The 111629-nt window shown below is 37.6% G+C and overlaps 3 protein-coding genes and 1 long non-coding RNA gene across 4 annotated transcripts; 3 read left to right on the plus strand and 1 right to left on the minus strand.

Annotated features, from left to right (window-relative positions):
• Positions 1-20690: 20690 nt before the first annotated feature.
• LOC107752784 (prospero homeobox protein 1-like) lies at positions 20691-52979 on the plus strand. Its single transcript, XM_016568851.1, has 5 exons — positions 20691-21231; positions 24027-25822; positions 29458-29565; positions 36520-36714; positions 52060-52979. The coding sequence occupies exons 2-5, from the start codon at positions 24095-24097 to the stop codon at positions 52246-52248; spliced, it is 2220 nt and encodes a 739-aa protein (XP_016424337.1). The 5' UTR covers positions 20691-21231; positions 24027-24094; the 3' UTR covers positions 52249-52979.
• Positions 52980-71742: 18763 nt separating this feature from the next.
• LOC107752785 (N-lysine methyltransferase SMYD2-A) lies at positions 71743-85206 on the plus strand. Its single transcript, XM_016568852.1, has 12 exons — positions 71743-72169; positions 73260-73323; positions 78219-78329; positions 80702-80762; positions 81163-81287; positions 82131-82198; positions 82293-82395; positions 82791-82901; positions 83131-83254; positions 83967-84141; positions 84266-84374; positions 84521-85206. Exons 1-12 carry the CDS (start codon positions 71997-71999, stop codon positions 84602-84604), a joined length of 1308 nt encoding a protein of 435 aa, XP_016424338.1. The 5' UTR covers positions 71743-71996; the 3' UTR covers positions 84605-85206.
• Positions 85207-85376: 170 nt separating this feature from the next.
• On the minus strand, positions 85377-87476 carry LOC107752787 (uncharacterized). Its single transcript, XR_001641386.1, has 3 exons — positions 87315-87476; positions 87080-87221; positions 85377-85502 (listed from the first exon to the last, which is right to left on the minus strand). It is a non-coding gene; the product is annotated as an uncharacterized LOC107752787 (long non-coding RNA).
• Positions 87129-99837, plus strand: LOC107752786 (centromere protein F). The gene is made up of 19 exons (XM_016568853.1): positions 87129-87305; positions 87402-87598; positions 87743-87855; positions 87939-88030; positions 88138-88402; positions 88551-88753; positions 89171-89296; positions 89400-89528; positions 89674-89796; positions 89927-90062; positions 90202-93356; positions 93619-95625; positions 95707-95859; positions 95942-96076; positions 96287-96448; positions 96553-96727; positions 96882-97319; positions 97471-97646; positions 99427-99837. The coding sequence occupies exons 1-13, from the start codon at positions 87144-87146 to the stop codon at positions 95827-95829; spliced, it is 6831 nt and encodes a 2276-aa protein (XP_016424339.1). The 5' UTR covers positions 87129-87143; the 3' UTR covers positions 95830-95859; positions 95942-96076; positions 96287-96448; positions 96553-96727; positions 96882-97319; positions 97471-97646; positions 99427-99837.
• The last annotated feature ends 11792 nt before the right edge of the window (positions 99838-111629 follow it).

Here is a 111629-nt window from a genome sequence, read left to right on the forward strand (position 1 = left end):
TCTGATCAGAAATATTTTCGTATTTAAGATATTATATACGATAAATATAAATAATATATATGTGCTTTCTGGTGAAAGGTGTCATTATAACTGAGCTGAGGGAGGTAAATCATGTTGGTTACAGTTGCCCCAACCTGTACTGTAATGAAAAGGGGTCACAGAGTCAAACTGATAGTGCTGCCCCTCTTGTATAAATATTTTACTCCATGTGAATCCCATCTTTCAGAGCTCAGGACGTGCTGACTGAAGGTTTCTTCAGGGCGAGGCCACAGGTTGACGGACGTGCAAAAAAAAAACAGGGCCACCAAACAAAGCCATTCAAGCTGAGTGGAAGACAAGGCCGTCTACTTTGGTTTCTTCATGCACCGCCAGAAGTATTAAAATGGTTGAAAGCCTTCAGTGACAGAGTCTCTGAGCTGCTGATAATGTGAGACATTGTTCTCTTAATCATTGTGGAAAAGATGAGAGAGTGAGAAAGTCACCAGCGTGTCAGGGTCGAGGGCAAGCCTGCACGGAGGAGCCGTATGAGGACCGTACAGTAACACGAAACAAGATTTCAAATAAAGATAATCAACAGTTTCAGCATAGTCTCTATTGTGCCGGGACACATCCTGTCTCGATCGTCAATAGAGGTGTCAGAATGCAAGACAATGTGCAAGAAGTGAAGGAGGGAAACAGTAGCTTCTTGTTATTGTGATGGCATGTAACATGAGCTCCTTAGAAGACTTCTTCTTTCATCTGAGCTACAGATCTTTTCTCATGCTGCCCTCCCTCCCACAAGGGGTCGAGAGATTCGGAGTTCACTAACAGAAGGAAGACCCTTCAGGTGTGCTGTTACAAAACACACACATTCGCTCTGGTAATCGTCTGTGCCCAAAGCGTTTTGGGTGTATTTTTAATTTCCAAAATGATTATTTATTGGGTGTCTTTTACAATTACATTTAAGGATTACTGTAGGGTAAAAAGTGTTTTTTGGTTTGTTTTACGCATTGTGGCAGAATCTAAATTTGGTCAGTACAATCAAACCACACAATCTAGAATTGAACAGTTGGCTCCTTTTCAGTTTTTGAAATGAAATTTGAATTGAACTGACCACACCTAACAGGAAGTTGAATTAGAATGACAGGAAGAGGAATGTATTAAATTGCAATTCATAGAATTCAACACAGGGAATGCTTCCTGCAGGGAAATGAGTGGATTTTCCATGCTGATCCACAAAAGGTGATTAATTTTATATTATCTAAATTTGTATAGGTACCATTTTAAACACTTTTTGTCAAGTCAACACTGAAAGTATTTTTTAACAAACTATGCTTAGTTTAGAAATTACAATAATATTAATTTCAATTACATTTCAAATAATTGTACATCCTTTCATTCAAATTCAGAAGTTTACATCACCTTCAAACTTTTGTGATTTGTTTTTTTGTTTGTTTGTTTGTTTATTTTCATGGAGCAAAATATCCAAGTTTTCCATATAACAAACGTGAGCTGTCTTTTGTCTGTGTGCTTATGTACCACAATACCACAACAATACCATTTGAATATTAAAAAAATACATATTTTTGAAATTAATTTATATACAGTGGTGGCCAAAATTATTAGAACACTAGTATTTTCACCAGCTAAAAATGGTTTTAAGTCAGTTATTTCTATCTTTTGCTGTAGTGTGTGAGTATATCAGTTTACATTTCCAAATATTCATTTTGCCATTAATTGTAATAATCCAGTGAGATTTTTGTTTGCACAAGGAGTCTGACAACAGCCAGAGATCTGATCTCATCATCATCCAGTCTGTCTGGAATGACATGAAGAAACAGAACAAACTGAGACAGACTAAATCCAGAAGAACTGTGGAAATGTCTCCAAGATGCTTCAAGAAACCTACCTGCAAAGCTGCAGTGCTGTTAAAAGTTTTAGGCACTTGTGTAAAAATGCTGTAAAATGAGGAAGCTGTCAAAAATAATGTCATAAATAGATTTTCTTTATCCATTAACTTCTATTAACTAAATTAAATCAACATTTGGTGTGACCATCCTTTGCGTTTAAAGCAGCTTTTGCCCTAGGTGCACTTGTGCATAGTTTTTCAGGTAGCTTTGCAGGTAGGTCACTTGAAGCATCTTGGAGACGTTGCCAAAAAAGTATATTTCCTACTGACACACTACAGCAAAAGATAAAAATAACTGACTTAAAACCATTTTTTAGCTAGTGAAAATACTAGTGTTCTAATAATTTTGGCCACCACTGTATAATTATATGAAATTATAATTTATAAATACTTAATAAAATGTGTTCTCCCCATTTGGTCATGTTTGATCTCGTTTAGGGTCAAATTATTGCCTATTGCCAAACTATTGCAGGTCACTATTGCCATTGGTGACATCTCAAAAAAAAAAAATATATATAGAATAAATAAATAAACTAGAATAAAATGAATAAAAATAAAAAGGTACATAACACTCTTGTTTTCATTTTAAGTGTTCTCTTGGTTTGTTGTGTAAAATTACAACTCATCATTTATTTCTTTAGTTAATGTCTTGCAAAAGCAAGATTGCTCCTGATTTTTAACATCTATGTAAATCTAAACGCAAATTATAGCTGAATATTCTAGATGTTTGTCCATCGCCATAGTAATACACATCTTTAGAGACAGCATCCACTACCGTGAATGAAAGGAGGGCAGTATTTGTGAGTGGAATATATTTTAGAGAAGTTATTATCTCAAAGCCTCACTGGCTGAGGTGAGGAAAGCTTTCAGTGTAATTTGCTCTTTCCGCTAGCCAGTTAATGTACCTGCTCTGTGGACGGAGAACTGCAGTGTATAATTACCACTGCATGCACTCTGCTTACTAGCATGCCAATTATTCTCACCAGTTAGTCTAGTTCATCTAATCATGTTTTTTGTTGTTGTTTTTATTTATTTTTTTAGTATTTTTTTTTTCCAAATGATCTGGGGGGGGGAATCCGTTTTTACTCCACCAGCATTTTCATCCTACATCTGTGTGATTTGCTATGTGCGCCAGTGAAAAGTGTTCTTTACGTATCGCTGCTGTCTGAACGATAGCGCTGATGCTAAGCACAACTAGCGCATTTTTCATTGCTCAAGGCCACCTGTTTGATGGAAAAAAGAGTGGCTTGTTTCTTCCTAGTTTCCCAGTTAATTGTTAATTTTACATCTGTGGCACCAAGAGCTAGATATTAAAATCTTAGCTACATTTGAGAAGCCAAAAAAGAGAATGCGGTCTACGATCAGATGTTGTAACAGACGGAGAATGTGCACGCGCTAATTTGTCGGGGTCTCTTTTGCCCGGAGCGCTCTATCACTTAGCACCAAGCTGTTGTTCTCTTGTTAGAAAAGAACGGGTTAAAAAAAATAAGCATGTCGCAGTATGTCACAACAAACAGATCAAAGGGAGAGAAAAAACGCAAACGCAAGACACGAATTTGGCTCAAGAGTCGTTCAGGGGTCTCCCTCTTGGTCTGAGCGTTCTTGCGCTAATTTGTGTGAGGGGAGTGTAATCATGACAAACATTTCTATCATTACCAGGTAATACGAGTTAATCGTTTGGTTTACACTCTCCGGCTGACATACCATTAGAGACTGTGCAGACACTGTAACTAGAGCATTAATAAATTCAAAATGTGCCTATTAGGATGACAGCTTTGGAGGTGCAAAGGAATAACAGTTATCACTTGGCAGAGGCTGATCTCGCCCCATCTGCTGAGACTTTGCATATATTTTCAGCTTCCTGAGCAATGATTAGGGCTGTCAGAACCTCTTTAACCTTCTAACTGCTGGTCCCAACTGGCCCTAATTAGAGATTAATGATTTCTAAAGACACAGGCTGTGATTGAAACTGCCTCTGCTGTTTATGTACAAATTAAGCACCAATTACTTTGAGCATCAGTGCCACTATTGACGTGCGGCTAAAATATCAGACGCGGAAAAGGCCAATTGCGAGACTACAAGTGAAACCACTAACATTGGTTTCGCCGGAAGAGTCGGTAAAAAATGAGGAGAATGACTGCAACCGTTTGCGTGACTTTATTGAGTTGAATATATTCAATTATTCAAATAAAAAGTCAGATTGCATTGACTTAAAGTCTGCCGTCCAATAATTACCTGATAATGAATAACCGTAAATTGAGTATAGAAGATTTCTGAAGTTGTATCAACTTGCAAAGAGTTCTGTCTCAAATTGAATCAGACAGCTGAACTCATGAACAAATCATTCAAGGTCATTTTTGTGAACTGTATCAGTCAATGCATACGTCTTTGTTGCAAGGTAAATGTGAAATGTTTTTTGCTCATAGTGGGGAAAAGTGACCTTCATAATCTAAGGCCATTTATGGTAATTAGATTATGTTTTCAGGCGGGATTCATATGTATGCATAAAGCAATGGAGGCTTGAACAATGATGGTAAAGTACTGCACATAAGGAGCAGACCCTTAACAGACTTCTCTAAATTAAGACTAAAAGCACAAGTGCCCCCTCTCCTCGTCTTTGTAATAAGACTTTTTAAAAGCAGCTCAAACTGTGTGTTTTTTTCTTTTTGTCTCTAATGGATTTTTTTATTTCTCTCAAACATGCATAATAATTAAGTTCTTCCTTATTAATTATAGATGCGGTTTTCTTTCATGTGATTTTTCCATCTGAGCTCAAAGCCTGTCCATAACGGCAATGCTTTGTGTCAATGACATGCAAGGTTTTCCTGTTATTTGCACAAAGTTGCTTTGCCTGGGTCTTCCGAAAGTTTTACTTAAAGAACGGTTTCTGATAAAGTTGGAGTATTAAACCTCTGGCCAATCGACAATTAACATCATCGTTTCTGTACATTTCAGTCCATTTTGCTGGTTTCTTTCAGAACAGCCATTATTGGTCGAACTTCCCCGAAATGTTCTGTGCAGGGGTTTTTTCTTCTTCCTGCCGGTGACTCACACACACACACGCACACACACACACCACAGAGCATTTCCTCAGGTCTGGGTTCATCTGTAGACCACTGCTAATGGCTGCTGACAGGTCAAGGTTGGGTCAGAGGGTAATGTTTGTTGGATTTACTTTTGCCTCACGCTCTTTATGCTTTGCTAAAAGGTGAAATAAATAACAGGTATAAAATGCTACATGTTATTCTGAAAACTTTCTAAATATACATATTTATATATACATATATGTAGACATTACCAGTCAAAAGTTTGAAATTATTTTAAGTTTGAAGTTATTTAAAGAAGTTTCTTATGTCCACCAAGGATTTATTTGATAATTTGTTTATTTACATTTACATTTATTTGATCAAAAATGCGATAAAAAGAGTAACACTGTGAAATATTGTTACAATTCAACATAACTCTTTTCTATTCGAATATATTTGAAAATTTATTTTCTTCTTTCAAATACATTCTTTCTTTAAAATGTATTCCTGTGATGGCAAAGCTGAATTTTCTGCATCATTACTCCAGTCTTCAGTGTCACATAATCCACCAGAAATCATTATAATATGCTGTTTTGCTGCTAAATTATTATTAGCTATTATTAGCGCTCAATAATTAATAATAGTTCTTATTATTAATGTTGAATACCATTTATGCCGCTCAGTATTTTTGTGGAAACAATGAAACATTTTTTCAGGATTCTTTGATGAATAGAAAGTTCATAAGAACAGCATTTGGTATATATATATATATATACTGTATATGTGTGTATATATATATTAGTGCTGTCAAAAGATTAATCACGATTAATCGCATCCAAAATAAAAGTTTTTGTTTACATAATATATGTGTGTGTACTGTGTATATTTATTATGTATATATAAATACACATAATATTTACTTTTAATGTTTGTTAAATGAGTTTAAATAGGCAATATGTATACATACAAACGATAAACAATGCTGTAAATGATAAAGGAAAATAAAGGAAGTTATCATGCAAACCAGTGGTTGTGTGGAGTATTTTACAAAAGTTTGGTGGATTTAAGTTAATCTGTAAACATTATTTCATGTATAAAGTAAAAAATAAGCTATATTATAATAAAAATTAATCAACCCATTGTGGTGGGTGTTATTTATTCAGTTTCTACAGTATAAACCACATTCTTAACCTGTACTGTCAAATCAGAAAAATGGAAAGTTGAGCAGCGTCTCTAGCGGCTGCTGTACAGACTTTAGCCTTCACTGGCAGTCCTGTATGTGAGAATCCTTGGCACAGAAGGCCATCCCAGATCCTTACTCAAGAAGCAGATGCTAACTTACTCCTAACATATGCCCAGGAGTAAGAGGAGCCACTGCTGAGGATATTAAAGCCATGACCCTCGTACCCAGCCACAGCGGAAGATTTAGAGTAGAAAAAGCCTTTTACTTTCTAATGAACGCTCTGAACGCCAAGCTCCTTCTCAGAGAAACAAGAACAGATGGCCATGAGACAGATTCCGAGAGAGACAGAGATAAGGATTTCAGCAATGTTTGTATCTAAGCAGGCTTAAGGTCTGACGATAGTGTTTACCGTATTCACACTATAATACCGCATGCAATCTCAAATCTTCTGACAGCACATTATTCTCTGATCTCCAATCGTTCTGTTGTTTTTCTGAAACTTTGAACCAATGTTGGGGAGTAACTAACAAAGTAGTGGTTAAGTAAACTTTTTCATTAGCAATAGTAATAAGCTACAGGTAGTAATTTAGCGTGTTGAAACATTTTCATCACATATGTGTCAAAACACATTTCAGCTTTACAGTTGAATGAACTGAGGTAATTGCAGAACATGCTTGCCTTTCTTTTGTCTGTCTCTGTCTCATATGAATCATTGAGATGTTAGTGACTGAGATTTTAGTGAATTTATTGAACCAATTAAATGTAACTTTAGTATCTATTTCAATAATGTTACAGAACAAAATAATTTCTTGTCAAATATATATATATATAACCAAAATGCTGTATATATAGGGAAAGTTTCACAAGCGACAGGCCTAGATCCTAAAGCACCCACTGGCCTGTGCTGAAGGGGTTTTTTCATTGTTTTACTGTATTATCTATAAATTGAATAATGCCTTAATCTGGGGATCCGATGAAAGGGATTTTGCCACAACATACAGTCATGATAAAGTTCACAGTGCGAGGGGAGGGAGGGGAAGATTACTCGTCTTATAAGGGGTGGCCCTGTGCAATGTAGGCTACATTTTAACATCACAGTTCTTGGGCAGTCATGCAAGAAATCAACAGCTTATAAAAAAAGCATACAAGTTGCAAATTGTGACAGATGTCTCGAAGATTGAGACCTCCCACCCCCCTAACACACAGAGAAATTCCCCCACCCTCCCGTTCCACTCTTTAAGCTGGGAGAGGACATTATGTAGACATCCTTGACCTTTTAGGTACAAATCATGTGACATTCATTAGGTGTACATTTATTTATACTTCCCTGAGTTGTATACTTATAACCTAAAACTTCTTAGGTAGATTTTGCACATTTGTTTACAAAATTCATGTATTGTTTGTCGACGACTTGTCCAGTTGTGTCCCATTCTATTAATTCAGTATAAACTATCTCTCACACACATTCTATTATTAAAGTATGCAAAGCATTTAATTAACCTTTACTGTAATTATACTGAGTGTCTTAAGGACTTAGTTGTTTTGAATTGTATCTTGATGAGGACAGTGCTTTAAGACAACGCTCTATTTATATGATATGTAAATGAGGCTTGGAGATTATGGATAGAGTTTTTAATTAGACTGATCTGCAATAACGGAATAAATAAACAAATACTGTTGAAAATCAGCTTGGAATAAGAGAGCCTGTTTACTTTACAATGAGTTCCAAAGCACACTACATTTTTAGAAAGTATTTAGGAAATTAAAAACTTATAAATAGTTCTAGCTCTAAATTCTGATTGGGTGAGCTGTGTTGTAAAAAATATTCATAAATGCACACCTGTTACTGTTAAGTATTATTATACTAGAAATATATTAATGTAAGTAATATAGTTATTAATTGTAAATTATAATATATAATAATTATGAATAATTATAGAATATGCTAACAATTTTATCATATATTTTTCTTTATAATAGATATAAATGCATGTCAAAACAATAAAATCATGTGTTCTGTGTGTATTAGCACCTCATGTTCCACTATATTAATTTCCATTTTGTGTATATTAAGATATTAAATCAACTGCCATAACACAATTCCAATGTGTCTGAAAATATTTCCTACTTCCTGTAGGCCCGTCTCCTATTAACCCTAATGATGTGGGATTATGGAATTAAGGCTCCATGTTGCACACACTCCCCCCAGTCCCTCAGTAAATACTGTAAGCCCATTCCTGCTCCACACACACACACACAAAAGTGAAAGCTCACCGTCTGCTCTTAAGCTGCACACACAGAAGGGTCGTGATCCAATCCAGAGCCAGGGAGAATATGAGAGAAGAAAGAGGTCTGACCATTTTTAATCCTTGTCCTTTTCATTTCTCCTACCCATGGGATTGGAGTGATTTTATTTAAACTGTCGGCTTGAGCCAAGGGATTGAAAATCAGGATTTGAGTGATTATCGTTTTATGAAAAAAAAAAAAAACATTATGCATGTATATTGTGAGGCACTGGTGTGTACAGACATCCAGGCATGATGGGAGATGGGAAATCTCTATTGTCCAGCAGATTGTGAAAGTGCATTCTAGTTTAATATATATATAAGGGTCTATGACCGTGGCAAATTACCCTCTTGACCCTTAAACTGTATTTATTATGTCCTTTCAGAAACCAAAACAGAGAAATGGGGATAACATAGCACTTTCAGTTCAGTTTGCTGTGAGAGATTAGTCCGTGATGGAAGTGAAGTGCTCCTTGCCTTCGAAACACGTAATAATACTCCATCGCAGTGCTTTCTTTGTTCTGTCAAATCATTTCAGTACGTTTGTGTGTCGCTTTATCAAACCATATTTCTCCTTTAGACAATAGATACGATACAAAAAAGGAAGCAATCCAGCTAATTCTCAGAAATGGCCACTGGTCTCTTCCTCCCACTGCGGACTCTTGCTGGATGGCTGACTCTCCTCAGTTATTCCATCTATTTTAACAAGAATGGGTTTAAAGGTGAAGAATCAAGTATTTGTTTTAATGAGTTAGCCATGACTAATGGTTGGAAAAGATACTCTAAACCACTCCAACCGTTCAATCTCACATGAAACAAGGCAACTGTTTGAAACAAAAAGAACATCTGGTAAGTGTAGTTCACATACATTAAGAGGACCATTGTGCAGGCTTTTTTGGGCCTTTTAAAACTAATTGACACTTTTGGGCACAGTCCATTTACTTTGCTGAGAAGCAACATTTTGGCTCTGCTCAAGAGATCCTTTGCATCCTTGACACAGATTTTACAGAATTTAGAAAACTGAGAAAAATATTATTACGTTAAATCATATTTGGAGGTATCTTACACAGTGCACACTTGACTTTACATTAGGAAAATAAAGGTTGAAAATGATTCTGTATGAATACCAAATTCATTATAAATAATGTCCATAAAGTTTTGATTTATCCATTTTTATTTTGGTCAATTAACATTTTTGACAAAAACAAACATAGTGGGTCAAGATATCGGGCACTTCTGTGTCTTTGTGAGCTGAAAGGGAACGCTGATGCCAAGTCATTTGGAGTGGGGTGATTGTGGCAGATGGGCCAATGCTCCAAACTGATTCCTCTTCTCTCTGTTCTATTTTGTGAGATATGATCACCAGGGATTATGGCTTGTCACAACTTCATACATAAGTGACTGTCCTCAACCCATAGTTAAGGATCAAGGGAAAATCTCGATTGGGGACAATGTGAAATCATTCTCACTCTTGCAAAAGTTTGATCTACTCAGTGCTAAAGATTTTTTTTATTTACTGTGTCCTACAGCTGGGATCAGTTTTTCTGTAGCATGCATTTTCCCAATTAGATGCTGTGAAGGTTCTGCGAGCTTTGTTTTAAAAAAATCCAGTTCTTTAACTCTTCTGTCAATGACTCTTTCAGGAATTCTAACAAAGAAATATTTGAAATAAAAAAATAAAAATTTTAAAAATGATATAACATAACTCAATGTCTTAGATGTTGGCCTATATTACATAATAATAATAAACAAACAAACAAAAAACATTTCATTTTTATAAAACAGGCATATTACTATCAAACTTGTAATCTTTAACTACGCAATGTAATTAGACAGTGAGAGGCCCATCTTTCTGTTAAATGACCACTTCCCCTATTTAGCTCTTCAGACAGGAAGTAGTCACTCTTCCTCAAAATGGCTTAAGTGGACAGACCCGTTTGAAGACGGAGTTTAGACACGTGCTCACGTGCTCAGACGAACGGAAGTGACTTCTCCTGGCTCTGACACACAATATGCAGGATGTTATGGTTTACTTTATGCTTCACGGTGGTGTACGGACAAGGTGCGCACTGCCCTTCACTTATGTGCTGCCATGATTTATATCAGAAATGACCACTTTTTCCCTTTAGGAAGTCTTTGAGAGCTTTAACGAAGGATGCAGCTTTATGGTTTGGGGGTCTCATTTTATACCTGGGCAAAATTCATGTCTGCAAGCCCATAAATCAGGTGTACGGAAATGGAAGGGGAAGGAAATTTGCTAAGATCAAGTAGTTAAGCTTCAGATAAAAGGATTAAAGGCGATTAGTCAAACAATCAGTCATGAGCAATTCAAAACATGTCAAAATACAGTGCATTCTGAACAAATTAGCTCGCAAATCATCCTCGCTGCTGCAACAATGCGGCCTTTCATGCTCGTAAGGTGGCAGCAGACGGAATAAGACATGAAAGAGAGGAGGACACGGGTACACGCACCTGTTGTTTGTTTTTCTCCAGAAGGAGCAGGTTGAGAAAGTCGATTGGCTCCTTGGAGAGGCTGAGCTCATGGATAATGCATTACACTCAGATGATGCGTGTCATATGGTCAAACATTGGTAATGAGCAGAACAACACATCACCTTAACATAAGGAACAACACACGCTTAATTTCTCTCCCCCTCTCTCTCTCGCTATCATCCATTATCACCACTCGCTGAAAGACACTGATTTACCAACTGTTCCTTTCTTAAAACAATCAAGTATACATCATTATATAATATGATATTGTCATTATAGAATATTGTCGCTGTACAATAATCCAATCAAATAAAAGAAGCAAAACTTTTGTACAGAAGAGGTCCTCAAAGTTGTTCAGAAGGCAGACCACTTTACTAAAAATTGTGGAACATGCTGAAAAATGTTGTGTTGAAAATATTTTTGGTGCAGAAATTCCTAGCAAATTTCACTAATAATTTTGAAGAAACAGCAAGTAACACAATGAATTAGACATTTCCTTGCAAAACATACTCCAATAATCTGTTTTATTTACAGCTTTGAAAAATCTTTTTTTTTAAAACCTTTAAACCTTATCTTGAAGCAGATACACTTATAAACCATAATTGTATTCTTATTTAATTTATTTTTTTAAAAGTTGTTTTAATGTTTTAAATAAAACAAATATTAAGAATTTATAAGAAAATACTATTGCAGTCATTCTACTTCAAAATGTAACATTTAATTCAGTTCACCATGTTGCTTGCCATTTCTTTGTCATTTTTCGAGAAATCTGAGTGAATTTTTCTTTCAGAGTAAATCAGTGTAGCTAAGAGGTTGAACCGACTACTATAACTGTTAAAAAACCTGTCAGTTAAAAAAAATCACTTTATGTTTTGAACTGATTAACCAGTTGGTTAATTGATTAATTTAATTATTTAGGACTCCTTGTCAACAATATGATTATTATTACAATTATGATTTTTTTTTTTCAGGTCAACTAATGGACCGGACTGAGAACCACTGCTTGACAAAAATAGTAAAACATTTAAATTAACTAATTCTGTTTTATCTTTACATTAATCTTATTTCATTTTTCTTTTTTTTCTGAAAAAGAAAAACTCCATCACATCTGATGTTTCTTAAAAGCTTTTCTTATCTTGTATCTAGTAGTAGAGGTGAATCAGTCAGCCCTACTAACACAGATTCCGTTCAAAAACAATAATACCTGTTGCCACTGTACACCAGCCAGATGTCCTGCTTTCTTTACATGCCCACACCACTGTTCAGCAAAAGACTGCATGGTTTTTTTCCTGTTTCACTGATGTTTTTGAACTAATACGGCTTTGAAGAACTGCACTGTCATTTATTCTTTTACATCTATGACGCAGGCCATATTACAAACTATAATAACACGTATTTATATTTCGCGTGGCAGCTCCGAGCAGACCTCTATGCATTTTTCCAAATGTCAGTATCGCATTGTAATTATGGAAGCAAATCTTCTGGGAGAATAATTATAAGCATCCTGTACACTGTTTTATTTTTATTTTTTTCCCCAGTTTTTCATTTCAGTGCCAAAAAAAAAGCTTGTAAACAAACCGCAATGCACCACGAGAGGTCGAGCAGTTTGAGTGCATCGCCATTCACCTGTACTGCTAAGGTAAATCAAGCATGGGGCATTTCAAAGACTAATTGCCAGGTACATCTCAGCAGAAAGAAGTGTTTATGGGTAATCATCAGCAGGTGGGGTGCTTAATATGGTGGATGGGTGGCCAAAAAAACCTCTCCGTTTTACCAAGCCATGGAAAATGACCCAAATAAATGCAGCACGCTCTGAGCAAAACCTGGAAACCTTGCATTTGAATGAATCCCCAATTTTTGACTAGTGGACATTTCAAAGGCATCTGATACTGATCTATAATTTTAATCACAGATTTATTTATTTTGACGCCAGATCAACATTTGATTTGTCCAAATTCCAGCAGGATGCCATTAACCAACTACAATCTCAAAGAAACACCAATGCATATTTAGCATATACTATGAATACAAATAAGATGTGTCTTTTGTGATGAATGCCTAGACATAGCCTTTTTTTCTTTTCATTTAACATTGTTTAACTCCAACAACAATAATCCTATACCTTTCTAACCTTCTAAACCATCATCAAATGGACACAAATCTCCTTTTCTGCAAACTAAATGCAGACATTGTTGCTTACAGCCGTGACCTGATGTGGCTCCACCCCTAATCAAATAGATTACCACTTGAGTCAATTTAAACAGTGCATTATTTGATCCAGAGTCAGAAATAGACATATTAGTACTTGCATTAACATAATCAGGCATTAACCGTTGCATGTTCAGTACAGTAAGTAAAGTATCATGTCCTCCTTCAAGACAAATTTCATTCAGGTAGAGTGAGCATAAGCCTAATTAGTAATTATTTACTTATTTTCACTATATTATGTCGGCGTAATATCCTTGTTACCGTCCAAACAGCCTAAGGCTTTTCCTTACGTGCTTATCTGAAGAAAGAGGCAAAGTGTATTGTGATTTCAGTGAGGGAAGAATAAGCATAATCCTAATTGATTTTCATTAAGTGCGCTGCTGTAGAGCCCATGACTGGCCTACTTTCTCGACGTTTGAAATTAATCCTTTATCCCCATTTTTATAGGAGAAAAAAAAATCCTAAGGACTGTCTCAGTAGCGATTTATGTGTTCAGCAATTTGATCAAAAAACACAGGGGATGAACACTAATTGTCTATTGTTTTTACGATTATTCATTCTCCGGATCTCTGTCATCCATTTTTGCTATTGAAGTGTTCATAGCACACAGAATAATATATTGTGACATCGTCTCTCTGTGATGATGATGCTCATGTGAACAGTACTTCTTCAAATACAGTTACAAAAATGTAGCCACAAATAATTTTAAAGCGTTGTTTAACCGGCAAGCATTTCCTTTTCTTTCTTCTAATGTGGACAATACAGAAGTTTATGAATACAGTTGAATAAGCAACTGAACCTGTGATCCTCTCTTATGAAATGTAGACATAAATGAACATTTAGCCCAAACAGATTTCCTGACAATTTTCCATATCATGTAGATCAACAGATCAGACTGTAAAAATGTTTTTTTTTCTCTCTTTTCTCATGTTTTAAGCAAATTTGCTCTTCAAAACATCCGTTTAATAGCAACAACGTGTTTATTTTCATTTTATTCAGATCCACAAGCACATGCATGAGCTGACAATTTCGTCAAGCCTAACACCATGATGCAACAACCCTTTCAAAAGGTCCTCTCCCCTCAGTATTTTTTTCGGGGCCAGTTCCAGCATTCTAGGTCTTTTTTTTTCTTCTTCTTCACAGAGTGGGAAACATGGAAATAAAACAACAAAAATAAGCCCCCCTGACAAACTGGACGAGTTCAGTGAAGTTGCAGGAGGACTGGAGTGGAGAGGAAGCAGATAGGATTGTTTGCTGAAAAGGCTGCCTCAGTTCAGTGCACTGGTGTCTGAAGACCTCTATTCATTCTGAAGGCCAGAGGGGCCGTGGCAGTCTGGGTAGGGTCCCGCAGGCACTGAGGCACGGGGCCAGGCCTGGTCCTCTCCACACTGCCAACTCGCCTCAAACCCTGACCTAACGGCCAGACGCGACAGGAGGGAGCAGGAGAGCGAGAGCAATTTAGTCTCAGCAGCTACTCATTCATTCAAAAGCTTATCACAGGCAGGGCTCACGATTGTGTAATTACGTGTTACGTTTAAGACCTCGGCAGTGAATTTAAGGGGGGAAAACACAGCAGAGAAATGAATAAATACATGTGGACACTATGGAATAAGCAACCGGTTAAAGCATTAGATTGTTTTGGAGGTTGCACAAATGAATAATTTGAAAAGTCTTCCTAAATTGTTTTGTGTGCCTTGAGACAAACAGAAAGAGGAGAATTTCAAAGTAATGTATTTAGCTGTCATTTCTAAAGCTAAGTATTTACGGACCCAAACAATCTGCGATTTAAACTTTATATTCCACTAGATCAATAGATTTGTTAAATACCAATATTGAAAGTGCATATGGCTTTCTTTGCAATCTCATTTATTCTATCCATGCCTACCAAAATAGTAGGTATTTTTAATGTACAAACTGCCAATTTAATAAAGATCTCTCTCTCTCTCATTCTATCCTACTATCACTTTTTTAGCTGAAGAAAGTGACCTTTCAACCTAGAGTGTGTTTGCATTAAGGCTTCACTCTGTCCATGGCACGAAACAGCATTGATTGTTAGTGTTTACCAGTAAACAGTAGGTATAATCGTGTAGAATTAAGCCGGTATATCTGATAGCACAGCCTGGGGTTCATCGGTCCCATAAGAGTCCAGGGCCCGTATGTATAAAACTTCTCAGAAATGCTCTTAAGAATAGACTTAAGCTTTGACTTAAGTGTCAAAAAAATCTTAGTTACAAGTAGGACTTTTCTTAAAATATAAGAGTTGGAAACTTTTATAAAGACGCTAAAAGCAACTTTCAGGGTTAGAGCATTGACTTGTTGAGTGGAAGAAGTTATTACATTTCTTACTCTGTCAGTTACAAAAAAAAAAACAAATAGACTTTTTGATCTTGACAATCAAGTTTGTATCATTTTATCAACTCCATATCTTCATATAACTCCAATATGTCATATCTTAATTGGGAAGTGTTTGTCTCCTCCTTTTTGCTGCCGTCTTGTTACTCGTCTTGAGACCTCTCCATCTCTCTTAAATAATTTAGGAGCTGAGACCTAGTCTTAACACTTAGGAACCTTTATGAATCACTCTTATTCTTAAGTCTAGGAATAAGAGTAAAATTTACGTCATTCTTAGAATTTTGACACATTTAAGACTAAACTTTTACTCTGAGCGGCTTTATACATACGGCCCCTGAACTTACTTCAGTCACATTAGAGGGAATATCTCAACCTCCAGCCATACTTTAAACACCTTACATGTTGTAAAGCCATTATATTCTGTTACCTCACGTCTTGTCATCAGCCTGTTCTTTTGTTTTCCCTCCTTATTTTTCAGTGTGACAGTAATGGTTACATGTCGTAACATCGTTTCCACGTCCTGATATACCATATTCGATGCCCTGCTCCGACAGTCTTGTAAATTAATCCAGCATGTCACATTGTCACATCGAGAGCCTCCCATTTTCGCGGAGTACCAGGGGTCTCTTAAACACTGCCCACTCTTAGTGCCACATCCTTTTTCCTGAAGACCTCCAAGACCCCTTCAAGCATAAGAGCTTTTAGCTAGCCTGCGCTAATGTGTAGAATAATAGCTACTCCCTGAATCTTGATGGCCCCTGGAAGCTGACTGAATTTGTGCACAACAGCATCTACAGTGCAGTAATATTCCCCTTTTTATATCTATTCTTGTGTGCTGCCACCCCTAATCTAGTCTTATTACATCTCTCCCCTTCTATTCTCTTTGCCTCATATGGCCTTTCAATTTTAGCGTGATTAGTAAGGTGGAGGATATTATCTGTTCTGCTCAGAGACGTGATAGAATATTATGGAACAAGACTAATATTACAATTATGCAGTGCTTCACAACCAGAGACAAAGAAACACATATTGCATACAGCAGACAGACTTTGAGGCAAAAGTCTTGCAAAATGTCCTGTACAGTACATAAACGTACGCCAGTACTCAAGGATTTTGTTTGTTTGAGCCTTTAAAGTACATTTGAGAGCAGTTGGTGTCTCACGTTAGGGTTCAGGTAGCAGGTCATAGATCAGAATGAAAGGGAAACGTCAGTGTCCACACAGCATTAGATACTGTTTATCTGTTGGCAGTCTATCCCACTGATCCTCTCTTTACCACTAGCCCCCAGGACATCTGTAATCCACAGAAGTGACATATGAAGCCCAGTTGACTTCTTTTTTTCGCCTTGTTTGTTGATATTGCATCTGAATTGCTAATTTATTTGGGCTATCAACTTCGGTCCTTTGAATAAATGTATGCTCTAACTGCAGGATGGATTAAAGTTATACAAACCCTCTCTCAGTCAGTTATGCAAACCGCACCAGCTTACTATGAATAACTGAAGCATCTCGGAAACACCACAGCACGAACTTATCCTGAGCAAAACACATGAAATTGAATAAAAATCTACTCGGTGTCAGCTGTGTTTCCGGATGGCCTTTAGACAACTACCCACAAAAGTGTCATGTTGCCACAAAAAATAGAAGGCTAGATTGAGCTGTTTATTATAAAAAATAAATAAAAAAATGTGTTTCCACTGCAATTAAACAATTGAAATAGGACACCTCTTCTAAAAAGAGACAGAAATACATCAGAGTGGGGCTCAAAACATAAATTCTGGTTCAAAAGCAAATATCTGTCTATATTTAGATGACATTAATAATTACATAAACAAATAAAGCCTCAAATCTCACTCAGTTTTACTTTACTAAGATAATTACTGAAATAATTACTAGCCTAACAAAAGCATCCCAGCAGGCACCGGACGTCTATGTAACGTCAGGTTGACGTTGGACATGACGTCAGACAAAATCGGGTTGACGTCAATATTTGACGTTGACTTAACATTGGATTTTGGTTACACAACCTAAAAACAACAAAATATCAACGTCAGCTGACGTCGGTATTGGACATCAATTTAACATTGACATTAGACGTTGAATTTACATTGAATTTTGGTCACCCGACGTCGCAACCGAAATTTAACTAAATGTCAGCGTCTTATGACATTGTGTGCCTGCGGTGCCTGCTGGGATGGTGCGAATTATGAGGTGGGGGGACGTATTCAGGAAGTGACAACTAAAGGTGTTTTTTGTGTTTTTATATTTATCAATAGCGTTTTAAACACCGTACAATTAACCACACAATTTGATTACAACTTAAGATTGCGCTAAATGTAAACGCTCGCGAACAGAACTCGCCATTACGCGAGTAGTAACCATAGCAACAGCTGTTCGATCGCTGTCAGTATCGGAGTGTACATCAACAAACACGAGTAGGCTACTGTTATCATTTATCGCGTTACTGCACAACAAACTCGTTAGTGTTTTGTTTAGAACATTTTAAGATACTTGACGTTGCTACTGAATATGCGCTAGGGGCGCCAAAAAACTATTCGGATTGCGCGAGACGAAATTCATCCGATCATTACTGACAGAAATTACCTTAAAAATGTCCCCCTCCTTAAAGCCATTAAATAATTCGCACAGTGGAGAGATGTAGCCAGTACACAGAGTGAAGTCTAACTGATAGCTGTCTAACTGTACCTGTTCAGTGCAGTGTTGAAGCAGGAGAATGGATGCAGAAACTCAGGCGCAGAAAGCAAATAGCCTAAAGTTGCAATGTTATCGGAATTTAACTCATGTCCAGTTCCAAATACAAAAAAAAAAAATTTCTAAATTAAAATGAGTAATTTATGTCGATATCTTTAAGTCCTTCTTTTCTCGTAATGTGTGGGCTGGGTGGAAAAAAAGGTCTGTGGAAGAGCAGGTGAGCACATTGTCTTTTCAAATAGACGGCGTCGAGAAACCGGTGTAGCCTAATCATTCTGTTGAGATAAAGTTTTTTTTCCCCCAGTCTCTTTGTAAATATATTATAATTCTATTTCTAGCTACAGTTTAATGCAAGAATAGTCCAACTTGGCAATGGCATTGACAACTACTGAATTATTGCGTAAAATGAAATCAGTCACTTTCCGCACACATCTAACATTTTTCATGATATTCGATAAGACATTTAAGTGCTTAGTCTTTATCCCTCGCGAAATGAAAGCGAGTCCAAGACATTTAGTGACTGAGTGTCCAGCAGAAAGGTGACAGAGAGATCAGAGGTGGCGGTGTTAATAAACAGGTTTCCTCTACACCGAGGAGGCGTTTTCCTTCTCCAAACATTATTGCTTTAATGTTGTCATGTATTTTTCCACTAAGCTCGCACTTCGAGCGTGCCTTTGGGGAAAGATGCTAACAAAATAAGTTGGAACACCTGTTTTGGAAAAGAAATTCATTGCAGCTAAAATCCTGCCTACCCAGTCGTTTATTCACTCACAATAACATTTGCTTGCGACATGGAAACAACACGCCTTTCCTTTTGTCCTCGTTCAAGGAAAAGAAAAGGGCTTGTTGCTGTGAGAGTGAATCCTATTCTAAACTTGAAGGAAAGTTTTTTTTTTAAGTTATGAATTAAAAAAAACACATAATTTAGTCAATCTTTGTACGTACTGAAGAAGGAATACTGTCGGGAAAAAATACTCACCATCAGGTAAAAATCTCGAGGGATGCATGTTATTAAAAATATGTAACATAGTAAAATCGTTCATATAGATAATAACATATGTGAATAATAATCGAAAATAATAATAATGCCAATAATAATTTGTATAATAATAATAATACAAATACAAAGTTTTGTTTTGAATTCATTTGCAAATGGCTTTTCTAACCCAAATTTCCTAAAGAATTTTGATCAACACGTACAGTAAATAATCTCATTAATAGGTCAAACAGCTGCGCTGCTGTCATTTGCTCTGACAGCCCAAACATGCATTGGAATGAATGAGACCACTGAAATGTGCTTTGGAGGATTTTTCAATAGCGGATTTTTTAGGATACCACAATTAATTACGTCTGGTATCACACGAACTGCTTGATTTATTTTACATGTAGCCTGGCATAACATAATTTGTTTTGTATCAATAAAGATGTTTTAATCATTACTCACGATGCTGTGCAGGGTCACTTCACATTTCGTTCAAACGAGCTGTCACAGAACACAATGCAGTGGCTTTAAACCACAAAAAAAGAAGAGGGGAAAACTTTTACATTTACGGAGGAAAACCAGTAATGTGCTGCGTTCTGAATACACTTTTTAATTTCAACAAAGAGCAGGAACAGCGACTACAGAAAAGTAGGTTTAAGGCTTTGAGAAATCTGCTTACATGCTGAAGCACCTGATAGGATGGTGAGAAATCAACATTTGATTGGCTAATGGCTCTCTAAATAATGTGTCCAAATAATCCTATGTTTTTTTCTTCCATAAAGCAGAACTTTATTTTAGCGTGTTAATTCAAATCTATGAGCAAGACAGCTGTAAATGCAAGTTAATTGACAATGTTCACGTGTGCTACACAGCAACACTCGGTGTAAATTTTCTGTGCGTAAATCAAACTTAGGATAGACAATAGACTACTGTTCTCTTCTATTACAGATACTATTTTATATCAGTCAAATGTTCATTAAGATAGGGACCGATTATAAAATACTGGTTATTTATATATGTTTGCCTTGGTCATAAAAGCGCACATGATGGATGCATGCCTTATTTTACAATAAGAACTTCTCATGCGTTTTGGGGATAATCTTACGGTTTTATCCTAGTAGGAAGAAGTCTATTTAACCGTATTCAGATAACAATAAGAACATGTCAAAGCTTCAGCATATTCTTCATCTGTTGACTGTGGAGGCTAGGAGGAGGGATCTAAAGTAAGAGCAAGGTCTTAAGTAGAAAGAAGCCCATAGCTCAAAGACAACCTTGGCAAGCGAAACTATTTTCACGAACCCGGGCACGCACGAGGTCGAGGCTGCGGTCACTTCTCGGGGCCTGCATACCACATTTCATGAATGTTGTGAGTTGGGTCTTATTTTTAAACATGGTGATGAAATATACTATTCGCATGAATTGCATGATATTATAATATAGAAATGATACGAGAGTAATTAGAAAAATATATATATTTCTTGTATTTAATTTTCTGGGAAGAAAATTAAAGCTGCATTGCAAGTGCACTTAATCGTACACATTGGTGCGATTTATATTTCAAATGCATCATGCTGAGCATGCATCTACACTGAAGGAGTGTACACATTTCAGTCAGCACAAACAGCGCTTGTACATAATGTAAAGAATAACTTTAACAAAATCCACACAGAGAACATATTTTTGAAAAAGTGCATATCCTTACAGATATCCCACAAAGGTCCCCGTATCATTCGTTTTTGCTCGAGCGGAGTCTTCAACTTCACTTGTTTTGTATTCCTCTAAATCCAGCGGACCGCTCTTATTGGTAGGTGCGAGCGTTACATCACAATGATTATGACGCGCCGTCTTCCTGCTTCCTTCAGCCGCGTCTTAAAGTGAATCTTGTTGGTGCGAGCGCGCGCTCTCAGCCTCCTCCTGGCCGCGTGCGCTGAGACATACAGTTTTCATGCAGAGAGAGGAGCGGCGCACAAGAGCTCTTTCTCTATCTCACTCTCTTCGCTCTCGCTTGTCCCGAGAAATTACAATATTCATCACAGGGCGAACAACCCTCTGTATTCTCTGTTACACTATCGCGAAGAAGCTCAATTCGCTCTCATCTTCAGAGTAAGTAACCTTGTCATTTGCGCTGGCGCTGAGTTTTGTTCTACTAGGTACTGATGACTTTTCATGCGATGCGCTGTATGGCTTTATCCTTCACGCTCTTCGGTTGCTGTTAACTTTATCATAAACCCGTGTCATTTTGAAGGGACTGCATCCTTACGTTTGCGGAAAGTAAGTATAATTACGCTCTTGTGATATTGCTTGTAGACTTTGGGGAGGCGACGCGAAACATTTACGTTCAGTTCTGAACTTGCCGTTTATTCTTCGCAATAGGACAGTCCGTTTCTTGTGGTCTTAATGCCGTTTTTACATTTTCTGTATCTTTATTACTTCCGTTTGCTTTTTGTCAGTCGTCTGTTGTTTTATGACAATAACAAATTACCGCATAATTTACATAGATGCGCTCGCTGAATTTACGGTAGGCTATCTCGTAAAAATAAAGGTTTCGATAGAATAGGGTTTCCAGACTGTTGTCATGGGAGAATCTTTTAAGTTTCACAAAGAGCTTATTATTCATTAGTTGTTTAGAAAGCCTGTTATACTGCTTTAAAGAGCCGAGAAACAACGACAGTGAAGAACCTATCATGTAATATCAAGAACTTTTTTGATCTTCCAAACTGCCAACTAACAAAATAATGGTTCTTGATCAAACGATGGCTATTTGCTGAAACCAAGGTGTTACCAAGAACCATTGATGAACCTTTATTTTTAGGAGCGTTAGCTTATACTGAGCCTCTGACTTTTACTGCCACTCCAGCTTGACGCGTTATTCATCATCATCATCGTTTTCTGACGTGAAAGCCAGATACATCAAAGCTTTGCTTCAGTTTGCGGGTACATCAAAATCGTATGTTTAGGAAAGAATTGCCGGCGTATATAAAGCCGTAAAGTCTGTTTCAGATGTTTAGTGTCAAAATGAATGTCACGCACGTTTATAAAATATTTTAAGTTTGAGGTGCAGTGTATTACCCTATTCCTCTTAGGGCAGGATTTTCTATCAGGGCTCCGAGGAGAAAAAAAAGTATATAAATCATAATTTTCTTAAAATGTTATGACATTTCTAACTATGAACTAATCTTGAACTTTCTAACTAAACATATTTTAAATATATATATAAATATTAATGTTTCTGACGAAAAGTTACTGAAAAAAAATGACTAAAGGTGTTACTGATCAAATCTAGCCGTTTTAGGGGTCTCTAGGTTGGCTGAGAGACTGAGTGGGGTTCTTGGATCTTTAAAGGTTCAAACCCCCTAAATCCGAGAACTTGCTGCATGGTGACTAAATGTTTTGGCTATTTAACACAGCAACCGAATCGTGTGCGTTAACATATATATATGTACTAAAACTGAATTGCATTTTCTATCACAACTTTTTGAATTGAAGTTGAACAGCTTGAATTTTTTTAAATGAAAAGGTGCGCATAGGACGCAATGGCCGTATGAGGTGAAAGACGTCTAAAACGAACAGATTTTGTTGCCTTTTTTCTTGACTTGTCAGGTGTCTATATTTAGTGGCAGCAAAAGCAGTATTTCCGATTTGTTTCATATTGTAAATGTAAACTTATGACTATGTTAATCGGTGCGTCTTGAAGCACAGTTGTTTTAAGTTATAGGCTTCGTCATATGGTGTATGTCACAGAATAGGCTATTAGATATTTATTCTAGATATTTGCAAACCTGGCCGTGCTGGTCAATATGAAGACACTATCACATTAAATTACTGGACTTTTTCTTTTCCCTGTAACATTTTATTTGTATGTTTGGAGGAAGTAGTCGCGTTGTTCAATACCTGCTTAGCAAAGCTGTGCACTTTATGCTCAGTGCAAGACGAAATACCCTAGTCTATTTAAAGTGCGTTACATTCATAACAATCAAAGCTACATATTTGCCTTTTTAATATGCACGGAGAACTCATACTTATTATCATCTGATTTAAGCGTTAGTATAATGTTGGCCAAACTTAAATCACCGTCAACTTGTAAAACTAGCTTTTATTACACTATATTTTCCACAAAATGGGTTTGATTTGAATTTATTTGAACAACCATAAACCAATTGTTTTTGTAAACCCAGAATTTTATTCATGAGGTGTATTATAGCCTACTTGTTGTATTATGATTTTTTTTTAATTAGATGTGGGAACATATATGTCTGCTAATCTCCAAAAGATAATATTAAGGCCGCTACTGTAAGTGTCTTTGCAAATATCAAGGGTACCTCAAAACTTACCAAAGTGAACAAAGCTTGCAAGTTGGCTGTGTGAGCACAATAGTGGCGGGACATGTCTGGCTAAACAGAGCAGTGTGATTTTTAACTGGTTCTTACATGAGAATACGTTTTGGTGTGCAGCTCTACATAGATTTGGGTATGACTTCATTTTTTTTTTTTTTTTTTAGTTTTTTCAAATACTTAGTTTGGAACGATTTTCGTTGGTGAAATAGAACAACAGTCAATATTGTGTCTAAAAAGTAAGTAACTTAATGTTAACTAATTGTGTATTGAACTATGTAACATTTGCAATCGTGATAATCAGCAAAACCATTTTTTTTTTTTTTTTTTAGATTATTCAAATAATTTGAATGGCAAGTTTGTAACTGATCCTTATTATATACTTTTTGTGGTCAACCTCTTTGTCAATTTTTATTTAGTATACTATAGACTGACTTCAAATATTTTTAATACATTCTGTGTTGTTCTCTAGAACATTAGTCTATTTCAAACTGCATTTAGCATTGGCCACAAGAAACTTGGAGACATATAAAGAAAATTATTCATCAGTCCTTTCTTTTTGGCTAGGTTCCCAGGGTTCTCGAGCTGTGCCCAGCTGACAGGCTTTCAAAGATGGCAGAATAACAGTTCCAGTGATGCCTGACCATGACAGCACATCCCTCTTAAGCAGACAAACCAAGAAAAGAAGAGTTGACATAGGAGTGAAGAGGACTGTTGGGCAAGCATCTGTGTTTTTCACCCAAGCAAAAGCAACCTTTCTTAGTGCCATGAATCCCCACGGTTCCGAGCAGGATGTTGAGTGTTCTGTGGTGCAGCACACAGACGGCGAGAAGTCCAACGTGCTTCGCAAGCTGTTGAAGAGGGCGAACTCTTATGAAGACGCTATGATGCCCTTTCCTGGGGCAACCATCATCTCCCAGCTTCTGAAAAACAATTTGACCAAAAATGGTGGCAGTGAGCCTAATTTCCAGGGAAGTGGCCTCTCGAGCACCGGTTCAGAGATCCAGCAGGAGGATGCTTGCAGCAATTCCTCACGGGGCAGCCCTCAGGAGTGCCTTTCACCATTCAACAGGCCCTCCATGACCCAATTTGAAATGGAGAGGCTAACAGATGAGCATCTTAGGGCCAAACGAGCCCGGGTGGAGAACATCATCCGTGGGATGAGCCATTCTCCCAGCGTCACACTCCGTGCAGGTGATAATGAGCGCGAGGGGGTAGCCCAGCCCCCGAGTCCTCGTGAGAACTACCGGGAAAACAAGCGCAAGCAGAAACTGCCACAGCAGCAGCAACAGAGTTTCCAGCAACTCGTCTCTGCGCGCAAGGAACAGAAACACGAAGAACGCCGGCAACTGAAACTGCAGCTGGAGGACATGCAGAAGCAGCTCCGGCAACTGCAAGAAAAGTTCTACCAGATTTACGACAGCACTGACTCGGAGAACGACGAAGATGGAAACATCTCTGAAGACAGCATGCGTTCTGACAGAATGGACAATCGCGCCCATGGCTCTGTCCCAGATCGCTCCGACAACGAGATGTCTGATGTGGATCCGGGGCACTTCCTGGATCGAGCATGCGCACTTATTCGGGTGCAGAACATGGCGACAGAGGGGGACAAACCCAAGCGTGATGGCTCACGAGGAAAGAACCAGGGACCAACCTCCATGCATGCAGAGGGCAAACAGTTAGCAGAGACACTAAAACAAGAGCTCAATACAGCAATGTCCCAAGTAGTGGACACCGTGGTGAAGGTCTTTGCTAAGCCTCCACGCCCAGTTCCTCAGGTTTTCCCACCCCTGCAGATGCCCCCTGATCGTTTCGCAGTCAATGGAGAGAACCCAAACTTCCACACTGCCAACCAGCGCTTGCAATGTTTCGGTGATGTCATCATTCCTAATCCTCTGGACACTTTTGCTAGCATGCAGGTGCCCAACTCGAATGACCAAACGGAGGCCCTGCCTTTGGTAGTGAGAAAGAACTCCTCAGATCAGACTGGGTCTCTTCCCACACCTGGGGCTCACCACCATCCCTCCCTGCACCCCTCACCCTTATCTTCCACAATGGGCTTTAGTCCTCCCTCTTTCCGCCATCCTTTCCCCCTTCCTCTAATGGGCTACCCTTTCCAGAGCCCCTTAGGTGCCCCAACAGTGCATTACCCAGGAAAGGATAGGTCTTCTCCTGAGTCTCTGGATCTGTCCAGAGAGACCACCAGCCTACGGACCAAGATGTCGTCCAACCACCTCAGCCACCATCGTTCCATCTCACCAACACACCCAGGGAATGAAGGCTTGTCCTTGTCCCTCATCAAATCAGAGTGTGGAGACCTTCAGGACATGTCTGACATCTCTCCATATTCAGGAAGTACAATATCCTTTAAAAAAAAAAAAAAGCATTTTATGATAATTGTATTTTTATTTGTTTAGATAAAAAAAATTGAGACAGCTCTGATGAGAGTGCAGCTTAAATACCATATGAATGACAGACAGATCTTGAAAGACGTAAACTTAATTTCAATGAATCTCCATTAATTGGCACATTCACAATCAGTGTTCCTCTAGTAGTCCAAAGATTAAAAAGAGCTCAGTGGATGGAGGCTTTTAAGTGTGCGCTATATGGAGAAGTGCTGAAAGGCCCCGCCGTGGCTAAGATACCTCCCATCTTCTCTGTTCTCACACTATCACAGGGAGACTCACAATAAAAACCCTCTCTTTCATCACAGCGCATGCAAGACTTTGTACATAAATGCTCAAAGCAAATCATATTTCAAAGCCAGGAAGTAAAAGGACAAGTGGGATCCCTTTGCTTAGAGGCCCTAGAAAGTTGTGTTAGAAGGATGGTAAAAGATCTCTGTCAGTGGAGGAGCGCTTCATTTAGGAGGATTTGTGCTCAGTTGGTGTCAACGGCAACAAGGGTAAAAAAGTCCCAACTGTTGAGCTTCGTAATTAAAAAAATTAATTCTCCCTTTTATTTGCTTTTATTTTACATTATATGTGAGCTCAAGAAAACAACAAAGCCTATTTCTTATGAACACCACCAGCTTGCTTTAGGTAAAAGTACACTGATAGCTGTTGCCTGGCAGTAGGTCTTTTCTTTTTATCCTGTTTCTCTGGTGTGAACAGGTGTTTGCAGGTAGCTGCTTTTCTTTCATCCCTTTCCCTCTTTTTAACCTTTTGCCAAATGGCTACTAGATCTTTGATAAGCTTCGAATTGTCAAAATGAACAAAACCAAATGTTCAATATAAAGTATTAAACAGTAATTTTTGAATCTGAAGATTAAATATTAAATTATTTAAATTTTTAATTGCATGATTACATTATTTATTACAATTAACTGGCAAAATAGTTGATCCTAACGACGCAAAGAGAATTCACCAAGTAAGCACTCTTCAGCTCAGAGAGAGTCTATTATTTCTGCACGTATACTTGCACACCTGCACAGTTGGGACCTGAACGACAACTTCTCAATATTTGCAAAATAGGGTGTTTAATCAAATATGAATTTCTATTCAAATTCTAGAAGAAACAAGCAGCCAATTATCTTCAGCCATGGGCAGCATGATCTTCCTTGTCACGTGCTCTCTTTGCATCTCAAGAAAAATAGCCTTGTTCAGTTTCCCCCATCATTTGCATATAGAGAGACCGAACAGCTCTGGCACAGGGCTGTTGTAAGAATGGGGTGGGGGTGGGCGGCAGGTGAAGCCAGTTTGCATGTCTAATATAGTAGACGAGGACAGAGGTTCATGGTTGCGCTAGCTCCATGCTCAAGTGCTGAGGCAGCTATTGCACATAGATTCAGGTTTCATCAATTAAAGTGAAGCAAAGAAAACGTGCGCTATGAAGACATCGCTCAGATCACTTTTCAAACTCGCTTGCCAAAGTGGTTTAATAAAAGACCTTCTCGATTTCAAAATCACTTTGCCGGTGGAATGACACAATTCGAGTCCATTCTAATTTATATATTTTTATGTCAGAAGATTGTCAAGTGATTCATCAAAGTATTTTTTTTCCAGCCGACAATCTGAAAACGCTTCCTATTCTATTTTTCTAAGCAAGAGCTAAAGTCTCTGCTGTAGTACATTTGTTGCTCTAATCTTTCATATTGCTGAACAGATGTCTAGCATTAATTTATGGATTTAGCATCCCTATGTCCTTTTTCCCTCCTTTCTCTCCTTACACCTGGCTGTTGGATCATATTTCACTAGTTATTGTCTCCCTTACATGCAACATGCTTAATACAAAACCAGACCTAAAAAAGCCTGATGATGCAGTGCATCTATGGTGGCGTTGTTTATGTAGTATCTCATTTGGCTATAAACCACAGCTGCCCCATAGATCTCCTCCCCTGAAATACTTCATATTCATGTTTGCATTATGTCCTTCATTCATGTTGACTATGGGCCAGCTTGTCTTACACTGACTGGGCCAGTGTTTACTCGATCTATTTTGTCATTTCGCATATTTACGTATCCTAGAAACAGCTGTATTTTTCTTGGAAGCCAGGTCTACTTGTAGGAAATGTGCGTTAGTTGAGTCAAGCCCCGTCGAGTCATCCCCAACACATTGTTCCCAAGATCCGTGACTGTTTGTTTTACTTAAAAGTAAATGTCTTGAATGTTAATGGCACTGAGTAATGAGATACCTGGGATTTATGAATGTTGTTAACAGAGCAGAGGAAGGGCAGAATAAACTGATATGATCATCGCTCTGTAAATACTGCGTAGAGATTGAACAGTGGTAACTGCGAATGCTTCCTCACTGCTTTCAATGTGCGACACCCATTAGATTAAAAAGCATCTCAATGTGATTAATCTCTTGAAAAAAAAAATACAACTATGAAAGTGTTTATCAGCCCTCTCGTTCCAGACTCCAACACAGTCTATTATTCGCTCCATTTCATGAAGAAGCACTTTTGAGAAGCGGCCCCGCTGCTTGGGCTTTTCCCTTCCCTTGGTTTTTAAATGAGCCTTTAGGTCCTTGAAAAACCTGACTTGTTGTGAAAAAGACAGCTTAACTCTCTCTCTCTCCCTCCCTCGCTGTCATTCACTGCTGTTATTTGCTGTATGCATTATGACAGATGGTAGGAAAGAGAGTAATGCTCTTTTGGTCTTCCCTATCAGCCTAATGGAGGTCACCTAGGGTTTTCCTCCTTTCCTCCTCTCTTGGCAGAAGGAACACGTCAATCTACATGCACACCATTATTAAAGAGGCTCACTGTTGGAAATTGCACAGACAGTCGATTTTTAGTGTTCCTTACATGTAGATGCATTTATTATTGTTCTTATAACTTGCAACTGTTCAAGCGCTTAGCGTTTTACATAACAGACACAGTGATGTACCGTATTCGGTGTGAGCTGCCATGATGGTGCCATGCTTTATAGTGAAGGCGAGCGCTGGGTGAGCCTCTTAATTGACCTTGTGGGGGCCCATTGATTTAGCCCCACATGCATCTTCATTTTTGATAAATTATAAAGCCGTTAATTTGCAGAGGAAATGGCTGGGCCAGTCTGGAGCGCAGATGTGGCTAAAGCCGGCCTAACTGGCAGAGCGGGGGCCGTTCCAGGAGGCTCAGGGTGGAGGGTTGGGGGTTGGGGCTAATTGTAATGGGTAGATGGCTCTGGTTAGCCACGGTCTCTCCTGGGACCCCCCTCAGCTGCCCTCTGTTTACCAATCTAGAGGGCAGTGCCACCTCCAGATAAATAGCGCTTTTATTGGGATAAGCAGACGTTTATTGACTTGCAATGCTACATTGACTGGGACTCTGTAGGTTTTAATATGAAGTCGTCAGAATACGGGAATAATTAGGGATAGTTTGCAATGGTGTAATTATTAGCTTTTTGATAAATACATGAAAGATGTAAGGTTGGCTTATTTTATGTTTATATATTGTTTGATATTTTTATTTAACATCAGGCCATCGTAAAGAAGTGCAAATGTGGTTTACTACCGGTGAACGTCTAAAATAATTCTATTTCTAAAAATTTCCTTGACATTCAAATTTCAAATCCAAGAGGGGCTTTCTCCGAACCATCTGAAAAAGGCCAAGCTGATGTTCTTCTACACACGCTACCCCAGCTCCAACATGCTGAAGATGTTCTTCTCAGACGTGAAGGTGAGTTCGCCATTGACCGTTAACTATGTCGTGTGAAGTAGCGCTGTCCCTCTAGTCCAGATGGGTCCCAAACAGACAGCCGGCTCCCCGACCCCTCCACCCCCCAATTAAAATAACTGGCCTTAATCTCCGAGAGGAGAACAACACGGCATAGCACAAGTCCCACTTTCCCTTTTACTCACTTACGCTTTCATTTTAAACACTGATCGTGAGATTACGTTTTTTACCTCTTTTTTTTGGTCGCGCCACTACAGACAACTAGTCTCAGTTTCTGTTAACTTGTCGGGACGATAATTTCCGAGAGTTCCCATCCCCAACTGATCTGTGGAAGTGGGAGGCAGAGGGTGATAAGAGCTGAGAAAATTAGAGGTTCGGCAGAAACTAACAAATGAAAGCGGGAGGGGACGGGGAGGAGGAGGGAGACAACAAACAAAATGGAGCACAACAACACAAACAAAACAATGGCAGTGATTGTCTTTTATTTACAACTTAATTTGTTGTTGATGTGTCATACAGGGAGCATACGGAGGAGAAATAATGTGACAGATTCAGGCCACATTATTTAAATGAGGAGAGCAGGGTCCTCTCACTCCCAGCTGCCCCTGTGCCGGGTCCAGGGTGACCACCTCATCCTCACACACATGCTTCTGTTGCATCCATCTAAATCTGCCAGCAGCTTAATACTCATGTGAATGTACTGCCATTCATCGCTCGCTGTTAGCGCTTATGCTCTGATAGGGAATTATATAATATCTAGAAAATAATATGAATGTAATATTTGAGAAAGCTGATTTATTGACAGACAGTCCTTTTTTAATTTTTAACTCTGATTTTAAGAAAACCTAAAAACTTCTTCTAATTCATATAGTTTGTACCTTAATTTTCAGCCACAAAAGAGAAAGTTAATCAAAGCCTTAAATTAAAGATGGCCCAATTATAATTCCCCTTTAGACAAGGCGGTGAAATTCTGTACACATTAAATTAACATTTTGCAAAACAAGGTCAGTGTCCTGGGAGAGATGGTTTTTCAGGGCTGCTTAAGCAGACGGGAACAATAGGTGGCATGTGTTTGTTGGATCAACTAGTATGTATGTAAGGGAATTAAGCATAAATTACTGACTAATTATGGCTGTATAAGCCCACGAAAGTTACAGGAATTAGTGATTAAAGACGTTTAGGCACCATAATGATGGGATCTAAATAGGACCAGATTCACAATCTAAGTGCATGCTGTGTGTGAGGGGGGAGACTTAAAATGCACAGACCCCCGTATAAGTAGCGTCCCCACCAGGCGTGTGTGAAAGCCTGTATTGTCCATGGCTAACAGAGGAAACGTGTGGAGTGACAGGTCAAGTCTTCCCCCGGTGTCTTGGAAAGAGCGGATCTCTGTCACCAGAGGAATAATCTTTCACAGGCCCGTGAGCAAGAGTATGTGAAACGCTCTCGCCCCCGTACGCTGTTCTCTGAGTCAACTGCTGCCCGGACATATCACAGGCGTCAGGCTGATTTGTTTTATGAATCTTTTGAGCGTGCTCATTGGATATACAAGGTTTTTTGTGGGGGTAGAGAATAACAGGATGAGGTGTCCCATGGGAAGCATCGAGTTTGGTGTTCTTAGAACAGCACTGGAAATGATAGAATAATAGATTTTTTTTATGAAACTAGTGTGTTTGTGTGGGTGTAGATTTTTACGCATACATTCAAAAGCATCTTGCTGATTCGTCTTGCTGATCAAAGTATGTGCAAGTGGATTGTGATTGCAACCTAAAAAAAACGTAAAATACTAAAAAAAAAAAAACTAAATAAAATCCTAATAAAGTTGCAGTTATTGTAATTAAAAAGGTTTCATATACATGCTCAAGTCAAAATTTATTCTAGACACTTTCTTCTAGAAAAGTGAAGTCCATTAGTTATCTTGCTTGGATTATTTAAAATAAATATTTTTTATTTTTTATAAAGTATTGTAAATGTACAAAATATTTATAAAATATATATTATAGCTTATGTTACTTGAAATGTTCATTTATAAAAAAAAAGTATATATATTTGTTACCATTCAGTATCAAAACAATGTATAATGTTTATAATAATAATAATAATAATAATAATAATAGTAATAATAATAATAAAATTTAATAATTAATAATAATTCAAGTTTGTATGGCAGTTTTCATAATACATATTGTTTCAAAGCAGCTTCTCAAAAAAATGCATGTTGCAATGTTATAGTCAGGAATTAAAAATAAATTAATAATAATAATAATAATAATGTTTAGAGCACCAGGTGAGTGAAGAATTGCATTGGTGCTCCTCAAATAAAATAGGTGCATAAAATTACAACATGCCAACACTTTAAAAACTTTTTAAAAAGTTACTTGTAAAATTTAATAGCTCGATTCAGAATCCAAAAAAACGTATTGTTCGAAACCAACCCATCTCACTTTCTCTCCCACAATCCCACCAAGACAAATGAGTGTTCGCAAGTGTTTTTTGTGCAACGACGTATCATTTAGTGTTTTGTTCCGTGGGGTGGCTGAGAACTGAGAGAGCTAGACTGGTTATTTTTGTTTGACAAGCAGATGACATGATCCTTAATTGCTGAGTTGTCACGTTCCAGCAACGCGGCTCCATTGTCCCCCGAATCTCTGGTATTTCTATTCGGCAACAATGCTTTTTAAATCTCCCTTTATACAGCGCTGCCAAACGATGTCATGCGGACTTACTTTTCTGCGCTCTCCATTATGTCATCCACTAGCCATTCTAGAAAAAAATGCCCCCCTCTCTCGCCTTTTATCCGACTCTTCTGGAAGCCCCACTCATATGAGACAATGTCTTATGACAATAGAATAGCCTAATCTCCATGTCAAAGCAATTTTCATTCCCCAGTGAGCAGTCTGCTATCATTTTGTAATGTTTTGTTTCTTATTCTAAAAGAATTAAGGGGATGGTGGGGGGCTGGAGTAAGTCGTCATGGGGGCTGGGGGTCCTTATCTCAGTGTCTGGAAATTTGGACAGTGCATTTCGCTCCGCAGATAAAGCAGAAAAAAAGAAGCCCCTCGAGTTCAGTAGATCCTAATAGGTTTAACGTCTATTGAAACGGGGGTAAGCGAGAGATCAGATAGCCTTGCTTCTTTCGTTGTTCTTTTTTTTTCGCCTCTTTCTTTCTTTTCAACCCCTGTTCTCGCTCGCTGTTAGGCTGAAAGAAGGCAGAGGCGACACACAGGCCAAATGTATAATTCCTGGATAGGTTAAGTACATGTTTGAACTTCTGCAGACTGATGCCTTGGGATGACGACTTAATCATTTTCTGCTGAATTATGGGATGTTCGCAAGTGTTTTTTTGTGCTACGACATATCATTTAGTGTTTTGTTTCATGGGGTGGCTGAGAACTGAGAGAGCTAGACTGGTTATTTTTGTTTGACAAGCAGATGACATGATCCTTAATTGCTGAGTTGTCACGTTCCAGCAACGCGGCTCCATTGTCCCCCGAATCTCTGGTATTTCTATTCGGCAACAATGCTTTTTAAATCTCCCTTTATACAGCGCTGCCAAACGATGTCATGCGGACTTACTTTTCTGCGCTCTCCATTATGTCATCCACTAGCCATTCTAGAAAAAAATGCCCCCCTCTCTCGCCTTTTATCCGACTCTTCTGGAAGCCCCACTCATATGAGACAATGTCTTATGACAATAGAATAGCCTAATCTCCATGTCAAAGCAATTTTCATTCCCCAGTGAGCAGTCTGCTATCATTTTGTAATGTTTTGTTTCTTATTCTAAAAGAATTAAGGGGATGGTGGGGGGCTGGAGTAAGTCGTCATGGGGGCTGGGGGTCCTTATCTCAGTGTCTGGAAATTTGGACAGTGCATTTCGCTCCGCAGATAAAGCAGAAAAAAAGAAGCCCCTCGAGTTCAGTAGATCCTAATAGGTTTAACGTCTATTGAAACGGGGGTAAGCGAGAGATCAGATAGCCTTGCTTCTTTCGTTGTTCTTTTTTTTTCGCCTCTTTCTTTCTTTTCAACCCCTGTTCTCGCTCGCTGTTAGGCTGAAAGAAGGCAGAGGCGACACACAGGCCAAATGTATTTTAATAATTAATAATAATTCAAGTTTGTATGGCAGTTTTCATAATACATATTGTTTCAAAGCAGCTTCTCAAAAAAATGCATGTTGCAATGTTATAGTCAGGAATTAAAAATAAATTAATAATAATAATAATAATAATGTTTAGAGCACCAGGTGAGTGAAGAATTGCATTGGTGCTCCTCAAATAAAATAGGTGCATAAAATTACAACATGCCAACACTTTAAAAACTTTTTAAAAAGTTACTTGTAAAATTTAATAGCTCGATTCAGAATCCAAAAAAACGTATTGTTCGAAACCAACCCATCTCACTTTCTCTCCCACAATCCCACCAAGACAAATGAGTGTTCGCAAGTGTTTTTTGTGCAACGACGTATCATTTAGTGTTTTGTTCCGTGGGGTGGCTGAGAACTGAGAGAGCTAGACTGGTTATTTTTGTTTGACAAGCAGATGACATGATCCTTAATTGCTGAGTTGTCACGTTCCAGCAACGCGGCTCCATTGTCCCCCGAATCTCTGGTATTTCTATTCGGCAACAATGCTTTTTAAATCTCCCTTTATACAGCGCTGCCAAACGATGTCATGCGGACTTACTTTTCTGCGCTCTCCATTATGTCATCCACTAGCCATTCTAGAAAAAAATGCCCCCCTCTCTCGCCTTTTATCCGACTCTTCTGGAAGCCCCACTCATATGAGACAATGTCTTATGACAATAGAATAGCCTAATCTCCATGTCAAAGCAATTTTCATTCCCCAGTGAGCAGTCTGCTATCATTTTGTAATGTTTTGTTTCTTATTCTAAAAGAATTAAGGGGATGGTGGGGGGCTGGAGTAAGTCGTCATGGGGGCTGGGGGTCCTTATCTCAGTGTCTGGAAATTTGGACAGTGCATTTCGCTCCGCAGATAAAGCAGAAAAAAAGAAGCCCCTCGAGTTCAGTAGATCCTAATAGGTTTAACGTCTATTGAAACGGGGGTAAGCGAGAGATCAGATAGCCTTGCTTCTTTCGTTGTTCTTTTTTTTTCGCCTCTTTCTTTCTTTTCAACCCCTGTTCTCGCTCGCTGTTAGGCTGAAAGAAGGCAGAGGCGACACACAGGCCAAATGTATAATTCCTGGATAGGTTAAGTACATGTTTGAACTTCTGCAGACTGATGCCTTGGGATGACGACTTAATCATTTTCTGCTGAATTATGGGAGAAGAACTCTCGCGGTGGCGCGGTAATTATGCTCTCGGCTGGCCTTTTGGGGAAACCTATCAGCCCGTCGTGGCTTTTGACTCTTTCTCCGATTCGGATTCCCCGCTATGATTTCTCGTTCGCTTCATTATCTTAAATTTGCAAGCACGGAGACAAGTTTCTACACGGTAATTACACCTACCCTCGAAAAACACGGCCGCCCTCCCCCCTCTTTGTTTCTTGTTCTTCCTCTTTTTTTTTTCTCCTCATGCTCGATCTCTCTCTCCTCAGCTGTCATCTAAACAGAGGCCTGCATGTTCTCATGGCCACAGATAGATAAGTGCTCGCTGTTGATTTTTGATTAATGCTCTTTGAGGGTATAGAAAGGGGAGGCAAAGGCAATGAAGGCTTGATGAACACCCATAATGACAAAAGGCAGGAGGCTGCATGTCAGAGCAGCCAACAGAAAGCCCGCTGGATTTATAGCTTTTAACTTGGCTACATTCAACTCAGCTGTCCTGTACATTCACACTCTTGGCAGCCGTGGCTTTTGCACACACACATGAACATACACATGTAGCTGCGCACACACAGAAAGGTCCAAAGGCTGTCGCACAGGTCATTTGCTGAGGTCATGGGGCAAGTACACAGGGCAAACAGAGTACTGTGTATTTACTGGTCTAGGATCAGGCGCTCCAAATATAGCTCCCACAACAGCGTACGAAGGCCAGCTTTGAGCTGCCGAGCTGAGCTATTCAACTAGAGCCGTACTTGTTGCAAGGTTTTCATGTAATTTAGATTTCTTCACTCAATTTCACCCTTTACTTGATCACTTACTTCACTCGATTATTAATGTGGAAAAAAAAACCCTGAGGCATGTCAGAATTAACTCGGCTACTTGATATGTAAATTTGCCGTTACTGCATTACGGACTATTGACACAATTATAATTTCATCTACTCAACCCTGAACTGTTTGCATTTGTGCACAACAGCAAATATCCGCACCGATCGTGTAAGCCTTGTTGGAGGGGAAAAAAACACCCCCTGACCAATCTGTCTCGGCTACGGGTTTGTTTGCTTACCCATCATCCTCAAGGACAATGTGAAGTAAACACGTTTGTAGAAACAAATGTCTTATCTGTTGTCCTGACATTTAAGGGTCTCACTGGCTAACCAGATTAGAGGTTAGTCACACCTGATTTTATTAGTTTTCAGTTAAAACAGATTAAAATAGTGGGAACCTTTTGGTATACGTTTTTTTCTGAAGAAAGAAATGACAATTTTTCTATAAAAAAAAATAATAATAATAAAAGATTACATACTGTATTCTTTAGTTTTATATTTTTTTCCTGAAAAAAAAAAACAGTTTTATGTGCTTTTTATGAAAACCAATAAAACAAGTGCGACTAACATTAAATCTGTTACATGTTTTACCTGAAGGAAATTGTTGCTTTTCAAAAAAAAAAAATAAATCTTGTGATATTTTTCATCTAAATAGCTTGTGTCATAAGGAAAATGCATAATATCAACAATCAAATCCTTTTTTTATTATTAATCAATAAATAAATAACTTGTATCTACTGATGAGCACAAAGGCACTCTGTAAATATCAAAAACATTTCTCTGTGCTGAACCTACAGCAACAAAAATTACAAGTGTTTCTGTTCCCCCCTCCCCCCCTCCCCTCTCTCTCAAAGTTCAACCGCTGCATCACATCTCAGCTGATCAAGTGGTTCAGCAACTTCCGTGAGTTCTACTACATCCAGATGGAGAAATTTGCTCGGCAGTCCATCAACGACGGCGTGACAGGGACAGAAGAGCTGAGCGTGAGCCGGGACTGCGAGCTTTTCCGCGCTCTTAACATGCACTACAACAAGGCCAACGATTTTGAGGTGAGCCCTCGTCCGTTACCTCTGTTTCACACTACTGCATTCACCTTATCAGACGACACTGTATTACGAGGTGAGATTCACGCAGTGATGCATAAGGTATTATGAATCCTTTGAATCCTTTCCGTTAATGTTAGCGCAGTTCAAAGCTTTAAAATTAATACAGGTAAATGATCTCTTTATATGATTAGACAATGAATGGCAAGCTGTTCATCCCATAAGCCCCACCCCCACGCTCCCTCCGCTCGCCGTACTCCTGGGGTAAAGTGAACAAGAATTTTTTTCTCCTTTTTTTTGGCCGAAACACAGTCATGCATCTGTCTGTTTGATGAGGCAAACAGGGAGCGATGCTTCAGGCCCAAGTGTCCTTGTCAAATACAATTTGCAGAGCTCACATTTACCGCTCAGCTCACTATCAATATCTGCCCACTGGGACTCTGGTCATTCAAACACTATCCTTACAACATCATCATCATTTAGCTGACTATTAGCAAAAATCTGGCCCCATCCCCCTCCCCTCACTTTCATTTAAATCAGGTCAAAGCCAAGGTTTATTGTGATTGCAGGTACATAGAACATGCGCGCCACACCTTTCGCGACCAGGAAGATATTTAGGGACACGATCCCTATTTTCATATATAAATGCAAGATTTGCATGGCTGTGGAAGAAAGTGCAGGGCACCATGAATAAGACTGTTGTTGGTAGAGAAGTCGAACCGAGGGAGAGATTGTTTTGCATATCAAGAGCCACAAAGGCTGCACAGGTGTACAAGCAGGACGGCCTGAAAGACTTTCCCAAATGCTCATTTTCCATGCAAGGAAAACTCGATCTTTAATGCAAATTTCAGCGCCCTACTCTGTTCCTTTTTTCCTACTGGGCTGACTCGTCTCACGTCGCGTCTCGTCTAGCGTGCGAAGACATCCCACAGCAAGTCCGTGCCGCAGAGAGAGGTCACACAACCTTTAGCGGTGCAAAGGGACACTTCATGCTGAGGCTTTTTTGTACTAAATTTTCTCTTCTCCACCTGTCAGACTGCGAGGCATGAAACTGGAACCCTCGCCGATTCAGCAAGTCGCTCTTTCTGCCAAATTTAGCATCATCAAAGTTCCACCTTGCTAGCTCCTCCTGAATGAATATACCCTCTGTTGTGCTGATCGTTTGATGTTAATCTAGTCTGTCAATGTGCACCAGTAATGTGCTTCCTCCTCCTTTGAGACTTTCTTTTTTGTAGTTGGGCCCTGTCATTTCTCTCTCCCTCTCTTTCATTGCACTTCCTTTCGCTGCCTTGTGTCTTTCATCCTCTTCGAATGTACTCACCCCTCACTTTCCCATTACAAACTTTTTAATGACATAATTGTCACATTCCTCATGGTGGAATGAGCAAAGGCCGTAATTAAAGGAGCTTCATAATTGCCTTCAATGCACTTGGTGTGTTGTGCTCACCAAGCTTGCTGTTTTCTTTCAAGTTGTTTATCCTTCATTCGGCTCCTCCTCCATCGCGCTGTCTCGAAACGCCATCGTTTCTCTCCTAATTACTGCTCTGTTTGTCTTAGCTGGACAATGGCACAAATTAACACAATCAAGGACATTTGCATAGACACAGCTTATGATGTCCGGACCCTGAAAGGCTCCCAAAAAAAAAAAAAAAACCAGAAATACCGTCTTTTCTCCCAAAAAACGCCATCGTTTCTCTCCTAATTACTGCTCTGTTTGTCTTAGCTGGACAATGGCACAAATTAACACAATCAAGGACATTTGCATAGACACAGCTTATGATGTCCGGACCCTGAAAGGCTCCCAAAAAAAAAAAAAAAACCAGAGATACCGTCTTTTCTCCCAAACAGAGCCGCCAGCAATGTGGCAAGTGTTATCTCTTCGCTGAAGGGGTTTCTCTATGTACAACTCAGATATGATCAAGCCTAACAAGCCTGCTTAACTGTTGTCTGGGAACATCATTTGTTTATCCTGCGTAGCTAAATGAACACATTAGAATGATATTTTATTAAAGGGGTAGTTCAATTGAACATGAAAATTTGGTCATTATTTTCTCTCTCCATGTCCTTGGAAACCTGTATACTGTTACTTTTTTCCCATGGAACCCAAATAGAGCAACTGAAATTAATTCGCAAGTTACAAAAAGGCAACATAAAGGTTGTCCATATGTCTTGTCTGATATATTCAAAGTCTTCTGAAGTCTCATATAGCTTTGTGTGAGGAACAAACTGAATTTACGGTGTTATTCACGGAAAATCTTAACATTTGCAATTATTAAATCTTAAATTTAAAAAAATGAAGATTGTCAGTGCTTAATAATTTAACTCCTCATATTAAGCTATTGTATGGCTACTGAAGACATGGACTATTAGACCAAAACTCGTCTGGACCACGTTTATGGTGTTTTTAGAGCTGGACTGATCTTACATGGAAAAGAGTTGCATAAACATTCTACAAAACTTCTTTTTTTGTGGTTCACTAAAAAACAAAGCGTAGGGGGTTTGGAAAAACAGGAGTGTGAAAGATATTTGGCAAACAAATCCTTTAAAATCCAAAGAAAAGTTACAGAGCATTTAATCGTATAAAGAAAGTGAACACCGGTTAAAACTTGCAGCACAGTTACGCATTGTTAGCCAAAGTGGCGTTTCCTGGCCCTGTAATTGTGGCATCTGGTTCTCAGGAGCCGTCTTCACACTTACTGTATCACATCACAGGCACCATTGAAGAGTTCTAAGAGGGGTGGGGTCCACGGGCTCCACTGGGATAAGGAGACATTTTTATGACAGCTCTGGGAAGGTCTCATCTTTCGGCCACAAAATAGTTCAAGGCTCTTCTGTCAAAACCCCCTGAGTGTCCTCCCTCCCAACTTGCCCCAGACCCGCCTTGTCTTCAGTCCTTGTACCCTCCTCCCATGAACCGGCTGAGGAGAGCATAGAGGAGGCTTAGTCTCTCGCTATTTTTCTTTGGTCCCTGTGATCTCTGAGCCTTTTTGAAAACGTGTTGGTGGCCATATACCCACAGTACACTCACACAGACATCCTTTGACTTCAAGAGTTCTCGTCTTGGTATCTTCAGGCTATCAGGTGTCCGTGGCTATTATCACACTAAGTGAATGAAACTTCGAGACTTTGTTTGTTTCCCACTCACATATGAGTTTTGTTTATGTGGTGAAATTTCAAGGTTAAAAAGATACCGTTATAGTTGAGGGAATACTTAAAGGTGAAGTGTGTAATTTCTGCGCCGCTAGCGTCAACAAACGGAACTGCAAAATTAATGGCTTTAATTAACAAACTCTCCCCTTGTCTGCTATTGGTTGGTCAAACAGATTGTCCCCGCCCACAATACATGCTATTGGTTGATCCAATGTTGCTGTTGTCGGGCTGCACAAACAAACAGAACCAATGTTTATACTTTTAGAGAAAATCTAAAATTCTAAGGCTTACTTAAAATTTCATATTAAGGTAGAATATTATATTAAAAATTGCACACTTAACATTAAAATATCTACAAGAAAAGCACATAATGTAAATGATGCAATATAAGATGTTCTGACCGGCAACACTCTCCCCCTCGAAAAAGATCAATTATCCAACACGTCCCCCTCTTCTCCAGGTTTCTCTTCCCTTTTGTTTCTTCTCTCGTCTCCTCTTGTCCATGCCTGGTGTGACCTACCCCAAAGGCCTTCATTATTAATTGTCCTTTGGAGACAGGGAAAAGTTCAAAGACTGCACGGATGGTCCCTTTACTGCGACCGTCTATTGTCTAACATTCATCTCTCTTTACCCTTGTTCCAGGAGTGTATTATCTCCCCTGCCTCATGAGAAAAGAAGGTTATCAATAAGAGCGTAGAGAGCTGCCATCGTGACTGCCAGGAGGTCCTGGCCTCCCAAGTCCACACACAGCTCCCCCACAGAGGGCTAGTTTACTGTTGTTTATCTTTGAGCTGCTAGCTTGTGCCACGCTACACTAGCACATCTTAGGATCGGGCTCTGGTTTCACTTCTTCCTCTCTGACCTCACACTGACCTGCAGTGTGGTCTGCCAGCTCACCTCACCCTCCCATTATAACGCCACTCAAAGCTACAGACAATGCTATAAGATAGTGGTGGACATTTAAAGGACACATTAGGGACGGTTTAACTTATCCTTACAGTTGTAACCCCTTAACCCCTATTTTCTTTCTGGGGAAAAACAAAAAAAAGTGTTTAACATTAAGTTTTTTTTCCTCTACATGTCACTAGCATCAACAAACTAAAAGATTGTTTTCAAACAGGTTTCCTTGAACACTCCCCCTTCTGTTATTGGTCCTCACCAACTCACGCCATTGGTTGAGCCAATGTTGCTGTTGTCGGGCAGGTCAGGATGCTCAAACAAACAAAGTAATGTTTTGAAAGCATCACAGAGCCACAGTGTTTACGCTTTTAGAGGAAATCAACCTACAAATGTCTTACTTACAGTTATCCCTGCAACTTAAAAAGCAATTTACCTCACACATGCACATATAATGCTATTTAATGTTCAAATTAAATTAGTAATACTTATTTAATTTTCTGAGTTTATCATTTATGCCCTAATTTGAAAGCACAGAAAACCATGTCCAACAAAAGATTAAAATTATTGTTGTGATATTTAACCTGCGTCCAATATGCAGCAAAAGTATATAAAATATCTGCTTGAATGAAACTGAAGACAAAGTACGACTTGATGCCCCATTGTGTGGCAAGCGCACATGCAGCTGGGATGGCACCCCTCACAATAAGTGTTCTGTGGTAAACCCTTAGCCCGTCATGTGATATCAAGAGTCACTGTGGTCAGATGATGCAGACTATTGTCTTCAAGGGCTCTTGGGTCACAATCATCTTCCTCTGTCTAATTAGATCATACTGTCTGATGGACTGACACTTACAATTTCAGGATAAAAAGTACTCTTTTACAAATAAAAGAGAATTTTAAAACATGCATTACTAATAATACAAATAGGATATAAAAATACTTCTATGCTTTAATATCAAGAACAATTGGTTTAGCGGTATACCACTAACAGGCTCTTATGCTCAGTATTGAATCAATTCTTCACTGGAGAGCTGATGGATAGGAGACTGTAATGCACTTCCTCTTTTTTCGCTACCGCTTTGCTATAAATGTCACGCTTCGCGGCTCCCCGTCACACTGTACGCCCCAGCTGAACGTAATAGAGCTCTATGAAAACAAACTCCCATCATATTAGCTTAGTTATTACCTTGCTTCACGTCAGAGCAGCTCCAGTAATCTAGTTATAGGACGACACTTGGGTTCTGTTCCCATTGCGGCCGCTGATAGAATAAGCCTCACACTCTTTATGTATTTATTGAATGCACTTTAGGCAATATTTTAAAATTAGACTGGCAGATAGTGAGTTTAACAGTATTCAGGTTTGACAAAAATTGTTTTTCTTTCACCTGCCATTTAAGGGAATATCCGTTCCCGTATCTCTGTTGATGAGATCACTCACAGGGGCTGTGTGATTTCTTCTCATGCGGCTCTTGTGGGAACTGAACTTCCTCAGCGTGTTGGTTAATCATTAGTGGAGGTGACCTGGAGAACGCTACAGTACAGCACATTACATCCAATGGCCTTGACTGTACTTACCAAGGGACGGCGTAATCGCTGCCATCAAATCTGCATTAAAGACTTACCTTTTGTTCGTTACTAGCACAAATAGCAACATCAACAAGGAGATGTAATTTAATAATTCATAATGGAAGGTGCAACGAAAGCACACCTACTTTAGACTGCTTCGCTTACCCAACACAAAGAGTTTTTTCAGCCTAACTGTCTGGTGATGGCAGTTTAGAGGGACTTAAAGCCAAACTGCTGTAGGCAATCTATATTGTCTATTACTCAGAGAAACAGAGACAGAAATTAGATAAGAGTGTGTGATGCTTTCAGGCAATGTTTTTTTTCCAGACAAAATGACTTATTAATGGTCACTAAGTTGCACAGAGGGACCAAGCCCTGCAGTCTTTAGCACCAGCCAAAGAAAACTACTACTACACACACACACACACACACACACTGGCACATACAGAATAAATCATAGATGTAGTACATACTGTTCAAGTTTAATTCTTCCCCACATGCTATAAATCTAATATGAGTGTTTCATTTAACTACTTAAGAATTTATTAACTGCATATCATACTTGCTCAAGAACATCTTGTACACAACAAAAATAATTTTTGTATATTTGTCTTGTTTTCCAGTACAAAAATAAAATAACTTTAAAGCAAAATTAATTTATTTAAAATTTACTTTTTGTCTAGTTTTATGTATTTTAAATTTAAGACTTTTTGCCTTAAATTTACTTTTTGTCTTTTTGTTCTTGTTTTATTTACCTCAATACATTTTGTTGGATTTATGCTTAAAAGTAGGGATACACAATGTATTGGTACCATATTGATTATTGGCTCAAATTAGAGATTTTTTTATTTGTTTTAGATTATATTGGATATTTAGGCTAATTGTAATTTAATTACCCTTGCCACCATCTAACACTTAAAGTTAATCTTTAAAACACAAATAATTTAATAAAACTGTTAAATGTGATCTTTAGCAAATTTCACAATGAATATCTTTTTTCAAACTTTTACATTATAACCTTGATGTAGTTACTGTAAAATGTAATCTCAATTAATTTTGAATTTACTTAGGCAAAACAGTAAAGATTTTTGCAGTATATAAAAATACAGTATAATGTGGGTTTTTTTTTTTTCGGATTAAAATCACGGGATGAACTTGACCGTATCCCACCAACAAGCATCACATGCTTCCTGCCCTAAAGTGTGACATTGTGGTGCTGAATATCCACTTCTTTTAATTGCCTCTTAGTGTTAAGTGCTGCCTGTCATGGGCTGGAATTCTGTTGTCATGAAGGGACCTGTCACAGAACATAAACAGGGCGTTAAGTAGCTTCTAAAGGGCCTGCAAGCTCACTGGAACTCCTTCCTCCTACAGATAAGTTCCTGAAGTGGCACAAACTGAGAAACACCTGCCGGTGCCAGTGGCAGTCTTTATGGCTCCCTACAAATAGCTTTTGATGGAAAGTTCTTCCACGGACTAGACGGGCCTCCTTTTTTCCACCCAGACTCCTTCCATGTTCTCTCATGTCACCTTGTGTGCAGTCTGCTCAGTGACACCACTGGTGATTATGTCATTATTTTGCTCCAGGGGGTTCAAACACATCTGTAGCACTCGTGCACGGCTTTCTCCAAACCCTGGCACATCTCCCACCCAACCGCCCCGTCTCTGTCTCCCTCCCTCTTCTCTTCATTAGTCTCGGTGCCAGATCCTTTCTTCAGCCAGACAAGAAAGACCCAACTCCAAGCTGCCTTTCTCCTCCTCCTGCCTGCTCCAGTCCTTAGGCCATTCTGTCCTCCCTCTCCCCCCTCCTTCTCCTCCAGATGTCCCTCTTTCTCTCTTTCCCTCCCTCAAACACTCTCTTCTTTCATGGGGTTCAACTGCAATTTGAGACAAATGACTTCATAACCTTTAGCCCAAGCAGGTTTGAACCCAGACCCTCCTCTAGGTCAGAGACCTAGTGCCCCTGAATTTGAAGTGCACATGTCATTGTGGCATTGTTTGCTTTAGTAAATGCAATGATATAGAAGGGTGAAAGGACATCGTGCTCATATGGCGAATCAGATTTGGCATAATAAACAGTCTTCATTAAAGGAATAGTTCATCCACAAATGAAAACTCATTATAACTCACTCTTGTTCCAAAGCTCTATGACTTTCTTTCTCGCATTTACTTTTACTTTCTTTCTTTACTTTCTTTCTTCCCTTTACATTTACTTGTCCTTCTTTTTCAATGAAATCGCAATGCATTCAAGCTTCAAAAAGATATCAGAAAAATATGCATAAAACTATATTTCAAATCTTTAAAATGCATCTGATAACTCTGTGTGAAAACAGAATTAAATTATAAGCCGCGATTTGAACTGAATCAACCTCATATTGAAAAGATCTGTCCCGAAAGATTTGTTCATGGTACTTTTCTTATAAGCTTATTCTTAAAATGTTCTCCTTTTGTGTTTCAACAAGAAAAAAAGCGAGTAAATAATGGCAGTTTTTTTTTGTTTTGGCTGAGCAATTCCTTTTATAATGCTTGTTTCGTCTTCTGTGAAGGAAAAAAAAAACTAACCAGGCAATGACCTTATTTAAAGGTGAGCGCAAATATATCCACTCACGCACACACTCACTATGTGCCAGCGTGCCTTGAGAAATGGGCATATGGTGCTTGCTCAAAGTTTTCTTAAGTATGAAAAATAGTTTTCATCAAGGCCAATGCAGAATCAGCAGCTGCAAGCGTATGTTTGTCCAGCATTTGCAGTGAGAACCTAGGCCTGCTTCAAGGTTGTCGGGACAGTTTGTGGAGCTCAGTTGCATCACAGTAGGTTTTGAAAGAATCTTTATCAGAGAGAGAAACATGCAATCTGTTTGCCTGATTGACACTCCAGCCAAGAGTTTATCAAACTGCAAGGTTTTGCTTTCTATGTGCTATTGATTAGCTGGAGCCGAATGTCCAGTGTTCAGTGTAACGTTTCGCGTTCAATGGGATGTTGTTCTTTTGAAGTTGAGAGCAAGTGGGTGGGAGGCGAGTGGGGTGGACTCTTATGCTTTCAGCCCCCTGGCCTTGAGAACTGTTTGCTCTCTGTCAATCCATTATAAAAAACTCAACCTCCTGAAAGAGTCTACGGTATTTAAGGTATTTATTAAGGTTTTTTGTTTTTTTTTACTGCGATATATGCCTTTTAAAAAAGTATATATATCCTTACCAGCAGTGAAAGGGAAGTGTTCACTTCTCAGATTAAAGTTTGAGATAGGGAAATGACGATTATGATGAAGTATGAAATGTGAGTGAGAGGCTGTCCTTAGAATATAAATTAGTGGGGGAAAAAAAGAGTTATTTAAATAGATTTTATTATTCATATTAATATTATTATTATTTGTGTTGCATTATCATTAGACTAAATATTGACTTAATTTAGTTAATAATACTACTGCATCATTAGCGCTGAAACTAAATGTTTTAGACTTGTGAGACAGCTATTTTTCTCTTCAACAATCTCTGAGAAATCTTACTGGCCAGCAGGTGAATTGATCACCTTTGACTGGATGGCTTGGCCTGAGCAAATAGCAGTGAGATACACCAGCTCCAAACAGAGGCAACATCAAACAGGAGCCGCAATGAAATGGAAAGTAGACTCTTCCCCTTTAATGATTAACTCTGGTGAGGAAACCAGGACTTTCTTCCCAAGAAGAAACTCTTAGCAGGGACAGAGAGTTGGCCTGGGCTTTCAGTTCCCCACGCTGTGGCCTTTTGAGATACAGAAGTTTCACAGACCATGTCTTCATCTGCGGTACTCATCTTTGACATTTCCCACACACGCATTCGTTCGGCCCTCCTTCCCCTCCCCACGCAGTCCTTGATTTGTATGGCAGTTATCAGGAGGTAAGTCTCTCCTCAATCAATATTTACCCAACAAACAGAGTCGATTCGGGGGCAGTTTGTATAGAGGGCCCAAGTGCACACGCAGTGGGGTGAATGAATGCTGGTTGAAGTACCGGGGCTGCTGATCATGACTGCTGTATTCGTCCAAAATGCAAAAGTTGCATTTAACTTTACACATTAATGGTTACCAAGCCATTTTCTCATACTAAAATTTTATTAACACTCATATTGTTTACATTTTGTGGCTATATGATTGAAACAATGAGTATTTTCATGTTTGCATTGGCCCCATTCCCTTCCACTTCTGTAACCCAGATTTCTGCTTTCGACTTTTCGACTTTCGACTTGATTTTTTTATGGCATCAACATTATGCCACAAACGCTGTCAACTTGAACCCTGAACCCAGAATATTCCTTTAACCGATAATGTTGTTTCAGGGACATTAGTATATTAATATGACGTATTACCACGTATAACAAAGTAAATCGGAAGTTTGATCTGCTGGAAGTAATTGAGTAATCACTTACGCTTTTCACACTTTCACATCATCTACAGCCAAGAAGCGAAACACAGCGTGACAGCGTGCACAAAACACGGCAGCCACCGACACACGTAGTGTTTTATTTATTAGTATTAATTTTCTCAGAGGGCTCTGTGGCCATTTAAACCGTGCCCAACGTATTTTTCCTCTCAACTTGACTGAATCAGGAGTCCTAAAGAGGGCATATGAAATATTGATGTGGAATTGTCTGCCGTGCGATTCAGCTGTGTTTACCACACAGCAGAGCGGCCTTAGAGGCTTAGCCTACACAATAGCCGTAACAAAAGAACAACAGCTGATCCGTGTGAGGCGAGGAGGTGACAAAACAGTTAAAGCATGCTGCTGGCTATGGGCAAGCAGTCAGCAGATGTAGACAAAAGGGTTTGTGACAAGAATAACTCTCCCTCTCCCTCTCTCGCTCTCTTTTCCTCTGTCTCTCTCTCTCTTTCCAAGGCAAGCAGTCAAGAGGATCCAAAATACCAATACCCTTTTCTCCTTGACATTGTCTTCTTCCCTAGTCAGCATTTTACTGCCCTTTTATGGTAAAAAAAAATGAGTTGGAGAAATTCCTCACAGGAATATTCTTAGCAATGCAGCACTCCTGGGCTTTACCCTTCGTTAGCGTCAGTGGCTACGCAAAGGAATCAGATTTGATGTGAACATATCTCTCACAAATAGGATAAAGACAAATCTATTAGCTATAAAATCTTCACATTAGCACACACCTGCTTCATACAATGGTGTATCAGATATTTTAAAGGGGATCAATGGAATCCCTGCCTTTCAATTAAAAGAGCCAATCAAGTTTAGGACTTGCATGTGCATTAAATAAAAAAGTAGCTTAAAGAAACTGAGAGATGAATAAACTAATCAGTTAATCACTTTTTGAACAAGTTCACTAAAGTGAATCATCCAAATGAACCAACTTGGTAAAATGAATCATACTGCCAAGAAACAGTTCCATGAACTGCGTAATGACTTACGCAGAAGAATTAATCGAATTAAAGAATTTAACCGGTTCACTAAAACTGAATCATCCAATTGAACCAAATCACTGAAATGATTCAGACTTCATCATGCTATACAAGAGAGACATTTTGTCAAGCTACACCACAACTTGTTGAAAACTTTAGCTTGTTTCTGGAAAATCTATGCCATTATGCCACACTATTCTTAGGTAATTACTTTTCTAGGAATTGCATGTACATCAAATAATATGTAGCATAGAAATAGAATTAAGCTCTTTTATTGTTGAATCTAAATATTTTATTGAAACACAGTCTTGACAAATAGATTTGAAAAATTCAGTCATATAGCTAGCCGAAGGCATTACCAAGATGGCCGCCAACCAGACAGACTGACTTGCCTTTAAGGGACTATGGTAGCATCCAAAAGAGATAGACTCCCTTCTGAGACCAAACAAATTTGAGAAAGGCACCTTTATCACTTTTTTCTTTCTTCCTGTGTGCAATTATTCTGTTGTTTTTCCAGAAAGCTGCTGGCCATTGTCTGAGGGGGTGGAAGACTTATAAAAGCGTGAAAAAAATAGGGGAGAGGGTATGTTGTGAGTTGGGGTGTTGGGGAGGTTGGATATCTATAACCTTTGTAACTCCCCCCCCCCACTTCTCTTCTCTTTTTCTTTCTCACCCCCTCCATTCCATGTGACATTCATTCATCAGCCAAGTGCGTTTGGCAAGCCCTTCGCCTATGAGCGCCGTCCCAGTGACCACTAACCTTGGTATGTCCTGACACTCGTGATGAGTATCTGCAGGACACAGAAGGCAAGCAGGCTGCTATGTCAGGCCTTTATTGTGTACTGCCGAGGCTGGGGACAGTCAGCATAATCAAACAAATGACCCCTGAAGGCTGTGCCCCTCGGGGAGGGAGAAGTAGAAGGAGACAGAGCTCTGGCCAAAAGCACTTGGGCAGGATTTTTTTTTTTATCTCCTCTTCTCTTCCCCCTCCCTTCCTATGATCTTGCCCCAGGAGAAAGAGAGGAGGAAGGGAGAAATTACTGTACAGCACTGTACAAAAATGTCACCCGTTTGAGACGGACAGAGTTCAGGCACAGCAGTTGTAAGCTACTTGTCATTTAAAGCAGTCAAGCTGCCTGTGAGAAAACATAGCAAGTTACACTACAAGGTGAAAAGTAGCGAGCTATGTAAGAGGTTGATATATCTAAATAATGTAATTTATTTATTATATATATAATAAATGATATATGATTTATTATTGAATACAATCAAACTTTAATACACATAAATTTACACTAAACAAATAAAAACAACACCCTACATTATCTGAACTCAATCAAAAATGTAGTGCCAATCACACATGAATCCATAAAACATTTTTGAACCAGTTCATTAAAATGAATCATCAAATTGAACCATCACAATGCTATTTGAAAGAGACAGTTCTAAGAACAAAATTGAGTGATGATTCAAATGAATCAAATAAAGGGATAGTTCACCCAAAAATGACAAATCTGTCATTAATTACTGACCCACATGTTGTTCCAAACCTGTAAGACCTTCGTTCATATTCGGAAAACAAATTAAGATATTTTTGATGAAATCTTGTTTCTTGCTTGGCTTGTTTGCAAAGAGAGGAATGCACATGCATGCGTTGTGGTACTATCGTGAATGCGCGTCGAAGTCCGACACGGAAGAGAAGAAATTGTTGAATAAAGTCATTACTTTTGTTTTCATGCACACAAAAATTGTCCTTGTAGCTTCAAAAAAATTACGGCTGAACCACTGATGTCACATGGACTATTTTATTGATGCTACCTTTCTGGGCCTTGAACGTGTCAGTTGCGTTGCTGTCTATGGAGAGTGAGAAACCTCACAGATTTCATCAAAAATACCTTAATTTGTGTTCTGAGGATAAACGAACGTCTTACGGGTTTGGAACGACATGAGGGTGAGTAATTAATGACAGTATTTTCATTTTAGCGTGAACTATCCCTTTAATAATTTTAACTAGTTCATTAAAATCATTTGACAGAATTAACCAATTCACTAAAATTATTCAGACTTCCCAAAGCTATTTGAGAGAAACAGTTCAATGAAGAAAAGTAATGAATGAAATGAATTAACGAATCATTTTAACGAGTTCATTAAAGTGAATCATCCAAATGAACCAACTGAATCAGACTTCTCAATGCTACTTAAGAGAGGGCTACTCGTTGAAAACACTAGCTTGTTACTGGAAAAGCTACGATATTATGTTACACAATTCAGTTAGCAACGTCGCTACTTTTAGCTATTTACTCCCTAACACCAGAACACATCATAAAAGGGAGGCATGCAGGCTAGGGCACGTTACAGCATATAAACCCAATCCAGCCATCAACTACACTCCGGTGAATCATACCATCAAGTTTAACTGCCATTATAAGTTTAGTATTTATAGCCATGCTATAATTTAATACCGCATCACAAACAAAAGTCAAGCACTTATGATTGTGGCGGCAGAGTGAAACATCTTCCACACTGGTCAAGGCCTTTCAGACAAGGGTATGCCTTTGATGACAGTATATTTAACACACTTAATGGAAAAAAGGGAGCTGGGGATGGTGTGGATCGCATAGATGAGATTCTTTGTCCAGACAACTGCTCACCTGGCCTTTGAGGAGCAGTCAGAGTCTGATTGATAGTACTGATGCCAAACTAAGCACTGATCCCATTCCACGGGGGAGGGCTGCATTGATAAAACCAACTATAGGACTACAACTTTAACCTTGCAATGGAGGATGAATATTAGATGGTGTCATGAGCTTTGTTGCGAAAACATTGATTCAGGATGGTTGGAGGAAAAACTGCTCTGGATCTTTCCACACCCTCAAAAGCATCTTAAATAGATACTTCAACCAAAAATAAAGAGTGGAACACAAAATAAGATATTTTGAACTGTCCATAAAATGAAAGTCAATGGGGTCCATAACAACACTAGACCGCACTGACTTCCATTGTATGGTAAAAAAAAATAAACATCTTTTGAGTTCCAAAGAAGTTAAAGTCATACAGGTTTGGAACGACATGAAGGTGAATAAATGTCATAATTTTTGGGTGAGCTATCCATTTAAGCATTCCTAATGCATCCCTCAATTGCTAGCGCTTTTTCTGTGGCCTGTAGTAACACTTTTAATATGACAGCACTATGTTTTTGCAACCTTTGTGTCTGTTTCTGTGTGCTTGCGTGCATGCTTCCCCATCTGTGTTCGAGCGTGTGGGTGTTTGTGAGTGTGTGTGGCAGTAAGCACCATGTCTGGGAAGTGTCTTGTCTAGCTGTAGGGGAGGTGACTTAGTTCTTTGCCTGGCTAATCATCTCTATAGTGTTAGCAGAGAGGTACTGTCACTGGTGCTAAAGAGATCACAGAGCCAGTATACAGTACGCCCCCGGTCTTGGCCCTCTCTCATGAACAACAACCTCACGCCAGAAAGGATGTGTTCTGGTTGTAGAGAACAAACTCCTCAGTAGTGCCCTACACGCTACCTGATTGCGGGAAAACACTGCAGTTAGAGGTCCAGACCTTGTCCAAGAGCACAGAGTTTACAGATTCATTTTCTTTGAATTCCTCTACCTGTGATAGAGGCTACAACTTTGGTTTGACCAAACAATAAGTTTGCTACAGAATCTAGTTTCACTGGAACTTGATAAGAAGCAAAGAAGAATTTAGTATTTTATGGACCGCTGTCAGTGGCAGAATCATCTCCTTCCCCTTCTAGAAGTGGAAGCATATTGAGACAAAAAGACATTTTATGAGACATTGCTAACAATCTTGTGTCAAATAAAGGGAAGTCAACAAATTATGTTTCGTTCCCTCTAGGAAGTAGACTCTAAAAGAGGAACAGCTCAGGTAATGTTTAACCCAATAAGTTCCTCTTGGTTACAACCTCACAAATTCTGCCACGTTCAAAACATTGACTGTAAGGTGTTCGATGGAAAAAACAAACATCTTGTTGCTTTTTTCACTGTAACCATTCAAAAGCTATTAAATACTTTCACGTCCCCTGATGGTGCAGTTAGACAAAAAAAAAAGGAAAGACAATTGATATAAAAGATTTGAAAGTCTAAACACATGGGTATTTAAGTCAGCACCACCAGAATATGTTTCAGCAACTGAAACAAAGAGGAATTAGTGTAGTGACGATGTTTGGGGCCGTTCTCGTGTCCTCTCAGTACAGAATCTTATTTTCTTGTTACTTTTTACTCATCTCATTTTCTTTTTTTTCTTTCTTTTCTTTTCTTAATCAGAGACTTGGGATTGAAACCTAATAATGTTTATTAATGTCATTCTCTCCTTGTGTATCAGCAGATTCCGGAGCGATTCCTGGAAGTGGCACAGATCACGTTACGGGAGTTTTTCAATGCCATTGTGGCAGGCAAAGATGTTGATCCTTCCTGGAAGAAGGCCATATACAAGGTCATCTGCAAGCTGGACAGTGAGGTCCCAGAGATTTTCAAATCTCCCAATTGTCTGCAGGAGCTTCTGCATGAGTAGTGATTTGAATTGCTTTCCAAGTATCATCCCTTCTTTTCCAGAATCTTTACAAAGTAAGAGGTAGCATTCCTATTTTTAAGTCCCGGCTACTTTTGAATGACTTAGCTGTAAATTATTTTTTTTTTGGCTTCTTTTTAGGAAAGTCTATAAAATTCTTGATTGTTTTGACTGTATTCAATCCTTACCCCCTTTTTCCTTGCCTTTAAAACGGGCATTACTATGTTTACCACACAATGGTTAACAAATGGAACTGACACCCTGATTTTCTCTCTTTTATTGGTCATTTTTTTTGTTGAGGGCTTTGTTTTATCCCCGGATGTTTGCAATGTGTGATGGTTTTACTATTGCTGAATAAGACTTGCATTTGTAGCTTGTATAGATGTAATTATTATTTATGATTAATATAATTATTACCATTAATGTTATTAATGCTTGCTGCAAAAAAGGAAGAAAGGAAAAGAAAGACAAAAAATTGACATGTGGTATTCTTGTTTCTCATGGCAATGCTACAGAAAATAAATTATTCTTTGGACAAAAAAAATAATAATAATAAAGAGGGGTATACATTTTCTATGTGGGAAATTCATATATATAATATAATATATATATATTTGATGTTATTCTTAAAAGAAACAGTATTAACTGTTCTTTGGTTTAGCCATTCTTCTATGTTGGCTAGGGTCCAATGTTCTTGTGTTTTGTGTCCACATTGATAGCACTGGCTCTAGGGAGGGAGGCCGCTGTCACAACTGCTCACATAAACACACACACACAGACCACTCTCATACATACACAGTAATTCACAAACACAAACACGTGTCGTGCGGCATCAAGACAAGACAATTGTTGTTGTTGTTGATTTTCTCCACCTGCTAGCTGGGAACACCTCTATAATTGGACCGTAAATTTGGTAGATTATCTCAAGTTTGGTTTACACAGGCTGAAAATAATTATTTGAACATTTGCGAAAGTAAAACTGTTTTTTTTTCTTCTACGTACTGGATTGTACATAGTTTATTTGTTAGAAATGTACAGATTTGCTTAATATTCACAATCATCTGATTATGCTATGGCAGGGTACAGCTTATCAGTAGTGAAACTTCATATTAGCGAGAGACTTTGTTTGAGTTCAATTGTACATTTTTATGAATCATATGAAGTTCTTTGAATTGAATTTTAGAAGCTAAGCCTGCTAAGAGATCCACGCAAATGTAACCAATTACAACGATTAGCCTACCCTAGAGGAAAAAAGCACAGTTTCTTATCAAAACAGTGTCCACAAAAGAAAAGAGAGCCTTCAGACTCTTTGTGCATCCCTTCCTAGTTCATAAATAAGAGTCGGCAGTAGAGGGCAAGGGCTGGACATGTGATCTGCTCTGGAAGCCTGTGCCGTTTGCATTGGGCAAATCCAGCTGATGAATTGAAACGCAGGCCGGCAATTATTGTCAGCACAATGCCTTAAAAAACCTGCTGACTTCTAGATTAATGGGCACAAAAGAGCATGAGGTGCTGTCATTCTGTCGCCAGGGCTGGCATCATCCACAGCCCTCGGACAACGCACAAAATGCCAAGCTGTTCACTATGCATTGTAAAGAGAAGGAAAAACAAACCCAAAACAAAGTTAGGAGATGTTTGGCCCCGTTCTAATCTCAAGTATCTCGCAAGACTGTGCTGACATGCGTTCTCCTTTACATGCATTGTGATAAATAAACAATTCTTTCAAATCGTAAGGAATTCTGTTATCACTATTCATTCATTTAAAGGTGATGCTTTGCAACTAAAAGTGAAGGTTGTGTCAATTTGCGCATAAAGTGGTGCTTAGTCGAATTCAGCTGTTCATATTCAGCCATACAAACAGGCATTTTGTGATTTACACCCTTGATGAATCTGATAATTGCCTGTGCCTAATGTTAATTACACCAGCAAATTATTTCTCTTTTTTATATTTATATTTAACATAAAATGGAACAGAAATGATACAATTTGACTACTAAAAATCTAGAACAAAATAGCACAAATTGAAACGGAGAGGTATATTTTCCTTGTTTTGAAACAAAATGCCCTCAGTAATAGGTTCTGGGTAATGAACTACGTACATGCAAAGTCCAGGAAACGAATTTTTACAGCCCATTTGAAGAAGAACAAGTATGACGCTTAGTTCCACACGAATCTGATGTACTTTAAGCCATTTAACGTAGCACAGACGCAATACGAGTGCATAAGTGTGTGTGCGTGCTTACCTGTGCATGTGCGTGTTTGCAGGGAGTGTGTGATATACACGCATGGTAGTACGTTAGTTTTAGTTCCCATAAGGACTTCTGTTTATTTTCTTTATCTATTGTTTCTCTTTTTTAACTTTTATTTGTATTTATCACTGTGCTGCATCTTTAAGACAAACCAGAGGGAGGTCATGTTCAACATCTCAACTCTTTTTCTTTTCTTGCAATTGTACTTTTAGAAGTGTTATGATGTTTTAAATGTTTCGAGTGGCTCTCAGTCGACTATTTTCTCCCCTTCATCTCACCACCTCTTCAGGTTTGCCCTTCAAAGGTGTTCTCGATCGGTCTGCATTCATTTGATATTGAAATGAGATGGATCTGTTTGCGTGGTTACACAGGGTTATTTGTTGCTTTGTGTCGAAAATCCGAAATGTAGCCGTGTACATTTCGCACTCCATTAAGGACACTCTATAGAAGAAGAAAAAAACTCTCTGAAATAACCTTGATTCAAAGTTTTATCTCACTTGTGATAGACTATTGCGCATTTACATTTGACATAAGATTTTTTATTTGTTTTCATGCAATGGAAAAAAAAAACTGTCATGTAGTGATCTGTACAAATCAATTGCCAAACTCAGTTTGGGACTGTTTTTTATTACAAAGAAAGATGTTACAAAGAGAAAAGGAAGAAAGAAACTTTGTATATGACTATATTTCTGGGAAGGGGAACAATTATTTGTACTGAATGCAATGTGTTGTACAAGACTCTTGACTCTTTGTAGATTTGATGCTGTATTTATGAGGTGTGTGCTCCCTGAAGGGTTTTAAACATGATTTCACTGGCTTCGACGTGTATGTAAATACAAACCGAAAATGAGAAAACACTGCCTTTCTATGATTTAGCAATATGATGTAAATAGCATTATGCTTTTTTGTATGAAAATTTTTGATTCTAGTATGGTAATTCCAGCTGAAACTGTTACAATTTTCTTTGATACGTTTTGAAGGATACACATACATTGTTAACGGGATAGCATTGTGGATTTTGTTGTCAATTTGTCATGCAGAAGTTTCATAATTTATTGGTTTAATTTATCATAATTTATTTGGTGATGGTGTACAATTTTTGGTATTTCTGGGGATGTATTGTAATATTATTTGGTAGACAGAGACAATATAAACGCCCTCCTAAGCTCCTTAACTCTGTAGAGACATAAAGAGACACTTATGTCCAGGTAGCCATTGTAATTTCAGACACTGTAGTCATAAGAGACGCTTGAAAAAAAAAAACACAAAAGGAAAGAAAAAGAAAAAAAAATTATGTACAACAAAACTTTTCTTCTATCTTGTTTGGAAGGTGACAAAATTGTGTGTTTTGACGTTTTTATTTCTAATCACTTAATCAGACTTTTACCTTTGCTTTTTACCACCTACACAATACAGTAGTCAAAGTGCCTCGTGTGCCTTCCATCTCCTCGGAACTGAATGTATGTGCAGTATATATGCAAGCTTGTGCAAAATAAAAACTAAGTCCTAGATCAGGTGTTTCCTTTTGCCATTTGTCATCATTTAGATCAGCATGCTAATCAGAGAAAACCCAAGGAGATTTGGAGTTGCCTGTGATGCCTGAAGAACTGATAGGATGTAAATGTGGAGATATTCTTATACCCCTGTTTTGGGCTTAAAGTAATATTTTGGGTTCAAGTTAAATTCATTTAACAGAACTTTGTTGAATACCACAAAAATTCAGTTTTAAAAAAAGCAAAAATCTGGGTTACAATTAAAGTAAATAATGTTAAAATAGCATAGTACAGCCAATAATGCAATACTGTTTCAAAAGTACAGCCACAAGACTCTTGGGAAAACTCTTTTCTGTGTTGTTTATTAAATTTTTGCCATGCCAGCATAACACTTAAAACTCTATAAGGACTGCAAAAATCTGGAGAGCGACTTTACTGCTTAAATAAAACTTAATAAAGTTTTAACAGAAGTATCACTGTAAGGTATTACATTTATAAATTTACATTTCTGCTTCTAAATTCTCCAAAACAAAAAAGCCTTTCTTGCTGCAAAAACAAAGGACTTTTTTTTTTGATAATCAACATTATGCTAAGAAATGTTTATAGGTCTTTTTTCCTATTTAAATCTAATTCCCAATCAGGCCTGTTATTTCAGCAGTCTTTGATTCATGCTTAATAGACCTACTGGTGGTTCACTTCATCAAATATCACAGTAGACGTTTCTTGATGAAGTTGTCTTTGTCAAAACACCAGAATAGTGTCATTTCAGCCAGATTAATATGAACAATCTGAAATGGAGATAATAAATAAATAAATAAAGTGCTTCAAATACGCACATCAACATTCGATCTTAATTGCAAAGAAAGAGGGCGGAAAAAGGTGTGCGTGGGGAGAAAAGAGCAGCGCTCGCGCTATTGTGGCTCGTGCGGCGTTGTGGAGGGAAGCTGGGCGGCCGCTGCTGTAATTTATAGTCTGATACAAAGAGGCACTTTAGCGGGCCCGGACCGCTCCAGCAGCTCCACTGAACAGGAGGTGGGGTCAGTCTCCCCCCCACCGCCACCCTCCGCGCCATAATGACGAGCAGAGCCGCTCACCGCTCACCGCTCCCCTTCTGTTTGATTTCATCATCACGCCTTTGAAAAGCACATCTTAACAGCACAACAATAAAACAGCTGTGTTTGTGTTGGCCCATTCATTGTTGAAAATTTTACCACCATCCCCTCTTCTCTCCCCTCCCTAAAGAGATAACACGAGAATAATGTCGCTACCGTGATGCTCTATCAGAAAAGAGAAAGGAAAGATCGCTGTTATTAATTGGTTGTTATTAAGGCGGAGGGGGGATAAAGATTTTGTTCGATATTCTGGCAGGCCTGTCCGTGCGGTAGAACGAATTTTGATCGCTATGTTGTAAGTGTGTGTTACTTGTTCATGAAAAATGGGAAAGAATAAAACGCTTTTCTCTAGTTTAAACATCCTAAAACTCATGTAAGTGGCGCACCGGCTGACCTCTGTCAGATCGGGGTATTTTGTTTTGGTTATGTAGAACTAGCACTAACAGGCGTGTGTGACCTTCCCTTTATCAAGAAGACAATGACCTCATGATTCCTTCTGGCATTACATGCAACTTCAGATGCAGCTGTATCGGTTTGGATCCAGAGCTCATGGCTGAATCCAAACGACACGGACAGACGCGGTCAAAAGCGCCAGGCTCTCTTCTTCTGGGTTCTTTTTCATTCTTTTCGCGAACCTCTGGGGCTTCCCGCCTCAGCTCGGAGCTGACAGGCTCCTTGCAGTTGGGCTGAAGCAGCATCCTTGCATTACACGAACAGTCTGCTTCATAATCAAATACCATCTGTCGCTACATCTGAACCTGTTTTTAACATCTGTGCTTTCTGGTCTTAACAAAGCTTTAAAAACCAATTCACAACTTTCACAGCTCACCGAGCTGAATGTGTATATTTACTACCTTTAATACATCTTTCTGCTACTTTTATGAGGGCTCTGCTCTCTCCCAGCTGGGGGGCTGTTAGGAGGGCTGCTGGTGGGATGATACTGCCTTGCTCAAGTACCAACTGGCCTGCCACGTCTAGCCAAGTGCAGAGCACCGCCGCACACCGGGTCACGGAGAAAAAGGAGCGAGACGGAGGGAGGGAAAACAAGGCGAAATGTGCCCCGATGAGAGAATGAACACCTTTTGCCAAAACAAGTTTTGTCCATTTGCCCCTCCGATGAGGAGGCTTGGAGTTGATCACGCTTGAAGCCCTATTACTGGAAATGGCATTGCAGGCCGAATGGCAACCAAGGGGAGAATCAGGAGCGTGGAGCAGAAGTGTGTTCGGGGTAAATGGGTAAGCGAAAGGTCCCTCCGAGGACAGATCGGTCTGTCACCTCACACATGCCGAGGAATCTGCCGAGTGTCTTCAACAACTTCAAACCCATTCGCCGGCAGATGTTACCGGTGAGGGTTCCAGAAAACATGATGGTATGTTCAGTAAAGCCAAAAGTAGATGTTAGGCCGATGTTTTCTATTCGCTATGCCTCATATTTGCTTGAGCTCGAGCAATCTCTCTATTCATTTTGTTTTCTTATATCATAATGAACCATTATATGAGATTATATGAAACAAATGACATAAAAAAAGATGTGCTAAAATGCCAATGGTTGGCAATTTTGTTCTCTAAGTTCTTAAAAATAGACTCTTTCTATTCATGTTGGTTTCATGTGGTTGTGAACTTTCAGTGTAATGACTTTATAAAAATGTCATGTGGTGTAACCATCAAGTGAAAAATACTTATTTTTAAAATTTTCCTTGCACCTTGAACACGTCAGCATACACAGAATCATTATTTTCAAAGCTTTAAAATATTTTTTAAAGGTAAAAGTAAGTTTTTGGGAAGTTGCACCAAATGACATTTTATAACTTGAACTATCCTTTATTTATTTTTTTTGTCGTAAAAAGGTAAAAAAATATTTTAAAAGACTTATTTATGACCAGGACACACAGTCACGTGGTACTGAATGTACAAGCAGGGGTCCTATTTATGATATTATTTCCAGTTTAAAATAAACATTTATACATTTCTATATAAACTATATTCTCATAATGAATGAATGAATGAATGAATGAATTGCACACTGTAAGAAATGCTGGAGTGCAAGCGGAGTGATCCAAATGATAAACAGTTCCTGTGGTGATGCTGGTAGAATATAAATGACATTTAATTCAGAAATTAAAAACATGCTCATCATGAAAGAGGTGTATTCAAGTCACTTTATGCACTGTTGAATAAACTAATAGATATGGGGAAAAAATGAGCATAATATCATTGACCCATATAACAGAATCTGATTCAAATGTTTGTTTTGTAACATTTAATACTACTTAGTTTAATTACATAAAGGAAGAAAAAACACCTTTTTCTCCCTCTCTGCCCCTTTTAGAAAAGGCTAATGTTTCAGATGACTTAGTGACACCTGGTGGCAGATTCATTACCATGATCTCTGATAATAGAGTCAGTTCCCACTCCTTCAATGTTGGGGGAGGACAGGCCACAAGCCCGTCATTAATTAAGAGCCACATAAGATCATTAAAAAGTCAATAGGGCCTTTCAAGTCTGTGAGCGTTTTCAGCATGCCAACTCAAAGCCGGACCTTTTAAATCAGAGAGGCAGAATAGCCACAAGCATTTCACTTTCAACTGGCTTCTGTTTCACTTCCAAGTCCTCCTCCATTAGCATTTCCAGAGTTTTCTTATGCAAAGACCATCTCATATTTGATAATGTGCCTCAGTGCTATTCTCTAAGGGTGACTCTCTTTTCTTGATACGTATGATGTGTATGAGTGTGCATAGCCTTAGAGTCTGCCACGACTACTTGTCTGTGTTGTGTATTTGAGCAAAGACATTCTGATGTGAAGACTTCTGAACAAACTAGCTTTATTTAGCATTTTCTATCATGTGCTTTGAAACCAATGTGATTTACTTTGCGTTAAAAGTCAAAGTATGTTCAGATGTAATGATAAAGTGCTCTACACAGAGAAAAAGGCTTGCTCAAAAAGAAAATGCGTCAGCATCTGAGGCCTCTTCAGTATGAAAGCCTGTTTCCGTCTTAAAGTAAAAAATAAAAAGGTAATTGTGCACTAACATTAAAAATAAGCAATACATTATAAGATTTTTTAAAAAGTTGCAATTTCTGCTGCCGCAAGTGGACATGCCTTGATATTATAATTGTGGCTGATACTGAAATGCTGATATTTATTTTCATGTTATGGCCAACATTACTAATACTATTTATTCCACATAAATTTAAAAATAAAACACTAAAGACTAAAGTCAAAACTAAAGTGAATTTACACATTGCAACATTATAATGTACAGTATGACAAATGGATATTCGTTTTGAAATTTTCTAAGGATTACTAATAATTATTAAATTATTCGTGTTTTTGAAGATTAACTTCATTTAGTAATCTAGAAATGAGCATGTACAATTAAAAATCCAATACTGACCAATACCCATGAATAAAATCTCTAAAATCCAAGGATAATTAATTTAATGATATATCATGCATTTCTAGTTGCTCAATATCATGACAATGACAAAACAACTCTGATGTGGCAATTAATTTACACAAGACCTAAACATTAAACCTTTTAACACTACTACACTGTTCAAATATTGCTATGAGATGTTTGGATCTCATTAAAATGGCTTAAAAACACAACTTTTAGAAGTTGAGAGACAACTGTGTAGCATTTGAAGAGCCATCAACTCTCATTCCTCCTAATTGTCATGCCAGGCATTACGTTTCTCAGACAATGGATAAGAAAGACACAGGCGAGCTCTGAAGATGAGGAATGGCATGCTTGCAATGTGCCTAAGTGTGTGTTTTATTTTCAACTTTTACAACTTAGTTCTGGTCCTCCTAAGGAATAACCTTGCCCTGCTCGTGTCAAGGCAAGGCATGCCTTAGAAGGAGATATCCTCTTGACAGAGCAGGCCTCTCATTCCTAACACACTCCATGGTACTCTTTTAACGGTTGGGTTACAGCCCCCTTAATCTGAGCTTCTCATGAGTGATGCATTGATATGGTTGATATTTATACATGTTAGACAACCACAGGTTGAAACACGTAGCGGGCAGTGCTACCTTACAACATATTTCACATTATCGCACCAAAATTGAGGTTAGAAAACAGGAAAAACATTTTTCAGGGCTCCACACAAAAAAGAGACGAGGAAGTCACTGGCTCCTATACTTATAAAATATCACAGTAACGGTTTCTGATTAATTTCGTATCACATATAACATGAAAATGACTTGCGGTTCAGTGAGGAAGTCAGTTGTGAACTCAGGACTTTTGACTGATTAAATAGAAATGGTTCCTAAGAGTCATTTGTTCACAAATCAGACATCATGGCTCGTGCTGTGTTCGATGAAGTGTGAAATAAACACTGGTACATGTAATACATTGCTCTGTGAAATTTTGTGAGCCAAATCCAGTCATTTCAATAAGAATCAGGGCTATTGGAAATTTTGTGTAAGGTCAAGACACGAGGTTCAAGTTTTTCATGTGAATTTGCAGCATTGACCAACAGAATGCTGCTTGGTTTGAAAGTGACTTTTGTTTGAGCTGTGCTTTGTGGATCTTTTTCACTGGTGAAATGTTGCCGATATTTCACTAATGTGAGCCCACCAACATTATATGTGACCCTGGACTACAAAACCAGTCATTAGGGTCAATTTTTCGAAATTGAGATTTCTACATCATCTGAAAGCTGAATAAATAAGCTTTTCATGAATCCACACAAAGTAATCCTTTAAATTATTGTCCCAAATTTGAATTTTTGTCATCATATTTGCGACAATTTCATTTGCACTCTGGAGCCCTTTTTCTGCAATGTGAAGTATTGCCAAATAGCTCTAGTGGGTGGTCTCTCATGTAGCGAACATAGTGTGATTAGCTCCCCTAATGATATTTTCTAGGGGTGTTTCTGAAGATTAGCATATTGTGATATTATCATTGAAAAGAGTGGGAGGCCCAGGGGGTTGTAATGTTGTAACACACACTCATACCCCAGTCAACCCCAATAATTCTACATCAACTGGGAATTTACCTACTGAAGATTAAATGATCATAAAGTATTAATGTGGGGAAATTTCATTAGGGTCCACGATAGTCAGATTAAATCTACTTGGAGAGTAACTAGATATTCAATATCAATTCCGACAAGGTTGTTGTATAGTAAATCCATTTTGTTTCTTTTCCCTCCTGAAACCAAGGCTAATTCATTTAAATTTAAAGATGTCTATATAGACAAAACTCAGTTTATTATGAAACGGTGTAGTTTGTGGGATACAGGCTATGCTGAGATGTCTAGAGATTATCTATGAAACCGCTGGCATGATGGTACTATGAACCCACGCCTCTGACTTTGCCAATCTCCTTCTGCATTAGAAATGCCACAATCAAATCTATGTGAAATCTTCTTACGAGTAAGCTAAAAAGATAAATATCTTTTTAACCTTGCAGTTTATTACTTACCTTACAGAGGAGGGATTATTGCAAACCTGTCTTCTTCCCAGGAACTATTTCTGAGTATGATTATATTCTATTGTCAGCAGGATAGGGTGACCAAAGAGAGCTGGACTTGGCATAACAAGGTCTCCTGTCTTTGATTATACTGTGACCTACAACCCCCTTTGTAAGGTTCGGAACCTGTTTATCAAGAAGGCCAGACAAGTAAAGTCTTAAAGGGATAGTTCACCCAAAGATGAAAATTCTCATCATCTACTCACCCTCATGTTGTTCAAAAACAAACAAAAAAAAGTCCTGACCCATTTTTTTCTATGTAATAACAGTGAATGAGGGCTTTCAAGCTCTAAAATGGCAAAATAGCCCATAAAATGTAAGGAACAAACCTAAATTCAATATAAAACACAGACCAAATTTTCATTATTCACAGAAATTGTTCATGAAAGAAGTCTGATTTGTGAGTGAATCTTTCTTTCAGTGCACCAATTGATTCAATTCACAAAACTCAATGACTCAAAGATTTGGTCACACAGATGAATAACGACTTAGTTTGGTCTTTTTGACCAAATGCAATTGTATATGGCTTCAGAATACCTGGATTCATTGTGTGAGTTGCATGGATCACTTTTTACAATATTTTTATGATGCTTTTACGTCTTTTTTGAAGTTTGACAACTCCAGTCCTCATTCACTTTCATTAGACAAGGAAGAAGCGACCAGAATATCGTTCAAATATTAACCTTTTGTGTTCAATGCAAGAGAGAGTCAGTCATTCATACAGGTTTGGAAGAACAGTAAATGATGACAGTATTTCCATTTTTGGGTGAACTATGCCTTTAAGGAACCCCAACATTGGATAAAGCACCACTCTAACATCTGAAATATGGTTTCCCAGCTTCATTATTTTTCCAGTTTAATGGCATCGCCGCTTGTGACAGGGCGTAACAGAAGGTAGCCCCCAAAGAAACTACAAACTTAACTCATTTTCCAGCTCACATGTCACCGCGCTTGACAAAAGGTCTTTGAGGTGGCCGACATCAACTATCTACGCTCTTTGTAACCTTTGTTTGTGGGATAAATGTGTGAAGGCTGAGGTGCCATAAGACAAGGGATGACAAGCTGGACAGCTGCAGCCTGCAAACTCTAATCTTTAAGCTGCCTGGCTCTCTCAGTCCAATTGTTGCGGGCATGGCCAAGGAATTTCATTTATCATGAAATAGACACCCCTCCAAGAACTCTCCTCCTCTGTACCTCGCTATAAATAACCTCCTTTTTTCCAGCAGTAGAAAAACGGCACATAACATATCAGAGACACACCATTCCAGGTAAAAAAATTAGGGGAGGGAGAGAACTATCATGGGTGTTGAAGGGCTAATTGGCCAGAAGAGATCGCAATAATCTCGACTATCTTTCGACCTTTTTGTTGGCTCCTGAATGACATTTGAGAATCGAAGAGTAGCAGTACCAGTTGATGGATATGCTATCTGTCATTGTTTAATCGTATTTTAGAGGATCACCGGAGGTAATAATTGTATAAACAGAGACGATCCCAGTAATACGCTAATGCTTGGGGTGAACCGGGACTCCTTGGATCAAAGTGTGCTCAGGAGAAAGGATCAGCGGGGGTGAGGGCATTGGACGTAAATGTTATCTTTGAGAAGAGACTCACTAAGGCATCCGTGGCTTGCGTTCCTCAACAACTGTTGCCAAGCTAGTTAAGAGACAATGCAGATCAAGCCCAGGTATCCGACTCACAATAATCTTGACTATCTTTCGACCTGCTTCTTGGCTCCCGAATTACATTTGAGAATCGAAGAGTGGTGGTACCAGTGATGGACACGCAATCTGTCATTGTTTAATCGTATTTTAGAGGATCACCGGAGGTAATAATTGTATAAACAGAGACGATCCCAGTAATACGCTAATGCTTGGGGTGAACCGGGACTCCTTGGATCAAAGTGTGCTCAGGAGAAAGGATCAGCGGGGGTGAGGGCATTGGACGTAAATGTTATCTTTGAGAAGAGACTCACTATGGCATCTGTGGCTTGTGTTCCTCAACAGCTGTTGCCAAGCTAGTTAAGAGACAATGCAGATCAAGCCCAGGTATCCGACAGCTGTTAGCCAACAATAAATGGAAGAGGAGAGGCAGCCATGGAAGAAGTTACAGCATAGAGCATTTAGTCAGCCCCCTTCGCAGTTGTCACTTGGGCTATGTCCATCAAAGTCCAATTTAGGATGGCTATTGAGGGAGATGGACAATGCGGTTCTTTTTTTTCCTCCTTGCTTCTTGGGATGCCAGGAAGATGGTGCCGCTCAAACACACACGGCCGCACGAGCTCACGCACACCATAAATAAGACAATGACACATTGTTCCCTTGAAACCATGAACGTCTGGGCTATGAGAAGGTCAGCCGAAGGAGAGCTCATGGAAAGAACACAAGAGCATGCCAACTGGCACCACGGCAAAGCACATTCTCAATCACTATCAGCGTGTTGACATGATGTGATATGTCCGCAAGAATCCGCTAGGAAGTCAGAAAGGTGTCACACGTCTCCTTCGTGAATAAAACCTCTCTAGATGTTCAAGAAGCTTTTTTCTATCTGAGTAATCTGATCGTTATACCATTAGGTTCCCTCGTCTTACATATTCTTGGCATCCTTACACATATCAATTATTTATGTTCTCCATTTGCCTTTCTCAAGCAGCTCTTATCAGAATATTGTCTAGACCCATAACAAAGCAGTTTAATACTTTCCACTGTAGTTGTGGATGAGGTACAATATAAGAAACTCAATGACCGGATTAGGAGACTTCAGCATCCACATATTGTGAAACATATTGTTTTTGTATTTTCTAATCATATGAGCTTCTTATTTTATGAGTCCAAAGTTGAAGCACTAATCTAACCCAAGATTAGGTTCAGCATGTACCAATGGTTTTCATCCACAGTGACCCCAATAGTATTAGGATACTTAAAAAAAGATATTTATATATATATAAATGTATGTATATATAAATATATATATATATATATACAGTATATATATTAATATAAAAAATTTTGCTCTGGTTTCAAATACTTTTTCTTTTTTAAAGAAATAATACATTTATTCAGCAAGGATGCATTAAAATCATCAAAAGTGACAGTAAAGACATTCATAATGTTGCAAAAGATTTCTATTTCAAATAAATGCTAGTAATAACAAGAAATGTGTCTTGAGCATCAAATCAGCTTATTAGACTGATTTCTGAAGTATCATGTAACACTGTAAAATGAATAAATTACATTTTTTAAATTACTGTATTTTTGATCATTTAAATTCAGCCTTGGTAAACATAAGAAAAAATCTTATTTTATAAACATAAAAAAAAAAAAATCTTACCAGCTCATAATTTTGAATGGTAGTGTATACAGCATATCATTATTTCTTATATTTAAGTAAAAATGTATGTGAATACATTGGAACATGTCCACTGTAACTGCAATCAATCAATCAATTAAAAATTCTAATAAAATAAAATTACTGAAAAATTGGGCTAATATTATAAAAAAGAGTTTAATATTATTTGTTTGCTAATGTCACTCAATTGTAAATGAAGTTAATTGTCACTAAAATCCCTTTTTGGGACCATTCCATATCCTTTTTAAGATACCACAGCACAGTTTGTATCATTTTGCTTTGAGTTTTAAGTAAGAATGCCCGAATATTATGTGTTTGAACTCACATAACCCCTGAACAGCAACATCATCTATTTTTGGGACCACTATGCAAAAGTGCTATTAGCTATACTTATGCCACAAACCAATACAGATGCAATTAAATTTTTGATAAACAGTATAAGGGGTTACATAACCTTCTCTTATGAGCATCACCTATCCTGGGAGGACTTGAAAGGATTTCATCATGTAACAGCAATAAACCAAATGCAATCTAACCCAGACGCAATGAAGACATTTGGTAAATGTAATATTTTCTGACGAGGATGCTTCGGTCTTTGTGTTTAATCCACAAAGAAGCCCCCCCCCCTCAGACAATCTCATCCTTTTCATTCAATCAAAAGATAAGCACACAAGAACATGGTCAATTCATCAAATCTGTACGCTAGGACCGGTTCAATAATATTAGGTTCTTCTACTCCATGATGGGATGATTTTTGGAACAAGCCAAATGCTTATAAAGGCGAATACAACAAATCATGCTTAAGTATATTCTTCACGTCAACTGCGAGACATTCAGAAGACAATACGTGCCAGAAAAATCTGCAGAAAATGCTTGACAGAGAAACTTGTAACAACAAGAACATTTTGTGCTAAGACAAAAATATAGCAACTTAATCGTTAGAAATTATCTAGTTAAACAAGAAATGTCCTCATCCATATGAAACAGGTCATATGAACATCTGTAAATAGTTATAAAACAGCATCTGTTTGGCACACATAATGGCTCGCATTTAAATGTCCAGATGTCCCGTTTTACCCATATTAATAAAATGATTGTGGTGGAGGAATTAAAGAAAACTGCTCTCATCAGCTCAGTAGAGTGTGGGCTTGTAGAAGCACAGCAGGGCCTACATTAATTCAAACGTTTGCCTTAAATTTTCTTATTTGAGATCAGAAAAGAATATGAGCACCTACGCATAAAACCAATTTCATACATGTTCATCAGCTTTAATACTTTGTGACATTTATACTAAAAATGGTCATTTCAATGTACAGTATATGAAGTTACATAAATTTGAATTTAATTTAATTTTTAAATCCCTGAGTTTTTAGTTGAATGCTAACATCAATGCAGGGCTATTAAAACTAAAACAATAAAACTAAAAAATGCTGGGTTAAATACAACCCAGCGCTGGGTAAAATATGGACAAACCCAGCAATTGGGTTGTTTTGACCCAGCAACAACCCATTCGCTGGGTTTGTCCATATTTTAATATAATATATAAACTATAATAGTATCTCAATAATTCTGCATGAATGACAGGTACTCACGTTATCACTAGCAGCTACCAGAAGATTTTACATTAATGACAAATGCAACAAATGTTATGAAATAATAATAGATCATACTAATTGTTAATAATAATAACTGTTTGAAAAATTGTTACTTGGAAATATTAAATCTTTAAAATATATAATGTTTTAATAAATAACATTATTTCATTATGCATCTAGTTGACTGTTATTGAATTAAATACTGATATTTATTTTTTTATAAAATGATTTAATCTATTTTAAATCATAATAATGAAACTATCACTTAGACATAATAATAATAATAATTATTATTATTATTAGCTATTTAAACATTTTAGTCCTGCCATCTAAAATCAGTACCAATATATTATTATTTTAATATTAATTGATAATATTATAATATAGTACTAAAGCAGTGATATTTATTACTTTGAAGCATAATCATATTTGAAATACAGCAAGTTAATATATTAAGTGTTAGAATTGCCCCAACTACTGTAACTGGGGTAATTGTAAAATTCTTACTTCTTGTATTAAGAGTCCAATTAAATAAATAGTTTGAAAATTAAATAAAGTATCATTTTAAATTTTAGACTTTAACCACTTTTTATATGATGTGCAGCACCTTTTCAAATCTCATATATGCAAAATGTAGAAATGTCACAGGTGTAAAGGTGCTAACAGTATCACACTAATTTTGTCACTCAAAGCAGAAGTGAGACCATCACCAACTTCAACTGAGGTCAGTTTTGCACCTGTTTTGAGGGAATCGGGCAGTTGAATTCAAAGCTCCAAAGTGAAAACAGAGATCAGCGTGGTGATACGAGGCCACAGACTTGGCACTCAATCCAAGCGGCCACTAATAACAGCGCAGGGCCTACAACTGCGGGGAATTTTCTTAGAGCACTTTATGGGCCAACAATCGCACATTACTCATGTCTGCAACAGCTGCTGGTAGAATTCTGTGAAACTAAGATGTGCCCTAAAGGAACTGTAGAAGAAGAGTGTGTGAAACGAAGACAGGAATTTTTTCAATGTGTGTGAAAGCACTGTATATTATCACACAATGAGATGTAAGTGTGCCTGAACATCATACACAGTTGGGGGGTTCAAAGGGAAAGATCAGAAAAAAAATTGCAGACAATAAAAAAAAATAAAAAATACATTTTTGCATTCAGGGTCCAAACTAAATGAGCTCAGAGTGTAGCGTTAAGCCCTACATGTTTGTTATGGGGAGATTTAAGGGTTCAGACTGCTCTCTGTCATCTGCACAGATTGAAGCATTTTATCATATCTGAGTCTCCTTGAGAACTAAATCTACTTATATATATTTTTTCATTCCTTATCATTTTCTTTAATTCAAAATGACAATCCGGACTATCTAATCCATCTTCCTTTTATTAGAAAAAAAATATTATTATTATTCCCATAGGCTCTGCCCTTGCTAATATCAGAAATGATTTAGTATTTAGGACATGACGTCTACGGGAATGCCAAACAGAGGGGGGTTTATGTCCCAAGAAACATTGTATTACACATTAATCAAGAAAAGAAATGAAAATGATAGCATTATTCACAAATGGATAGGTGTACTCTTCTTTGATGGCATTATAAAGGGTTGTGTCTTTAGATTAGAACAACTAAGAAAAAAAAATGTTTTTGATTGGGCAGCAGGGTTGGATAAATCCTTTAGGTGCATGTTTGTGTCAGATCCTTGGATTTATCTGAAAGGTGATTTTATAAAATTTTAATACGGAGAAGAATGGGGCAGAGAGGGAATTTCGTGAGTCATTTCTTAATCTTTGATCCTTCCCCTATGTCTGCTTCATGAGTTGAAACTAAGGCATGGTGGAGTCCCACAGAATTCCCCTGTCAAATTTCACAGTGAAATGCAACACAAAAATAATATGTGACCATGGAAATGTTCTTATTATAAACTGTTTTATGAAAAAGAAAAAGAAAGCCTTTGCATTCTGTTTAAATGTCTAAAAGTCTTCCCTTAAAAGAACACAAAATAACAAGCAAAAATAAATAAATTGGCCAAGAAAATGAAAAAGTCTGATGATACAAGCACTGGGCGCATTCATAGTCTGTAATGTTGCCATATCCAAACCATATAAAAATATATACTGATCCAGGAGCCAAAAGCTACTGCTTTTATTACAGAAAGATGAACAATTGTGATGAATTATTCAACTCTTCTACCTCACTGATGATAACTTAACACAAAGAGCTGTTCTGTAACTTTGCCAATCGGACTAATTGATGATTTGCATGTGAATGCTGGCCTTACATTTACCACCCTTTAATGTAGAATCAGCTAGAACCATTTCAAAATGAAAAGCTCAAACATCTTTGTTTTTAGGGTTTCTTTTTTTTTTAAATAAAAAATACCCAATTGATGCAGTGGTTAGTTTTTGTTTGTCATTCATGTATTGACCATTTGGCTCCTTTTCCTCATTATTACTGGAATAATTTCTCCACATGCAATTCTTTGCCCAAATATATTCAGATCGATACTGGAAAACAGCATTTGCATTCACAATAGCAACTCCTCTGCCTTAAAAGACAAATCCTTTCAGGCTTTAATGTTCCTCTGATGTGGGAAACATAATTCTGATTTAACAATTCTTAAGTGCAATATCCAGGACATGAGAAAACAACAATCCCTGTGGGGCCGGAGTATTGGAGCAATAAATTGTCATCTGGTTGAGTATAACTCGCACTTACCAGCAGATGGAGGTATTGGAGAGCATGTTTCAGCATGTAGCAGTGCACTATATGGTAAGCTGATGGAAGCAGACATCAGAGCCACCAAGTGTATTATGAACAACTGTGGGGAAAACAGCATATGATGCAAAACATAAAAACATATGCAAACTGTTTTCTGTTAGCCTATATTCAGTTAACTGTTCTATTAATATATATCAGATTATTATTTTATATGTCAGACATTACAGGGTCAATACTTTGAGGTCCTCTAAGTACAAGTCCTCTGATGTTATTTTCATTATTGATAACTGAGATGCAAGACAGCACCAAATGAGTTTATATGAAAAAAAGAGAGAGCGAAATTAGCACAAGTGTCTTTTCAAAAGAGCTTAAAGTATGAAAAAAATCGCAACTGGTCACTTTTCAGACTCATAGGTGTTCACATGTGTTTCACATCAACACTCACGGGCTGCGTCCCTTTTCTACAGTCTATGGCTGCGTCCAACACATATTGTTTTCAAAGGCTGTATTTGGAGGTAGAAAGACATCAAGGCGCGTCCCAATTCATTTCTGTAACATCAAACTAAAAGATTAATGAATCTGTTTGGATTTGTAGCACTCACTGCCTATGATGTCCCACAATCCTGTGCGGTTATAACCATGATTTGTTTTCTTCATTTATTTTCATGACAATGCCACACATTATTCCATCAATAAAAAGCATCAATACACACTGACAAAAAATTAAATGCATAATAATAATAGTGGTACGGAGTAAGAATTATTAATAAAATAGATGCATATTACGACTTCTGTGTAAAAACAAATGATAATGGAAGAAAAGCAAACTTTCATATATGTAAATTTCTAAACATTTCTAAATGTCTGTTGCTTAAGTTTTGTTTTCCGAATAAATATGCCGTAGTTATTGCCTGTACTTGAATTTCATAAATGTGACCCTGGACCACAAAACCAGTCGCACGGGTATATTTATAGCCAAAAATACATTGTATGGGTCTAAATGATCGATTTTTCTTTTATGCCAAAAATTATTAGGATATTAAGTAAAGATCATGTTCCATGAAGATATTTTGTAAATTTCCTACCGTAAATATATCAAAACTTAATTTTTTGATTAGTAATATATAGGCATGCATTGCTAAAGACTTCATTTGGACAACTTTAAAGACGATTTTCTCCATATTTTGAATTATTGTTATTTATTTATTTTGCACCCTCAGACTCCAGATTTTCAAATAGTTGTATCTCGGCCAGATATTGTCCTATCCTAACAAACCATACATCAATGGAACGCTTATTTATTCAGTTTATTTATTATTTATAAATCTAAAAAAATCGACCCTTATGACTGGTTTTGTGGTCCAGGGTCACAAATGTTTTCCATGGCATTAGACTGTCTTTGCTTTCTGGCGCAGACGTTGTGATGTTTGGAGAAATTTTACGAGATCGATCGGATTATTTCACAATCACCATGCCTCACTTCCGCCTAATGAGCACGCGATGGCGCCATGAGGCCAAATAACGAGGACGCAGGTGGACTCTGGTTCGCGGACGGGCTTTAGGACCGCTGGGCGTGCGTGACTCCGCCGTAAGCCGCGTCTCTGCTGGTGCAGCTCGTTTTCAGAGTTTTTTCGCCGAACATGTGGTGTGGCAGTGGCGTCACTACACTTGCCGCAGTCACTAACAAAACCAACTGAAACCGAGACACCGCTTTCTGACGAGCTCAAGGAAGTGTGACACGCGAGCAGCAGGTCAAGAGCGATGAAAACCGAGGGAATTGAGGGCACCGAAAGGTTTCAGAGCCCCGGTAAAGGCCGAGGACTCAAAGCCACAAAGCATTTCAAAGTTGGTGATCTAGTGTTCGCCTGTCCGGCGTATGCTTACGTGCTGACCGTGAACGAGAGAGGCGGACACTGCGAATGCTGCTTTACCAGGTCAGCGCTCCTTATAAGTCGACGTCTGACACTTTGTGTCTTTGTGCACAAGACTAGTTAGCTCATGGCGTGTTGTTTACGGATGTTTCATTTGACAGTGCATGCACACATAGCAGCATTGTAATATTTATTAACTTTTATAATAGTTCACAATCAAATTTGTTTTGATAGTGACATGTTTGACAGGCACTTGTGTGATGGTTCTATACTAGATAAATCCACAAGATGCAATGACAGTATATCTCTACTGTAAGCAAATGTCAATTCAGACTGTATAAATTATTATTATTTTATGCATTTTAATGAAAGCTTTTGGTGTTATTGATGCATATAATTACAGCGTGTGACGATTTGAGATACAACAGAATTACTGCGAGTTTAGAATCAGTGGATTTGTCGATTATAATTTTTGCAGCTTTCGTATTGTTACACTGAAGGTGAAGTATGACTTTCTTCCATGGAACAAGTAAGGAGATGTTAAATTTAGCATGAAATAAAAATCGCCTTATATATTTTTGAATTAATGATGTAGATCTTATTGTGAACAGTTAAACCATGCATATTTTCAGCGTATAAGGGATAGTTTAGCTAAAAGGAATATTTTGCCACCATTTACTCACCCTCTAAAAACTGTATGACTTACTTTCCTTTGTGGCACATAAAAGAAGATATTTTGAGAAATGTCTGTTATTTGTCAATGGACACCAAAATGGGTTGACAACATTCTTCAAAATATCTTCTTTTATGTTCAGCAGAAGAAAGTCATACAGGTTTGGAACAATATCATGATGATGATGACAGAATTTGAGTAAACTTTAAAGAGAATGACAGAATCCACCACTTTTTATTGTATGGAAAAAAGATGCAATGAAAGTGAATGGTGACCTTGGCTGTCATTCGAACATCTCCTTTTGTGTTCCACAGAATAATGAAAGTGTTAGGGGTTTGGAAAGGCATAAGGATGAATAAATGATGACAGAAATAATTTTTTAGGTGAACAATCCCTTCAACATAGAGGGAAATAGTGGCATACTGAAGGGTGAATTGAAAATCATCTGACCACTTAAACTATTTGTTATTTCATTTACAGGAGAGAAGGGCTGTCGAAGTGTGGAAAATGTAAACAGGCCTATTATTGCAATGTAGAGTGTCAGGTAAGTCTGTGTTTGTGATCTTAAAGGGGTCATATGATGCTTTTTTTAAAGATCATTATTTTGTGTATTTGGTGTAACAGAATATGTTGACATGCTTTAATGTTCAAAAAACACATTATTTTTCAAATACTGTACATTATTGGATGAAGTAAATGAAATCATTGTCTCGGTGTGGATTTGCTCCATTGACTATTACAGAAATAGTTCACTCAAAAATGAAAATTCTATCATTATTTACTTGTTCATATACTGTGGAACACAAAAAGAGACATTTTTTGAAGAATCTTCAAGCCGCTCTTTTCCATGCCAAACAGTCCATAGTGACCAGGCTGTCAAGCTCACAAAAAGGAAATTAAAAACGCATTGCTTTGCAACATGAATTATGATCTGCTATGGATGCTGCGTAGTGATATAGTGTGAACTGGTCAGATCTGTTCTTGTATCATGGAATGTAACACTGGAATGCTGTATTGACCAATCAGAAGCCACAGCCATAATGATCTGTTCTATAAAGTTAATTTTGCTCTGTCAGCATATATCAGAACTTTTTTCCCCTAAGCTTAGTACTTACACTACAGTGCTCTAATTGCAAGGATGGTCCCACTGGAGCAACGATAGCTGAAGTGCTTTTCCTGTGTATGAGTCAGAGTAGCGCAGTCTCAGAATGAACTCCATAGATAATGGACTCTCTTCACCTGGAATCACACCTGCAACCTTTGTGTTAGCAGCTCAAAATTAGCTGGACCTCCACCACTCTTTGCTGCATATTTAAGACCAATTTTGATCCATCCATTCTCCAAAGCAATTATCCTATGTAGGGTCGCAGGGGTAGCTGAACAGTTTTGATATATATGTAATAATTTGCGTCGATAGTAAATAGTTTATATGGTTTGATTTAGACAACATGGTCTGCAAGGGTGACATAATGAAGAATGGCAGTTTAAGCTTAAAGGAAAACATACTACAACTACCATTCAAAAGTTTGGGGTCAGCAGGTCAGCATTTTTATTTTTATTTTATTCAGCAAGGATGCATTAAATTCATTTATAAATAATAATGCTTTTTGAGCCATATTAGAATGATTTCTGAAGGATTAGGCCTATGTGGTGTGAAGACTGGGATAATGGATGCTGAACATTTTGCTCTGTTATTGAAGGAATATGTTTAAAATATATTAACAAAGAAAACATTCATTTTAAATTGTAGTGTTTTTACTTTTTTAATCAAATCATTATAGAATTGAGCATAAGAGACTTTCAAACTTTTGAATGGTAATGCATCTCCAATCAATACAATAATTCTCATATTGACTTTTTCCTTTCTGAAAGGCTTTAAAATATTTATTTTATCTCATAAATGTTGTATAAGACAGCACATTTGACTCATTTCCTCATTCATGAGTTCCTCCAGGATGAGCAACAAGGATAGTGGTCTATAGGGCCTTTCGCACAGCTTTAGTTCCAGAACTAAATGTACAGTACTAAAGTACTGGGATGATTTTGCGTGAACTGTTTCCCAGTACCATTTAAAGGGTTGCATTCTCACCGACAGTGTGTTCGAAAAAGGCAGTCCGGTACTAAAACCGCACCCAGTTCCGGCGGTAAAAAAGTGGGTAGTTCCACAATTAGTTCTGGTACTATGAAAAGGTTCCCGCGGTGCGAAAGGCCCTTATGGAGACCACAGTCAGAGTGACAGCTCTGTAATTGATCTTTGCTGGTGAGCGCCAAGCAGAGTCGAAAATCCAGCACTGAAAATAACAATCATCAATAATCCATTTGCACTCTACCACAAGGCCCTTCTGTCTCGTCCCTGCTGTTTTTGTGCGTTGTACAAGTTGTGGCATTAGAATCCATCATCATGCGGCTGTTTGGTGTTTCTGTTCAGGCTTGTCCCTTTATGGGTCCTTGTTTTTCTGTCTGAACTGAGTTGCAAAGCTACATAGATCAGCATCATATGTTAAAGAAATAGGTCATCCAAAAATGAAAATTTGCTGAAAATTTACTCCCCGTTAGCCCTCCAAGATGTATGCAAGTTTGTTTGTTCATTGGAAGAGATTTGGAGAAATGTAGCATTACATCACTTGCTCACCAATGGATCCTCTGCAGTTAATGGGTGCCGTCAGAATGAGAGTCCAAACAGCTGAGTAAAAACATACAATAATCCACAAGTAATTCACACAATGTCTTGTGAAGCGAATAACTTTGTTTGAAATAAATCCATTATTAAAACATTTTAACTTCTAGCCATTACTTTGAGCTAATATAGTCCTCTATCCATAATATTGCTTTCTCCAGTGAAAAAGTTGTCTCGTCTGAATCAGGAGAGAAATATCCACAGATCAATCACTGTTTACAAGCAAAAACAATTTAAAACAGTGGATTTTGATGTGAGAGGACAACAGCAGATGGACTTTTTCGCTGGAGGCAGTGTTATTATGGATTACAGACTTTTTTTGGCCAGAGGCAACAGTTTAAAGTTAAAACACCTTAATGATGGATTTGTTTCTAACAAACATGCAGCTTTTCACTTCACAAGACCTTAAAGGGATAGTTCACCCAAAAATGAAAATTCTGTCATTAATTACTTACCCTCATGTCGTTCCAATCCCATAAGACCTTCATTCATCTTCAGAATACAAATTCATCCTTTTGATTAAATCCAAGAGCTTTTTGACCCTGCATAAACATCAATGCAACTGACATGATCAAGGCCCAGAAAGGTAGTAAGGACATTGATAAAATAGTTCAAGTGGTTCAACGGTAATATTATGAAGCTAGGAGAATACTTTTTGTGTGCAAAGAAAACTAAAATAATGACTTTATGCTTTATCAACTTAACCCGGATGCACTGCGCCTTGCTTACAAGCAGATCTTCATAAACATGTCTGAAGTAGAGGTCTGCTACCCGACCCGAGCCCGACGGGTCTCGAAATACTTTCGGGTTGGGTTCGGGTTAAAGTTTAATGAATTGCTTCGGGTTCGGGTCGAACAGGTTTAGTTATAGCTAAACTAAAACTATATGTAGTAGGCTACGCTGCTTAGACGCACGCACACACATTAGTGCACATGACAACACAGCACGGAAACTTTTATTAGTAAAAGAATTATCGTCTTGTCGTATACAACCATTCAAAAACTCGGCAGAATTTATGTGACTGCTGCACCTGATGTTCATAAACTTTCATAACTGGTAAGTGTTTTTTTCTTTTGCCTTGTGAACTGGCCGAGCCTTAATGATTCTGTTTCTTTACATGTATTTGTTTACTGACCGTTGCATGCAATCGTGAAATACAGCATTTTTTTTAAATTGGCTATTCGTTGTGAAAAAAAAAAAAAAAAAGATGTCGGGTTCGGGTTCTAAATTTAACTGTGCCGGTCGGGTCGGGTCAGACGATCTCGGGTACGGGTCGGGTTCGGGCTTCAGTTTAAAGCCCGTGCAGACCTCTAGTCTGAAGATTTCAAAAGAGAGGAATACTTTGGAAGAGAAGAAATAGTCAAATAAAGTCGTTATTTTTGTTTTCTTTGCACACAAAAAGTATTCTCATAGCTTCATAGAATTAGGTTTGAACCACTGATGTCACATGGGCTATTTTAACAATGTCCTTATTAACTTTCCGGGCCTTGAACATGTCAGTTGTGTTGCTGTCTATGCAGGGTCAAAAAGCTCTTGGATTTCATCAAAAATATCATAATTTGTGTTCCAAAAAAAAAAATGAACTAAGGTCTTACGGGTTTGGAACGATATGAGGGTGAGTAATTAATGACAGAATTTTCATTTTTGGGTGAACTATCCCTTTAAATTGATAGGCTGGATAGATTGAACTAGCCTATTCAATTATGTTATCGTCAGCTTCTCCCAGGAGTAAATGTAGAGCATATTTGTTTTGTCATCCCAACTATTATGCACCATTGTCTGCATAAATTACTTCCAGGAAGTCTCACCCCAAAATCACACCATTGATTTTGACGTCTGACCACAGTGTTCAAATAAACAGAGAAATGTTTTGATAGCACCACAGTGTTTACACTCCTTGGAAAGGAAGCTACAAATGGTTGTCATTGGCAAAGGAAGAGTATTTTATTGCAGAAAAAATACACCCTTTTGTCCACTTAAATATAAAAAGCCAAAGGCAAAAAAAAGAACAGCAAACCAATATAGTTTAAGCAGTGATCATGGAGCAAGTCTGCGTAGCCTGTTTATTTTAAGGGACTTGGTTGTTGCTCTATTCCTAAATTGCGCTGGAAGGCATTCTGGCCGCGCTGTTGCTATGACAATCCATCTCGAACGCATTAGGGATCAGTTTCTGTTTGCTCGCCAGAACACAGGATTTCGTTTATTCATTGCCCAGTAGCCTGTGAGGCAGCCCGAGACTAATTCAAAGTCTTATCTCTCAGGAATTCTCGTATTCGTCTTGAGGCTCCATTCAATTTGAAAGCATGACTCATCAAACGGAAACAAGCCGACATGCGATTGGTTATATCAAAAGCATATCATCTCAAAAAGAAGAGCTGTGACCCTTGAGCTCTGAGTGTGTTACGTTGTTCGTCGGAGTATATGTTATGCCGATGCAATATAAAAATATGCGATAACACTTTAGTGTAGGGTCCCATTCTCACTATTAACTAGTTGCTTATTAGCATGCCTATTATTAACATATTGACTGCTTATTAGTACTTATAAAGCACATATTCTGCATGACCATATTCTACATCCCTAATCCTACCCAATACCGAAACTTAACAGCTACCTATTATCTATTAATAAGCCGTAAATTAGGATTTTAAGGCTAAAGTCGTAGTTAATGGTTTGTTAATAGCGAGAATTAGACCTTAAAATAAAGTGTGAACAAATATGCTATATTTGTGTAAATAAACATGTCCTTGTCCTTCCCTCAGAGAGGAGACTGGCCCATGCACAAGCTGGAGTGCTCGGCCATGTGCGCATATGGAGAAAACTGGTGTCCCTCAGAAACCGTGCGACTGGTCGCCAGAATAATTCCGAAACAGGTGAGGACGACCTTCTTTTTTGGCATGATAGTATAACTCCGTTTTCATAATTGGATAGATCACCCAAAAAATAAAAATTCTGAACTCAAAATAACAGATTTTGAAAAATACTGTATTTGTCCATACAATAAAAGTCAGTGGGGTCCAAAATTTCATTTTTGGGTGAACTGTCCCTTCAACACAAAGTGCCACACCATATGACATATTCAGACACACTCAGATTGTAACATTATTACTTTGGTTGCATGGATGCCAAATGCTCTAGCAGTGTTGTTTTAGCATTACTTATATACTATTAGTGTATTAATTAATATTTAATTTGAATTGTAGTCCAAGCTTTAGTAATTTTGTTGTGCTTTTGTCATTTTTATTATTTCTTTTGTGTAAATATAGCTTTAATTTATTATTATTTCAGTTTTAGTTAATGCTTCAAATTAAACATTTTATTTCAGATAGTTTTCAAAGCAACATTTCTCATTTTAATGTAACTTTTTTCATCAAATATTTCTTTTTTTATTTCAGCTTTACTTCAATTGACGAAAACAATATTAATAGCTTTAGGTAACAGCAATGACACTGCTTTAAAATCACTTCTTGGTAACTTTTCATGCACATGTGCTAAACGCTATTATTATTACACTTAATGATATTTTGCAGACTAACACACTTCCCTAGTTGGGACGTTTACAGTAAATTTACTAAAAGGTAGTAATTACATTTGAGTCTCTGCTAGAACTTTACTGCCTGTTAGAACTTAAAACGGTTTTTGGCTGTGTAACTGTGTTGAGGAGGCAGCTCTCCACTGGTCTGCTGTAATAATGTCTATAGCTACAGCCACTCTACTCATGAGTACTTCAGTTCACAGAGTAAGAGAGGTCTAGTGCAGTCACAATCCTCACTTGCCAATTACGGGAGTCGTTTTGCAGTGCCGACTGCCACTTCTGTAGTTTGAATAGAGTTTTAAGTCAGCAATGTCTGCAGATCCTGCAGCTTTACATGAAAGACGGTGATATTGATTATTTTCTCTGAATGTGTTGAAAAAAATAGTATCTGTTATAAAAAGGTCAGAGAAGAGGCAGCTTGCTCAAAAACAAATCACTGAGGAATATAATCACCACATATATGATTTTTGCTATTACACACTGTTTTCTATTTTAATGTATTTTAAAATGTCATTCATTTCTGTGATGAATAGCTGTATTTTCAGCAGCTATTACTCCAGTCTTCAGCGTCACTTCATGATCCTTCAGAAATCATTCTAATATGCCGATGTGGTGCTCAAGAAACACAATGTATTTATAATGTTGAAAACACTTGTACTGCTTAATATTTTTTGGATACCATGACGCATTTTTCAGGGTTCATTGATGAATAGACCGTTCAAAAGAACAGCTTTTATTTGCAATAGAAATCTTTTGTAAAATTATAAATGTTTTTATTGTCGCTTTTAAGCAATATATGATGGACATTGTTTTAGAAATTAATAAAATGGAGAAAAAAATCCTCCATCCGATGGGATTTTTATTCATGTGCCTGAACACACACATACACACAGATTTATTTGCAATAGAAATCTTTTGTAAAATTATAAATGTTTTTATTGTCGCTTTTAAGCAATATATATGATGGACATTGTTTTAGAAATTAATAAAATGGAGAAAAAAATCCTCCATCCGATGGGATTTTTATTCATGTGCCTGAACACACACATACACACAGTATTGTGGGAGATCATAGGCAGCGAAAACAGCACACATCTCTTCACTCGTCTTCAAAATCCAGCCAGATCAAGGAATTTCAGACAACAGGATGTTACACAAACATTGGATTTAGATGTGCCATGTTGCCTTCCTACCTCCGTATGTTGCCTATGAAGGCAGCATTTATCGGGTTTCAGACACAGGCAGAGAGGGAGTATGAAGAAACTCAGATCTTCTGGCTACACCGGTTACATTGCGCAGATGATTAACCTTCACAGGTGTGAAAACACGCATTGGTTTTCTTTTTTTGAAAGGGTCACCAGTAGTAATATTCAGTCTTTTTTTAAGAATCAGTACAATCCAGCGTGCAGCTGATGATTTAGTCTAAGTTTAGATTTAGATGTAGCATTTTCAGTGCTGCTCTGGCACATATGGTGCTACCATGTGTTTTTCATGGATGTCTTTTTCCTGAATGCATCAGTCCCGGCAGCTCTCCCTGTGACTCACTCAGCCGACACATGGCGCTTTGTGTCACACAGCAAGCGCCGTTAGACAGTTGGCCGGAAAACTGTTGTGTCTTATCAAACACTGAAACAAGTATTTGTTTTGCATGTTTGACCGTTTGCAAGGCTCACGTCAAATCTAACTTTGAAACATTTGCTTGTTTTTCAGAAGTGCCAAACAGAAAGGACTCCTTCAGAAAGAGTGTTGACTCTTAGAGAATTAGAAGCACGTGAGTGTCTAGTTGTTCTCTGAGTGAGCCAAACATTATCCTTATACGGTTTTAAAAATGCAAAGGCGTTTGCTTAAATGAGGGTTTGAAGTTGAAGTGAGTAAAGCCAGTGACTTTCCACACCTGTTTAATGACCCTTACCAGCTGCTCTGTTGGCTGTCTCAGATATATGACGCCTGGAGTAGGACTTCAAGCCTTCGTCTATATCTCAAATTGTAACTAGTGGAGCCACAAAAAAGTCAGACATTGTGCGTTTTGATGTAAAGAGAGCTATTTCTGCTGTTGCCTTGAAATTCAGTTATAGTTATTCTGTCCAAGTTGTGGCATAATTTGGGTAATGTAAGACTGGAGCCTTTTTGAATATGAAATGTTAATTGCCTTTTCTGTGCATGTTTGTCAGATCTGGACAAGCTAGATAATGAGAAGAATGAGATGAATGATACAGACATTGCTGCACTACACCACTTTTACTCCCGACATCTCGATTTTCCTGATAATGCAGCACTTACTGAACTCTTCGCTCAGGTAAAGCTAACTGATTTTCATTTCTGTATAACTTTGGAACTTTTTTACTAAATGAATATAGAGGAATTATTATCATTTTATTTGATATGATTTCATGGATATGCACCAATGAAACAATGCATTAAATCATGGAATAAATAAACAGAATTTTTAAAATTTGAATCTGGCTCACTTTTTTGCTACTGAATAAAAACCCAAATTAAAATAATCGCATTGCTGCTTTATTTTATATTGCTATCGAAATCATGCAGACTAAGTATTATATATATATTAAATTAAGTTTTATATTCTAATCATTAAGTTATGAATGCATACCTTATGAAATAAAATAAAAAAATTCCAAAATGTTTTTCCAAAACGTCACCCAAAAATAAAAATTGTCATCATTTAGTCAACCTGTAAAAACTGTATGACTTGCTTTCTTCTATGGAACTTAAGAGAATGATATTTTGAGAAATATCTCATTGTTTTCAGTGCCAGTGGTAATTAAACAATATCTTCTTTTATGTTCCACAGAAGAAAACTGAAAAAAGTCAAGTAATCGATGACAGAATTCTCAATTTTGGGTAAACTTTAAAGAGAATGAGTCTATTACTTTCACTGTATGGAAAAAGATGTGATCAAAGTGAACAGTGACTTTGACTGTCATTCAGTCTAGCATTTCATTTTATGTTCCATGGAAGAATGAAAGCATTAAGCGTTTTGAAAAATCAAACATGAAATATTTTTCACTCCAATCCATATGCTCCATTCATGGAAAGTTCCAAGTCTGTGTGTCCATGACATTAATGCAGGGGACGTTTCGGGCAAACGCATGCTAAATCCTTTCTTTCTACACCATAGGTGAACTGTAATGGCTTCACCATTGAAGATGAGGAGCTGTCTCATTTGGGTTCTGCTGTATTTCCAGAGTAAGGTTCATAGAAATCAAAACCATTGCCATGATCTCAATATGTTAAATACTTTAGAGTAATTTAATGTTTTTATTGTTGTTGTTTGTGGTAGCGTTGCTCTGATGAACCACAGCTGTAGCCCAAATGTGATTGTGACGTATAAAGGTACAGTGGCCGAGGTGAGAGCCGTGCAGGACATCAGCCCTGAAGAAGAGGTGAGATGAGCCACACCATGAACATGAGTCATTATAAAAAAAACATTGCTGCTTATTTCACTGTTCATGAATAAAAAGTAACCTGAAGTATACGCTCAATATAATGCTCAGTTTTTGCTAAAAAGCAACAGCTCTTCAGTCTTTACTGACTGGCCAGACCTAATATGATTCGCCGTTGTGTCACATTCAAGAAGCCTTCCTTATGTATTATTTACTGTAGAATTATAGTCATTGTCATTCAATTGTGATGTGAAATATAAAATGCTTTGTAATATCTTCTGGTAAGTCAGTTTTGAATTTCCTGACATCTATCATCTTATAAGTATTGCATAATCATCTCATTACTAATTTAATTGCGTTATATTGTGTGACAGTCCTTTGTTTCTCTTGAATAGATCTTCAACAGTTATATTGACCTCCTGTATCCAACAGAGGATCGAATTGAACGGTTGAAAGATTCTTACTTCTTCACATGTGACTGTAAAGAATGCACCTCTAAATCGAAAGTGAGTGTCATTTTTATCCCTGTAATAAACAGGTTTCCAGAAACCCGTCTGATGTAGAAAGGCATAGGAAATCATCATTTTCAGTTTGTTGCACATGATTATTTTTTGTGTGTGTGTGTGCATTTTGGAGCATGGCAAAATGTGTAGTTATGGTTTGAATAAAAATTAATATTAATTAAAGAACTCAAGTTGATATGTGTGGAATAACAGCCTCTTATTTTTTTTTTAGGACAAAGCCAAAATGGAGATCCGACAGAAGCTTAGCACACCTCCAGAGCAAGAGGAAATCAAGCAGATGGTGATGTATGCCAGAAATGTCATTGAGGAGTTCAGGAGAGCAAAGCACTACAAAAATATCCTTCATTGGCCTTTTCTCTTTTGGATTCGTGAGTGTGTGTGAAAGTGAACATTTATAGTTCTGCACTATTGCGCAATATTTTGAATATGGGGCAATCTAGAGGCAGCGGGATATTTTTAGTCTTGACGAAGCTATACTAGCCTTTGGGATATATTGTCACAAAACATACACTAGTGTTTTTACAATTCACAATTGCTTGTGAAGTCTGAGAAAAGACAGCAGAAAATCAATAGTGCTTAGCTTGTGTAACCCCAAGCTACCACTTTGTCAAAGACAAAATACACTACCATTCAGAAATTTGAGGTCAGTATATATATATATGTTTTTTCGTGAAAGATATCCATATTTTTATTTAGCAAAGATGCATTAAATTGATCACATTTTTCACAAACTATTTCTAACACTGATGATAATAATAATGTTCCTTGAGCACTAAATCAGCTTGTTAAAATGATTTCTGAGGGATCATGTAACAAGATTGGTGTGAAAGTTCAGCTTTGCCAGGAATGAATTACTTTTTTAAAATAGCCTATATTAAAACAGAAAACGTATTTTAAATTGTAAAAATATTTCACAATATTACTGTTTTACTGTATTTTACGCATAAGAGACTTCTTTCAAAAATATAAAAGAAAAAAATGTACATCTTATATCTTGTATATGTCCTGAAGTGGAGGTTTTGTGGAAGTTCCTTAACTGCTAAGTACCCCCCAGTGAACTGCTGGAAATCTGTGAAATAAGCCTGGAGAAAATGGGTTCAATCTTTGCCGAAACCAATGTGTACATGTTGCACATGATGTATCAGGCAATGGGAGTCTGTCTTTATATGCAGGATTGGGATGGAGCAATGAAATATGGCGAGAAAATTATCCAGCCCTACAGGTAATGCTGAGCCCAGTGCGTTTCCTCTCTAAATGTCTTACATTTTTTACATTTTAAAAGTTGAATAATAATGAACTTACAGTGTGTCCACTTTATTAATAGTATTCAATCCACATTGTTCTAGTGTGCACTATCCTCCTTACTCACTGAATGTGGCTTCTATATACCTGAAACTTGGAAGATTGTACCTAGGACTTGAGAAAAGGACACAAGGAGTTAAAGCTTTAAAGAAGGTAAGACGCTGGCAGTGCTAATCTAATACTAATGCAGTATTAGATGTGGGTGTTTCTTTTAAAATCCAAATGGAAAATATGAATTGCTGTAGATATTTTTAGACACATTTAGGCTTTACAAATTGTTGTGGATTAATTTGTCACAGGCTCTTGCAATCATGGATGTTGCCCACGGTAAAGACCACCCATACATCGCTGAGATTAAGAAGGAAATGGAAGAGCAGAAATAATGGGAACACATGGAGGAATATGCATCAAACGCTGGCATGTGTCTTATACCTCTCCTGGGAATATTAAAACAAAGTGATGTCAAAATTGTCTGTTTATCTGAGATGTCATTTAAATGAATTTTTGGTTTGTAAATAGATGGCCTGAGTCTGAAATATTTTGTTGCTTGGATTGTCTGCACAAATGTGCTGCACTGTTTTCTGTAAAGAAGGGCTAAGAATTAAGAATCATATCAATATATGTCAGGTTTTTAACCAATATTTTGCCCTCTCATGTAGCAACAATATTCTTGTTTTCAATAGCTAACGAATGTCAATCATTTATATATTCTCAATAAGGCGAAGGACTCGGATCACTGATTCTGTTTTACTTGTCTGTTTGCCTGGATATTGTTTTGCACTGATCAGTGTTAAGATATTGGACTTCCATTCAATCAGTGCATTTCATAGTGTTACTTTCATTATTGCTTATTTGTTTAGTATTGTGCAATTTTGACAGGTAGCATGGGCAAGAAAAAAAAAGAGGAAATTAAAAAAATATGCAGACTGCCACATGCAAAATTTTTATGTGACACTAAAGTAATAAATTCATTAAGACAAAAACTGACGACTTTGATTACAATTTATTTACAACCGTATATAGAGATTTACAACCGTATATAGAGATATACATATAGATATCTATCAAATTAACACATTTATCTTTGTATCACTAAATACATCCAGCGACTTGTAATCACCATCATCTGCTATTGTTTTTGTGATAAGTCTCTACATAAGCTGTGTCGCATCCCTGGCTGTAACCATGGTGATGAAATCCATATATGGCTCTCATACCATCTGCTATGACCAAGAGCACGTGTTTGGCAGAGCCCTATGGAAGCAGCATGGCGCCATTCATCTTCCCACAGATCATTGCATTCAGGAAGACAAACAGGAACAGAAATGTAACCATTCAGAAGTGCATAACGGCAAGGGATTAGAAATCATTGCACATAATCACAAATCATATGTGGTGCATTTATTATGATCACCAGTTTGCACAAAGCCAGCAATGATACAGACAAGAACGATGCTTAAAATAGTTTTCTTTTAATAAATAGGAATATTAAAGAAAGAGGATGAATTCCTTTGAAGCGATTAACGTTATTTGTCTTCAGGTGTGTGTGCGTTATTTTCTGCATCTGTCAGTTGTCTGCATGTTTGGAGGAGAGCTAAATAACGCCCGACAGTCATTCATTTCAATTTCAGGGCCGAAATAGTTATTTAGAAAATAATGGGTGGAGTTACATTCGAATAGATAGGAGTGTCCAATCAGAACCCGATATGTTCTTACGTCATTTGTCAAACGCACCAATAACGACGCTGCATTCCGTCGACAACGACGTTGAACTCTTTTTGAATTTCTACTCTAGTTAACTGAAAAACAGACACAAGAGAAGAAGAACCTTAGGGTAATCGCAGAGTAACCGTGAGGGGTTCTTACTTTAGTTCTGGTAAGATTATGTATTTTTTGTAGAATGTAGTATATTATTGTTGAGAGTGGGATATGTCTAAAGTCTTTGTCGTTATAAATTTATTTGATTGATGTGTTAAAACCAACCACGTGATGATTTCGTATTGTGTCCTAATAGCCGGGTTTATCTATAAATGAAATAAACCTCTTTTATAATCTCTCACAACCGTGATTCTAATTTTTATGATTATTATTATTATTTATGGAAACGAAAGCAAATTATTTTCATCCTAAAGGTCCTCTTTTCAAATTTCACGTGATATGAGTACAAAACAATTACGTTACAATACATGTCCTGATGAAATCTATAACGTTATTTTTTCTTTTTAAAGTTATTTTTACAATACATTTATGTACTAGTAAACTCTTGTGACATGTAAGCTCTGTCACATAAATAAATGTATTATAATTACTTATTTTAAGTCGTTTCTGTTAGTAGCAAACTAAATTACTACAACATTTAATAGATGCATAAAATGCGAAATATGATTATTTTGTGACCCCAGTAAGTTGTCAAAATCAAGTTTTTTTTTGTCAGACTGTGGTGACATTTTAATCGATTGTGCTAAAAATCCGTTTGAAACCATGCTGTATTCTCCGTTTATTAACTGCACTGAATGCTAAATGTGCCAATATTTATAATTAATATTTTTTGAGATTGTTGTATGATCTGATAGTGCACCATATTAGGTGAATGAAAAACACACTTTATAAGAAAATTGAAGAAACATTAAATTGTATCAATACTTCAGTGTGAATAATACAGTGTGAATACTTCTGAACACACTGAACTGTAATAATAATTGAAATTTTAAATCATTTTAATTGTGTATATTATTGTATTATATATGATCAATTTTTTATATATTATTTTGCTTCAGTTTTATAGTCTGTTTAATGTTGTACATGATTCTATAATGTTTAAGCTGTGTGATTGAAGGTTTTACAGAACAAATGTCTACCTTATTGCATTTTTCAGAGCATGCCAGAGTGTCTTTGGTGAGCAACACAGCATCTTAAGTAAGTATGAGCTGGGCTGTAGAAGAGTGGAAGGATGGCCTTCCTGCAAAGGCCTTACAAAAGATCCAAGAGATTGAAGGGCAACTTGACAAGATAAAGAAGGAAAGACAGCAGAAACAGTTTCAGCTGGATTCCCTTGAAGCTACATTACAAAAACAGAGGCAAAAGGTCAGTTACCTGAGAAACAATGGAGTACATTTCCTCTATCGCATCTTAATGAATGCCGTTAAATTTGCATCATATGTGTATTATATTTCGTTACAGATGGACAGTGAGAAAAGTGAAGCATCTGCCCTTAAGAGGGAAAATCAGTCTTTGGTAGAATCTTGTGAAAGTCTGGAAAAGTCTAGACAGAAACTTACACATGACATCCAAACAAAGGAGCAACAGGTGAATTATCTGGAGGGTCAACTCAATTTGTGCAAGAAGCAGATTGATAGACTAGAACAAGAGGTCAAAAAGTAAGTGGACAGTGTGCCTAAGCTGTCAATATAATATCATCATTAGTCTTTATGTATAAGTAAATAATTGAATAACCTTCAAATATTAGAACATATTGTAAACAATAAGACCCGTCTTGGCTTAATTTGACCTTTTTCATTCAGGTACAAGCATGAGTTGGAACGGTCCCAAACTTCACATGCTTCAGAAATCCAACCATTTAGTACGCCACAGAAAACTTTTGCAACCCCTGCGACACCTAATCATTGGCAACAGGGTAAGATATAAGTTACAGAAAGCAAAAAATGCAATTCAGAATGGATACAACACACTGTAACACTGTAATAATTGCATCTTCAGATTCAAAATTAAGTGACCTACAGGAAAAGTACAATCGAGAGGTTGAGGAGCGGAAAAGGTTGGAAGCTGAAATCAAAGTCATGCATGTAAAAGTAAGTAAAATACATATTTTTTTGTTTGTGAAAAGAGCCTTGTTGCTAGTTATTATATTAATTTACTAAATAATAAAAATGCATCTCTTTTTTTGTAACACTTGAAGCTTCTGAACCAGTCTGCAGTGAGCCATAAAGACATTGCAAGACAGCAGGCAGGGTCCTCAATTTTCCCTTGGCAGCAAGACCAAACACACAGTCATCAGTCTCTGACTGTGATTGAGACACCCTCTAGCAGAAGAAACGGACCCTCTGGGATATCATGGTCTTACGATGACACACCAATTAAGCCCCACCAGCCGTTCACATCAGGCACTCAAAGTGACACAGCTGGATCACAGCAGATGGAACAGCTTAAGAATATAAATCAAGGTTGGCCTGACCTTACAGATGGATTTATTTTTTATTATGTACATGAAAATATGCTTTTGAGTATAGCACTACAGTGATAATCTTCATATGCCTTAAGGTAACACATTTTGTTTCCTTTTTTTTTTTTTTTTTTTCTTATGCTGCTCAGATCTAAGGTCAAGGGTTTCTGAGCTAGAGCTCCGTCTTCAAGCTCAAGAGAAGGAAATGAAGAATCAGGTCAATAAATTCAGTGAAATTCAAAGTCAATTCGAAATGGCCAAGAAAGATCTGGCAGAAAAGGACAAACTCCTCAGCAAGTCCAGAGATGAACTCACAAAATCTACAGGACAGTATGAGCAGTCAGTTTCTAAGGTATAGGTCAGCTTAATGCATTTATATTTTGTTATCTTTTAAGCTATGTCATATTAAGTTATGTTGTATACAGTGGCCCCAGAAAAGTACTTGGAACACTTAAAATATATGAATGTCTTTGTATTATATTACAAAATATTAAAAGCACACTTTCAGGAAAATCATTGCACAAAACTGTTTTGAACTATTTTGCTTCAAAAGTGTGGTTGGTTATTACAAATAATTGCCACTTGGCTTGATGTTTTAAAATTGATTATATTTTATGTATAATGTATCAAGATATTCAAACGTTAGGTGTCCAGTTTTAGAGGCCACTGTATGTATTTTATATGTTGTGTGTTGTTCAGTCTTTTGGTTGAACAATAGGTTAATTCATGTGAATATAGTAGTTAATCTTTGGTTGATTTGGCTCCTCAGTGTTCATCTCTTGAGATGAAGCTGAAGCAGGTAACAGAGGAGATGAACTGTCAGAGACATAATGCTGAAAGCATGCATAGATCTTTGGAGCAGAAAATCAAGGACCAGGAGAGAGAGAGTCAAAAGGTCTTGTCTTACTGTCATATATAATTCATTTAACATATATTTTATATTTCTGAATGTTGGATGAGATAAAACTAAAAAAAAATTGTCCTTTCGCTCATTTCAGGAACTTGCACAACTTCAAAGCTCCCATCAAGCTCTTGATCAGCAATTTAACCAGGTTAAAAATAAAATGAGTATGGAGATCCAGCAAGCCAAAAAAGAGTACAATGTTTTGCAGTCAGATGTGGATAAGGTAATTTGAAAATTCAGCTATGAATAATGTTTTAGGCATGGTATAAATAACACGTTTCTGTTCATTATATTTTCTCTCTTCGTTTCTTTTCGAGTTACTTAACCCAAACATGCATAATCACAACAAAATGTCACTGGTTTCAAAGGTAACTGCTCTAAAGAATCGACTGGAGAAAGATTTGGAGGAGCTGAAACAGAAACTTCTCAGGTCTGAACAGGCATTGCAGGCCAGTCAAGTGAAGGAGACAGAATTAAAGAAGAAATTTGATGTAAGTTGCATGGGTGTCTGTTATATAAGATAAGGTATTAGTTTGCTTGTTTTCATTTAATAATAACAGATTTTACTTTATAGAGTATGCAGAGCATGCCAGCATTTGAATGTGTTGTTTCTTCTCCTAGGAGTTGCAGAGAGAGAAGAATACTCTCAGTTGTCAGTTAGATCAAGGAATGAAAAGGGTCAAACAACTTGAAGAGGAAAAACAAAATACTGAGCAAAACCTTGCCAAAAGCCGTACAATGGTGGATGATTTAAAAGGTATGTTACAAAAGTTTATAAAAAATTTACCAATTAAATGTGTTGCATTATAACACTTTAAAAACAAAGATTTCAAAAAGAATCTAAAGAAATACTTCATCTTATCATTTTTTTGCTACTTATCACTTGCTACTTTCAGTTAAGACACAAACCCAGAGTGAAGAACTGACTGAGCTTCGCAAAAAATTGGACCATCAAAGTGTATCATCTGCTCAAGAATTGGAAAATTCCAAGAAAACTCTGGCTGAAACAGAAGCAAAGAATATGAAGAGTCAGGCCGAGTTGCAAAAACTAGTTCATGAAGTTGAACTCAAAGCTAATAAGATTTGTGTGATGGAGAAAGAAAATGAAGACCTCAAAATGACCTCAAACTCCTGTCAGAAAGAAGTTGCTGAGATGAAGAAAGAGTATGAGGCTCTTCTACAGTGGAAAACCGAAAAGGAACAGTTGATTAATAACACTGAATCCAACCGTGAAGAAATGCTGAGTAAAATTGCAGATCTGGACAATGATAAAGCCAAACTCAATGATGCTCATGATGGTCTCCAGAAAACGATGCAGGATTTAGAAAATGAGAAGATTTGCCTATCTGGTCAGATTGATTCACTCAAAGGTGAACTGCTTGTAAAATGTGTGGAGCTGGAGGAAAAAGGTAGAGTATATGAGGAGCTTCAACAGCAGTTACGTGAGACACATCAAAAACATAATAAGGAAATGGACAATTTGAAGCAACAAATCACTCTGATGCAGGAGCAGGTGCGTGAGCTTGAAGCTAAACTGCATCAAGAAACAAGTAAAGTGGAAGGATTGGAGAAGACCCATGGTCAACTCGTTGCTGAATATGAAAGTGCTTGCGACCTGGCTAAATCAAAGGACTCTATTATTGAAATGAACAGAACTGAGATTGAGCATCTTCAGGAAACTTTTGCCTTGCGAGAGCAGGAGCTAGAGAAATTTAAAGAGGAGAAAGACATGTTAGCTAAAGAATGTGAAGACCGCCTTGTACAAAACAAAGAGCTGGAACAAGAAAAACTGAATGTGGAAACATCCCTGCAGGAGGTACTTGAGAAGATTGCCCTCTTGGAATCAGACCTAAAGTGTCAAAAAGATTTAAATGCAGATATCCAAGGAAAGTATGATGCTATTTCTAAAGTCAGAGAAGATCTAGCAGAGAAAGTGTCTTTAGTGGAAAAGAGGGAAAAAGATCTTATTCTTGAAGTTGAATCTCTGCTACAAAAGAATAAGTCATTCTGTTCTCTTGAAGAGCAGTTTAATTGTCTTGTTTCTGAGGCAGAAGAAACCAGAAGTTCCCTGGAAAAAGTAAAGGAACTACAAGTTCAGACCGCCACCGAGTTGGAAACTCAGAAGACAATAGCTGAGAATCTTGCAAAAGATATAGAAGAAGAAAAAAGGAAGGCATCAAGCTTAGAGCATGATAATGCACTACTCAAAGTGAAACAACAAGAGGTCGAAAATAAAGCTAATGATCTAGCTGAGAAGTGTGAAAACCTCCAGAAATTCCATGATGTTGTTTGCCAAGAGAAAGAAAATCTTCTTAAACAGGTTTCTGAAATGACAGGAGCACTTGCTGAAAAAGATGCAGTGGCAGAAAATATTTTGTTAATGCAAACTGAGCTTGAGGCCTCAAATCATTTGTCCACCACACTAAAGAATTCACTAGAAAGTCTTCAAAAACAGTTCGACTTATCTGCAGAGCTGAATTTAAGTCTGGAAAAAAATGTACAAGACATATCTGAAGAAAAAGCGTTATTCGAGACAAGTATCAAGAAGCTCACTGAAAGACACAACAAGGAATCTGAAACTCATGTCTCTGAAATTGAAACTCACCTTAAAAAACAAAAGAGTTTAGAGGAGCACATCAGTGTACTTGGAGCAGAATTACAGAGTAAATGTCTAGAGGCCAGAAATGCTTCAGAGAAACTAGAGGAGGCTGCTCTTGAAAAGGTAAAGTTGAAGCAAGATCTTGACTTATCTAAGGACCAACTCAGGGAGGTCACTGATTCCTATCAGAAAGTTGCAAAGGAACTTGAAGACTTGAAACAAAGTGCATCTCCGCATGAGCAGGAGATAGAAAGTCTCAAAGCTGCTTTGGCAGATTTAAAAAGCCAAGAAGCTGCAAAATCCTGTGAGATTGAAACTTTGAAAGGAAAACTTCAGGAGGCTCGATCTGAGCAAGCTAAAGCGTTAGAAGCACTGAACGAAAAAAACATTAACGTGAACAAAATCAAAGTACAGCTTGAAATGTTGCAAATGGATCTTGAAGATAATGAAACCTGCATCAATTCATTTGAAGCACAAGTAGAGGCACTGCAAGGCAATATCAGTGTTCTTGAAACAAAGTTAGGTGAGAGTGAGGCACAGAGGTCCATCCTACAAGCAGAGCTCGAGTCCGTCAAAGAAGACTATGCAAAAAGCGCATCTGAAGTGTCACAGCTATCTGCATGTTTGGAGAAAACGCAGAAAGAACAACAATCCAGTTCTGCATTATTCACTGAGTTGGAGTCTTTACGTGCAATCCATGAAACACTTAAAGATTCCCTTGAGCAAGCGAATTGTAAGCAGGCAAACCTTGAAGCAATGTACAACAATCTTATGGAACAAAAGCTTAAGTTGGAATCCGATTTTCAGGAATCAAAAGCAGATGCCCAGAATTCCCGTGAGCAAATAGATCAATTAAAGCAGTCAAACGATTCTCTGGTATCTCAAATTGCAGAGCAGCAAACATGCATAGAACAACTTCAATCTGAGAAGATTCTTGCAGCAAACTCTGATGCAGACACACTGAAAAAAGAGCAAACTGCAGATGAGAATGACCAAGATATTTGTGAAATGCCATTTGCTAACACATCTGTTTTGCCCTTTGAAGAAGATATTGCTGTCCTGGGTATTTCATCACCTGGAGAGCATCTTGATTCACAAGAAGAGGCCCAAACGTCATTGCCATCAGATGAGGATGGCAAACATATACCGCTGAAAGATCAAATGCAAAATAAATCCAGGGAGCTTGAGGAGATGTCTCATGTTCTTAAGGAGACTATCAGAACCATGGAGGAGCAAACAGGAATTAAAATAGAACAACTCAAATTACAGCATGCTAAAGAGCTCCAGAGGATGGAGGAGCAAATGCTCAGTATCAGAAATGAGTTAGAGGCCAAACTTAAAGAAGAAAAGCAACACACAGAGATCTTGTCCTCACAACTGGAGGCAACCATGCAACAACTGCAGGAATTGGACCTTGCATCATCCTCCTTGCTGGCTACTGAACCCTCCCAGGTAACCTATGTATTTCACAACATAAAGCTTACTTAAAGGTGTTTTTACTTTGAAGTAAATTTATCATGACTGACTTATCTGCACATTTTTACTATGGCACCAATACAAAATAAATTAGAAAATGACAGATTGCACCTTTAAATTGCTGCATTTTGAAAATGTACCTTGGTAAAATATGAGTTTAAAGCACTGCTTATATCAAAAATCTATTTTATTTAATTTCTCTTCATTTGTATTCATATTTTTTTCCCATCTTGATCAGGAAATGGAAAAAATGACACATGAAGCACAAGAGAGCATACTGCATCAACCTGAACAGTCAGACTCCACTCCAGATATTAGCCCAGAAAGTGAAACATCACTTGTGGAACTTGAAACACTTAAGGAAACTCTAACAAAGCGAGAAGCGGAGCTTGTTCGTTTGCAGTCCCTGTTTGAAGTCTTGGAATCTGAAATGGCAGCTAGAAATGATTTGTGCTTGGACTTGGAGGGTAAAATTCGTGAAATTGAAATCGAAAAGACAAACGGCACAGACAAGTTGACGTCCATTAGTCAAGAAAACAAGAAACTGAACAACCACATTGGAGAGTTGACAGAAGAGATTGATTCACTTAGACTACAGTTGCAGACCTCCAAATGCCAGCTCTCAGATGTTATGGAGATGATGGAAAGCTTAGAGATGGCAAAAGGTGAGTGGAATGAGAAGTTTTTCCAGATTGAGAGTGAACTAAAAAGAGTGCGTTCGGAGAAGGCTAATTTAGAGAAGCACATCCTGTCCATGGAGGCTGACATAGATGAGATACAAGAACGGAAGCAGAAGCAAGCAGCAGAGCTTGAAGCAGCTAGGAGGACAAATTGCAGCCTTGAACAACAACTTAATATAACTATGGCAGAAGGTGGGCGGCTTAAAGAAGAGCTTATTTTGTGTGCTGATGAAAGGGAAAGTGAAAATCTCTCCTTAATGAAGTGGAAAGAAAAGGCTGAGCTTCTGGGGAATAGAGAAACCGATACACGAGAACTTATAAAAGAGCTAGAAGAGGACATTAGGATTGGGGAAAGAAAAAACGAGGTGACCGCTAACCAAATTGATTTTCTGCTGAAAGAAAAAGAGCAACTCATTCAACGGTCTCAAAACCTTGAGAATACAGTGGCTCTTTTGAATGAAGATAACAAAAATCTGCTAAGTGAATTGAATGGTTTAAAGAGCGATGAGAATTTTGCTTCAAGAGAGTCTGAAAACATGTCTTCCAAAATCCATTCACTTGAGCATGAGAATATCAGGTTGTCCCAGTCACTTGAATCGTCCCTTTTGGAGAAAGGTGAAATAGCCTCTAGGTTGATTTCTACTCAGAAGGAGGTAGCTCAGATGAGGCAGGGCATTGAAAAACTGAAGGTACGAATTGAATCTGATGAACGGAAAAAGAACCACATGAGTCAGCTGCTCAAAGCTGCCCAGAGGAAGGCAGATGTTCTTCAGGACAGCATTGAAAAGCTGGAGAGAGATAAAGAACTTTCTGACCAGAATCTAGAGGACGCCATTCTTCAAGCAGAGACTGCCAAAGCTGAGCTCGAGGAAGTACAGGCTGAAACACAAGAGCTTACCAAGAAAATTGAAGAGATGGTCAGTGAGCTGAAAGATCTCAAGGAGGAGAAGTATAAACTTGAGCAAGAACTTCAACAAAAGAACAACCTAATTGATGAATTGCAGTTGTCCAATCAAGCAGCTACTGAAAAGCTTAAATCTGTTGAAGAGGCAACAATGAACCAGCAACAAATAATTGAGGACTTCCATTTAAAAGTTGATGCCATGGAGGAGGAACTTCAACTCTGTAGAACAGAAGTAGAATCGAAAGAACAGAAAGCACAGGATTTGACCACTCAGTTGCTGTCTTTGCAATCAGAAAACAAAGAGTTTTCCCAGAGAGTCCTTGAATATGAAAGGTGTCAAGCGGAGCTTCGTTCATCCAACCAGTGGCTCTTGAAAGACTTAGAAAACAAGCAGCAGGATCTTAGCAAAGAAAACGCACGACTTCAGTCACAAATAGCTGAGCTGCAGGCACTATCTTCAAGTCAAGAAGAGCGAGATGAATTGAAAAAGGACAAGGTTGAGTTGCAGTCTACTATTGCACAGTTGGAGGAGATGGCACAGATGCAGTCTACCAAGATAGAGGTATTGCAGACAAGTGTAACTTCTTTGGAGAATAATATCCAGCATCTGGAGAGCCAACTTGATGCTATGAAGGTCATGAACTCCGAAGTAACAGAAAAGGTTTTTTTTTTTCATCTTTAGCTGTTCTTATTTTGTTCTTGTTTTTATTTCACATATTAATTTATTCATATTACTTTTCAGTTAAATGCACTACATGAGAGCAGTTTGCACCTGCAAACACAACATCAGCAACGACTGTGTGAGGAAAGGGAAAGACAGAATGCTTTGGAGATTAATCAAAATCTATTGACTTGTCAACTGTAGGAGTCTCAAAAACAAATCGAGACATACAAGGTATGAATTCTCCTTTACCATGTTTTACTGGCTTCATGAATGTTCAGTCTCTGCTTACACTCCATTTTATTGCACATTCCAGCTCAGCTTAGAAGCATTGACAACAGAAAAAGATGGCCTACAGAAAAATGTATCTGATATTCAGGAAAGTCATGATGTTCAGATAAAGGAAAACAACAGGAGGCATGAGGAGAACCTGAAACGTGTACAGCAGCAGGTGGGCAGATGTAACACTGCAACAATGTGCTTTTTATGAGAGTAGGACTGTGCGTTCTTGCAAGAGATGTTACGGTAACAATGCATAATAATAAGAATGAAAACTTTAATTTTTTTTAAATAGAACTAGAAAAGAGTTATCTTGAACTGTAATATTATTTCTCATTTTACTGTATTTCTGATCCAAGTTCTTCTCTGTTTTTCTCTACAGAATGAGATGGAGCTTAATAAACTGAAGGAAGAAAGTATGGCGGTTGAAGAAAAGGCTGCACGGTATCTATCAGACCTCAATAGCTTCAAGTCTCAAAATGCAGATGTGGACTCTACCTTCAAGGAGTTACAAAACAAATTAGAACTTTGTAAAAAAGAAAAGGTATTTTTCTTTTTCCCCATTCCTGTAATATATAATAAATATTTTTAAATTCTGTTCAATATTCAAGTTTTAGTCAAATAATTAATCGTCATATTTATTGGTAGGCAGAGTTAGACTCAAAGGTTGTGCGCTTGTCCAAAGAGAAGGACAGTGCTATGAGTAAGATCAATTTGTGGATGAAGTCGTGCAAACAGCTGGAGAGTGAGAAGGAGGCACTTCAGGAAGAACTTCAGCAGCAGGGACAACAGATAGCAGCACTGCAGGCCTCACAGAAACAAGGTATGAACAAAACAAGAAGATAAGCACTTGGTCTAATAGTAAACTTAACTTGCATTGGACTGTCACCTTACAAGTTGAAAAGTGTAAGACAAAGAAACAATAATTAAAATGAATAAATGTATCTGGAAATACAGAGCATCTTTCTTGTTAACAGGTGATGCCGGCATTAGTGACGCCCTGCAGGAAGAACTACAGGAGCTGAGGGAAGCTCTGGAGGAAAAGAGCCGTGAAGCGGATGAGAGCATGGACCGATACTGCAGCCTCATGGTCAAAGTTCACAAGCTCGAAGAGACCAATGAAAGCCTCAAGAACCAGCTCAAGCAGTTGAGCACCCAGACAAAGACCCCCAAGACCAGGAGGTCCCTCAGGTCTGAGAAGACTGACCTGGAGAACAGTAAACCAGTGGAAGACAAAGCAAATGTGCCAGCAGGAAAGAGACAGAGAGCAGCAGATGACACCCCTAACAAAGCACAGGAAGCCTTGCACTGTATCACCAAGAGACTGAAAGCTGCGGCTGCCACACCTAAAGCCACACTAGATGTAGAGGATGAGGATTTCAGACCAGAGGGTTTGCCTGATCTTGTTCAGAAAGGTGAGAGCCAGGTTATCGCAATTTGTCATTCTCTGTAGTCCACATCAAGGGTACATTCATATTCATAGGAGTTCTCAACAAAGCTTTCACAAGAAAGAAATGTTTTATTGATTGCTATTTTTACACATCTACATCACGTCTTTCTGCACAGGTTTTGCAGATATTCCAGTTGGAGAGATGAGTCCGTTCATCATTCGCAGAACCACAGTGCAGCGCTGCAGCCCTCGTCTGGCCGCCCGAATGACTGCGGCTCAGCAGAGCTCAGTTTCAGCAGAGCATCCTGTGCAAATCTCCAAACAGACAGTAGAGGGCAGAACTTCAAACACTGTGAGTAGATCTGCCTCTGTCTATTTCCTGCAACTACATCTTTTAAAGTGAACAATGAAGAAACTTCTTCAATATAAACTTTTCCTTGAAATAAGTGCAAAATAAGATTCAAATTGATGATGATAGTATTGATTCCAATACCAATGTCTGTGTAATATTAAAAACTGTATATATGAATCTTCCAATGGCAATATTCCATTGTGCACAAGCAAATAGGAAGATCTAATATTTCTTATTTTATGATGTTCATTATAGGGCTCAGATGGGCCCTGTATAATGAATTTTTCTTATTATTGTAGTAATTTTTGTTGTTTTCATCATTTTTATTAATTGTTTTTTGATATATATATATATATATATATATATATATACTTTTCTATTTTAAGTTAAACATTTTTATATAATTTCAAGTTTTAAATATTATTTAAATTTTTTATTTTAAGTAACTTTTTTTAAGTGAATTATAATAACCATGGTGGTTTCATGCAATGTGTCAAAGATTGGCAACTTACAGGTTTGGAAAAATACAAGCAATTTGTCATAAAGCAGCCAACAGTATTAGCAGTACTGTAATACCAAATTGTAAGAGCAGACCAGAATAATTACAGAGCTAGTGTTTTAAGTTATTGTAAGAACAAAAATGAGGGAATACCATTAAAAAAAACACATTGTGTAGCTGAAAACATTTAGTCATTCTTTAACCACGGGAGGGCATCACAGACCCTCAGAAAAGGTTACTGCAGTCTGTAGTTAAATAATTTACCGCCCTTAAAATTACTGACCATGAATGCATTTCCAAATGAAACTCTGCATGACATTTCAGATTAGATGGAAAGAAGTTAAGTGCTCTGAAGCATTAAAGCTCTCCTGTCAGCTTTTGACTTCATTCGAAGTTCTAATCATGTCACCTTACCCCAGGTGACCATTTCCTGGAGATTTTCCCAGTTATTCTTTAAGAATTCAAGGGGAGTCAGGACCACATGCTGTAGAGTAACTTTTATGCCCCAGATATACGATTCACCACCTTGAATACCTGACTCAGGATGTAGTTAAGCTTTTATGAAGGCTGAAGTTCTGCATTCCTGCTTCCGTGTGTAAAATGTAAAGGAGTACTCTGGGTTCAGTACAAGTTAAGCTTAATCTACAGTACTTTTGGCATAATATTTATTACCACAAAAATTTATTTAGACTTGTCACTTATTTTTTGTTTATACAAAAATAGAATATAGCAAGCAAGAATATGAGTTACTGTGAGGTACTTGTAAGTGAATAGCGTTACAATATAAGTGAATCTATTGGCTATACTTTTGAAACATTGTATAAACATTTGTGCACGTAGACCCTCAAAAAATTGGCCCTTAATTCCATAGCAAGTGCTTCACCATAAGTTAAAGTTGTTCTACAATTGGACCTATTTAATGGATCATAAAAGCTGAAGTTCTTAATGAACAGCTAAGCTTCAAGTGAAACCGATGCGAGCCGTTGGCAGGAGCATGGGGAGGATGAGCAAACCATTAGTCAGCTTGCAGCACAGCCAGTTTTCAATTACTATTCAGCACTTGTTCTTCTCCTTAAAGTACATGCTGGGTGTATAGGTTTGGAGAGGAGAGAAGATTAATTGATTGCAAGATCTTATATTTATGCATTTGCACTTGTCCACATCTTGACACTTCCCCAGAGAAGTGTACAGTACGAGTTGTTTTGAACATTGATATTGCCGCTGGGCATTCTTGGCAGCCCAACATTGCTCGCTCTTGACATCATGTTCATGTACTTTCAGGTCCAGGTGCCTAAGGCGATCCAGAGCAATGCGGCTGTATTATCTCCACTGACCAACAGTCCACAGGAAAACAGCTGTGAAAGCCCAGTGCCTGCTATAGAGCAGAAAATTAGCAGGCGCTCTCGCAGCTTCAAAAAGACCCCGGAGAAACAAGAACGGGTCAGTGCCTCTCCAAAACAAAACGACAACTGCCAAGTTCAGTGATTAGTGGAATGCCATGTGAATTTCTCTTTTTTTTTAAATGCTATATTTTTCATAATGTTTATGCACTGGCTTTTTAGCTTTGTAAATAATATACAAGGGCAGCTGTACCATATGTATTTTGTTACATTTCTGATTTCTGTATCTCGTTTTTCTTTCTTTTTTACTGTTTCAAGACACAAAATGATTGATGTTTTATCCTTAACACAGAATAGCTGTATCATTTTATTGCATGTATTATAATGACCTGATATCTTTTATCCTTTTGAGTTTTTTTTTTTTCTTTTTTTTTTTGCTTTTTAGCTTTGTAAATAATATACAAGGGCAGCTGTACCATATGTATTTTGTTATATTTCTGATTTCTGTATCTCGTTTTTCTTTATTTTTTACTGTTTCAAGACACAGAATGATTGATGTTTTATCCTTAACATAGAATAGCTGTATCATTTTATTGCATGTATTATAATGACCTGATTTCTTTTATCCTTTTGAGTTTTTTTTTTTTTCTTTTTAGAAACATTTCAACTAATCACTCCGTTTTACTGTATGTCATTGCTTTTTCTTACTACTTTACTAAAGTTCACTCTGCCTTACAAATGTTTGTTTGTGTACTTCTGTTCTCTATAAGTGGCCTTTTGGCTGTTTACTCACACACAAGAATTGCAGCAGACTTTATTGGTAAGGAATGATCAATTACAGCCTGAAAGCATTAAGCTGTATAATATGTAGAGATTTATATGCAGACTGTCTAATACAGATGTCTACTTTTATTGGACACGTAATGAGCAGGCATCTAATTCTCAATCATTTCAGGTTTTGACTCAATACAGGTCTGCCCAGGACTCTTAAATCAATACCTTTGCTTTTAAACTCAGTCTGAAAAGCTCCCCTGAGGTTTGGTTAAGGTCTAATTGAGAGGATTTGAGAAGAAAATCCAGACTTGTTATACTATCTGATGATACAATGCACAACGAGTGTTTCATCATGACTATTTTTCTAATTTGTTCGCTGAAATGTATCCATTTTGCATTAACTGACATCAAAAGCTGCTTTGTTGTTGAGTTTAGTTTAACTATAAAGTAGCTGTTGACAAATTTATAGTCATCTTCTCTTTACCTAATAATAATGCTATTCCTCCAGCATGATATTATTAGTGTTTATTACTGTACTGTGTGTGTGTATATATATATATATATATACAGGTGCATCTCAATCAATTAGAATGTCGTGGAAAAGTTCATTTATTTCAGTAATTCAACTCAAATTGTGAAACTTGTGTATTAAATACATTCAATGCACACAGACTGAAGTAGTTTAAGTCTTTGGTTATTTTAATTGTGATGATTTTGGCTCACATTTAACAACAACCCTCAACAAATTAGAATACTTCATAAGACCAATAAAAAAAACATTTTTAAATTGTTGGCCTTCTGGAAAGTATGTCCATTTACTGTACATGTACTCAATACATGGTAGGGGCTCCTTTTGCTTTAATCACTGCCTCAATTCGGCGTGGCATGGAGGTGATACACATACAGTATATATTTTTAAAATATTTACATGTCTATATTTATATTCATATAATTTATATTATAAATAAATGTTTAATATATAAACAACCTATTTTTCTGGAATATATACATGCATGTGTGTGTATATATATACATAATATACACAGCACACATACATATATTATGCAAACAAAAACTTATTTTGGATGCGATTAATCGTTTGACAACACTAATATATATATATACACACACACACACACAGTTATAGTATTTATTAATATTTTGATTTGGCTTTTATTTCTACATTTTAAGCTTTAATTTGAGTTTACATTTTATGTGATTTTGTAAGTTTTATAGTAGATTTTAAATATGCCAATTTTTTTTTATTCATATTTATTTCAATTTTAGTACAGTCATATTTGTGCTTCAATTTGTGTTCTTTTATTTAGTTACCAAGGTGGTATTTCAATGTAAAAAAAAAAACATTTGTTTTAGTACTATTTTTAATAGTTTTAGTTAACGCAACATCAGTTATGATATATCTTTGTTGTTGGAAATAAATGCATACTGCACATTTTTTTCTTGCAGTGCAAAGCAAGAACATCCTCCAGTGCACTGAAGTATCTGCTGGTGTATCAGTGTACAGTAATACATCATGTCATGTCATCTTTTAATAATTTCAGCAAAATGATACCACATATAGGGCCTATAATACTCCACAGATGTCCTTATCACATAACGTGTGAATTATTATATTGATCGCATGAGGGAAATTGTGGTGATTTACCAGTCAGATACTGTCAACACTGCACAGTACAGAATTCTACATTAATATATGTAGTAAATTGAAAATGAGAACACAAGTCATTTTTATTTATACATTTTAACTTGTGCTACCAAAATTGCATGTCTCTTCCATAACATCACATTATTATATTATATTGCACCTCTTGCAAGCTGACATTTATAACTATTGTTTTGAGTTTGAGGTGCTGCCCTTTGGATTAGATCATAGTTCAATATTTCAGGACAGACAGCTTTAATAGAAAATATTATTAATATATTACATTAATATATGTAGTAAATTGAAAATGAGAACACGTCATTTTTATTTATACATTTTAACTTCCAAAATTGCATGTCTCTTCCATAACATCACATTATTATATTATATTGCACCTCTTGCAAGCTGACATTTATGACTATTGTTTTGAGTTTGAGGTGCTGCCCTTTGGATTAGATCATAGTTCAATATTTCAGGACAGACAGCTTTAATAGAAAATATAAATTTGACTGTCCACAGAGACATTTTTAGAATCAGAATGTGGTGCCATATTAAATCCCCTTCTTTCTGGTCACGACTAGACTGTGTGTACAGTACAATAAATTGTAAGGCAAATATAACTTGATATAATCAAAAACAATTCACATCTGCTGTACACTGATCAGACACAACATTAAATCCTCTGACAGGTGCAGTGATCGAATAACATTGATTATATTGTTACAATGGCACCTGTCAAGGGGTGGTATAATATGAAGAGATTTGTATGCAGCAAAATTCTATACACATCTGCTGTTCTGTTTCTACGTTTGAATTTTGATGTTACTGAACATAAATGGAATTATAAAGGTGTGTGGTTAGGGAGGAGCAGATGGTGTATATTTTCTCTACCCAGCAAGCAATAACTACCTTTGATATATTACTCACTGATGTTGAACTATTTTGCATACTAAAAGCACATGAAAAGATTTTTGTTTTTTAGATTTCCAAAATCATAATCATATTAAAATAGCAGGCTACTCCAGATTTTAAAAAGCATTCTGCAGCAATCCTGGTAATTGAAGAAAATTATGCTTTAGTATTGCTGAGGAAAATTCCATTAACATGAATGACTGCTGACTCTGCTAAGAATGATACTGATCAAAGTCAAGGACTGTGAGGACAACATGTTAAATGAATCAGCTTACAATCCGTGACAAACTATGTATGCACTGTCTACTGGGGGAAGAAAAATGCAGCCTATACTTTCATGTTAATAAGATGCCAAAACTGGTAAAAGATTGATCAGATCACTGCTGAGCTGCCAGTATATAAAATGGCTAGATGACAAATCAATACACATTTTTTTCCAGTCTAATGAAAATGCATAATCTAAACATTACCTGTACAAAACTGCAGTTGTTTGGGTAAAACGCCTATCTACAATGGCATGTAAGGATCTTTATCCACTCTTGTTCCACCAAGAGTAAACACTACAGAAGCAAATTTAAGACGGTTCTTCATAAGTAGAGTGATTTTTTGTTTCCCAGTTAGTTCCAGTCCTCAAATTTGATTGCCTGAGCATCGTTCGAAGAGTGCCTGATATACAGTACAACAATCAACCACAACTGTAAAACCACTGAGAGGTGAAGTCAATAACATTGATTATAACATTACAATGGCACTTGACAAGGGATGAGATATATTAAGCAGCAAGTGAACAGTTCATTCGTGAATTTCATGTGTTGAAAGTGAAAAGATCTGAGTTACTTTTCTCAAGGACCAAACAGTGATGGTTAGATGTCTGGGTCAGAGCATCTCCAAAAGTTTTGAGCGTGTTCCCGGTATGCAGAGGTTAGTACCTACCAAAAGTGGTGCCAGGAAGGACAACCAGCTCACTGATGGATGTGAGGAGCGAAGGCTGTCTGGTCCGATCACACAGAACAGAATTACTGAAAAACCTAATGCTGGCCATGGTAGAAAGCTTTCAGAATACAGAGTGCATCGAGGGGGACTGTGTATGGGGCTGCATACCCATGATGACCCCTGTCCACCTCCGAAAGCACCTATAATGGGCATGTGAGTGTCAGAACTGGACTATGGGGCAGTTGAAGAAGGTTGCCTGGTCTGCTGAATCACGTTTTCTTTTAGATCAGGTGGATGGCTGGGTGCATGTGCGCTGTTATCCTTGGGAAAAGATTCCAGTAGGATTGGGAAGAAGGCAGGATGGCAGAGGCACTGTTATGCTCTGGGCAATGTTCTACTGGGAAACCTGGGGTCCTGGCATTCATGTACATGTTACTTTGACACGCACCGCCTAATCTAAAGATTGCTGCAGACCACATACGCTCTTTCATGGAAGTGGTGTTTCCTTATGGCAGTGGCTTATTTCATCAGGATAATGCACCTTGCCATACTGAAAAAATTGTACAGTACAGGAACATGACAAAGAGTTCAAGGAGTTGAACTCCCCAGATCTCAATCCGAGATGTGCTGGGCCAACAAATCCAATCCACTCTTCCAGACAGACTGTTAGTCTGTGCATTAATGGTGGGGATTTTTCAGTGACTCTTTCTGCAGGTTACATCATTACGCAGTAGGTGGCGACAAGTGCAGTATGAGTAAGTCATTGAATCATTCACTCAACTGATTTGTTCAAAAAAGCTGATTCACTTTGTGTTGCTCAGAGACGCGGGTCTACTTTGGCATTTTTCGCACAGTTTTTGTAGGCAGGGCAAAAAAAGACAAAGTAACTGGCGAGGGGCAAATTCCAATTAGAAGTGAGCATCTCTACACCATACTTTCTCCAAAGTGCAGAGCCCTTGAAGTGAGGACTTTGGAGGGAGCGGGGCAATTGTGTCTCAAAATGTAGCAATTTGGAGCACACTTGGTGAAGGGAGCAATAAAAGACAGAGTCATTATCTTCACCTGGATTGTTACCATGACAACACAGCACGGCATCCATCACCCCATTATCTGTTCTTCTTACTAGTCTTATTATTGCTGTTAATTCAGTTGTTGCAAATAAATATACATTTTGTAAAGTGTTTTTATATGCTTTATATACATGCTTTTCCTCAAATTGATGCAACTCTAATATTAAATACATTTCTTACTTACAAAATATATTTAAACTGAAATGCATGTGTACTATATCACAATATATCACAACAAAACATTCTATTTATATATTAATTCTATATGTCCCAGTATTTGCTTTCACAATAAGTCACAAGGACTTACCCTGGGTCACATAACCATAAACAGTAAGATTAATTTCTTAGTAAACATCTAATATACCCTTCGCTAACAGAATTGTGAAGCAGGGGCAGACATTTTTGCACCTTGCTCCCTTCAGTTGTGGGTATTGAGTTGTGGAAGAGAGTGCTGTTCATTCTCTCCCCCAACCTACTATTTCCTGCCACTGAGAATCGAACCGGCAACCTTCTGGTTACAAGTCTGATCTCCAACCATTAGGCCACAACTGCCCCAAACTGCCCTAACCTTTTGTATAAAAGCAATGTTGCACTTATGAGCATGATTTTGGTTGACACAAACACACTGTTGCTCATGTGATAGCTTTAAAATTACATATTTAAGAAGATTTTAAATAAGATTTTCATTGTAAAACTATGAAAGTATAACAATCGTTTATGAGAAAAAGGAAAAGGTTTCAAATTTTGATGCTTTTTCATATTGCTGTTACAGAAAAACTCTATAGACATTTCTTTGAGTATGCTCACAGTGTGAGAAGACGTCCACAGTAGATTTACTTGTTTGCATTCACTTCACAGAAAGAGAAAAAATAACCTCCCCTTTTCCCTTGCTGCAGCCTCTGTTTTGAGCTCTCAGTGATATTTTATTTCGGCCTCTCATTATAATGCTCCCCTCCACCTCACTCTCAGTCAGCAAGATCTGGGGGAGAAAACCAATTGATGCTGAGCCAATACATCCATCCAAGCTATAAATAGAACACACCTCACCCTAGTAATGGGTCAGTGAAATATTCAATTAATCTAAACACTTGCAACCTCTAGCTCCCACCTGGGATTCCAGCCAGCCGCCTGGTTAAAGCAACACGCACATACACCGGAAAAAAAAAAGTTAAATATAAATAAAAGATTAAGTGTGAATGTCAGGGAGAAATTCAAGAAACAAAATAGAGAGAAGCCGTGCAAGTGAGATCTGAAGTGGATCAAAAACAAGGCAGCATAGATGTTTCTGAAGGGTTTCTCTGGAAGTAGCAGTCATATCCTTGACTCTACAGGAATTACAGTCAAACAGCATGTGCTGACTCCTCATCCCATCCAATCCCAGAGGTGACATCATGTCCATTCTCATCCTTACCTTCGACTTCAGGATTCCCCAGTGGAGCTGTAGATAAGCAGAAAGTGACATGCAACTGGAGGCTCCTGATAAGCCTCATCTCCTCAAGCTCAGGCAGAAAAAGGTAAAGGTGACAGCCAATCAACATTTGTGTGAACGGAAATATTTCTTCCAATCTGTTTCTGCAAACAAACAAGAAGGAAACTCTTTTATAAGTTAGGACCCAGTCTTTTTTTGTAACCATATTTTCCACTTCACATTCAAGGTTATCAGTGGTCTTTTCTGGAGATTTGTATTCCTCAACAGCCCTGAATTTCCTAAAGGGCTCTAATGGGCTTTATAGCCATTTGGCAAAGTGAAGGAGGCTCTTAACCTCTATGAAACCTTCTAAATGGCTCTGTATATAAGCACACTTATATTCCACAGCCATAGTGCTTTGCTAAAGCAGTACAAGGCAACTGGTAAGATCATAACTGCCATGGGAAATTCAACATTGGAAGCTGCTTCTGTAAGTGTCATCTTGCTTCATGTTGTCAACCAAAGGATGCGCTCATTAGAGATTTTCTTTGGGAAAAAATACAGTTCGTATTATAAAACGTACAGTAATATCAGATCTTAGAAAGAACTTGGAGGTTTAACAAGACATAACGGCTGTTTCTTCAGCTTCATTAACTTTTTTACATGATAAAATATAAAGTCCATGCCTTAATCAACTCTCAACACCATCTGTTCAAGTGCCTTTTATGTAGAGATTTTGTTTTACCTTGTGTTTGTTGTACACTTTCCAACTTAAACTATAAAAATTGTATTACAAGTTTGAAATTATGATCATAAAAAGTGAAATCAGCAAAGACCATTTCAATATTTATTGGGTGAAAATGACTTACATCTTTTTTTTTTTATTAGCTGTACTTCAATTCTGATCATTTCACCACATCAATGGATTTTTCATCCAACAGAGATTTTTCAAAAGTTAGTGTACTTTAGGAGAAAGGTGAAAACCATCAAAAACATGTGGTAGATATTAAATGTGAGTCATGTGACGTGAAAAAGCAAGAAATAATAAAGGTAGATATTAATTTTGAGGGGAAAATAATGTGCACCATTTACAATCAAGCTGTACATTTACATCTATTGTATTAATAGGCCTATTTATTATACATAAAATGCTTGCTATGACATTGGACTTAGCAAGACAAACAAGTCAGCCATTTTTTTACAAAAAAAAAAAATGTAATTTCCATCAAGGATGTTATTAAACACAATATAATTTAAGATTGTGGTGGGAATTTCATGATTTTCAAAAAAGAAAAAAAAATGACATGACAGACTTGGGGGAAAGAATGAAAAGAGACTTCTCCTGAGATGTTTATACATTATTACACATTATTAATAGACAAATTAAATACTACTACTGTCTGAGAGTATGAAAAGTGCTTTAATAGAGCTTATTTTCTTTTCAAGTCTTGGGGGCCTAAAGTGAAAAACAAACAGCCATACATTGATTATAAATGAATGAAGAATGTGTTTCGAAATGATTGAATTATTGAAGTATTTCACCTTTGTCACCATTGCTTTTTCAAGGTAATGTGTTTTGACATGGAGATGTTTGCTCATGAGAACGTTCCCATTGACCACACTGTATGGTGACCCTTCATGCAATGTCAGTGTTTTTCTATGGCATAGCATAAGCTCATTCACGTGCATGGCAAACACTAGCCAAATGTTTTTTTACACTGGGTCAAGGGGTTGCTGCTCAAAATGTTATGTAACATGGATGAGAACGTTATCTTGCTAAGATCAGAAAACTGGCCTCTATTTATATACTGTGAGCCCCTAAAAAAGAATAGGCACTGTTTAACTTTCCAGTGCCGGTGGATGTTCTCCCTGTCAGTCAGAGAGATGCACTCTGAGTCAGCAGTTTGACATTTGACCCAAGTGTTTTTTCAAGTAGTCAAGTGAAGTGAAGAGTGAAAGCCAATAAATGGACAGATGCTAGTAAAGAGCTTAAACCCAAATGTGCTGTGCGTAAACATTACATTTTTTTTCATTCTGCAAGGTGAAACAGCAGGAAGTAGGCATAAAACTACAGATAGACCAACAGCCCAGGCTGATCTAACAGGTTTAAATTGACATAAGGGTGAGTAAATGAATCTTCATTTTTGATTGGACTATTCCTTTAAGCCTCATTAAATTAAAGCTGAAAAATTAAACATGATTTAGACACATTCTTTCATGAATGAGGCCCACTGAATTCAATATAAGAACATTTAATCATTCATAGCGAATCTAAGTGATTAAAAAGCCATGATACAACTGTAAAAATGATTGAAATGAAGAATATCACAAATGAATCATATGAATCATAAAAACAAATATACAAGACGAATGGGTGTTGATTTGTGTTAGTTTTCTGTCTGAAATCTTTTATTTTGATTCCCTCTTATAGATGTTCGTCACTGTGCCAATAAACACAGCCACCTACTTGGGTTGTTGTAACATTCATTTCACCAGAGATATTCAACAAATAATGAAAATTCTGCAGAACAACCCAGGGTCTCCTACATGGAAACTCTCTGATGTTACTTTAAAGGAAAAAAAAGAAAGAAAAAGATATGTGAGAAATAATATTACAGGAACCTCATTTGCAGTGCATTAAAAGGAAGGATGTGCTATAAATAGAAAATGTGTCCCCGTGTCCCTGCACCTTCTGACCTGAAATATAGCTTAGTGGAAATGTTAAAGTTCTGGAGCAGGGCATGGTTCATTTTCATTATGTTTTATTATTATTATAATTTTTTCCCCTAAGAGCTATACCACAAACACAGTCCCTTTCTCCCACTTTTCAGTATCACACTCACAATCATGCTATTGTTCTGAATGTCAGCAGCTGTGACCTGCCAGCCATAAATAAAATATAACTAGATAACTGCATCTAACTGTTATATAATTTCTATGAAGATATTGAAAATACATTATGGTAGCAAAACATTGTGTGCTAATCGTCATTAAATGCTGTCCTGTGGCTAGCCTGCAGTCTCAATACAATAACATGGGTAACATTTTTTTTTCCAGTCACTGGCTATAAAAATGGATTTATGTGGAAGATCATAGGTCAAATTCTTGTTTAAAAAGTATCTCTAATTAGAAGCACGGTATAGTAAACACATCGCTTCTCTGCAGGAGTCACAGCACTTCCTTTAGTTTAATGAGAGCTTGTGTATGTGCTGCTCAATAAACTAAGCAGACAAGAGTCAAATGTCACTGTTTATACACTTCTTACACACTATTACTAAATTATGGGTTCTTGAAGATGGTGACAAGCACTAGACCTAAGACTTATTGCATGAGACAGCAGATGTAAATGCTAAATATAATCTTTTACAGTTGCCATTGTATTTGGCAAGTAGATAAATTTGAAAATGTGATATGTACAGAATAATGTACAGTCAATAATAAAATAAAATAAATGACTACTTGCCCCAGACAGGGGGCCAACTTACCCCAGTATTGGCCTCTATGAATAATTTTACATTTTGTTCTATAACAATTAAGTATGCAAATGTTTCTATTTCCTATAATAACACATTGGCTGATGCATCATCATCCTGCACATGCTAAACTTTTATCTAAATATTAAAAGTAAATGCACATTGTTTTTAAGAGGTGCATCTTTCCCATTCTTTTACCCTATATTAAATAAGCTACATATCTATTCAGTAATGGTCATTCTGCATGTTACCTAAATTTATCCCATTAATGTGACGCAGCTGAGCCAGCCAGATTCATTTTGTTGGATATGAAAGATATGTTCACAGCACTGCAATTGCTTGAAATAAGATCCGTGCCAATATTATGGCCTATGTTTTGTATGGGGATTCCAAAATCAAACTTGCAGAGAATAATAGCGGCCCATGAAGGAAGCTTATGAACACTGTGAGCATGGAATGTGAGTGCAAGTGTGCCTTTGATGCACTTCTGTCATTGCCCAAAGGACCCATAATTTTAGCCACCTCAGTGAGAGAAAGTATGATTGCCAAGGTGAAATGACAATGGGAAAAAGGAAAGGGAAACAGAAGCTAGCGTATATGGGAAACGATGGTGACTTTTTTTTGTTTTCAACACAACTGTATATCATCTGTACAGTTTGTGCCGATAACACAAAGGCAGTAGTTATGCAAAGTTAAATAAACTCTTTTGGTATTGACAACCCCCTCTGTTCATGTTGAAACAAATATAATAGGTAGAATATTTATTCCCTTAAGCAACATTGTGCCTTTTCATTTTCATCTCAATAGGAGATGTATTAGGAATGCAGGACTTTAATACATTCACAGCTGGAACATTGCACACACCAAAGCTTTTATGGAAATTTTGTTGATGGATGGTTTGAACTAGAATGACACATAAGAAGAATATGTATTAGTCAATGCAAGTTGTATAAATATTTGAAATGCGCACAAAAGCAGCCTTGAACAGTGTTTTAGAATTTCTACTGCTTTGTAACTGGTACTTTAAAAGCAAGAGAAAATATCTCTCATATCTTAGGTTATAACAGTTTGTAGTCCTAAAACCCAAAAGAGAATCGTGAGGTCTGTGGTTATTATTTGGAGATCTTTTCACATTTTTTTTCTACATAAATAAATTACAAGGAAGCCCCAAGGATGAATTTTGAAGCTTGGGTGTTTTTCAAAAAGTAAAGCTACTAGAAAGATGTGTAAAAAACTATTTATGAAAACTTTTAGTCCTTTCTGCTCTATTCATGATACACTTAGATGCCCATAACGTTTTGGACAAGACCACTTTTTTGTTGTTGACGTATTTCCTATTGAAACGAAGATGAGGCCATTGCCTTGTCCATCCCCTTGTCCAAATACCCACACTTGCGGTCTTGGCCACTTGAGAGCGCGTGCCCGCGACAGGAAGTAAGTGCGCAAGACTGTCCCAGGTCTTAAAAACGGCAAAGCGCAGTGCCCTTAACGCACACTAAATCCACACTATCTCGAATACCGCTCCGAAGCGCTATTCGAGGCTTTGTGTATCCCATCATGCATCATGTTCTGGAAATAAATCGTGAGACTTTTTGCCGAGAGGTCACGGAATGTAAACACTTGCATTTTTATAACACTATATAAGTGTGTCCCATCAGGTAATGAAAAGTTCGACACACACTTCGAAGGTCTTCATCCTCACTTGAACACTTGGGCCAAATACAGGAAATACGTCAAGTGGTCAAGTGCAAAGACGGCAAGTGCAGGGGCAAGTTCAAGCTCAAACCGGTGTGCACCGTTTTGCTACGGTTTCCGGTTTGAACGACATGTTTCCTGGAAACGGTGTGCAACGGGGTTTGAGATGCGTTTTCTCTTGTTTGGTGGGTGTGTCAAACATGTCAGCCCAATCAG

Source organism: Sinocyclocheilus rhinocerous, unplaced genomic scaffold, assembly GCF_001515625.1.
Source record: "Sinocyclocheilus rhinocerous isolate Xijiao unplaced genomic scaffold, SAMN03320098_v1.1 scaffold61, whole genome shotgun sequence".
Lineage (NCBI taxonomy): Eukaryota > Metazoa > Chordata > Actinopteri > Cypriniformes > Cyprinidae > Sinocyclocheilus > Sinocyclocheilus rhinocerous.

Bases quoted from the DNA above. Each gene is read 5' to 3' on its own strand.
- LOC107752784 (XM_016568851.1), top strand. From the start codon at position 24,095: ATGCCTGACCATGACAGCACATCCCTCTTAAGCAGACAAACCAAGAAA. The intron at 25,823-29,457 runs ATATCCTTTAAA...TTCAAATTTCAA, and splicing joins CTCCATATTCAGGAAGTACA to ATCCAAGAGGGGCTTTCTCC. The intron at 29,566-36,519 runs GTGAGTTCGCCA...TCTCTCTCAAAG, and splicing joins TGTTCTTCTCAGACGTGAAG to TTCAACCGCTGCATCACATC.
- LOC107752785 (XM_016568852.1), top strand. From the start codon at position 71,997: ATGAAAACCGAGGGAATTGAGGGCACCGAAAGGTTTCAGAGCCCCGGT. The intron at 84,142-84,265 runs GTAATGCTGAGC...ACATTGTTCTAG, and splicing joins AAAATTATCCAGCCCTACAG to TGTGCACTATCCTCCTTACT. The intron at 84,375-84,520 runs GTAAGACGCTGG...AATTTGTCACAG, and splicing joins GAGTTAAAGCTTTAAAGAAG to GCTCTTGCAATCATGGATGT.
- LOC107752786 (XM_016568853.1), top strand. From the start codon at position 87,144: ATGAGCTGGGCTGTAGAAGAGTGGAAGGATGGCCTTCCTGCAAAGGCC. The intron at 89,297-89,399 runs GTCTTGTCTTAC...CGCTCATTTCAG, and splicing joins AGGAGAGAGAGAGTCAAAAG to GAACTTGCACAACTTCAAAG. The intron at 95,626-95,706 runs GTTTTTTTTTTT...ATTACTTTTCAG, and splicing joins ACTCCGAAGTAACAGAAAAG to TTAAATGCACTACATGAGAG.